Source organism: Leptosomus discolor, chromosome 20, assembly GCF_034619465.1.
Source record: "Leptosomus discolor isolate bLepDis1 chromosome 20, bLepDis1.hap2, whole genome shotgun sequence".
In the NCBI taxonomy this organism is placed as follows: Eukaryota; Metazoa; Chordata; class Aves; order Leptosomiformes; family Leptosomidae; genus Leptosomus; species Leptosomus discolor.
Genome location: NC_141410.1, coordinates 7,003,895 through 7,147,776, shown reverse-complemented (window position 1 = coordinate 7,147,776; position 143,882 = coordinate 7,003,895). Strand labels below are relative to the sequence as shown.

Sequence of the window (143,882 nt, the reverse complement as noted above, 5' to 3'; positions counted from 1 at the left end):
AAAAGAAGGTCAGAAGACTTATTACTGGCAACTCTGTAAACGTGAAAGTCTCCAGGCATGATGCTTGGCTGTCACTGTAAAGCTGCCAAGTTTTATTAGAATTGGGGAATATCGACTGCATTCTGTCCCTTGAATGTCAATGATCTGATCCTTCAAGTTAAGTCAAGCAGAATTTCCATTTCCAATGATGCAGTCAGCTGAAGAATTCATATCATGGTTACAGAAGCTTAAGAACAGCTGTTTAGGAAAGCCAGTACTACTTATCACAACTGGATGTAACTAAAGGTGTCCTTCACTCAACCTCCAGTACACAAAGACTGGGACTATCAAGTCACTACAAATCATTCAGGCATGTTTTCTCCCAGGAAGCAAGTCACAACATCAAAAAAAAAAAAAAGTAGTTCTGTGAGCAACAAAACCAAGCACCTTCTGACAGACTTTTGACTTTTATTAGAGGAGAAGGGAGGTTGTTTTTAGGCAAGATCACAACCAAGTCTTGCCTTTTACCATCACAGACACCTGTGAGGTGCCCCACCCTTTTTTTCCTAAAAAAACAAACTATGCTCAACAGAAAACACACAGATGAGATCTTCAGTTTCTACAAACGAGCCCGCCTTTATTCAAGCGTTACGCTCTCTCCTTCGTACCTCTCAAACACAACTAGTCGGCCCAGTTACCAAGACCTATGAAGACAAGCTAAGCAATCGGATACACCTGCTACCGCAGAAAACCAAACTACTGACAAGGTTAAGAACTGCACCCAGCACTAGCAATTCTCTCTCCACCCAGAATTAACAAGACAATTTGATTACTCTCTAAGACAAGAGGATTTATGGGTTTGGGTCCCACATCCCCCCAAATACTTCAAATACCACCACTGGTGTCAGTTTTACTGCTCTAACATTTCAAGTTCACCAGATACTGAATTTCCAAATTCAGTGCTGTCTTTCCCCCTTCGATTTTTGCCAATATTTGAAGTACTTTGCATTCTTCCTTATCAAGAAGGGATATTACCTTAGTTGTTTTTTTTTTTTTTTAATGTGAAACATGGCATTGGACACTCAGTTTCTACTTGCGATAGTTTACCACCCAGAAGAAGTATTTACACCAATTATTCTACATTACAAACTAACAAAAAACTAAGAAAGGGAAATTGCAGGAAGACAGATGGGGAAGCCTGCATCAAACTAAAACCGAAAGACAGCTACACAATAGGTACTTTTTGTACAAACTGCTTGCAGAAGAGCAAACAAACGAAGAAAAAAAGATCAACAGCCACAATTCAAGAGCTCTCCCTGCTGAGCAGGCTTTTCAGAGCTTGACATTGCAGAGCAAGAATTATTACTAATTTCTACAAAAATTCAAGCGAGGTTTTAGAACTCCTGGCTTACAGGGAAACCACAGGGTATCACTACAGACACTTAAATCTGCATCCCACCCCATTGGTACAGGCTAGCCAGGTAGATAAACCACCCCTAAACCAAAAAGAAGGTTTTCAGTATTGATCTTAATTTGGCCTCTAAAAGATTAACCATGCAGCAAAGCTTAAAGGCAACTTGAGCAAACCCTAATTTCAGTTAAGTTTCAGATTCTCTCAGGTATCTACTTTCCCCATTGCAAGACGAGGTGAGCAGAACACCACAAGTTCAAAGGGGAAAATTTTTTTCACAGAACCAATTTCTCATAGCATTCAATTCAACACGTCAAGTTACAATAAACTAAAACACACTCAGAACAAGTGACCTTCTGTGCATCTGAGAGACACTGAACCTTTGACTATCCACTTTGAGATAAAGCTGCAAAAATACAGACGCGTACACACAAGAGTCAAACAACGCATCAGAAGAGAAAGCAGAGCTTTCAGTCATGTCATCTTAGCATGTCTTCGTTCAGTCTGGGGTTGACAACTTGAGTAGTCAGTGAGTTTGCTACAGTCTTTTCTAAAATAAATACATAAATAAATAAGTGAGGCAATACAACTTACAGGAACTTAAAAAAAAAATGGTTTGCTACTATGTAGGTCAGTATGGACCAGTCCTGAAACGTTTCCCACTGACTTCATCTCTACCGCAATAAGGACTAAACAAAGACACCAGAATTTAGCAGACTAAGTATTTTACAGAGCTTACAGTTGGACCTAAAAGCATTTTCAGTGATCCTCCAACTCCAGTTACAATGCTGCACAGTGCCACCTTTAGCTCACTAACAGGAGATTCTGTTCAGTATTGTGAAATTTCAGCTTATCTTATAGGAAGGAAAGAGCATTTAGTGAATCCATTTCATAAACACAAGTTATCTTATAGGTGAGATATCCGGTGATGGGCTAAGCTAATTCCAGGAGCTACGTGAAGCTGCTTAGTCTCAAAAGCCAACAGTGACAAAATAAGAGCTCTTCATGACCTTGCTACTCCCGTGAGACAGACTACCTGCAGACTGCCACCAGGGCCAAACGACTTTCTGTAGCAGGCAGCTCATTGTCCTACTGAATTCAAATGTTTCCAGTCGCAGCCGAATACTGTGACAGCCTTATAAATCTCCTCTTAACCCCTCTACTTCCTAATCCTCAGAAGTATAAGAACTTTTTTCCAGTATCCTGAACAGTTTCTGGGGTATATAACTCACACTTGAGAGCTAACATATGGTTCAAACAAGCATCAGATTGTTGCATGGTTTTCATACCAGCCCTCATAATCCCCAGGTTCCCAACATCTGTCTTTCATTTGTGATATAATTACACATTTATTTTCCATTTTACTAGTTTAATTTCATATACTGTTTACTTGATCTTGGGTATGATTTTGCTGCAGCCAAGAGACAACATGCTCCTTCTTACCGATACAAACATGTTCCATTTGAGCTTAAAGTTCTGCAGTTTTCTTGTTCACAGTTTCACCAATGTACAGAAGAAAGTTGCCATACAGTTTTTTCTCCCCTGAACTACAAACATAAACTCTCACAAAAATGAGGGGAAAAAAATTACAGAAGCTTGACTTTTATAGAAGTTCTTCTACAAAAACTTAAAAACAACTGCAAAAGCTTTAAGAGTATACTGGAAGTGAGAGGGGAGAAAGAGGCATCAATATTTAATCTACTGCTAAAAACGTAGCATCAAAGCTGCATCAAGGTGGCATAACATTGCAGCTGGTTCCATTTTCGTGTTCTTACATTAAGAAACTAGATTTTCCTTTTGCATTATGTATTAAATAGTGCATATTTTAGAATCTCAGAAAATAATCTCTAAGCCTTGCTAAGCCTTTATAATTGAAAAAACTGCATTTAGCATTTTATCGGCTAGACATGCATGAAATACTAAATTCAAAGACAGAGCTAATGTTAATTTCTTGATAGTCCCCTCTGATATATACCCCTCTTCAAACTCGCTACATCTGGAAAACAGTGATCAACGTAGCTAATATGCCTAACTTAAAGCATGCTTGCATTCTTCACGTTTGAGCAAAGAAACTTCAGACTTTGGATCCACACAAATTCCGCCACTGAGAAAACTGCCACCGCATGGTGACTAGCCATCATGTATATATCGCCTATCTGCAAGAACATCAAAAAACCCCAAGTTATGTTTCAAAACACGGTGATGCACTCATCAGAAGTTCTGCAATGAAAATCTGGTTTTGCAGGTTGCTACAAACAGGAATTTTGTTTTCACAGTTCAAAGCAAAACACTAGGAATGGTCACTGCTTTATAACCCTGCAAATGAAACTCACATCTCGCGCAATACACGACCTCTAAATACGGTCACGTAACACAAAAAGTCTGAATATTCAGTAAGCGAGGCACATGTTTACACTGACAACATAACACAACCATCACTATGGGCCAGAAGGAAAGCTGGATGAAGATAAATTGGACGTACTGTTAATAGAATACACTTTTAGCAACCAAAGAGCAATTAAAATTAGAATTCTTAATCATCTCAAACATCTCCAAATTCGAGACAAGTGTATTAGCATGCAGAAGAGTTAGTGGTAATGTCAAGTTCTGCAGTCATCATCAGTTTGAAACAGCGGGCTTAGCATTAATATTGCACAACATTGGCGCAAGTCTGCTATGATGCACTGACTCAAATCTATCCACGTACAAGATACATCTCCTTTTCCCTCAGCCCACACAAACTCAAAGAACTACAAGGGAAGTTCTTGTTAAAAATGGGAGGGGAAAATATTTTTTAGAAGACATGCAGAGCAGAATAGTGCAATACGCTTCTGTAGCATCCAGGAACGTGCTGGAAACTGGTTTTACTGTATCCATGAACATGTTACCCTATGCACAAACATTCACCTCATGGATCACATTTGAAAATAACAGGTCACGTTCCCACAGTCTATCAGACAATATAAGAGTTTGCCGTATCGACTCCCATAGTTGCTTTTCCTTGTTGTAGCTAAAATCCGTGCAACTGTAGCTAGAAGTTCTACAACCTGCCTGGTATCCATTATTAGAAGCTAAGCAGATGTTTACTCACACAGTAACATCATTGTTTGTAAAGCATATAGGAACTGTTTATATCAGCACAGAATGGATGCCATTTACTTACACTGCTGTAGGATGAATCAGAAAGCGTAACAATGAAAGGCATTCAAGCACAGCAACACTCACTAATGGATTTTGATAACAGCAGAGACACCCACTGTACTCTTCATTACTGCTGCTACTATTTCACCGTTAATTCTAAACTGATCTAGATGCACACGATCATACTGAGCACTGAATTTCAACACATTATCTACCTAAGTGCAGGATTTCTTCAACACCTTTCCTATATTGACTAACTGACCAAAACAGCCAGCACTTAAAAGTCCACTATAACACACGCTATCTTCTCCAGAATCTGCTCTTCAGTTCTTTATGCTCATCTGTGCCCTCCATGCTTTAAGCGGTTCTCCATTCTTTAATAAAATACTTCCCTGGTCACACCATTAAGAGTATCATCACAAAGTAACAGCACAGAAACACAGAGAAAACTATTCTTCCGCTCAGTATTTCTGAACAACTAAACATCGTGCTCAAAAAACAATAATAAAAAGGACAATCACTCCAAAACACAGCTTGGGTTTTGTCAGCCAGTGCAGATTTTAAAATTCAGAGGCTTGCATCTTACTTGTCTGCCATTACTGGCAAATTAAAGCTATGAACAAATGCTGCGTAGGCAACAAATAATTCTTATAACACGCCAACAATCACTTTAATCTCTTCCACTTAACAACTCATGAACCTTTTATGAACATAATCTTCTAGAAGGTAACTGGTAATACAAGATAATCCCAGTACAAGTTTAATTAAAAATATAAACTACATATAGCTCCATGCTTACCAACTCCCTCATGCTGAAAAAGCAAGAGTGGCTATTATTAATAGCTCTGTTAATCTGGCAAACTGAAGTGCATAGAAACAAGCTAAAGAAGCACTCAACAGACCATTTCACACTGAAAAAATAGTTTTCACAAATTACAACTTGCCTGAGCATAAGCATTAAAAAAAAACCCTATTGCAAATAGCTGAACCGAAGCGTGCTTGCAGAGTTACGGATCCTACTCTTTAAAAAGAAAAACCAGTATAAGATTATTTGTTGTTACAGGCTACAATGGAATTAATCTAAAATTTTTAAAAAGCCATTTTCCTTCAAGAAACATAGAATTTGAGTCATTTGGCTGTCAGATGGAAGTCAACATAGATTTGATTTGAGTTTTGAATGCCAAGAACCTTATTTGACTGGACATAAAATACATTTGCTATTTTTAAACATACCTCACGTCGTCATTTAACCAGAGCCCTGTAATTCAAACTGGGGACCTCTTTTCACATTAAAAAGCTGATCAGAAGACAGGTCTTTACAGTTCTGTTTAAGCGTTGGCTTGTTTCCATAAATACATTTTGCACTCCCAAGCTCCCCTAGTAATCGTCTCCCCGGCTCTTTCTCCTTCTTTTAAACCCAGTTAGAAATACCTCAAACTGCCTGAAAGCCTTCAGAAAGCTTTTTCTGCTTACCTTTACCACAGCCACTGCCTCATACCTGCGGCAAGCAGGAACGACTCCAGTCAGGTCAACACTGATCACACCACGGACACTCAAGAGGCCACCCGTGTGTCCATCTCTTCACTACTCTGACCAAGAATAATCAAGTCCAAAGTTTTACGCCACCATTTTATGTGGTGCTAACAATCACCTGTCACCAATACAGAAGTAGCATCTACCTGTACCTCAAACCTGAATCACTTTCTCACCTCAAAGACTCCAGCGGCATAATTCTGAACTTTATAGTTATTCAAAGTTACAAAAGGAATTCTCTTTAACATATAAAAGCAAATATATCTGTAACGAACTATCCTGACACCACAAAACGAAGCATATGTAGGTGAGCTGTGACATTCTTCCTGTTGAGAAGCATATTCCCCAAACTAGCAAGTTTTTCATATAATCTCCTTTTGGATTAGACTATGCCATGATGAAAGGCACTGTATGGGCTCTTTTCACACTGAGAAAATAGCAAGAAATCCCATATTAGGGGAAAAATAAAAAAGAAATATGTGCACAAGCAAGCAAAATTAAACCTTGTACTGTAATACAGATTTCTTTCACCATGTTTCAGCTATGACACTTCACTGAGAACTAAATGCACAGCAAATATTTTTGCCCCCTACAAGAGAGCATCAAATTTTAGATACAGCTGAACGAGTTACCACTACAGAGAAACGTGGGTTTCCTCAAGCTCAGGATCATTGAAAAAAGCAAGACTATACAAAGCCTTTGCCTTTTCAGGAATATACTCAACTAATCATAACGGACAAATGTAATTCAGATGGATCTCCAGCTCCTAAAGGGATCGGGGAGGGGTGCTACTGCTCATAGGAAGTTCTTCCACATTTTGAAACCAACTCCTTTAGATGCTTCGCTGTAATAGCATCATCAGCTCCCTCCTCTTAAGTGAACTGACGCATTTCAGTACCCAAAGCTACCCCAAAACTTCAGGATTTCTGCACACCCTTTATCCCTATGCAGTTTCTCACCAATGTGAAAGTTTCCAGTTCAAGCTTCTGCAGTGTTCAGTCCTCACAGTAGTAGAGGTTTGTTTTGATATCAGTGATTTAAAAAAAAAACAAAAAACAAAAAAAAAAACCAAAAAATAAACTGTACTGTGCTACAGAGACAACACTTACAGCCCACCCCGACAGCCAATTTATCTACAGTCCAAATTCACAGCTAATCACATCACTAGAGCAAGCATATCAGCCACTACCATGCTCTGCAAGTTCCTTCTGACAAACACTTAACATCTGCAGTCTTTTGAAACGCGAGGCATTTTTCCACAGCTACACAAGTCAGATTGTGCTATGGATGACTAGCCCCTAAAGTCCTATTTCTGCAAGTAGGAACTGATGACCTGAGAACTGTTAACATCAAGGAGCTAAGCAGGCAACAACCTCAAAGGGATGTTTAAGTGATGCTACCCAAATAGGTTCTTCCTGCATAAAAAGCCACTACTTTCAAAATTTAAAATGCTTGTTACAACCAAGGCATTTGCCTGAACTCAAACACTGAAGACAAGGGCTCTGCTGCTACAGTGAAGCAGTACTTTTAAGTTTGGTGTCTTTCTGTATTGTCATAGTGTGGAAAACGAACACAGTGGACCTTGTCTTCATTTCCTCTCTCTCAAAAAACCCCACAAACTAGCAGGGGAAAAAAATAAATCACACTTAACAGCTCATGCATAGACACACACATGCTTAAGTACTTTCAGAAAAGAAGAAGGAAATAGACTTCTCCCCAGACATGCTCCCTGATAATTGTTTGTACGATGTCAAGCTTTATTTTAAAGTTTAAAGAATATTTTGGTTTTGCTCATGACACAAGCTTACAACAGCCAACACCTCCTAATCACAGACTAGACAGAAAGGCTATACAAGCTCAAACACACATCCAGCCACACGGAGAATAGACCTGGTTGGACTTCAAACAGAAACTTAAGATCACAGGAGGATCAGTCTGATTTCTGCACTGCAAATATTACCTTGTTCTGCCTAATTTTCATCTCTGGAGCCCTTCCTTCCTCTCAACTGGGGGCACGGAGGGAAGCAAGCTAGAGATAATACGAATTTAATTCTTTATACACGCACTGAAGCACAGACTGATTTTAAAGAACCAAATTTAAGTGAGGCTCAAATTATGTTCCTACTGAACTAGATTCTAAAGAACATATTTTTATTAAAAGCAAACATGTACATTGGAAATAACGTCCTGGCTTTCTTTAGCTTACTAATAGGTGACATCACCTCTTTCCATCTTGGAAGGCTCATTCAACATTTATACCTTCACCTTCGTATACCTGAAAGCAAAATCCCAATTTCACTCACCTCAAGGAGGTAGAGAGAGTGTTACTCAGAATGCATTTCCAGTATTGATTCAAGGGTGTTCTCTGAATGAGCAAGTAGTCGATTAGTAACAAAAGGGAGACCAAGTATAGGAGCTCTCCATTAGTAACACCTAGAGACATCCTGCTGTTACAAAGCAGAAAGTTGTGTATTTTCTGCTAAAAGTACAAATAAGTAAACCAGGCAGTAAGGAGTCACAGCAATTCCTACAGAGCTTAATTTAAAGGCAAACTTGATTCAGGATAGGAATTGTAGCATAAAAGAGTTCTGAGAACCATGGAAAATAGCAAGCTAGAAATTTATTTTTAAACTTTAAGAAGAAAATTTCATGTAACTCAAATTTGGCAGCCAACAGAACAGGCGTTTAAGTTTAACCCAGTAATTTCCATTCAATACTGAAGAACTAGGTATCTTCTAGAGCTGCTGTTACCAGAAGATCCTTAACTACTTCACTATGGACAAGTAATACCAAAGAGATAACGATGATACATCAAGACACAAAATAACAAATGCAAAGATACAACAGAAAGTTGCCAGAGTTAGACTTTGAAATAAAAAAGAGCTACCATGTCTTAAATTAAAAGATACAGCAAGAAAGTGATGATCTATAGCCAACCAGAACAGAGCTCACCGGTGCCTTGATGCAAATATACTACGTAACATACACCAATCTCCAGACATCAATACCAGAAAAAAAAAAAAAAACACCACCAAAACATCCATACTTTTAAAGCACACCTTACCTCCTTGTCATGTCCCAACATGGGAAAAAAAAAAGTAGTGGCATGGTAAAATACCAAGAAAACCTCATTCTTCACCGGCGGGGGGGGGGGGGGGGGGGGAAGGTGCAAGTAACCACAATAAACTGAAGAGAGAACTGCTCAAATTATATGTTTGAAATACAGTAATGTCTTAACCAGCAGAACCACAGGTTCCTGAGAGTTTACCTATTATTCCTGTAACCCACTGTTAAGCACAAACTGCCATTAAAAAAAATTCAAATCCCCACGTGTTTCATCACTATTTTATAGCTTGCTGGTCCTCCATACCAAACAATAACATACCGTAGAAAGTAAGCTAAAGGTTTGTTACAGCACAGATTTTCATGGTTCTGAGCTATCAAGTCAAGTTTTCTCTGTACTGGGGGGGGTGGCCAAGCTGCTCTGTTTGGGAGGATTTTGCGTTGTTTTAAAAGCATTAACCAGCTATTTCATGATCATTGCAAAGAGGAAACATGTAATGGGTAAGTTAACGTACATTTCCAGATTAGCAAAGTAAACAGGTATAAAAAATTAGCATTAGCATATTGCTTAACATCTGTAAAACTTCCTGATAACAAAGACAAAGTATCATCACACCTAGTTCATCAGCAGAAAAACACAACTGCAATGACTTGTTCAGCTCAAGGTCATGCAATAAGTTGTATGTTTTTTTTAAAAATGCGTGGAGCACAACACAAACAATGCAAAACCAATGACATCTGAATTCCTGTTGTGAATTAACAACATGCAGTCTTTCAAGTCTCGCTGTCGACTTGCAGCATGACCCTTTATCATCTTCAGGAACTAAATATATGACCTAATTAAAATATCTTTGGGATTTAATCCAGGAAACGTGTTTAATTTCAAAAAAAGATGTCATAAACAAGAGGTCTCACTCATTAATAATCCCTCCCAGCCTTCGTTTCTATTCAAGAATATCTAACATGTACATTAGGGCCTGAGAAAAGTCCCAGCAAGGAAAAGTGTGAATATAACTTAGAGGACTCAAAAGACTTCACTAAACATACACAAAAGTAATTACTTTCCACATCTTACTAAACTTGTACTTTGGGACAAAAAGCTATGGATGTAGTTATTTGATGAATAATTAGTGTCGGGAAGAGAACAGGGCGCTCATTAATTGCAGCAAGCCTGCATGGCGAGAAGGGACAGACAATGAGAGTACAAGTGGAGCCAGTTTCATTTTTCATATATTACAGACATGGAAAGAGAAGCATGCAGTTAAGACAATAAAATTCAACAATAAAAGACTAAGTCTATTCAACATGAAGAGAAGCAGGAAATAAGAATCAAATTACTTTTTCCAACCAGAAGAATGAGCAGATACGCTGTTTACAGAACTAACTGTCTTTAACAAAGCCAGCCCTGGAAGGTAAACCGTGATAGTGACTGAGCCTCATGGAAAAAGAAACACATCTTCAAACACTGACATTAATCACTAAAAAAAAAGAACAACAGCAGGTAGAATTCCAAAGTCTACAATAGGGGAAATTGGCATAATTATGAAAAAAAAAATATAAGCAGAGGTACAAAATAAATGTTACAAGCCACATACATTTCTGCTGACCTGCTAAAGGACATCTGAGATATAGCAAGATGTCATTGATAATTCTAGCACCTCCCTTCAAATTAGTACAATAAAAAAAGTCTTAAGTCTACTAGACCACATGCACTACTATCTTTTCACCTACCGCATTCCTACTATATCTCAAAACTTTGACTAAGACATTCAAACAGCAACCAGGACTTTTTCAGCAGGTCAGAAGGGAACCTGGATTCTGCCTAAGTTTTATTTCAAGAGCACATGGTAACAGTCGACTTGGCTCTTTTCTAATGCAAATATTATTCAGACTTTCATCCACAAGCATGCACTGCAATCTCCCCCCAACACCGAGAGACTGCCTATAAACAGAAAAGCCTTAAATCCACATTCCCTTTATTCAGATATTAAGCTGTTTTATTCTCATCTCTGCCTTCGGAGAACTACCTGCATTACCATATACATCTGTGTTTGTTCACAAACATTCACCTTCACCGAGTTATCCATGTTTGCCCCTTTTCACTCAATTCCTTTGATTCATAGCCTAACCTCTGAAACAATACCCTACTGTAGCTTTGGCCAGCCAACTCAAGAGCAACCTGAAGAAGTTTTTCTGCTATCATCATCTGAAAGTCTTCCATAGCTTCTGCCTCTAGTTCAGTTGAATTAAGCAGCAGGGAATATAAAATTTACCATGGAAACTGAGTCACAGAAAATACAAGTGAACAAGAAAGGGGGAGGAGGTTTCCCTATTAACCACAGATACAAGGGGCAAATCACAGCAAGTTCTCAAAAAAAAATAAAATGGATTTTACTTGACTAAAAACATCCCCATTTCAATTTTGTTCCCAGTAACAGCAAATAAACTTGTGCATGTGTGAACATAATAAACCTATAGTTTCAGTCTTACAAATAAAATGCATTAGAAATTGAATGCACAGCCCAAACCGGTCTTGAGGTAAGGCAGTTTATTTCCCGATGGCTCTTCCTAGCTGGGCATTTGACTCACAGAAATCTTTAAGCATACAGATACCTTGAGATCATTCTGTCATTGGATAAAGTTTCTCATCTTAAGGGTTCATGTTAGGAGGCAAGTAGCATAATTCAGTGGTTTAAGGAGCAGTCAGAGGCAGGTCTATTAAGTTTCATGAAAATGAATGGCCTTGGAGACCTAAATTAGATTTCCCGCATCTCACTCCCAGTTTGTAAAAACGAGGATTAAGCGTTTAAGTCTCCTGCACTGACCTCATTAGAACATCTCTAATGGAGACATTGCATTCCTTTTTACAGGAGATGTACCTCCCTGGCACAGAGGTATCAGGTACCAGAACACCACACAACTATTGTTAAATTCTGCACGTTTTGTTCACCTAAAGAACCTGCAGTCTTTCCCATTTTTAAATTTACAAGGAGCAAGGCAAAGCTTTTTCTTCGCAGAATCTTGCCATATACTGGGTTTTAACCAAGTAAATTTTAAGCAACTTCACCAGGCTAAGTTCACACTTCTACTTCCACAATTTCGTACTTCTAAATTCACGCCTCAGTTCTAGATCATACTGAAGTATGACCACAGCGAAGCTGAAGCACCTGAACAAGAGGTGAAGTACCTGCATTAAAGCTATTGCAGAGAGAGGGGACGAAAAACAAGTTGAAGAAGAATTATAAAGGAATACAGGTGGAATTCCAAGAGACAGGTTAAGTTGTTTTTGTGGGTGAGAAAAATTTCCAAAGAACAGATGAGCACCACTATTTAAAAAAAAAAAAATCCAACTAACAGAAAAACACACACACAGTGGAGGACAGAAGATTAAGAGAAAAGCAGCTCCCTTCAACTCAAGGTTTTCCAAGCTCAGAGCCCCTCTTCAGTTACAGGTATAGACAAAAGCATTTGATGTGTGTCCACCCTATCACCATGAGGCATTTGCTCTGAAGAACCTTCCCACACACCAAGTGCTCTTTCTTAATTCAAAGCAAATCTGAAGGTCCCAATTGCCTGGGCACTATGATTTTTTACCGGGTACAATTTATTGGAGAAATACAACACTTAAAGCACTAGAATTCTATGATGTACCATCACTTTATTCTTTCATATTCATGACACTTTTCATGGTAACATACATGAATGAATGAAGACTAAATCAAGGAAAACAAAGAGGCATTTTAGCATCAATGCAATGTATTCTAGTCCCTTGTGGTTGTTGGTATCAGCAGACTCATGTCATACAGACACTTGTTTAAGAAGACTCATAATCCTTAAACAGATATATTTAATAACTTTGATGTTTAGCACAAAGCTTCTGATCCCCTATCATCCTGTAATACATAGTTAATTACCAACTGAACTTGCGATTTTTCTTTAAACCAGGGAATAAACTGGTTGCCAAAAGAGCAGGCTTTGACAGAAACCATCATATACTGGTTTTATTCTCTATTCCACCACACCAATACACTCAAGTCCAGATCATCCTGCTTTACATATCAGTGCAACCATGTAATTATCGTAAGTGCTCAGATTTAAAATAAAGTACAGTCTTAGGAGCTCCCCCTAGACCACAGCAATTTCAGCAGCAGCACAGAAAAGGCTTATCTCTGGCATCACAAGTCTGACTCAATGCCTTTAGCTGCAACTCTCAACACTAAACGTCTACTATTCACCACACATTTTAGCTCTCCCACAGTCTGTCCGTGCTTTGAACTGTTTCTCACTTAAGGTAAACCTAAAGCTTTTCTTCACTAGAGCTTCTATTGCCATCATTACAAATATCTTCTATTAAAATTTTTAAGATATTAGCTGAAACAAGACAATTTGTCAGTTTATGTAATATATGGATTGTTATGGAATGAGCAGTACTACACAAACTGATGACTCAAGGTATAAAGGCACAGATGAGGTCCCGTGAGTCACAGTCACTCTGTGTTAAGTGCCCAGAGCTGTTTACTAAGGGACAGAAGTAAACAGGGCTGCCTGAAGTTAGCTGCCTGTCCTTCAGGACAAGAAAATCAGCATCTCTCACACATGCTATCCTTGAGAGTCAACACTTGCTTTGTATCTAACATCCATTAAGTTACAGAGCAACTTATCCTCCACTAATCATTAACGTGCCCCTACCTCACATCAGGCACAAATATATATTTATAGGTCACGTGCACCATGATGTGCATGACCAACAATCCCCCCCCCGCCCCCAGGCAGATCCCCCCATCCATTCCCCTACACACACTCAGACTCCCGTGATTCCATGTTCAGAAATCCGACTGTAGGACCAAGAGTTTGACATACAACATCTGCATAAGAATTCAATATATACACCACTTGCAAGGTATCTGAGATCAAATAAGATCTATCATTTTTTAGCCCCCTCAAACGAATTAGGCTTAGCCTAGATAAGGATTCAGTTGTTGGAGAATCTGTATAAACACACATACCACAAGTCACGTCAAACCAAACAAAAGCTTGGTTTTCTAAAATTTTAACAGTGATTTCTCACTAATAAGAAATGCTTCTCCTTAATGTTTTTATGCATTTTCAGCATAATATGTAACAAGATGTTCCCCCTATGTATTTCAACCAACAGTTGTATGACGTGCCTGCTCCCAAACCAGCTGATCACGGAGAACACTTCCAAACAGCTCCAAAAAAAAGGAAGGAAGATCTGCAGAAAGATGGGCCAAGTGTAAAAGGACTTGCCTGTTTCCACCCCAAAACAGCTGGCCATATGAAAAACATGAGCACAAAGGAGAAACCGCTCATCACACAGAAATATTTATTAGCACTAGATGACAGAACTTCCTTTCTCTAACTCATTTTCTCAGAGAAAATAAACTTCCCTAATTCACCTCACTTCCCTCGCTCCTGCCCTCCCCAATTCCCTTATTCTCTCATTCCATGCCAGTAACTCCTGGTGCATAATGAATTTCCAACCAGCCTGCCACAACAGTCACCTCGGCAATAACCAACATTCCTGAAAGTTTTGTGCAAACCAGCAGATGGATAAGAAAAAAACTCTCCAATTCATTACACCCCCAGTAAGGCATGGCCAGACAGAAACCAGCATTTTAGGTTTTGCTTGGCAGTCAGCTAGTCCATAGGCACATCCATGCTACCTGCCCATTCTACTGTTAGGAAGGACAAGGGAAAATGAGGAATTATCTGGCAACAGGGATGGAAGGGGTAAACTTCAGGACCTACAAGCTCTTGTCTCTTTAGAAGAGCTACTAGAACACAAGCTTCTTTAGTACTGCTGGTCATCAAAATAAATTTACACTACAACCTTCACTGCATGCACTAGGAAAGACCACGTAACATCCACCATTATAAAACAGAAATCCGGTAACGTATTTGAAACAGGCCGAAACGGACTCTCTGTATCAGGGATTCATAATACCATATTTTTTTTTTTAAATATAGACAAGTAGACTAGATACATAGGTTAACTAAAACCTCAAAATTAATGGGCACTCTTTTTTTTCCGCTTACCCTGAATCTTAGAACAGTGAACTAGCCTCTCATTTGTGTTCTGTAGGAAGAACAAAAGACAACCTACATATCCAAAGAATTACCCATTTCTCAATAACTCAACTATAAAAAAAAAATCTACTTTTTATTCTATCATTTATGCAATATCTAAACTGATCTATATTTTCAGAGTTGCACTTTTAACACAATTAAGATGCCAAATTCAAATGCAATCCTTTATGCCTAGAATTCAGAGAAACACCACCAGCTCCGACACAGTGTATTTCATGCACACATTTCTAAGAATTTCACCAAAAGAGGCCATCATTATCCCCATTAGCATAGAGGAGAAAACTGGTGTTTGTATTCAAGCTCGTTTCGCTTTTCTCGAGGTAAATGTGCTATTCCGGACACCCAGTGAACTAAACAGACATTTGTATTAAACAAAAAAACCCCACAACACCTATTGAAACAGGAATAGTCAGCTAATATTTCGATCTGTTTGGGTTTTTTCAGTCACTCACAGCAATTCCTTGCCCCAGCAGACTTTTAAATCAAAAGGAGCCAGCGTAGTATTCATATCTTGTTTGCTCCTTTGTTCATACATCAGCCTCTCTGAAAAGAGCAGTTGGGCACAGCTACCAACATTATAAAAGCTTGTGTAAAATGCTGCTGGCAAGCCAACATAAAGAGCACAATACTGCGTTGTAGATCCTGCTCCCTAACACCTCCTATCACTCCAAGAAGCGGCTAAATTTTCTTCCTAGCAACTTGCTGGAAATGCCATTTCCAAACTGCATCTAATCACACTCACCTCCTTCGGATACCTTCCACCAATGCCAGTCTCACGGACCTTCCGATCTCCCTGCCACAAGAAACCAACTTCACATCAGGAGAGTACAAGCTTCATCCCAAGCAGCTTTAAAAAACCCACACTAAAACAGGTCTCCAACCAATAGGGGCTGTGTTCTGGTTTGGTTCCAGGCAGGTGTTTTATAAAAATATGCCATATTTCAAGCCTATTGATCTAAACGTAAGCTCTGTGCTAAAGTCACATACTACGCGCCCCTTTAAGTCAAGCAGGATGATTTGTTTAGACTCCACGCAACTGAAACGACTGCAACGTATTTCAACAGCTAAACCACAGTGAAAAATAGCTGAACCTCAAAAATAGTCTAACCAGGATACTACCCTAAAAAAAAACCCCAAACTGTACATTAGAAAGTTACAGACTTGGTCTGTTTGTTTGGTTTGTTTTTTTTTTTTAATGGTTAACTCCAACCCCAACCACCCGTTTTAAATTTATGAGGTTGCTCACTCATCTCATTTTAGGATCACATAATACTCTTTTCCAGTTGTCATTTTTTAAACTAGAAACTAACTACAATTTGAATACTGTATTCATATGCCAATAACACAGAGTGTAACACGTTACTGAAGCTTACAGTGTCCTTAAATATGGCACGTAATGAAATCAAAGCTACCCTCAGGCAATCTTAATGTACGAACAGCTCTGCTGAGAGGATAACACAGGTTCTGCTGTGCCATTACACAGCCAGTAACACATACTTGCAAAATTCTATATGCTCATAGCACACTTTTTTTCTCCCCACTCCCAAAAGTGAAATAACTTCTTTATGGGCAAAACAACTACCCAGTATGGCTAGAACAGAGATGCATTTTGTAGCTATGACAGTAAATTCACCAACAGTGTGTTATAAAAAAAAAAAAGTCAATTATTAAACTGCAACATAGAATGCCATTTTTCTCACCCAAGCTGTAATCAACATTAAGAATTACACACACCACATCTCTTCACACTCATGAATGTTGTTGATGATTATTAGCCTTTTGCTGTGGCAGCACTGAATCTATACCCACAGCTCCACAGGATGGATTTCCGCATGCATACAGAACCCCCTCGAAGGTAAAACAAACCCCTGGAAGCAAGGAAATCACCATTTGTTAATCCAGCTATGTAACTGCTGTTTAAGGCAGGTCTGTCTCTCCTAGCGCCACTTACCTATTCTGCCCAAGAAGCGCTCCCCGTTTTGCACGAGGATATCAAGAGCTCTGTACAGATGGTGAGTTATCCACAGCACAAACTCACAAGCCACAGAGAGGCAGCAGAAGTACTTCACTGTACCTCCCTCTGAACTCCCATTGTACCCTTCACGCAGACAACAGTCTACAATAATGTTAACATTTCCACTAGCCACACCAAAGCTATAAAGTGGTAGAAAAATGCAAAAAAAAAAAAAGCGTTCTCAACGAAGAGGTAATCACCACATTTTCTTCAGGTACAGAAACTGAAGTAATTTACCTCAGTTACACCCTGAAGTCAGCTAAAGAGTCAGAAACAAAACTTGGGAGGCCTCACAATTAAACTGTGACACTCACGGCTGCCCATTTTCCAGCAGTTCTAGCACCTTGGCATTTTTTCCCTAACAGTCACATTATTTTTTTTTACCCTCTTCTGCGAACCTCTATCACCAGCTAGTCGAAGTTACCAGTGAGCTGAGATTTTACCATACCTCAGTAACCCAAAAGCTCAAGCCCTTGAGCAGCAGTTGCTCCTTTACAGCTTCAGCACACACTATAGCACCAGGGAGCTGGATTTAATGATCCTTACAGGTCCCCTCCAACTCGAGAGATGCTACAGTTCTACAATTGTTTTGGGGTTTGTTGGGTTTGTTTGGGTTTGGTTTGTTGTTTTGTTGTTGTTTTTTTTTAAACAGATGCTGCTGTAAAAACAGAAACATTAAACAATCATCAAGAAAGAAACCACACATACACCGAAATCAACCTCTGCACACTTCCTTTTACTTTTGTCATCCCCCTGCATTTATCTGAACTACTCTCCCTTCACAGTAGCTCTTGCACACGCACCCCCAGACCAAACATCCCAAAGCTAATACACAAATCTGAAGTGGAGTAATATTTTATTTCAAGCCAGTTGGGGGTTTCATTGGGGGGGGGGGGGGGGGGGGGGGCGGGCAGGGGGAGAAGGTAGAACACGAAAGAAAGTTGAGAGGGGTTCAAAAGCGTGTACTTCCGAGTCTCACCTCATGTGCTCCCTCTCTCTTTATATATTCACTTACAGACAGAGAAAGCAGCAGAGCCGGCACTAGGAGGGGAGGAGGAAAGAACATACAGAATGTTTTGGCGCCCTTTAGCTTCTAACTTGCTCTTTTGCAAGGTTACCAACAGGCCATTCTAGGGAAGGAGGAAAGGGGTAGAAAACACTTCCCATTCTCTATCTTTCACTTCTCAAAAGAAAAAGGTAGTGTTTGAGTGAGAGCACAGTCCCAAACACGGCACAGCGTACGGCGAAGAACAATGAGCTCCCAAGCCTGGGCATTGTGTGCATCTACCACCTCCTCTTCCCTCCAGACCTCATCAACCAACAAGACAAATCTCCAAAATCACTGTTCACCCAAACCAGGCCACTGAAATCAGCCTCGGTTCATAGTTTATGGTACAAACTCTAGGAGTAAAACCAAGATGAGATGTATTTACCAGACGTGCTTTTATATTATAGAAACCCTTCCACCCGTCTTAATCACCATGGATTTCACAGTTCTAAGGGAGCAGTGTACAAAACACCAAAATCTTTGCCTGATAATACCAGAACTACAAAAAAATATTACACATTGAACGTGAATTGGAAAGTTGACATGGGCCTTTTACAACCAACAACTACTTCTTTTGACACAGTGCTCATCTTTATCTGTTTAAAATTCGTATTTAAGAACCTGCATACTATTCAAATTATGTCAATTCAGATTTGTTCTGAGAAAGCATTTTTACTAAATTGTAACATTAAGAACTAGCAGATGAGGCTCCTCATTTCAGTTACAGTGGCGCACAAGGAAAATAATATCTTTGATTTCAGTAATTGGTCAACATAACTCAGGAGCAAACAGACACCAGGCAGTAGCCTGCTGACTCCATAAAAACATTCTGAGCTTCTAACCTCCAAGAACATTACAGCTTCGAGGAAAAACTCAGCATAAGTAGCCAGTAAATCAAAATAACTGCAACCAGTCTGTAAAAATAAATCTAAGGGAAAAGACACTTCAACAATGAATCATATTGTTTTCTTCCCAGCAATTTCTTGAACAGCCAGTTTCAGCAATGAAGCCTCTAATGTTGTCTGCCTCCTACTACTTTTCTGATTATGGTCATCTTCTTTTCACACTTTAGAAAGAGAAATGGGCACAAAACAAAAAAGAAAAAAAAACCCCACCCCTTCCTACGCTACTGAAAATGTTATGATTAAATTCATTTGCATAAAATCTTCATTTCACAATTCCAGACCTACCACCCATGAAAAGCAGCGCATCTTTTAAACACCTAAGTCGATTTCCTCTGTGTGTCCGTTCAAGATAAATATTTCCCAACCCCACGTTTATTTAAAAGGTTAACAAGTTCAACCTCTCCCCGAGAGCCCTTCCTCTATCGAGCATTAGGCAGACACGACGCTCTCTAGCCAAAAAAAAAAAAAAAAACCCACAACACAAAAAAAGCCCACCCAAGCCCAACCAAACCCCCAGCCACCCAACCATCGGCCCCAGCCCCCCTCCCAGCGCCGGCAGGAGCACTAACAAGTCTGACGAGCCACTTTCTCCCCCAGCCCCACGCCTGCAGACACAACCCCCCCTCCCTCCGCGCCTTTCCCGCGTCAAGCCCCGGGCATTCTTCCCGGAGTTCCCTCACCCAGCGCTTCCCCCCTTTCGCCTCCCGCACTTATTAATACCGATAAGCAAATAAATAATTATCCCTACGCTGCGCGCACACAAGGGACGAGGGAAGGGCCTCGCCCCCCGACTCCCCGCCACAACAAAACCCCGGCAAGTTCCCCCGCTCCGCGCCCACCTACCTCCGCGCTGCGCTACACCATCAACGGCGGCTCCGTCTCGCTGCCGGGACAAAGCGGCGGCGGCGGCGGCGGGGCCGCTGGGCGGGAGCGGGGCGGCGGCGGCGGCGGGGAGCAGCTCCCCTCTTGCCCGGGCGGCGGCGGCGAGCGACAGGGTCCCCGCGCGGTGCCTCAGCAGCGGCAGCCCAGGGGCATTTTAACGGGGAGACAAGGAGCGGGGCGGCGACCGGGCCGGGGGACCGTGGGGAGGGGGGGAAGGAGGAGGAGGAGGAGGAGGAGGAAGGAGGAGGAGGAGGAGGAGGAGGGGCGGCGGCGGCGGGCTGGGGGTCCAGGCAGCCGAGCGCTGCCTCCGCCTGCCTTCCCTCACGCACGCACGCACGCACGCACGCACCGAGCGGGCACCCAGCAACGCAGCCAGGCCGGAGCCGCATGCCAGTATCCGGCCTCCTCATTGGAGGAGGAGCGGCCCCCCGTGACCCGGCAGGAGGTCGGAACCAATCGGCAAAGTGGATGGAAGTGATTTAAAAGAATAGGGGGAAGGCGGAGCGGGGCCGGGCGGCGGCGGCGGTGGCGATGGCGATGGCGATGGCGATGGGGGGGCTGCAGCGGGCCGGGCTGGTGCCGGGGAAGGGGCGCTGGGCCCGGTGGCACAAAGGCGGCCGGGTGCCCCCGCCCCGGAGCGGGTGTGCGCTGGGCGCGGCCCGGGGAGGACGGTCGCGGGGCCGGGCCTTCCCACCCCACCCCGCCAGCAGGGTCCGTGGTGCGGGGTCCCCAGCCCCCGGCGGACACGCACAGCCCTGAATTGTTCTGAGGGTTTAACAATTAAACGTCAAAAGCATCGCTGGGGGGGGATTTTAGGTTGCCCTCATCCCCTACTGCAACGGCACGCTCGGCGAGGGAAAATAACGGGGACCGTGAGCCCCGCGGCCTCCCGCCGCCCCCAGCGCGGCCTGGCACCGCCGGCCCCAGCAGGCGGGCAGGCGTCGGCCGTGCGGCCCAGCCCAGGCCGGCCCTGGGCGGTGCAGGAGGCCTGGTGCCAGGGTGGAGCAGCCCTGGCGGTAAATGGCGTGGTAGCCCGGTGCCGGGGCTGTCGGGCGTACGTGCTCAACGTGCGTTCTGCGGGCAGGTTGTCGTGTTCCCGTGAATAAGTCAACAGGTGCCGGCGCGATGAGTAAGTGGGCTTGGAAGTGTCTTCGATGGGAGACGAGGTACAAAAATTTGATGGCTTTGTCAGATGCTGTTGGCCGCACCGTGGCTCCAGTCCGTCAGACCGTTTAGGCTCACGCTCCGTATTAATCACATCAAGCCACTGTTACTGGTCGTGCACAGAAAGTTAAGATTAAGTATAAGTGCGTTGCTAGATAAAAAGCTGATGTTGCTTCTTACCGCTCTGTGCGGTGAGGAAGTTGTCACAACAGCAGAATTCCAGATTACTGAGTACCAATTAATAAAATACTTTGTCACGTAGGAGATTTTTAAGCTGCTTCATCTTCAAGCTACCACATAGTTAGAAAAGAGAGTGGGAAGGTACCAGTGCCAAAAATAGAGCAAACTCGTTCTTTAATATTAATTTCACCTTTCATCCACAGAACACAGGCCAGCAAAATAAATCACATGGCGGTGAAGAGTCACACATTCTTCCTGGGGATCTGAGAAATTTCATGTGGAATTAGATCTTCTTTTTGGAAAAGCACTAGGATATGTCAGGACAGATTCTGCCCCCAATTACACTTGTGTAACCCCAGCTGTTCGTTGTCTCTGTAAACTCTCTTCGTGGCCGATTCTAGGAGTATCACAGGAGATCAGTTTGAGGCTGTTTAACATTACTGCCTTTGGCAGAGGGAAGTGGGAACTGGTTTCACTGAAGAGAAAGGCACACACAAGGAGATCTGAGGTCTGTACATCAGAGGAATTTGGTTATTTGCCCTGAACATACGGGACAAATTTATCCCTGGCATAACTTCAGGGACATTACCACCAGAGGTTGAGACACAGAGTTGATTGTGTTCTAATAACTAATTTAGATAAGCGTCTAAAAATGCACATCAGTTAAATGTCTGACACAGCCATTTTGGAGGCTACACTTAAGCTGTCCTTGATAGAGTCTGATTCCATCTCTCCTATTTTCTCTGCTAATTACAATTTCATGTTCCGTGGTCTCTGGATGTACGCATTAAAAACTGTACAAATTGCCACGACGGCAGGCTTGCCTTCAGCTTTCTCCAGTCACTTTCTCTGTGATGGGAAAATTCTCCACAGCAGCCTCTCTCTCTCTCCCTCTCTTTCCTCTTCTACTAACCTCCTGGTGATCACGTCACCACACGAGGATTAGAAGTATTTACTCACGACATTTTGATGTTGTGTTTTGTTGTTGAACAAAAATAAGCATGTTTGGGGGGAATCTCCTCCTGTATTGTATAACACCTGTGTACCCCCTGATATTCACACAAGTGGAACTGCAGATGAAGGGGATTATTCACAGCCAGCACTAGCAGGCATGCCCACATCCTCGTGCCATGCACAAGTGATCCATTTCTAAGTTTGCTTCTTAACCAGAGGATTGTTGCAGCAATAGCACTTGAAGCTGATTTTTTTTCTTTTTTTTTGTTTTTGCAGAGATGCAGCCCTCCCTGTGAACAATGATAAACAAAGCTGCAGAACTTGTCCTGTAATCTCCTGCCAGTTACAGTAAGAACAAGGTTTAGTTAACACAAGGAGAATCAAGGAAGACCCAAATGCTGTGGAGATTGTTGCTCCTCTGTCTGGTGACTGCAGAGTTTTATGGTTCACGTCCCAGTGGAGAGAGATTGATGGTGAAATGACTGGGCATGTTCTACATGTAAGATATTTTATGTACACATAGCTTGTCTATGTGAGGTACTAGCAGGTCTCTAACAAGGCTGTCTCTGACATCTTTGCGATGTTTTGTGTGTCTATCCCCCAGCGCTCCTGGGAGGTATGAAATTGCCAGTGCAGAGAAAGGCTGATTGGCCAAATACACAGAGAGACTTAATTTCCGACGGGACACATAAGGTATCTTCACACAAAGCGTTAATCCTCAAAACCCTGTTCCTTACTCCTGGATATTTCTAAATGTTGTTGCAGCAAATTTCTGCTATCTGAGTATTCTGGATCTGAAACACTGCTGCTGTTATCAGCTTGCCTCTGTCTTGACCGCAGACAGGGTCACGCCGCAGTCCCAGCAGTATTCACAAACCCACTGGCAGGGCTGCCTGTCGCCAGTGCATGAGTAGGTGTCCATCATGGAGCTCAGTTAGCCAAGAGCACGTTTTTAGCTGCTCCAGGAGCCTTGCTGAAGGCTGCAATGTGCCTTTCAGGTTAGCAGAAAACACAGGGTGTTGCTCCTACTTCATCTCCTGCCTTCCCCTCTTTCACAGACCTCCTGCCCCAAGTTGTTCTGGCAGCTCCCTTTCGGGCCTCTCAGCTACAGAGGTCTGTTCTGCTGGTCATGCATCTGGCATCCACAGAGGCAAAGACGTAGCAGAAACTTCAAATGTTTACTATTATTATTCTGATGTTATGGAAAAATCATGCTGTGTTTTGGCTGTTGCCATTCCATCTTCTTCATTACAAACAAAAAAAACAACAAAAAAAAAACCCCAAACAAACAAAACCAGTGGCGAAATACCACTTAGTGAATGGACAGAAGGCAAAAGCTGATGGAAAAGGAAAACCATTTTCAGACAAAATAGATCATCAATGAGTGAAGAGTCAAAATGTTTCACAACCACCTTGCTGCCAAATCCAGGTAACAGTCATGTGGGTGGAGAAAGGTACCCGTGGTGGCCCAGCAAACCTTAGAAACACTCTTGAAGGGAATAAATATATTTGCATAATAATGACACGAAGTGTTTCTGGATTTATTCGTGTGATGCAAGAAGACTTCTTAGCCTGGGTAAAGGAGGATTCTGCAGACAAGGTTTGACTCCTTTCAGATGCTGATCTGTTTTCCTGCAGGCGCATAAAACTTTTCTGACACTTCTCTTTTGCTGCAAAGTTTACTGTCAGTGTGTTACGGAGACCATGAACTTCTCTGCTCGGTCAGTGGCCATGGAGGTTTGTTACATGGATAATTGGCTTGGTTCTGGCCTAAACTGGGGGGGGAGGTTGTTGTCATTTTAGATAACATTGCTTGCTTGCTTTCTCTCTCCATTTGTTAGCCCTTCTGTCTGTTATATCTGACATTTGTATGTCTGTGTATGTAGTGTATTTAATTCTCTTTACAAATGTGTTTTAACATGGCTCTTTTTTTTTTTTTTAATAAGTCACTTTGCCAACTGAATGAAACAACAATCTATGAGGAAAAAATCTAACTAGGAAAACCCACCAATACTGGGAATTCCATGAACACCGTTTCAACCCAACTAGTTAAAGTAAGGGAGAGAGGTGGTTCTTTTTTATTCTGCAGTCATGAAATTACAAACCAGTCCTTGACCATGATAGATGAGTCAGGTTCTAACCTCAGCAATGCAGTAAAAACTCATCTCTAATGAAACAGGCAAATGTCAATACAGCGATTAGCTTGGAAGATAATATTCTGAGAGGCTTTTACAGATGACCTAACTCCGCTCACAAAAAAGGATTATGTTCTTTCTTTCCCTTTGTAATATCTGAATACCAGCCCTTTAGCTGAAAATTGTTTGCTTTGGGGGGTTTTCTGTTTTGTTTTGTTTACCGTAGAAATCTCGGGAATTTAAAATCTCATTTTCACACATATTATTAGAGAACTTTTTGGAAGTCTCATACCACTTCACAGACAATGCACCGGACGGTTGTGAACTCCTCCTGGACACAGGGAGCTCTATTTAAAACTGGCCGTGTGGGTTTACAATGAGAGCAAAAGTAATGTAAATGAGATTTAAATCAATTTGAGCGTAGTCACAGACATTCAAGTGCACACAAAATTACAGTGGCTCAACAGAATCTGTTAAAAAGAACCATGCTATTTGTTAGTCTGATGCAACATTTTAGAAGCTGGATAAACAAGTTACCAACAGGACAGGCTAAAGAGACAAGTCACTGGGTGTCAGCTACCACATGGTGACTACGGTACAAACGCTCTTGGTGTCTTGCAGGGCCACTGGAAGAGGAAGAAGTTGCTGGTTGTTTATCACGGGATGAAAACCTGCCCACCGCAGAGATCATGGTGTCAGAGGCACCCAGCACGTTCACGCCCAGCTTCCATGTTGGTGTCTTCTTTCAGGTTCCTTAACATCAGGCTCCTAAGTCACCTTTGAATATATTTTCTGTGATCTACAGAAGTGTCTTGTCTGTAAGCTTTGTACATGGTTCAATCATTATATCTTTGCTATGAAGTTCTGAATACATTGATAGCACCTTCAACCTTGAAATTTCTGGTTTCAATATTCTAAAACATCCCAGAAATGTAAAGTGTTATAAATTAGTTTCCTCTTGGAAAAAAAAAAAAATTTCTTTTTATCTTTTAAAGGTTTTTCCATTTCCCTGACTCAGACCATTTCCTAGTGGGTTCTGCATAATGAATATTAGCAGAGGTTGGCTTACCACAGTGTCTAGTGAGACTCATTTATCAAAGCCCAGGATGTGCGCCATGCAAAGGAAAAAAAAAAAATCCTATTGAAAATGAACAAAAAATTTCAGCCCTAACAATCATTCCTCTCATTTTTGTATACTTGGGCATGTTCCAGTGCATGCAGCGAGAAGACAAAATGGCCATCTGCAGAACATGAAATGTATCTAACGAGAGATTTGTACACCTTGAAAGTCACCAGTGCTGAAGCTGCAAATGACTAATGACAGTCTTTCCTCATGAGTGGGATTAATTGCATCACCCCTTGATGCTTGTTTCTGTATCCCGTTTATACCTGGGGATAGTTCCGAGGTAATTAATTCTGTGATTTACATACCCGATAAAATCTGTTAAGTAAAGAAAAATATAACAAACTTTCGACCCAAACCAGCTTTTGGATAGTAATATCACCACCAAACTGAAAGCAGAATGCTGTTAAAAGGATCCTGAGAGCCAGAGGGGCGTGTTACAGTACCGTTTTGCTTTCAAGTCTCATAGCCTCGTGTCGGAGAAGTAGCAGCCACTGGACGTCAAGTAGTAACCGAGTACATGCACGTTCTCACACGCAGATACGTGGGCAGGTCTAGCTCTACTTTAGAGCCACTCTCGGAGAAGCCAGAGGCAGACCGACCCGCCCGTCTTGGAGAAGGTCACATCCTGCAGACGCACACGCATATGGACAAGGTGCCTCGTGCAAACCACGGCGGTGACCTAACGCAGCTCCCGAGTGGGTGCATCTCCATCTTCATCTAAACTCTTGGACTTTTGTAAAGGGACTTCCCTGTCGGTGCCAAGCTTGGCACATGCTGGCCCACCGTCATTTGTTAGCGGCCAGCCCAGCCCTAACCCGCGGCACACACACAGAGGTGGCTCGTTTTTACCGTTCTCCTGGTTAACATCTAGTGATGGCTCGTAGTAGAAGCGTACGTAAAAACCAGCTGGATCTGAAATTACAGACTGGAAAGCTGGCTGCCTCCGACACACCAAGAGCACGATGGGTTTGCTCCAGGCTCGCTGGCCCTGCAGCAAGGGGAGCTCTGGCATCACAGCACGGGTCCCACAAGGCGCGGGGTCTGGCTAAGGCGGGCTGAAAGCGGTTTCCACGTGCGGTCGAGAACAGGCGGCGATGGGAGGGATTCAGATGCTCGCAATGCCTGCTGGTAAGCCCAGTGAGCTGTAAGCAGATTTGTCTGCTGCCTGGGAAGGCCGAATTCCACCACTCTGGGAAGGACCCCCATTTTTTGGATGCAGCAGTCCATCCCCACGGTGGCAGGGGAAGGTTTCAGGGGGAGCGACAATAGAGCTCGTGCTGCCGGCACAGGGGAGCACGAACAAAGCGGGAATCGAAAGGAGATGTGGCGCAGGCACGTCCGTGCCTTTGATGACAGCTCAGAGCCAGGGCAGCGGAGGGAAGATGAGGCCACAAAGCTGTTTGATACACCTGGATCCCAAGGCCTGCATGCTTTCTGTTTGTTTGAAGGTTTGCTCTGATATTTTTGAGCCACCCTCTGCCGCTAATGGGGAACACCTCGTCTGTGCACTTACCGCATTTCCACTATAAATTCACTGCTGCTCCTTTAGTGCAGAAAGCGGTAAATGGATTTACAAGCTTCTCTTCTTGTCCTCAGTGACTGACTTCACTTTAAACTGTTATAAATGGCCAAAGTGTTCAAGGGAGAGAGATGGATTGATTTCAGATTTGCATTTTTGCCCTTCCCACTGCAAATCTGCTCCTCCAGGAGGAGGTTTCCGGCTCCCACCTCCCCATTGTAGCTGCTCTTTCCCTGCTGTTGTAACACTGCTCCCTTTGATGGTACATTTGAATGTACTTTTTTAAAAGGAGGGAAAATATAGTGACAGAAATGGGAAAATTTCCATTTCAAGCGCCGTCTCTTTTTTCCCTCAGCACTTGTTATCTTCAAAGCACTGTACAAAATCGACTGATGAATTCTCCCCACCTTACCGGAACGTGTCATCCATCCCATGGGACAGGCGAGACAAGTGAGTAACAGAGAAATGGAACGACACATCTGAGGTCTCAGAGTAGGTCCAGGGCCGAGGAGAGCTCACAGGCTCCTGGCACCGGCGTGGGGACTCTCTGCGCTGGAGGGGCCCGTTCTTAACACTCGTCATCCTGACAGCTGGGCAAGAGGATTTTGCTTTTTGTTAAGTAACAGGGAAATCTATCTGCCTTCCTAAAGACATATAGCTCTCCTCTTTAGAGGCTGAAGACAGGTTCAGAAACAGCCACTCTCTGGATTTTGATGGGACAATGGACTTTTAGGCTCTGGGTTCAGCTGTTCCCACTGTCGGTGATTTTATAGCCTACAGAGAAGCCATGATATGCATCTTTCAATCACTGTTTATTGCAGGAGATGAGAGAAGAGCCTGAGTACTACAGAGCATAAAAACCACAGGTTGGGACTTATTTAAAGTAGTGCAGTAAAATGGATCAGTCAGCTTTGCAACGGAAGAGCAGTGCAGCAACCTGTGAGCTTTTTTCCCCCCCAGCTTTTGTTTGCAGATCTGCTTCATTGAGGAGACAAATCAAAAACTAAAATGGTGTGGAGGTAGGAGCACACCCTGGAACCTGCCTTCACAAAAGCCCTGCAGCTCCTCTCAGATTTGCAAGCGGGTCTTTTTCGGGGATTTGTCAGCTGCCCTCCAAAGTGCTGGCTTGGGAGCTTTAGCCTACGCTGCTTTTTTCAGCATCTTTTTGATTTTGCATGTACTCACAATAGTGCAAATGAGACAGGGTTGGCATTAGGCTTCTGATGCAAAAATCCCCAAGCCCAGCCTATACTAATACTCACCCACCAGCTGGTGCCTCTGGAGCAATGGCAAGGCTGGGCCGTCAGCAGGGCATTTTCTAGGCAGGACTCCAGTCTGCACAGCCACATAGCAGCGCTTCAGCCACCTGAAAACTGTGAGGACTCTGGTCACAGTGAGAAGGAAGCAAAAGGACAGCACAAATCCCTGTTCACCCCTGCAAAATCCCACTCCTTTTTCCCTCTTGGTGTAACCAGCGTTCGGGGAGAAAGCAGCCTCAGATTCAGTGCATTCACATAGCTTCGGGGGTTGTCTCTGCTTGGGACAGCGGTTAAGTTAAACCAATTTAAACCAGTCGGGTTGTAGCGGTGTTTTCTGTCCTTGAAATCTATGAACACTGATCACCCAGGCTGATACTGGAACTCTCTGGTCAGAAGCGGTCTGACATTTACCGGGTCAGTTCAATGAACATCCATCCTGTCACTCTAAGTAATGCAGGGTCAGGTCATCGCAAACCGCCAAACCCGAGGTTTACACACTTTGCTGAAGAGCTTTCAGAAGCAGATTGAAAACTCTCGATGGAGGCATTTTCCCCGTGCCCTCTCCCAGGGTCATCCTCGCCCCACACCTTCTCGCCCTCCCACACCCAGGAGCAGGGGCTGAGCTCCTCTGCTCTCTGCGCTCAGCTGGGACTGAGACTGGAAAGCACCTGAACGTGCACTTTGGTTTTAATACCTGCGTAAGGAGTGGAATTAACGGAATCGGTCCTCTTCTTTTTCAGCACTGGATGCCTGTTTAATGCACTATATATTATTCAAGACCCTTCTGCAAAATTTCAGGGAGCAAGAACAAACACAATGAGACGTGGATAAAGCCCACAGCAACCAACGGAGGCATATCAGCATCCTGAGGTAAGAAGTTCTATCTGTGTCTTTTGCTTTGACTAAGGCAGCTGCTGTCGGACATCGGTGCCGTCATGACTGACACTGTTGGCGAGCATTTTGTAAGCGAGAGTCAGCTGGTGGTTTTGGGTGACTTCTCAGATTAAAACACGTCATAAAACCCTTGCTGTTAAACAGAGACTCGACTATAAAAGTCAGCGGGTTTTGTGGGGTGAAGGCTTTGGGCAACTCATAAGCAGCAAGTTAAGTGCACACAAAAATCACAGTTTCTCTTTCTCCGTCCACATGCAAATTGTGTTGGGTCACCCTGAAACCGAGACGCTCGGCAACGTGCAACATTAGCAAAGAAAATGTTTTGCCTGGCAGGAAGTGTTTGGTTTCCTTGTTAGTTTGTTTTGAAAGCTTTCTTAAGGACTTTTCGAAAGAAACATCCCTTCAAAACAAACTATGGTAGTGAAAGTGTTTTGTTCTCAAAATGCTAAAACAAAACACACCATTATGCAAATAATATTTTGAGCTCAAATCAATTTGCCAAGTTTGTAAACAGTTCCAGGTGGGCAGAAGTGATCTTTGCCATTCATCACTGCCAGCGGGAGTTTGATCTGTCTGAAGCAAAGAATCTCGCAGAGGAAGAGCCACCACTTCTGAAAAAAACCCTTTCTGAATGTCACAGGATGATGCTTGCTTGGGACAGTTCTGGTCCTTGCAAAGAAACCAAGGAAGACCTCATATTCTGCTTTTGAAATGCACCAATGCAGGTGCTTTCCCAGCTCATTTTCAGAGAGAGAACGCTACACCCCCCTGCCCCTCACAGAACTCCCTCATTCTCCAATGACTCCTTGGATGACTGGGTTAACCTCACACGCCTTGTTACACCGGTGAAACTGCTGGTTGTCGGCAGCCAGTATCAGCAAGGGGAGATGCTGAACGTAGCGGGACCGCAAGCACAGCCAAAAAGGAGGCTCAGCCCCGTTAGAAGCACGAGGTGATGGCCCGGGGATGCTCAGTGCTGGTCACAGTGCCCCCGCTGCAGACACCCTTCTCAGCAAGGTGTCGTTTTGCCTGAGCTTTGTCCAGGATTTTTATTTTGCAGAACTACTACATATTTCTTTTCTCTGCGGTAGCTTAAGCCTGGAACTGCCACCTTGGATGATTAAACACACGTGTGTTTCCAGACAGAGCTGAGCCTGTGCATTGTATTATAGACATGAGACTTCACCACGTGCACACTTCAAGTGTAGCACGAGGAGATGATCTGGACCTTGTGCTTATTTTCTTCTTTAAAGTTTATTTTATATCTCTCCTTTTGATCATCCGAGTTCTTCACTGAACCCTTTTTCTTCCTCCCTGCCTCAGTTCTCATCCTTGGGTTTTGGGCTGGTTTTTTTTCCTTCTTTTTTTACCTTCAGTTTTTCTCAGCTGAATGGAGTGCTGCAGCTGGTATGGCTTGATTTCTTCTCTTAACCTCCTCCCCACCCTGTACTTCCAGTCTCTGCCACTGTGTCTATCCATGGAGCACAAAGTACACGTAGAGTGCGTCAGATCTGATAGCACTTCAGTCCCTCTTGGAGGCCGAACGAGGGAACACAGGTAGGTATCTCTCTCACTGTAGAAATGACCAAACCTGGACTCCCCTGGATGGGACAGCTCGAGCACCATCATGGTGACCCCAGCAGTCAGATGCAGGGCTCTGACTGTGTTCCCTCGTGCTCAGAGAGCAGCAGAGTTCTTGAATTTTGTTCTCACACCCACCCACAGCTCATATCTACAAGGAAATAATTTCACCCGGCAATACAAAGAGAACAGTAATAAAAGCTTTCCAAGGGAGTGGTGGGACTAAGCTGGTGCCTGGCACAGTTCTTTAAATCTTGCTGTGAAAGGGAGCATGAGGCCATAGCCTGAGATACTGCTGCAGGGCAGGCAGGGCTGGCTGCCTGCCCAGCAGAAATCCTCGCTCCCTGCATCCACCATCCACCCTCGTGTCTCCTTGCAGTCTACACAGCAGCAGCAAAGCCAAATATCCTCCTTCCAGCAGGGAAAACACACCACCCGCACTCCCTTCATCTGCTCTTACTGGTCCTTTGCCCGGTGGTGGGGCTTTTCCCCTTGGCCACTGGCTGACAAGCCCCCGCGAGGCTGTTCACACAAGTCTCTGTGGCTGCGAACGAGCAAGCGGGTGCTGACGGATTCCTGCAGTCCGTGGATTTCCTTCGAAGGGAGATGGTTCAATCCCACAGCCTCTGCCTCTCCAGAGACAGAGAAAGGTGGCATGGCTTGCCGAGGTCCTTTCCTGGGGACATCAGCGGGCACAGCAGCCCAGGGTGGGCGAGTAGTGCACGCCACGGGCTGCCGCAGGATGATCGCGCTGGCTGCACACAATGAGACAGCGACTTCTTTGTGCGTGGGATGCTTGGAAGTGTTCCATCAGGCATGCCCAGGGAGAAGCAAGCAGGAGGAAAATGAGCATTGGGTGTAAAATTGTTTTTACCCACATCAGAGGCAGTAAAATCTCCTACGTGGCAAGTCTTAAGGTTTCACTGAGCTGAGCAGTTCCTGCAAGGAACAGGGTCGATCCACTCTTCAATGGTGGTTTTGTTTCTTTTTAAAATCAATTATCTAAGGAAAAAAAAAAAAAATCATTTCTAACATTTTTGAATGACACAAAAATCGTGGAAGAAAGGGGAACAGGATGAAACACGGACACTGAGCAAACCAGATCATCACCCCAGCCAGCATCGTGTTATGGACGCAGGTAGTCAGGTCTGTGCTCAAGGGACAAAGCTGTCCTCATCAGGTGGGTGACCCAACAGCACCAAGCTGAACTAAGAAAGTTACGGTACTGACACCGCTGCTGCAAGACAGGGTCCAGTTTTGATGCCCACAGTACTGGAAAACGAGCGAGCAGGCTCTATAGGTGGTTTGAAATAACCAAAGGCTCGGAAAACATGCCTCACACTGACAGCTTCAGCTTCTGAGAGTGAAAGTTACGAATGATCCGCTCACTCTTTACCAGCGAGAAAGCCAAACGTTGAATCATTCCGTTTCTCATTGATTAGAGGGATGGCAACATTCCCCTACGTGTTCAGAACAAACTCTCTGAGACGGCCTGTAGGAGACCTGGAAGCCAAGATACTCAGAAATTAATACTAAGAGCAGGCTGGGCTGCGAAGCAGGAGATCTGCCTCTACAAACCTAGAAACAGAGCCAGTGGGCAATGGCAGATCTCTCCCACTCCGGTCCTTCGCATCACTCCATTATACATCCTGTTACCTGAATAGCTCCCGAAAGCACCACCTGCCTCTCCTCTCTGCTCATCAGTCATCTCTTCTGCCTGCTTCTCACTTCAGATCCGCTTTTAAGGCTGCCTGCTATTCTCAGAATAGCCTCCCAGGCCGTGTTTGCTAAGCTGATGCCTTCTGCTCCAAAGAGTGCCATCCCTGCAAATTATTACAGTAATAAAGACACTGCCTGTGCCACGTCTGCACTGTTATAAAGCACAGCCCTTCGAGTAGGAGCTCCATGGGGACAGCACAGAAAGGTGAGGAGCTCTGCGGCGGGATTCGAGACCTGATTAAGGAGCAGACACATCTCTCCCCCTCTCCAGCACTGCAGGTTTAGGTCTTGATTTTCAGCAATCAAATTGCGTTCCCTATTCACTTATTCCCCTCACTCCAAACACACACACAGAGTTACCAATCATTCACTTTTCTCTAACACACTTGAAGTTCTTATCTACAAACCGCAGGCCCGCGTTTCAGCACTTACCCATTCTGGTCTTTTTTTCTTCCTTTGCAAGTAACTCCTTTCAATGCTCTAGCCTCATTAGGCTGAGCCTGAATCCTCTGCAGCTGGAAGCACCTTGCTGCTCTGGCCCAAATACTCTCTGAGATTGAACTTGAAAGCTTTCTATAGCTCTGGTTTGATGGGACAGGTGAGCACAGCATCTGACAATGTGGGATTGATTTCCTGGTGTAGGAAGGAGCGTACAGCTCAGCAGCATCCGACTTTGACTTTTGACTTTACAGCCCAATGTTCTTCTAACCCTGCCATCTTACATGCCAGTTCCTGATTATTTTAAGACATGACACATCCGATAATTGTACCCGTAGCAGCTCTTCGCCTGGCACTAACAACAAGGTGTGAATGATAATGAATTAATACCCGGGCTTCATTTGCAGTGCCATTAACCAGCAGAAGCAGCAGCTCTTTTGTCAGAGCTGGGACCAAACCATTCATCCACAGAGAGGAGGATTCCAGCTCTGTGCTCCAGCTTGCTTTTGCCCCCAGGTTTACGTAGCTGCACACAGGTACAGCAGCCCAGACGCCACCACTACTCACATCAGTCATTTCATCGCGGCTGTGCTGCCGTGTAGGGTTTTGGTGATTTATGGCAGCCAGTGACCCGATTTCCCAGCTCTCTTTGCTTTCTGATGCTTATTAAATCACGGGGAAATGCAGATGCCCCAGTAAGGTGGGTTGAGAATTTGGACTTCACTTTCTGAAGTACCAGGTGAGAAACAGCCATGCTAGTGCTTCCTAACACAGTTCTGCTGAAAAGCTTCCTAAACCATTTTGCATATATTACAGGCTTGCCTCTTTGACAGAAGAAAAATCCCTTGATAGGATTTATGTGTAATTAGCTGGTTTATTCATTTAACAGGTCTAATTCAGAGATCAGCTGTGTGTGAAAAGTGCACCAGGTTTCAAATCTGCGTGGAGTGCAACCAGCTTAGACCGATGCTTTATGAAAGGACAAATATGCGTGAGCAGGCGTTTACCATGCGCTGAGCTGGGGCTGGTAAATTTGGTATTTATAGCAAAGCTGCTCTTAAGAAGGGCTTGACAGAGGAGATAAATCTCACAAGGAGAAACAGTTGCCAGCTGCCCAAGAAAGGGATGTTTTCATTGTCTCTGCAGGGAGGTTTGTTTCCCCAGCCAGCTGCGCCTGCCGCTGCCATCAGACTCCATCTGCCCAAGGGGCTGCAGGGCCTGGGGGAGCCTTAGCTGCACTTGGGGTCTGACCTCACCTTACTGCCCCTGGATGTTGGACACCGGGACACGGCCCCCCCAGACCTGGATCCAAACACACCCACATCCCAGGCGGCAGAGTTCAATATTCCTCCTACTTCAAACGGACGCAGGAGGCTCATCGGACTGCGGGCCACAGCCCCTCAGGAGATCAGCTGCCGCTCAACTCCCACCAGCAAAGACAGCGTTGTACAACTGCCATTATTTCCCTCCCTCCGTGGTTTCAGTTACAGCAGAGATGCCAAAAACTCCTCCTTTCCCACGTGAGGGATGTTAAGCATTCTTGGCGCTGCAGCTTTACACAACACAAGGTATTTTGGAAGTGCCAACAACAGATGAGGCTTTCTAGTCAGACACCGCTCGCTAGACACTGTGGAAGCCAGGCTTTCCCACCAGCAGCCCCCTGGGTGCCAACTCCTCTCACACCCAGTACTCACCTAACATCTCCCAGCAGCTCACAAACGTCTCCATTCCAGCTCTGCTCCTCACAGGGCAGTCCCACACCTCTGGTCCTCTGATGGCAGAGCGCTATTGTGCAGGTTTGTTTAGGGAGGTGACACACAGGCCTTAGCCCTCAGCATTTTATAGCTCTGTACTTTGTAACAGCAGCTTTTGAAATAAAAATCTGTGTTGTTTTTTTCCCAAACTACAACAAAAGATGTTCTTTAAGATCCAGGGTTTACGGTAAGCGATGATACGTACCCTGCAGCATCGCTGACTTTAAACGTGCTGTTTCCATCTCACCGATTTAAAACCAGAGGTACAAAAGTGACCCGCACCACCACGATGCAACACACGCAACGCCCACAGCGGGGCACCATCGTGCTCCTCACAGATACAAATTTCCAGCCACAGCTAATTTAGTCTCCTGGAATTGAAAGGCCCGTAGAATAGTCATTGAAATTAATCAGAAGTGAATCTTTTCCTTACAAATCTGCAATTATGGAAAAAAAAAAACCACAAATAAGCAACAAGAACTGGTTTAAACAACCCCTCCCGAAGCTGTGCAATAATTTGCCTATTTCCTGCCCGGTAAGGAGCAATGTTACAGCTCTGCTCCCTGCTCCCCCCTCTCCGATACTGCTGCTCTGACAGCGACTACACAGAGCAACAGAACTGCAGCTCTGACAGAGCCACTGAACAATCTCTCGCCAAAACTCAGGAAAAAGGAATTTTCCCTCCTCACCTCCAAGAACACAAGCACTGACTGAGGAGGAGGCACACGCTTTGCAATCTCTCTGACCCTTGCCCTGCCCAGCCAAACCAGCAGAGCTGCAACCTGAATAAAACCAAGGGGTTCGGAAATATTTGTATTTGCTCACACCTTTTGTTTATGGCCATCTGCTCTCACACAGCTGGAAAGCCCCTGAAGCCCTTTCTTCCCCCGGTGAAATACAGTACCTAGATACTAACAGGGTAACAATTAAAGTGAGCCATCAGATCAATTTTCAATTACACCTTATATGCGAGTGCTATTAAGGAAACCCAAGGAGTCAGAACAGTTCCACATCCTGTCGAGCTACACCTTCTCACAGCAGCAGATCAAGACCGAGGTTACAAATCCACTTCCAACACAGGGAACACTGTGCCCTCCTCTTGCTAACAGCCAAGGCGATCCCTGAATTTCTGGAGTGAAGTGTCACAAGACTGAGAAGCAGGCGCCTGCAGCGGGCCACCATAAAGGTTAATCACAGCACTTGCTGTCAGGATATACCTCAGCTGTGACACCCCAAGGAAGACCTCTGAGCTTTCTCCTCCCCTGCAGGATCACACCTGATCTAGGGGTTAAAACCTGCTCATAGTCCCCCTTCCCAATGACTAAGCCACCTCTTGATTGCAGGCACATCCATCCGGCTCATTCTTTGCCTATTTGTCACAAGGCACCTTAAGTCCAGCCCAGGGGCACAGTGACAACAGCCCAGCTCCTGTTCCCCGCAAAACAGCTTTAAAACAGGGTATGATGATCCAGCGGTAGGTATCCCAGTCTCCCCCAAGTAACTCAAAGCCACACTCTGTTAGGTTGTTTGATGCTTTTATTTACCACATGTAAAAACACTACTATTTCTCTTTGCAGGTACCTCTTGCTGCACTGCAAGTCACACAGCTCCAAACATTGAAGACCAGACAGGCAGAGAAAGGAATTGAGTGTTTACGCCCAGAGCCACAAGGCTGTGATCCCAGGGGGCGTTTAATACGCAGAAACACCCCATGGGGACTGTTCTACCAAAGCAGTCGAGCATTGCAAGTAACAGATCAGGTGAAAACACTAGTGAGGGGAACCTCTAGGGGGGAAGAGGACCTGCAAACTGGTCTTTCTCTTTCAGCTGCCCTTATCTTTCTAGTACAGGTAAGTGTGATCTAAAGTAGATGACTGGTGCTTCAAACCAGAACAGGGGTGGACTGATCCACACAGCTTAGTGGACACGAGGGTTCCTGAAGTTCCTTCCAGCAAAACGGGCCTTGCTGCCAAGCTCCTCTTCAATTCTGACGGAAAGGGAAGAGAGCGCTGGGTGTCAGCAGACAGCGTAGAACTCCCACAGCCTTATGCTAAAGCGCCTGATCGACCCCGTACTGAAGATCCCACCAGTCACAAGCCATTTCCCACTAAGCACCCTCAGTCACACCCACGTTTAACCGCACTGGCCAGTACCGCCCATCTGGTGTCTTTGCCCAAACATTTTAAGTGCTCGCCCAAGGGAATGGCACCCTGCAGACAGAAGGACATCATCTCATACCTAGTATCGGAGGATGCTTTGTGTGATGTTCCCCTCTAGTGAGTCTGTTACAGGTATTACCCACCCAGCTCCTAATTCGGCCGACAGCCAGCTCTGCAAGCACAGCACCAGCCCAAAAGCACCTCCGCCAGCGTCAGTTTATGTCCTTAAGCTGTGGAGTGGTTTTGAGATGCAGAAGACCAAGCTGTGCCCCAAATGCATTAGTGGAGGATCCATTCTATGCCAGGCTTAACCCTCAACCCTTTTCCCCCCTGAAAGTCTCACCTCAGCAGCTGGTTGTACTTGGCTAGACGCTCAGATCGGCAAGGGGCACCAGTTTTGATCTGGAAGGGAAATCAGAAACTCAGCAAAGAGCCACAGCAGAAATAAGGCCACAGAGGCCAACACAAAACTATTCTGTTCCATCTAGAGTAATAAGCATAATCACAAGCTTTATATTTCAGCACCACACACTAAGCATCCATACACTCAAACAGGATACACCCTGGGAGCAATAGTGTTCATCTGCTGACAGCTTCAGTATCAGAAAATCCTGACACACCCACTGGAGTTGACCAAGATTTTTTTTTTTTTAAATAGTGGTTAAAGGTGAGTTTACAAGGTAACACGTTCCCTTGTCACACTCCTATCAGACAAATCAGCTTCCTATATACAGAAACAGCAAATATGCCCACCCTAAGTCAGAGCAGACCCCATCTACTGTGCAGCAGGGCTTCACCACCCGTTACCTCACCAAGCAAAATGGCAAAACAGCAGCTACAAACTACAGACACCAACCTGACCAGTGCAGAGACCAACTACCAGATCAGCAATGAAGGTATCTTCTGTTTCTCCGGAGCGATGACTCACCATCACACCCCAGCCATTGGACTGGGCAAGCTTGCAGCTGGAAGAGAGAAGCAGGTGAAGCCCCACACCATCCCCGTTTCCTTCGCAGCCTTTGCTCTAGTGATGCTGCCAAGCGGCAGGCATTCCTCGCGTTGGCAAGACAACCGCCCTTCGGTACACGTTGGGGTGAGGATCATGGGGCACCACAGTGACAAAGAGCTGCTCTTACACATGCTCTGACCCAGTGCGGTTGTTCGATGTGCCCAGGTGGCTTCCGGCCCATGAAGGCACAAGGTTTACTTGCCAATATCCTCTGTTAGGGAACAATTGTTCTCCCTTCACAGATGCCCAGCCAATAAATTTCTGTTCCTCTAGCTCTGGTCTATAAATTCATTTCCCTCCATTAGACAAGCCCCCTCCCTGGCGTGGCCAAGAGGGGAGAACTTACGCTTGCAGGGACTCTGTCACCGAGCCAATCTGGTTGACCTTAAGGAGGAGGCAGTTGCAGGCTTTCTCCTCCACAGCCTTGGCAATGCGCTTTGGATTGGTCACAGTCAGATCATCACCGACCACCTGGATGCCAACACTGCCAGTGAACTTCTTCCAGGCGGCCCAGTCATCCTGGTCAAACGGGTCTTCGATGGACACCACTGTGGAGAGACACGAGAAGCTTTAAGACAACGCCGCCCTGAAAGGTCTTGTTTGAAAGCATCAGTACTGAAGCGCTGCAGCCAAGTACTAACCCGTCCAAAGAACATTCCCAAGACCCCTAAAAGCCTAGCTGCTTGTTCTGCTCTTGATCCCTCTTAGAAGGGAGGCTGTATGCTAACTGTTTCCTCGAACAACCAACCCCTACTCACCACTACTACCATGCTTCTTGCTGACCAACAACTTACCGGGGTAGTTCTTGACAAAGTTCTTGTACAGGTCAGCCAGCTGATCGGGAGAAATGTATCTGCTGGGATCATCAGGGGATTTGAAGTCCAGGTCATACTTTCCATCACGGTAGAACTCTGAGGCGGCCACATCCATGCCAATGACAACCTTTTCAGAGTAGCCAGCCTTGCCGATAGCCGTCTTCAGCAACTCCAGCGCTGAAACACAGTACGTATTTCTGAGTTCCCACCAAACATCTTGACTCAAAAGCTACTTATTTACCAACAACAGTACATTCACTTGGCAAAGAATCTCCATTACCCCCTACAGAAAGCCCAAAGGACACGTAGGAAAGGTTCTTAAACTATCCCACTTCTGAACTGACTCGAACAAGCTATTACTTTAATACTGCTTTTAGCTTGTAATGCTCTCGAGACACCATTATGGGATTCATAATCTCTTCAGGCAGGACTGTGTGTACCCCAGAAAGCTTAATACTAGATGATACTGCATCCTCTTTCAGCTTTATGCCTGTGGGCAGGAAGGAGAGACTGCACTTTAAGCCCTTTTAGCTCCAGATCAGGTGCTGACCATGCCAGCGGTAAGGACCCAGACCCTGCCAGGCAGGGTGATCCACAGCCTGCCCCGCACAGGGCACCCGCTCTGGGCATCTGCTTGTTCTCCACCTGCCCCTTCACATGCAGCAGAGGGGACAGAGCTGCTCAGCAGCACCCGCTTACGCTGTTTGGCAGAGTCCAAGCAAGGGCACTCGGTACCGTCAGACCGGCAAGACCCTCCCCATCACCCCGACTCAAAGCCAAGCAGCTGGGTCAGACGGGCCGTTTACAGCAGGAAGCTTAGATCAAGTGGTTTTGTTTGGGCTTGGGTTTTTTGAGGGGAGGGGGATGTGGGTGTTTTGGTGTGTGGTGGCTGGGTTTTTTGTGTGTGTTGGGGTTTTTCGGTTGGTTTTTTTTTTGTCTGGTTTGGGGTTGTCTTTTTTTGTTTGGTGGGTGGGGTTTTTTTTAAGGTGTTAGTTACATTATTGTTCAAGGCATTACACTAACAGCTTTAAAGTAACTTAACAAAGGTCTAGCATTCTACTGGCTCATTAGCAGCACCATTTCTGCAGAAGAGGCAGAAAAGCAGCTCTCCTGGAACAGTTTTTGTAGGAGCAGGTATTTCCCTTCCCACAAGAAAACTGCCTCCCTTCCCCACAGGTTTCTGAACAGAACTGTTTTGGCTGCAGCAGCAGCAAAAGCTTTACCTTCCCAGGCAAGCCCTCATGCACTCCCACACATCACCAGGCATAATTCAAACTGTTTTCCTCTTTTGTCAGCAGAAAAACAACTCCTAAACTTTGACTACTGACTTCTGGGAAACCTGCAATGCACGCAGACGTTCCCACACCACTTTTCAACCAGAAGGGGGTAAGATTCCCTTAAGCTCCTACAGGAATGAAACAGTAAGGAGGCACTGAAGTCAAAGCCATTCTGTCACACTGCATAAACCCATGTCCAAGGGAATAGCCCCGTGGTCCTGCACTGGACCACACCAGTACAGCATCTCAGAAAGTTTGTCAGGATAAGCAGCAGAGGAAACCAACAGCAGCCAAGTCCTACAACCTATTGATCTTGCTTTCCCTTCGCACCAGACAGGTATGGCCTCCATTCTCTGGCTATCAGTTATGTGTCCTCCCACACTCTGCTCATTCTTACCTTCTTTATTTTCCAGGATGTTGGGGGCAAAGCCACCCTCATCGCCCACATTGGTGGCATCCTTGCCATACTTCTCCTTGATTACGTTCTTTAGATTGTGGTAGACCTCTGCACCGATGCGCATGGCCTCCTTGAAACTGTCAGCACCCACAGGGAGGATCATGAACTCCTGCATGGCCAGCTTATTGCCAGCATGGGAGCCACCGTTGATCACATTGAAAGCCTTGGAGGAACCAAAAAGAAAAGTCACATTAGGAGGTCTCAGAGTGAATTGGTAACAGCGTTTATGTTAAGACTCTTCATTCCCTAGAAAGCTTGCTCCATGACCACAAGAGACCATGAAGCACCTGGTCAGATCAAGTCTTTAGCTAGCCCTGTATCAAGAGACTTACAGGAACTGGAAGAATGACTTCTGCGTTTCCAGCAAGGTCAGCGATGTGACGGTACAAGGGGACACCCTTCTCAGCAGCACCAGCTTTGCATACAGCCAGAGAAACACCCAAGATAGCATTGGCACCGAATTTGGCTGAAATAAGAAGGAATTGTTTACAGAAGTGTTATGTAAACAGACTCAGCAATACCAGCACCATGGTCTCTGTTCTGGAAGTGCACAGCACCTGCCATGCACTGCCCATGGTTTCTGATAAGGTAAGCTAGAATTCTGTAAACCAATCTTCACCTTTTCACACCTCACTGCAACACAAACTTACATTTGTTCTCTGATCCATCCATGTCCAGCATCAGTTTGTCAATCTTTTCTTGCTCCACAACGCTGACATTCTGCAGAGAGAAGCAAGCAAAGCACTGCTTGACACCAAACATGGCTCTACAAACTCTCACCTACCCACTGCATTTTCATTTCCCTGGCAGGCATCAAGACTTGCTTAAGGGCAACTACCAACAGCTGAAGAAACTAGTTCTTGTCCTTATCACACAGCAGCATTTTCTGGTCACTTCCAGCAGACCAAGGCTGACAGATAAGCTGGACACATTAAAAGCTTGTTTTCTTCTTCACATTGAGCCGTAAGTGTCCCTCGACTTCCTGACATTTACACTATCTGCCTGGCAGAAAGGCAGGAGAAAGCCCCAGTTTACACCCCCTTAGTGCAAGCTCAAAGATGCCCAGCCTGCTCACAACACCCACCCATTTGTAATTTAGTACGTAACATCTGGAATTAGTGTTAAGAACATGCAACCACTTTATGCACTACCACTTAGTTTTGCACCGTCCTTGCTAGCTAGTGCTTAGTGCCCACGAAGTGCACAGGAATCTCACTCAAGTGGACTTATCCTAAGATCCCCTCAGATTCCCTTCCAAATTACCCAGCTTGGATAAAAGCCAGCCCCCCCCCCCATGCAGCCACCCTTTTAAGCACAAAGCAGCTTGTACCTTAAGGGCACAGCACTGAAGTTCCCAGGTGCTCAAGTATTTCTGCACCCTACACTAGGCTGCAGTTGTGGCTAAGTGTTAGATACGCAGCCAGCAGGTAAAGCAATTGCTGTAGGGCAGCTTGTTCACATGCACTCCATTACAGAGGCTAACCACCCCCCACATGGCTCCAGCTCCTGTAACTGTCTCTGGAGAGACAACCCATCAGTTCCGACACACAGGACTGGCAGAGCTGAGGTTAGCAGAAGACAGATTGCTCCTACCTTGCTAATCAGTGCAGGTGCAATTGTTTTATTGACGTGCTCAACAGCTTTTGAGACACCTGGAAGGAACAAGCAAATTGGACACTGTCAACCACACTGGTTACGCAGGCATTCGTAGCTAATCTCAGTAACAATAAAAGTATCAAGACCACCACCTCATGCTATCCAAATCCCAATCCAACCTGAGCTTACAGCCAGAGCTGAACACTTCTGAATTGAATGGAAGTTGCATGAAGTAAGCATCGTCTAGGAATGCCTGCTGCAAGGTTAGTTTGCAAGACCATGCACTGGAGAAATTCATCCAAGTGACAAGGTTGCACTGAAAGCACATCCATTACCTGTGTGCACAATGCTGTCCCCAGGAACTCGTTAACATATTTAACGGCTCTGGATACACCTGACAGAAGCGAAACGGACAAGAGAATCACGGAAGAGACGAAGACTCAACAGCCAAAAACAAAGCCAGTCATGCAAGAAAAAGAGAAGGACACGAGTAGGTAAACACACCTACAAGTCAGCAAGTGCCTGATCCTGAGCAGCAGCTAGGGTTCAGGGGGTGGAGGAAGCTGCATCAGCCAGCAAGGCTGTCTTTGGTCTTTCCACCCAGGCTTCCATACCATTGCAAACACCACTGGGGACTCAAACCTCCAGCGGCTGAATGACAGCATTTGGAAAAGGTTTTAGGAGAAGCTACTCCTATCCATTCGTAGAATGGATAAGAGGAAGGAAAAAAGGTTTCCCCAGAAGTTAAGCGTGCAGCAGCTCAGGCATTTCACTCTGCTATTACGCTGTCACATCGCTAAAGCATCACCTCAGCACAGGCTTTACGCTGGATACAACGCCAAAGTCACACTTGGATGCAGGCACAGAAAGGGACTGTCTGGCTCCTGGCTTCAGGCAGGCAATAAAGCAAAACACAGCACCATCCTTTTAACCTAATGTGGACCCACCACTGCCTAAACCAGCAGTTCCAGTATGAACTTGCTTCCTCCCCATAGCCAAAGACCATTGTTAGCCAGCTAACAGCATTAGCCTAAGGAATATTGTCAATTCTGTGTAGCATTTAAAGATTTCCAGACCTGAGCTTCAGAACTGGTGAATGCTAATTAAGTGCACCCTGAACCACATTAATTGCCTTTTAAATGGTCCAAGTCTGCAGATTCATATTACAAAAGACCTACCAGCTACCTGCAATCCATCCCATTTGGTGGTTGTTTTTTCGTAACTCCTGTTATTCCCCAGCTGACAAAAACCTTCAGCTGCAACAGGCTCCTGTGGAAGCTCAGACTACTGTCTAGTTAAACGCCATGAAGAACTGCCTGTAGGATCAGATTTAGCAGGTCTGAGCACGCTGAGGTAAGCACACATTTACTCTTCTGAAGGAAAAGTGCCCTAGGTAAACAGCATAAGCTCTTCAGACCTTTGGGATATTCAGTCACCTAGGAGTTTAGTCTGGGTTAGAGCAACAACAATCATGAATCCTCTCAGACAAGGCTCTCCAAGTTTAATTCAGTAGCTATCCACTCTAACCACTCTTTCTTAATAGAGAAATATTACATTTCAGCTTCCTTCTACCTGACTGGCAGAAAAGTTTGAAGCCAGTAATGCCCTCTCCCAGCCAGACGTTAAGGCATCACCAAGGCTTTTACAGCAGCAAGCTAAAAAGGAGTCCTGACTGCGCAAGCTCGCAGAGCCATTGTAAGAATCACCATTAGGATACTACTCCTCCATACTTGTTCCCAACCCAGTCTGGTGACTGCTGTGTTTAGTTCCCTTTCAGAACATACAATCTGTCCCCAGACAACTAAAATATTACGTCACCAACACAAACTTAAGTACCCTGGCTACCTATAATGACAGGCAGAAAGCTGAAACGGCTTCAGCTATTATGCAGTCTGAAACAAAACTATCTTCCATGATTACCAGTGCAAAGCTGTGTTAGCTGTGGTCAGCAGCTGGCATAAACCTCAGGTTCAGGATTTAACATGCTGGCATCTAAGGAGCCTGTAGGGCCAGAGTAGAGACATTTAATAGCTCTTTGAAATTTGGTCCACAAAGAGATCTTGTGACTAGCTGCAGTATCACCAAGCCTTTTGGAGCAAGTAGTTCAGAGGCTCTTACACCACACTACTAAAGCACCCCGTGCTCTGACACACACCAACACGCAGGGCACCAGGAGTGGTGTAACCAAGTACGTTTGGGCATGCTGTACTAGAGCCATCACCACCCAGCCGGCACGCCTGAGCTCCGGGCGCCCACCTACGGAAGCCCAGAGATCTCCACCACTCTGCAGACGCGCTGCTGGAGGCAGAGTCTCTCTCCACATTGTCCTCTGGAAAATCCAGCAGCCTGTGCTTTAGCTCTGCCCCAGCCACAGAGCCTACGTGTGGTGCGCCCTGCTATCACCTGACTGCTCATGACCACTTCATTGCCACCCCTTGTACAGAACAGGGACCTCAGTCAAGGAGCCCACGTGTCCTCTGCTGCAACCTGGCATAAACAGGTGCAGCAACACGGCCACTGTAACGGGCCAAGCTGGCAACCAAAATTCAGGTTTACCTTTCCCCATGTAGCGTGTCTTGTCATTGTCACGAAGCTCCAGAGCTTCATAGATTCCAGTTGAGGCACCACTGGGAACAGCAGCTCTGAACAGACCTGTTCACAGAAGAAAAAAAAAACCTGTCTTAGCATATCCAAACCCACAAAACTCTCCACCCATACACCATCCCAACCTACCACATGATTCCATCCCTAGAGATGGGAGAGGTCATCTCAACCACATCTCTGCTCACTTATACTGCCATCCTGAGCGAGCTGTCTGCTCCTTTACAGCATCACCCATTCATCAGTTTCTCCCTCAAACTGACCAACAGCAAGCTGACTCACTCATTCTCTTCCACTCTGCATTTCAAGTGTCTACCTTAGGGAAGTCATCCAATCCCCTTCAAAAAAGGTTGCTTTATGCACTGAATTTACTTTTGAGATCAGTCTGGCAGGCAAGCTCTTCAATTCTTCTAAGATATGGAATAAAAGGGACAATTAGGAGGCCTATTTTTTTAACGCGAGTTCTGAGCTCTTCCAACAACAGCATAGCCACCCAGACAGCCCATTCTTCCAGCCAAGGATGCTGAACTTTGGGCAAATCAGTACACTGGAGCCTGTTCTGCCTGTGGTTCAAGATGCCAGCTTCAGTCTCTGGTCTTTCCCTTATCCCACTACAGGAAAGAGCTTAGTAGGGGCAATCTCATTAAATGACTGCATTAATCTCTTGAGGCAGAAAGATCAGCTATTTAGTTAGTGTATTACAGCTATTGTGTTTGCTCATTCCACCAAACCACACTGGTATGTGTTTGCACAATGCCTTTGTCAAATCCTATCAGATGTGGGATGAACAACTAACAAACCAAGGGGAAGTCCTACAATAATTAAAAATATAAGATGTTATATGTGAAAAACCAATTAGACAAGTTGTTTAGTCATGCCTGAGTACTTATGCAGAGAAGAAATGATTACCCGAGATCCAACTCCACAGCAGAAGACTTGTTTCATTACACAAAGTGGCTGCTAGACGAATGAAGAATTAAACTTCCAAGTGCAGCCATACACAGTTTAGGGAACACTGAAAACTAAGTCCATTAACAGCTGCGTAAGGACAGGAACTAAGACCTTGTTAACTCCGAGTTTGCAAGTGCTTTCCCAGCTGATGCTTGGGGCAGGGGAAGGAAGGCAGGTTTGGATTAACACTCGCACAATTTATGACTGTAAGAAGCTGCACACTCCAAAAAACCCTTCACTGTCCAGGCCAATACCTTGAGCTCAGCAAATTCATCCCCTTAGCATGAGGTAGAGTTTGTTCCTGCAAGTCTATAGCAAGCTCAAGTACATGTTATACACATTAAAGGTGGAGGAGAGAGTAAGAACAATTCCACTGCTAGAACAGGACAACTGTATACTTTTGACTGCCTCTTCAGGTCTATCAGCTAGAAGAAAGGACTAGAGCTAAGGGCTCACCTTTGTTGGTATAGAGGTCTACCTCAACCGTGGGATTCCCACGAGAGTCCAAGATTTCACGGGCATAGATCTTGAGAATGGACATCTTTAACACCTGAAAAGGAAGAGTTTAGCATTAATCATAGAATGGTTTGTGTTCGAAGGGCCCTTCAAAGATCATCTAGTCCAACTCCCCTGCCATGGGCAGACGCATCTTTCACTAGATCAGGTTGCTCAAAGCACCATCCAACATGAACATTAACAGCTTCCAGTGATGGGGCATCCACAACTTTCTGGACAACCTCTTGCACTGTCTCATCACTTTCATCATAACCAATTTCTTTCTTACACCCAAACCTACCCTCTTGCAGTTTAAGACTTCCAGTTTTAACCTCTTCATCAATATTCTTTAAACACAGCTCTGTGCAAAATCTTTTTTTTTTTTTTAAACACAAAAAGCAACCCCCACAGCTCTCCTTCCTCGCCTGTCCCTCCTGAACAGTTTATAGCCATCGATCACAGCACTCCAGTTGTGTGATTCATCCCACCAAGATTCAGTGACAGCAACTAGTCTGTAGCTTTCCAGGTGCACAGGGGCTTCCACCTTCTCCTTTGTTACCCATGGCATGTGCACTGGTATAGAGACGCTTCAGTTGGGCTACTGACCCTGTCAACTTCTTAGAACAAGCCTGAATTCCTTTGAAGCATTTCACAACTGTTTCCCTGTTGGTTCATAATATATCAGCAGCCCCTGGCTCTTCCTGGTTACTGAAAAAGCCATCTCTTTCCCCCACTAAGTCTAGTTTAAAGCTCTCCTTACATGTCTGGCCAGCTTGTTGGCAAAACACACTCTTGCCCCACTTAGTCAGGTGAATTCTATCAGCTCTTGAAAGACACAGCTTCTCAAAGGTTGATCCATGATCATAAAAGCCAAAATCCTGAGTACAGCACCAGCTAGGCAGCCAGGTAATCGTCTGTTGAATTCACCTCATCCTTCCTGAGCCCCTTCCTCCGACTGGGAGGACAGAGACCACCACCTGTGCTCCTCATCCTTTTAACATTGCTCCAAGGGACAGAAGAGTCTCTTTGGATGTTTCTAAGTTACCTCGTTGCAGTTATCATTAGACCCTATAGAGACTAGTAGGAGCAGATGATAACCTGTAGGGCTCACCAGCCTCAGCAGCATCACAAATGCAAGCTCCTGGTAGGCAGCAAACTTCTCTAGAGAAACTGGCTGAATGTAAACTCAGCACCTCTCAGTAAGAAATCTCTAATTACCAACACCTCACACGCTTTTCTGGTGGCACTGGTTCTAAGGCAGGTGGGCAGTTGGATCAACTTTGCATTGTTTGCCTTGGCTGGATCCTGGCTATTACTCACATGCTCTTCATTCATCAGCCCCAGGGCATCCTGTCTGTTACACAGGGGCATTTCAGAGGACTGGGGAAGGTTCTTCCAGCCCAAGGGTCCAGTCTCCATCTCAAGAGCCACCTGCATCAGTTAGCTCAAGGCTGAACTCAGGCTTACCTTCCCCTGGCACACCATTAAGGCAGGGCTCAGCCTGGGACAGTGCACACTACCACGTATCCTTCTCCTGCTCACATCCCTGGACACTGTACTGCCTGTTGAAAAACAGCTACTAGTTTGAGGAGTTTTTCCCACGGTGGCACTTGCAGCTATGACATCCACTGCTGCTTTCACGTGCCACAGGAACTTCCAGCTACCGAAGCTCCATGCAACCTAAGGTCTGGACAACCATTCGAGTCCTTCAGAGGACTGACCAGGTGCAGATGTCACCATAGGTAAGCAGTACTGCTCCTGTTTGGGCTCCAGCCACAGCCTTGCAGTTGCAGCAAGTGCACACTGTTCTTTCAGCAGGTCACAAGCTCCTTATAGTTCTCCAAAAAAAAAATTTCCAATAATAAAGTGGTAATTCTTTGAAAGCTGTCATCCTTCTAATTCCTGGAAGACCTCAAGCTTCTGCATTGGCTTCCCCAGTTACCAGTTGAGTTGGGCTGACCCTCAGGCTGCAGCCTAAGCCTGCAGGCGAGCAGAGCAGGCAGCAGCACAAACACTGGCACAACCTTCCCACCAGAGCTGCCACGCAAACTGCTGATGCTGCTCCCAGATACCTCTCCCTGCTTCCACACCCTGGTTGTTGGTGCTCCCTAGAGGCTTCCAGCAGCCCAAACTGGCCACAGGCATAGCTGGCACCACCCAACTCTCACTCACTCCTCATGAGACCTGCCACTTGGTCCCTCTCCCACAGAACCCAAGTGTGCCAGGGGCACAGAAACCCCCTCAGACACCCTCCCCAGTGCCCTCACAAGCCTTGCGCTCCCCTCAGCACGCAGCAACTGCATCAGCTTGACATTCGTCTCCTGTAGTAGCACCTGCAGTCACGAGAACAGTTCAAAAACATCACTTCACACTATTTCCACTAGGAAAACTTTTTATGCTTGGTGACAGTTAGTCATACATCGAGAGGACAGAAATCTCAACCTAGGTGGGAAGGACAGTCTAAAACCAGAAGCCTTGTTTCCAGAGAGATCTAAGGGAATGCCACCTCACCAGGTAACAGCAGCTAAGCATTCCTGACACAGGAAATCTCTGCTACTGGTTACAATTCTTTTTGGTAAAAAACTCAAGTGCCACAGTTCTTAGTATGCACAGCAGCTGTTCAGAGCCAAATGTAACCTACCTTGAAATAGAAACAGTCAGTCAGAGCTCTAATTAAGAGCTTGCATTAATAGTTATACCCCATCTTAAGTGTTTACAGGAATAGCTTTTCCTCTTAAAAGGAAATCACCACAATCTTTTGCTACTTCCTTCTTCCCCCCCTTCTCACATATTTCTACATTTTGCCTTAAGAAAACTGCAGTAAAGAATGCCTTATGTAAGCTCAGCTGCATTTTAAAAATCAAGTCTTACAAATGCCTGTAAGCCACTGACTGGCACCAAACCCAGCTCATCTGCAGAGAGGAAAGCTTGGCCTCCGAAGCAGAACTATCTGGAAGCTGGCTTTCTGGCAAGCCAATGCGGGCGGTAACCCTGTCTACAGAAATAGTCCTGAATCTCCTCACAGTTACTGCAAAGTTAAGAAAATAGGACCTTAGAAATACTGCTGCTTGCACAGAGAGAGTGTGTATAAGTGTGCAGGGGGTTAACTTCACACACTCCTTCCTCCACTGCAAACTTCCTAAATTTACCCAAGACAACTTAGTTCAAGCTGGCCTTCGTGCTGCCACTACTTAATCAGTAAATATATAAGCCAGAAATAAATCCCTGCAACTCCCCAGTTATCAGCCCCATCCCTGCTAACACTTCTCTGCACACACACTGAGCAATGGCTAATGGGAAGAATCCCCATCTCCCTGCTGAACAGGGCTTGCAGAGATCACTAGGCTGGCACCTGCTATGCCTTACTTTCATTTTCAGAACCGTGGCTTTGCAACGAAACATTAGGTGCCTTATCCTTCGGAAGCACAGCCAGCCCACAGGACCTTCTAGCCCAAAGCAAGAACCTTCACAAAGAAGGTGGCACTTCAGGAACACAACTGCAAGAGCTTCCCCTGGGAATGTCTGCCACCCCTGATGTTACTCAAGTGTCCTTGACAAATGACCTCTCCCTTCTCTTTCGAAGGGGGCATTTCACAGCACTGTGCCGCTCCAGAAATTCCTCACACAGTTGTGGGGGTTTTTTGGCTCATTTTGCAAACCCCCTCACTTCTGTGTTCAAGAAACAGTTTTCCTACTGAGCTATTCCTGGGTAAAAATCTGATGCTGTTGAGCTCATCACAAGCTGAGCATTATGTGTTCTGCCTCAATCAATTCAGCCACCTCATCTAGAAAGTGAGGGTCAGCCCACACACAGGTCTAGCTGTGGAAATGCTGACTGAACGCAAGAGAGCTCAGCAGCAGTGCTGTCTGCTCCAGACCTTTGTACTCAGTGATGGAGCCAGGCAAACACACACAAATACCAGAGTGGCATTTAATGCCTGCAGTGCCTTAAACCTTTTTTTGTACTATAATCTGCTGGCAAGGTCAGTGTCTCACTTTAGAGGAGGAATCCCACACACTATCTTTCCTGGCCTTCCCACCAGCACACATGTTATTATTACCTACTTCAAGGCCAAGTTACAGCCTAACACACCACTGCCAGTTCTGAGTGCTAGCTCCCCTACCAACTGAAGTCAATAAATCACCACTCACTCCCTACCTGATCCTGTCCTCTGCACAGGTAATGCAATACTTCAACACTAATGCGGACTACTCCAAGTTAAAATCATTTCCAGAAGTTTTGTCTACAGCCAACTTTATCACCAAAAGCTGTACCTGTGAGCTATTCTGCAGCCACATTCCTCTTAAGACAGGGTTAAGACTGAGCACTGCAAGCATCTGAGTGGACATTAAAGAACAACTGTAAAGTTGGGCCACAGAAAGAACTACCCTAGTTAGTATCTTATTACAGAACTGCATACAGTTATCAGAAGTATTACATTACACTTAAAGGTCCACTTAAAGGTCCTCTAACGCTGCAAGTCTCATACCATCACCACTCTGAGGCAAAAAAAAAAAGCTTACTGCTCATTAGACCTTTGACCTTACTGTATTACATCCTAACATATCACTTCTACTCCTAAAAACTGGACAAATATGGACCACCAAGGGCACCTTCCAATCCTATTCCCTTGCACGCCACATGGTTTTAACTCACCTCCACACTCTGCAACACAATGTGCTTTAAAGAATGCCCGGCAGGGAGTAAGTCACAGACACGTTGAACTACTTTCTCTCTCACTTAATAAAATGGAGGCTTGAAACTGCATTGCCTCAACCTGTGGGTTTGGATGACGAACTTCACTACTTCCTGCCAGGCTCAGAAAGTCATAGCCCTGCCCTGTGACTCAGCAGCCAAGTAACGGAATAGAAGAAAGACCAAGATCCTCTCCTGCAGCCCTACACGAGGCAAGCTGGTCAAGAGGCGATTTTTCTTCCACACCTTAACATCCAGAGATGCACACCAAGTTGGCAGGTGCTACTCCCCACAACCGCTGCCTACTACAACTAGTACTTAACTAACTTCACGGGGAGACCTACGGCACACAGATTTGAGGGCTGACATCGAACATTAAATATTTGAGATGCGAAGCTGAAGGACATCCACTAAAGAGGGGAAGGTCCAAATCACAACGCGCAATCCGACAGCAACTGTTAATGATTAAGAAAGAGAGGTTAAACCCTGCCTTTGAAAGAAGCCTTGACCCCCCCCTCCCCCCCCCCCCCCCGTTATTTCCCGGAAGATTTTACCCCCCGCTGCACACGCTGACGGGGTTACGGCCGGCGCAGGCCTCGCCCCCGCCCCCTCGATGCGGCTGAAGCGCTGCGGGGCAGAAAGCAGGCCCACAGCGGCCAGCGCCTCCTCAGAGACCGCCTAGGCCCGGCCTGGCCTAGCCCCCAGGCAGGGCCGGCGCGGCCTCATCTCACGGGGGCGGCGGGGGCTCCGGAGCTGCTGCCCAGAGGATAGAGAGGGGAAACCGCGGCCCCACCAGGACCGCTAGTACACCCGCGGGGGTGGGGGGGGCCGGGCGGCTGAGGCCTCGCACGGCCAAGAGGCCCTGCGGCCCCCGCCGCCACACTCACCGTCGGCCCAGCAGCCCCGCTCCGCAGCGCACCCCGCTCTCCGCCTCACCTCCGACTGGGACCGGGCAGCTGCGCGGACGCCAGGCTATAGCCCACCCCATGCAGATGAGCCGCCCTCCTCCGGCTCCCCATTGGTCAGCTCAACCCCTCTCCGGTCTCCCATTGGCCTCCCCCGTCCTTCGCCCCCATCCCATTGGCTACCTCCTCCTCGCGCCAGAGGCGGGCTCGCGTGCGTGCGCTACGTGCCGCGGAGGCCCCTTCGCCTCGTGGAAAATCCCAGCGCGGGAGGGGGGCGGAGGCGGCCGCCCCCCCTTCCCCCCCCCCTCCCCCGGCGCGGCCCGGGCCTGCTGAGGGGCGGCCGGCGGGGCCGCCGGGCCCGCGCTGAGGGACGGGGTTCTCCGTTTGCGGCAAAGCCTTGGTTCAGCCTAGTGCTGCCGTCTGGCTGAGATCGCCCCCTCCCGCGCCCGGGGAAGGGAGGTACAGCCGGGATTTCACCTCAGGTGGGCGTAGAAACGGGGAGAAAACCGGCGAGGAGGCGGCACGCTGGGAAAACGGAGGTTGGGATGGGGGGGGGGGGCATTAGTTCTAGCAAAAGGTCAATTACAAATAGGTTTTTACTTCGGCTTTGAAGCAAATAACTGTTAACCCTTCCTGGGGTGGAGAGGGAGGACTCGCGTGATCGGTCACGACGCCTCAGGCGCTGGTGTGCCCAGAGGAACAGAAGCTTTTTCAAGCGTTTTTCCTGGATCTACAAGGGCAAGATGCCCCAAGACACGTGCTTGTGGCGACCCGAAAACAATGGAGCAGAACAGAGCTCAACAGCAGGCCACAGAGCTGAAGATTTTCCCCAAACGGAGCGACTCACGCGCCCGAAAAGCTCCAATCCCTCCATGGGTGTTGAAGAAACCATCAAATCATTCACTGATCATCACTTAGTCCACTGCATTATGGTGAAGTATGACTCATGCACCACTGAATGATTTGGGTGCTGTGATCGGCAAAGCCTCCCATCCCTGGAAAGTAATACTCGACTTTCTGTGGACTCGGTGGTAGCCACGTGTCACGGTGTTTAATAAGAACACAACCACTCGCCTGAGGTGTTCCCAGCTGCGGCACTGCGGAGGGATCCTGTTCCTTCCTGGGCTTACTTATCCAGCTCCCCCCCTGCAGCTGCTCCATCTCCTTTAAGCTGGAGTGTTGGGACGGTGGAGGTGTGTGCTGCTGCTGGCGGGAGGGCATGCCTCCTTCCCCCTCAAGCCCTGGTTGCCACCATTCCTCCAGGCTCTCCCCGGTGGTGTGGATCCCAGGGAATGTACTGCTTTGGTTACATTACACAAATGGTAGTTGTAACACAAGGTCTTTGTTATGGAGAATAGCTGTGCCCACGCTTCCCATAAGCCTGTTTTTCTTCCAGGATATTTTAACTAAGGGATAGTCACACGTTGCACTGTGGAAGGGAGTCTGCGATGAGGGGAATCCTACTGCGAGGTCAAAACCCTTGAACAAGGCCATAGGCTGACCCGGGAAAGGCATGGTCTTGTCCCTTCTCACCTTCCCGTGCCCTTAGCCCTCACTCCTGGACATGGTTGCTCCTGTCCAAGGCAGAGCACCATCCCCGGCCGTGAGGGTGTGAAGCCCTGAGCAGGGACCGGCGCTTTGTCTTGCTGGGCCACTGCAGAGCCCAGACCCACGCGTGTAATCCCACGGGGACTCCCAGTTCCCCGGGATTTGCTTCCTCCTGTTCCACCTGACACTACACAGCCTGCGTTCAGACTGACGGGGCCCTGGATCTCCAGTATTTCAAGTACGTAACATCAAGCCTGTGAAGTTCCCCAAGCCTGGAGTTGGGGTCTAGGGGCTCTAGGAGTCTGACAGTGCCCAGTTCATCCTGCCTGCACCATGCAAAGCCATTCTGTTGCTTGCAGAGTTAGTTATGCTTGTGCTCACTCCAGAACTGCCTCGCCCTTCCAGCCTGGCTATGACTGATCGTTTCTTCTGGGCACATTTTTCTTTCCTTCCTGAGAACATCCCCCCGAGACAAGCTTTAACTCTAATAAAAAGCAAAGGAAATCTGTGGAACTGACCGCCTTCCCTAGGCACGCCATGCTGACACAGTGCTCCCCAAGGCCCCCCTGCATGACTCCAAGGCTCCTAGCAAGGAGGCGCCGTTCGGAACCCACACTGTTTTGTGACAGTGCAATATGTCCCACATGCCCACAGCAGCACTGCGTGCTGGGGGGGGGGGGGTTGTGCTTTTTCTGCCTTGCTGAGGGTGCAGATTCGTGTGGGCTGCACAGCCGTGAATCAGGTTGAAAAGCTGCTGGGTTGCCCACAGCTGAGAGAAAGCGATATTGGCCAGGAAAAGCCCTTGGAATTAAACTGTCACTTTATAGGTAGATGATTCTTTGCAGTGCCACCCTCCCCAAAACTGCGTGTTATACCTTTTATAGCTGTGTCCTTGGTGGTAGTTCCAGCCTTACCCTTCCCGGTGCAAAGGCACGAGGGGGGAACATTCCCTGCGAAAATGCGCTCCTGAGTGATCAGGTGCTGGGAATCATAAAACTGGATTTTTATGCTGGGCAGCTGCTTGATTAGAGATGCTCCACCATCTTTGCGCTTTGTAAAAGTCCCTCGATTGCTGTGCGTGGAAAATCACATAGAGAAACTGAGTCATAATGAGCTAGAGAAGATGGAGCACAAGAAAGCCTAAGGCTGAGGGAAATTCAGCATTGTAGCCGTTGAGCAAAAGACTGGTGGTGAAGTATGGTAAAGTGCTCTTTGGGAGTAGAAGACCTATTATGAAAGGTCATAATTAGCTTGGTGGCAGACAGAAGTGGGGTGTAAAGCAAACCCTCTGGCCTGGGAAGCTGTGCGCTGAGCCACTTGCAGCTCCGTATTCCTATTCAGCTGCACCAAAGGTGTGAGAGGCGACTGGCTACAGGAGACCAGCCTAAACTCTTCCCCTTGTCCCTTGCCCAGGCTCTTCTTCCCTTGGGACCACAAAACCAGCACAAAGCAAACAAATTTCCTCTGCTGGAGTGTGAGCATTAAGCTGTGTGCCGAGAACCTGCACCCCCCCCTACTCGCACGGTGCCATCCCCAGCAGGACTCACGCGCGGTTCTGGCCACAGATGCCGTGCCAAGAGCCGTGTCCGCTCCGCTGAATCGTGTGTCCGCGAGAGAAGGCGCAGCTGAAGACGCTGGCACCGCAGTAGCTAGAGGCAGCATTGATCAGGCATCCATGATCAGACGTCTGGCACTGTTCAGGTGTTGGTATAATCTTTCCTGCATCAGCAGATTTAAAATTGCACTGTACCATACGTATTAAAATAAAAGTCGGAGCTGATATTAAAAATGCCGCATGCCACTGCTCAGTCATGTATCCTGCCTGGTTTTTCCTTTTCTTTAGAGAAAAAATTGAGCATCCCTTAGGCTATGAGATATCTAGCTGGCGTGAGTTTCTGTGGGAACGCAGGCTTGTTACCAGTTAATCAAATACACAGTGCACTCCTTTAAAACAATATATTTCTTTCATGGTTTGGGAGGGGGATGCATGGCGAATGGGGTGGACGCTGGGAACAGGGAGTTTCAGGAAACGCAAAGCCACTGTCGCCAGTGAGCCAGCTTGACAGCCCCCGCACGTACGCTAACACATCGGTGTTACATGCTGATGGAGCAGATGGAGAAAAAACACTGACACAGACCTGGCTTACAGGCATCCACCACCAGAAATAGCAAACAACTCTTGCGATCAAAATCCCCTTCCATTGCAAGGCCTAGTCATCCCTTCTGCTTTACAGGCCGTGGTAAAACGCTAAGTGTAATATATGTAAGTTTTTTACTGCTTGCAACATGCTCATGAGCACAGAAGCTGACTAGGCCAGTCTTTTCCTTCCCTGTTGAAGGTGGTTGGGCAGGAGAGTTCAGAGCTTTGCAGAGCGTGAAATCACTGGTTCCAACGGCTGGGGATGCCAAGGCAGGGAGCAGAACCACCACAGATCAGGACTTGTTTGCCGGTGCATTAATAGGCTTAATAACCATCATGCGGTGTAGGGTGCATTCCAGGGTGTGAGCTTTCGTAGCACCTTGAAAGCGCTTCCTGAATCCTCAGGGACTCCTTTTTCCGCCCCCCAGTGCCTCACAAAACACCTGAAGAACATGTGTCTGGGTTGCTGTGTGTGCACCGCCCTCGTCAGCTGTATCCGACAGTTCTGCAAGTGCCAGCCTGTTCGTGTTTTGATAACTTTCTTTTGGAAAAGCAGTCCTGCATCAAAGTGGCCTCATGAAGGAGGCTTTCTGACTGCTTTCCTACGTCACCACGACTGAGGTGAGATCTCCGGAGGAAGGCGATCGGATGCAGAAGTCAGCGCTCTGTCGCTCAGATTTCTCCTCTTCATTGACTCTGCAGAGCGTGGTATTTTTAAGGAGCGTTCATTGGAAAGGTAATGGCAGAGTCTGACTAATGCTGTTTCTGGGTATCTGTTAAAGCTATTGACTGACTATTTAAGATGTTTTCTTCCAGGCATTCAAAACCTCCTCTCACTTTACATCCTCCCCTCTTGCTTCTCATCCCCCTTCTCTGTCACGCTTTTGTCTTACAGCTTAACTCTGCAATTAAACACCCCAGGTTTTAGGTGCATGAATAATGAAACGACTTGAGATGACAGCCCCGGTGTCTTTCTTAATGCTTGTAACTTCCACTGCTTCTCTTAATTCTCCTGTCTTCTCCCAGGATTTTAGAGGTGGACGGGTTAGTGTCCTGAAAATGATTTAAAAGCCGCCAGTTGCTGCATTTAATAGCCAGTCTGAAAGTAACTTCAGTACAATGACTAGGGTGAGGGAAGGACCTAGAATGCATTAGATCTTTTCAGGTCCTTGTGTACAAAACTCACAATTACAGCACAAAAGCTAAGCTAAGTTGTCAGCGAGGGTCTGCTGTCAGAGTGACAAACCCTGCATGGCTGCAGGGACCTCAGCCTGCTCTCTCACCTGACAGTCTGATGGCTGATTTTCTCCAACTCCAGCTGGCTTCAGCAGGTTTGGGATTTGAGTTTGCTACGGAAAATACTGCCCCCAGTTTGCAAGCCAGCAGGGACAGGGCAGGGAGCTTACAGACCTTGGCCAGAGGATTTTATGTCTGATTTTCTGTGTAATGGATACTCAGGGTTTATTCAGTACTAAAGGGGGTTTAATGAATGCTGAAGGTGCAGGTGACACGAGACTAAGTGGCCATTTTTGAGAAGTGATACTATGGACACAGGTTTGTGTGCAGCTGTGAATATGTAGCACGGGTCAATCATCAGCCTGCATGAGCAGGCGAGAGCTACATTAGACACTCATGTACTAGGCAGAATACTTTGGACATGACGTTATTAAAAATTTAACATTACTGCATGACAACTGTGGCAACAACAAAAAAAACAGGTAAGATGGCTGGAATAGGAAAAATATATACTACTTTTTAGCTACTGTAAATGCTAACCTACATATAAAACTGCTACATCCATTTTCAGGTGGTGGTGAAGGGTCATTTGGAAGTGAACCAACGCACAAATCAGAGTGCTAATGCCAAAGAGTACATTTCCCAGCAGCTAATGATCTGATGTGGTGATTTGAGGTGAGACTGAAAGCTTTTAAACCAGCTGGAAATTAATTGCCAGGAGTTGCGCCTCCGAAGGCCATAGCTGCCCATTCAAACCATGACAAAACCATTAAGTAATCCCTTTTATAGAGGCCAGAGCACAAGCCTTGCACTCCCTCTTCCAGACTCCTTGCTGAGCAGGTCTTTCCTTCTCACTTTGAAATACATCCTGCTATAAAGGGGAAAGCAAGCTAGGAATCGATTAGCCTTTAAGAAATTATATTTGGTACTTAGGGTTTGGGGTTTTTTTTTTTTTTAGAATGGAAACCTAAAAAATGAGTATGAGCAAACCAATAACAACTCATTTGTTTTCTTAATGAGTGCATTATACTTATGTAAAGCACAGGAGTTATCAAGCAGGATTCTCTTGCCACAGAACAGGTACAGCACAGACAGCAGGATTTAAATTTCCTTCATGTTGTCTTCCTGCCTTAAAAATCGACCTCATTCTCGTGGGAATCACTTTTAGCTCCTATTGTCTCCCCCCTCCCTTTGCACAGGCAGAGTGCAGTGGTGATGAGCTGCTGGGTGAGGAGGGGCTGCGGGCACTTCTGCTCTGGCTGAATCTCCCTGCGTGGACCTTGCCTGCAGCAAAAAAACACTGCAGGTCTGAGCAAGCAAACACCGGGGCACAGGCAACCTGGAGAAAGCAGGGACTGATTTCTTGATCTCTGAAACTGGATGCATCTGTCCATAGTTTGGATCTCTGAGTCATGCAAGTCTGCTTTCATAATCCAAAGGAAACAGGCATGCCTGGATTGACCTCAGAGATACCCATATAAAACACAGCATCTGCATCAAGGCTGTTTCTCTGCACGGGCTAGAAAGGAAGCTTAAGGTGGCAAACTCGTACCTGGAGACACAACTTTTACACATCTTCCTGGATCTTGCACTCTATGGGATGTGGAGTGCTTGCACCTACAAGGCTCACTGAAAACTAACTCTCATGGGCTGTGAGCAGCTCAGCAAATGCACCCTGGCCCACCCACTCAGCTCCCTCAGCACGTCCCTCAAGCACGAGCAAAGTGTTGAGCAAAGTCTGAAATGCAGCAAGTGCCCTAAATGCTACGATTAAACCTCTGTCAAAGACTTTATGCCCACTATTCCTCCCCATTAACATGGGCCTGTGAAAACCCATCTCTTGGTCTGTTTCTCTTTTTCTTTCATCGTGAAATAAATGGTTGCTAGCATCAGTCTGGGATGCCCTGCTCCATGGGTGAGACCCAGCTCCTTTTTTCCACTGGTTGGTTTTCCTGTTTTTGTATCTTCCAATTTACCTGTCACAACAGGAATCCCAGTTAACCACGGGGATCTCATTACAGTCACACATCTTGATTCCACCACTGTATTTCTTAATCCAAATCCATGTTTGCGCTCCTTTCCCTGCCTTCCACATCTACCAGCAAAGTCCTCTGATGTCTTCAGAAAATCACTGCAGAAGCCTTTTCCTCCAGCCAGGCCTCTGACAAAGCATCTCTTCCAAACCAGCTCTAGTCCTCCTGTGCCCTCTCATATAGCTTTCCCCAGCCCCTTTCCACGGGTTCTGTAGCTCTAGGGAAAGAGCACAACCCCTCCCTCAGGTGTGGCCTCTTCATCTGATGCTGAATGAGCTGCACCTTCCTGATCCCTTATCCCTCAGCAGCTGCTCTCTGCAGTGGTGGGTGAAGGTCCTGCACTCTGGTCCCAGGGCAAGCTCTTCACCTCCCCAGAGAGCTGGTTGCCATGCTTGTGGAGAGCTTGGAGAGTGGTTTCCTCGTCTCATGTGTATTTTTAGGGTCACTACATTCATCTGTTCCACTGAGCAGTGTAGGGGTTAATGAATTACTGTTTGTACAGCTCTTTGAAGATGAAAAGTGCAATGAAGGGCTCTGTTATTGTTGCCATGTATGAAGAGTTCTGCACCAAACCCAACTGTATTGTGTTTGGCCACTGGATGTCACAGCTGCTCAACACACAATGCAGCTGAAACAAGAAAGGAAAAGTGCTTACCCAGCAGTGGGCAAAGGCCACATTTCCAGAGCCATTATTTGTTCTGTGAAGAGTGTTTGTTTCTTAAGGGGCTTGGGGTCTTCTCCTGTGTTTGTGCACAGCTAACGTTCATTTTCAGAGAGACTGAGCAGCAACTGTGCTTCCTCTGCATGTTATCACACTGGGGCATCAGGAGCAAAACGAATGCTTTTATGGATGGAGGTGCAGATATGTATAAAATACTAATAATACAGTGTCTGAGAAGGTGGACAGGTATTTGCACATGCTGACAAGCTGTCTTACCATTCCTTCTTTATTCCACCACCATCCAGCCCACACCACAGAGCCCCGGTATGATGGAAAAATTTCTCCAAGGCGACAGCACTCCTTCAAATCCTCACACTCAGGCCACGTTCCTGTGCAGAGGCAAGATTGACTTCCCCCTTCCTAATCCTCCCTTCACACTTGGTTTTTTCCAAAGCCTCCAGTAGAGCTCCAGAACATGAAGTCACTTTCAGCAAAGTCTGTAGAGCAGACCTATACAGACATTACAAGAACTGTAATTACATTTCCTGGAAATGAAAATGAAGAGGGATTATTTGACCGTGTTCTCTTCTTTTTATAGCACCACATTGTCCTTTTCGCCACCTTGGGGAAATGGTGAGTGAAAGGCTGCTCATGCTCGTGGTGTGGAGAGGTGATAACCACCCCAGAAGTGATGGGAACATTAAAGAGGGAAAAGTATTTTAAGATAATCCAAGGGCTGTAGCTATAACTAAGAGTAATTGGCTGAAACTGAGCAAAAGAAAATTTAGGTTGACGATGAACTGCAGGTAGCTAATGCTGAGATCTGTTAGACCGTGAAATGGAATTCGCAGAGGAAACCTCTCTGCTTTAAAATGGGCAAATCCTGCTTTTAGGAACACTGATGTAAACCTCTGGTGCCTGTCTCTGACTGCCTCAAAGCCCATTTCTATCACAAAGCTTCGGTAGAATCAACAAATGTATCTGAATTTATGTCGGTAGAAGGTGAATTTAGCCAAGCACATCAAAATATTATTGAAGAGGAAGGAGGCCTAAAGGGATTGTGTGAACTGGAGAAATGAATTCTCCTGCTTTTCTACCTCTGGCTTCTGTGATCTCGGTATGTAGTTGAAAGCCAGGAGGCAAAAAGGAAAGAAAAAAAAAAAAGCACGGGCAAAATTTCAAAGAAGCAAGGGCCAGTTTTGGAAGGAAGGTGTAAAAACATTACAGGAATTGTTGAATAAAAGGATCTCATGTTCAAATCTGCACAGCTATTGCCGGCTTTACTCATGGGTTTGGGTCTACCAGGACTAGCTGCTCTTTGTCTTTCATAAAACTTGTGTAGGCTGTGAATACTCTTATTCATCCAGCATGACTTCGGCAGAGATGGCTCTATTTGAAGAGGCTTTAGACTCACTTATGAAACCCCAGCTAGCCTGATTGAAGGCAACCTGTCCGGCTCACATCAAACAGCCTGTTCCTGGTCAAATGTTTGCTGGACTTGGGAGTGATGCAGCTATTACTGCAACCCCTGATGAAATTCCTGCTGATTCAGAGGGAAAGGAGTTAACCCTTTCAAGTTCTGGGTCAAAGGAGCACTGAGGTATCGAGACAGCTACTTCAATGCAATGTCAAGGTTTTAATGTGGCTACCAATACTCAGAATGGATCTGAAAGTCAGACTTGAGCTGAGCTTTAAGCCAGTGAGGACAGAGGGAATAGCCTGGGAGAAGCAGGATTTAAAAGATGGCAAAGAGTCAGGGAAAACTGTAGAGATAAAAGTGAAGTGCATGGAAGCCAATGATGTGGGATCAAAGGCTTATTTCCTACTGTAGTCGAGGCGGGAGGGGGGAGGCTGAAGTCTGTGTGAAAGTAGCCTGCCTTTGTGAAGAAATCATGCCAAGAATATTCATGGCTGAGATACCCGACATTAGATTTTCCCACTGGCTAAATGTGGGTGCAGAGATGAGTCCTGTTAGACCTACAGTCTTCTTCACCTGTAAAACACCAGTTTACTTCAAGTACATCCTGCCACGATATCTGGAGTTCGTAGGCGCTTCTCTCTAGCAATTATATTGAGGTAGCAAACCAGATGACTAACAAAGAGAGGCCTCAAGCAGCCAGGTTTAATACCATATATACTAAAAAAAGCTATAGCTCCAAGAACCAATAAGCAATGGTTGACATGGCAATACTTTATAGAGGAGAAGGACTCCATATTATTCAGTTTGTAGTTAGAAGCTTCATAGTCAAATACCTTTAAAGAGTTTAATTAAAATCATTGTTCTGTCATAACTCCAAAAAAAAATTCATGCTTAGTGCCCTTAGTAAATCCTCTCCCCAGATTGCTGCATCTTCTAGAGTAGCCGCTAATTTGGGGGAAGCTAACTTGAGCTAACAGAGACCTGGGTTTTGGATGTGCTGAGCACCCACTGCTCCTGCTGATGTCAAGTGAAATGTCACAATTTTAGCACGTTGCAAAAGCTTCATTAAAAAATAATTCACTGTCATCTCATTTCCTGGCACCAGTGCATTCTCAAATGGGCTTTATTTCGAAGCCTTTGTGCAGACGGGGCTAGCTAATCGATAAGGCACAGGCAAGAGAAACAGCTTGTCCCTAAATGACATCCATCCAAAGGCTCTTGGCGCGCACACACAGGCAAGGTGACAGGAGGGATGCTTTGGTGCAGAGGTGACCTCCTGTTCTTGACTCTTGTTCACACCCTCATGCGCTGCTGTGCGGAATCCTGGAGTGTAAACAGGTATAAACCCCCCAAATTTCTCCCTCAGCTAATTTCAAAGTCCATTTACCCAACTGGATACACAAGGATTATGAAGTGCATTGCAGGGCATGTTTGATTAGTTTAGTCCTTACACAGTTCAGTGCAACTGTCAGAATAAATGACTTCTTTAGGGGAGAGAGGGAACGCTGCATATTTGGTTACTCAACTCAATATTACAGCGGTTTCCAAAGATTAAATATGCACTTCACAAAACAGCAAACCAGGAAAGGCTTTTTAATGTTAACAATTCAGTTGCAAAGAATAAAACTCTGAATAAAAAAAACCTGCTTCTGTTCTTCAGCACAGTCTAATCCTAGAAACCTGAGTTCACATGAAATCTGTCTCACCTATGGCTCCTATTGTTGAATTGCTGTTATTACACAGCTTAGTGCTGAAAATAATTGCAAATATTATTGCAAGTGGCACGGACGCTGCAAGCAGAAGTGCTGAGTTTTCACTGATTTGAGCTTTCTTGCCAAATGTTTAATATTGCTGCCGCACCTAAAATGAACAGCCAAGTTGTACTGCACTTGGTGAAAGCTGTAGCTCTTAATAGCAGGTGAAAATTCCATTCCTGGGGAGATTTCTTCTCCCCTTTTGTTATTAAAACCTGGGTTTATGGGTTGGGAGGCACCGCTAGGCAGAAATGGCTGTGGATAGAGTGTCATTCTTGGCAGGGGGTGAGGGCTTTTCAAAGGGAATGACATTTGCCTAATAACAGGATATAAAAAGGCAGGCAGAAGATCCTGTTCCCTGGTCTGCTGAATGACTTTTTTACTGGACCTTGGGCAATTATTTGGTTGGGACACATTTTTAAGGAAATCAAGTGTCTAAAGATGTACAGAGCAGGTACTGAAGTCCACAAGAGCATTTAGACATCTGACGCCTGTTAGTTTTTATTTCAATCCCTGTGGGTTTTTTTAAGAAATCATCGGGGTTTCAGTATCTTGTGTCGTGCCTGTATCTTTCAACAGTCTAAACAGTTTTTCAAAGCTCTGAATTTTCCAAAGGTTGCATATCTCTCACATTCAAAACTTGATTTTTCAGTGACTAGGGAATGTGTTGAGAGCAAAATGCTTTGAAATACTAGGGTTGTGGCTGTGGAGCACTTTTAAATCTGGCCTCAGAAGTCTGATTTTCAAGGGAGTTAAGTGTCTACAATTTTGACATCTAATAAGACTGTGAATGCTCAGCACTTTTGAAAACCAGTCCCTTAAAAGCCTTATGCCTTGGCTCCTTCCTCTGTGTGACAAGGAAACAGTTGGCCACCTCAGGACTGTGTTTTGAAGTCTGTGCCAGGTATCTTTGCTTACAAAACACTGTTTTAAGGTTCCTTGCAACGAAGCTTTTCTACCTGCTCATCAGGAAGGGACGGACAGGACAAGTGGGCAGAGTATGCAGCAGCTGGGGTTGCACAGTGACCCCGAGGCCATCAGCTTTGGCCATCGGCGGGGACCCCGTTCCATTTGCACGGGCAGCTTAGTTCAGAGGATCAATAAAGTGCCTTTAGTGTTTAAAGCTGACTGTCCAAATAAAATCTCTGTGTAGCATTGTTTGCTGTTTCTGCTGTGGATGGGTGAGAAGGGCAGGATGGGGGCTGGAAAGGCCAGACCTGCAGTAAATTGGTATTTACGCTTCCCGAGGATTTTTAAAGAAATGCACTCCCTGCCTTGGTTCTGACTGCAGATACAGCGCGAGACATGTGGATCAGGGCTGTCTTGTTCTACCTGCTCCTGGTGCCGCTGTGCTGCTCCCACCTAGTGCACTGGACGTACCAAGGTAACGAACAACGCGGCTGTTCTGGGGTTCCTACTCCTTCCTAAAGTCACTCCCAGCCTTTTTTGTGCTGCAGAAGCAACGCTCAGCTTGACTCTCTTTCCGTTCGTGCAAGAGCTCCACAGAGCAGCTAATTTATTCCGCTTTATTGATGCCTGTGTGTCTTGAAAGCGATTCTCTTCAATGTCACCCCTTTTTTGCTCCTTTGTGTGGTTAGGACGCATTGTCAGAGTTGGCAGACCAATGAGCTTCAAACAATGGGGGAATCTTTACAATGTGTTAGAATAAAAGCTGCCCTTTGGATGATCCTGGAAGGAAAAGCTTTAAATACTGCCTGCTTGTTATTTTATTGTCGTATCCCATGCAGTACAGCTCACTAAGAAGTGCTTATTTATGTATTTATGTATTTTGTGAAATTGTATCTTGATTTTCATTTGTTTCAGGGGGTTGTTTGCAGAGCTCATTGAAGGAAATGGTAGTCCTTTTATGATCTTCAGTGGGCTGGGAATCAAGCTAAAACAAAGGATATTGTTGAATAGATGCAATATTGCAATTAGGACACTAAGCTGTTTGCAGAAATTCTCTCTGGATTTTCATTTGGACAGGCTGTCTGCATCTCCTAAGCCTCCCATATATAATCCATGTCAGCAAACAAACACCTGCAAACTGACATCGCTTAAATGAAATAAAAATAAAAGAATTAGCAAATAATAACAAATCCTCAGGTGTGGCTGTAATTATAATAATTTTAAAATTGGGAAGATGATGAGGTAGCTATGAAACGTTTTATTTTTGCAACAATCACCTCTCCTTCCAAACCATCTCTGCAGGATTTGAAGTCAGTGAGTTCAACAATCACACGAAAATTATTCCTTAGCTCTAGCTCTGTTTGTCTCAGACAGACCTGAGTGACATTGATCAATATATTGCAGTTCTGGGATGAAGAAGAAAAGGTTTCCTTACTGATCGTCAGTCACAGCCATGACAGAGATGGCATCAAAATGTCTACTTACCCTTAAAGTCCTAAATATAGCACTGTGGAGAGGGCAAAGAGTCTTGTAGCATTCAAGCATTTGTTAAGCGTTTCAGCAGCACCCAGACCTCTGCAGGAAAGATTCAAATTAGGGCTAAGAGGCTTAAAGCCACTGGAAAAAGGACGGCACCCAGCACGCCAGGTCTCCCACGCATCTGCTTCCTCCATAGGTGACCACAGGAGGTTTTTTCACACTATATACTTGCAGAGATGATGAGCACGTGCAGGTGGAACTAGGGCCCTTAGTTCTTAGTCCCATGTCAAAGGTTGGTGTCTGAGCTAGTGACACTGAGCAGAAAAAGGAGCTGGTATTAACCCTTAGCATGACCTCTAGGGGCTATTGGGCCTGGGGGCTGAAGGGGCAGCAAGAGCTCAGAGCAATCAACTGAGTCCTGAAATTGGGATGCCCGGGTCCTATTCCACACCAGGATCTGTCTCACAAAAGCAATGAATCACTTTCTCATTATTTGTTGTGTGCAAAAAGGAGGTGCCAAGAAGAGGCAAAGCACTGCGCTCAGGAGAGGGGTGGGTTTTGTTAATAAAAACACCCTCAGGACAGCAAAGCCAACCCAGACCACTCCTATCCCAGAAAACATACAAAAGGTTCCATTTATTCAAACCATTTCACTCCTATTCTTCTTTTGTTAACTCTCTCCCTAGTTAAAAATAGCAAATTTGCTGCCAGTTCCTGATCCTAAAGAGACTTCCCACCTATTGCCCTGGTCCTATTCACTCACACATTGGCTGACAACCTGGTTCCACACCTTTGGCAGCAGAGACCCATTTAAATCCCCGTTTCTATATAAACACTGCTTCTCCTTTGGTGGAGGTTCGGTCCCCAGCAATCAGTAAGCTATTACTGCAATGCAGGTTTCCTATTTTGCAGCACAATGGTCCTGCAGCCAGAATAATGTATATTTTCACTCTGGGCAAGGCAGAACAACCTTTTATTTCTGCAGTTCCTGGTGTTATAACAACCAGATTGACATGCCCTGCTGGCAAATGAGGAGAGTTTTCTGACTCCTGAGCTACCACGGTTCTCTGCATGTCCTAATAACCTGGTTTGCTTCTCCTCCACACAGAAGGAGAGCTGGATGAAGAGCACTGGGGAAAGCACTTTGCAGACTGTGCTGGCAAGCGCCAATCTCCAATTGACATCCAGAGGAAAAAAGCGAGGTACAACCCCCAGTTGCTGCAGCTGGAGCTGAATGGTTACGATGGGCCTTTGCAGGGGGATTTCACAATGACCAACAACGGTCACTCTGGTAAGGCTGGGGGGATCCTTCTCGTTACCTACCTAAAAAGAGGAGCTGGTCAAGAAGTCGGTGCTGACAAAAGAGCAGCCTGAAACAGAAATCAGGGCATAGAGCTCAAGGAGTTTGGTCCTGCAGCAGCTCTAGCTGCCAGTCACCTTACTTGGCTTTGCCATCTCACTTCATTCTGCACTCTTATTTTTGCTGTTTTCCCCAATCACACAGGAAAAGTCCTCCAGAGACACATATATAAGCCAGAGAAATAAAAAGAAGTTAATGTTTCTGCAAGATATTTGCTGTCAGACATGAAAAAGGGATAAAAGGCAGCTTGAAGAATATAGATTGACCCTTTCTTTCTGTGTGCTACAAGACTGCAGGGCTATAGTAACGGGTAGTATTCGGGGCACAGTGACTCCTCTCTGCCCTCAGAAAATGCATCTTTTGCCCCCGTGCAATGAAGTGATCGGAATGGAGAACCACAGTCCAGTAGCAAGTTTGCATCCGAGGTTCAGTTAGATGTAGGGCACACGAGGTACAATACAGAGGAGAATCCCTCCCTTGCACGCAGAGGATTGGCATTTCAGGTCTCGGGAAGGGAAGCTGAAGCACAGCACGGGTTAAAAGCCTGTAGGTTGGCCACACCGTCTAAGAGGTCATGGATTCCCCGCTGCAGTCTGTAATTCATTGTCTAAATAATTCATCAGCTGGTACTGTTGGGATAACGCTTTTGGACTACAGATGAGCAATGAGAGAATTTGCTAATAGCTGCAGCAGGGAGGGAAAGAGTATTTTTGGGAAGGTGTTTGGAACGTAAAGCCAGTAGCTCTTTAATCCTGTACGACAGTCTTTTCTTACTCTTTGTAACAGAGAGAGAGAGAGAGAGAGACAGACAGAAATACAGTGTGAGAGCAAGGAAATGAAGTGATGAGACATATCGCCTTCAGAGAAAGACTGTTGTGATTGTGTTTCTAAAAAATCGTAACTCCTGTTTGTCGCCCACACAAGCTCAACGGTGTTAGAAGCGCTCATGTCAGCATTGCTTCCCTGACTGCCTACAGATTAATTCCTGCAGGTTTAGCTCTCAGATCTGACTGCACATGTATATTTTCTGATTCTTTTGTTAACAGCAAAACGACAACTTTCTGATGCACGGCCTTTTAGTAAAGCATAAAGGCAAATAACTGTCCTTATTCACCGCTCCTGTGAAGGCAGGCTACGTTTTCCTGCTGGCTTCAGTGAGAAGAGACAGGGTAGCAATATCTCTCAAGGAAAATATTCCACTGGGCCACATCAGAAAACACTCAGCAGATCTGAAAGGGACCAGAGAGAGATTTATCAGCAGGACTCTCCTTACAGGCTCCTGGGAGCTGAAGACCAAGTGTTTCACCTAAGAAACCAGCTACACTTTCTCTCTAGTTGTATAATTGCCAGGCCACATGCCACCTGATAATGCCTATTTGCAGTAGTGCAGAGTTATCACACAGATAACCATAGGTTAATGAAGTCTTTTGTATTTGGCATTTGGACTACTTTTTTTTTTAAAAAAAAAAAAAAATAAAAACAAACCAGGTTTGGTCCTCTAAGCAGGTAGCAATGACACACACAGCTCTGGGAGATTAAAATGTCATCTGTGCAGGATGTGTACAACTTCCTCCAGTAGCAGATTTGTCTTAGAACTGGGACCTCAAGTGTGGCTTTCATTAACTCAACTGCCTCGGAGGCCAGAGTCAGGAAAATAGGCTGGCTGCGTGTGCTGTAATCCATAAGGCAGTAATGGACAAGAGTCCGAATTACAGAGCAGAAATGCTAGAGAAAGGCTCTCAGATTCAAACTGCATAGTCCCAGCTGATTTTCCCCTGCCTGGCAAAACTAGAGCTAAGGAGTAAGGCAGTTCCAGCTCAGAGCAGTCATACCTTACACACACACACACGTTACACAGATGAAAAGTAGAAGCAAACTGGGCTGTTACCTACCTTCATGCTTTCAGCAAAGTATTTGCCTAAAACATCTTACAGACCTAAGCTTCCCATAAACTAGTAACACAATTCTCTGGCTGTGTTTGGCAGAAAGTAGACACTATAGTGAGGGCCTTGAGGTAAATAACTGTAATTGTAGAACACAGGCAGCAGGGATCTTAAGTAAAAAGGTAGATTCCCCCCCCCCCCCCCCCCCATAGATTCTTTGGGATATTACAAAGAAACATGTTTTCATCTTGTCTGTTTGTAAACAGTTTACAAACAGAAGAAACTTCTCACAAACCCAAACTACGACTATCAAATCATACACTGTTCTATGTTTTGCAAGGATAGTTGCTATTTTCTATAGCACGCTCTGGGCTTTCATTAGGATGAGCCCATTCTCCACTTTCAATCCTAGGTTTGGCATATTTATTAACATAATATATTATTTGTGGCAGTACATTAGCAGGAAGACAAATGTTCTGTAGTCTTTCTGTGAATACTCCTCAGCAAGGAGAGGCAAAGAGATTTATCTCTACAAATCCTTCGAGCATTAACACAGCCTTTTCAAACTTACAGGGCTCTGGCCCCTTATGTCTGTTCCTGGAAGATGCAGAGTCCAGAATATTGGAAATTATGATGACAAGTTAGATAAGGCCACTCACTTTGTTGATTTCTATCTCCCTTTTCTTCCTTGGAAATAAAGTAGTTAGCAAATCTGTGCGGAGCCTTGCAAGATGTGCCGTACCGTGCGCGAGAGCAGCATTAAAGCACTTTTATTACTGCCTGAGGAAAAACCCAGAGCTGCTCAGACGGAAAAGAAGTCTGCAGACACAGCTAGTGCCCAGGCATCTTTGTGCCTGGTTTGGTCTTTGTGGTGCACAAGCCTGAGGTCAGGAAGGATTTTAAGCACACCTAGCTTTGAGCTTCAGTGGTTTTCCTTGCATACCAGCGTTCGCTTTCTGAACATGACTGTGCCAGCTTAGTTCAGAGAGGCTGGTATGGGCAGAAAGCACTAGGTGCTGTAAGCCTAGCTACAAGAATGGGCATGATCACACCCGTTGCTGTCTCCTATTCTGTTTTCCAGTTCAGATTGATTTGCCACCCACCATGCACATCTCCAGAGGGCTCCCAGGCCTCTACACAGCTGTACAGATGCATCTGCACTGGGGTGGCCTGGACCTGGAGACCAGCGGCTCTGAACACACCATAGATGGGATGAGATACTTTGCAGAGGTACTTGTGAATGAAGAGGGCTGGAGGGAGGGGGTGTTGCAAGTCTGGCAATTGGGAAAGGGGAAGCCTCAGCCCACAAAGCCTGCTGGAAGCAAGGCAGAGGCAAGCGGGAGAAACAGGGCTCCCCTAAGTGCAGCTGGTTGGTGCAATGCAAGGGCTAAGCCTGATGGTGCTGGCACAGAAGACTAAGAAAAGCTGTTGCAATAGCACTAATACCTTCCAAAGATGGAGTTTTTCCTCCACATTTATCACAAACCTATTAAATTAAAGGTCTGTGCTGTGCTGTGAGGCACAGGCAGCAGGAGGTGGGATGGTGACTCTCTCTTCAGTCTGTATTTGATCCTTTAAAGCACTGGGGAAGCCATTTATCACCTCTCCCTAAATGATCTTGTCTCTCTCCTGGCAGCTGCACATTGTCCATTACAACTCAGCTGACTACTCAAGCTTTGAAGAAGCCAAAGACAAACCCAATGGATTGGCTGTGCTTGCCTTCCTGTACACGGTAGGTTTGATGCAGAGGCGGCTGAGTAAGGCCACTCTCCGATCGCTCTTTATACTATAATCGCAGTCTTGAGCAGGTCCAGACACAAGCAGCCCGTGCTAGGTTTGCACATCTGTCCCAAGAGATGACATCTGCCACCAGGTTGAGGAAGCTGTGCTGTAGCAGGGCAGTTCTTCCCTTACACCCTCTGGGGCTCACACAATACCCACCAATACAACCTGGGAGCCCCAAAGAAATTTGCCCCATAAGAAGTACAGATGGATTCTCAGCTGCAGCAGCTGGGTTTTCCCTGCTGTAGCTCAAGATTTTGCTCTGTTTTGCAAATGGGAACACTTGGTTTTGTGTGGGTTTAGAAATGGTGAAAAAGGATCCTTACAGTTCACTATTCTACCCCACATCTATGTATACACACCTTATCATGCCTAGGATTGTCCAGCCTATCAAGAGGTCTGCAATAGTATTTGTTCTCTTTGTCTCGCAATTCTTCAACCAGTCCCCCAAGCTGATTAGTCCTATAGAAGGACAGGCAGGTCACTAACATTTTGCTCAAGTTTCTGTGCTGTGTTTAGGATGGGCACTTCGAGAATACCTACTACAGTGAATTCATTTCCAAACTGGCAAAAATCAGGTTTGCAGGTAAGAACTGGGGCTGCCTTTCGCCACCCTTGATATTCTTGAAGGCTGTATGTATGTGCTGGGTCTGGGGACAGACATTTTGCTGCTGCTTTGCTTGCAGTTATGTGGCCAAGCATCCTCAGCCGTGCACAACTTCACACCATCCCTGTCCACGCATCTCAAACAGTGGCCTACACAGCAGGGTGGGGTAGAAGATGCTCAAGGCAGCAATAAACTTACTTCTGGTAGCTCTATGCAATGCACTGCAGCACCATCAACTAACAGCACCATCAAATAACAGCTTCTACAATCCTGCAGTCTGTACACCCAGACAGCCAGTGCTCTGCTGCACTAACACACGCCGCTTCCCAGGAGGACTAGGAGCTACTGGCAGAGCACTGGGGTGCAGTTGCCCACCACATCCAGGGCCCCAGGTATCTCCGAACGACAAACTGTAGATCCACAGAAAGGACCATTCATTTCCCTCCATCTTCAGCCAGTTCTGCCACAGGTCTCATATACCAGTGCTCTGGGCAAAGTGATTTGCCAACCCCAACTCTACCACCACTCTCACCTCTCTTGGTTCCCCATTAATTGTTAATATTGCTTCTCTGTTTACTTTTGAGGGCAATCAACAAAGCTCATTTCTCTGGATGTCCAAGCCATGCTGCCAGAAAACCTCTCGCACTTCTACAGGTACCAGGGCTCACTAACCACCCCACCTTGCTCCGAGAGTGTGATCTGGACCATCTTTCATTCTCCAGTTGTCCTGTCACACATACAGGTAAGTGATAACTGTTTACCAGACAGACAAGCTTCTCTTTTCTCCATGTTTCACCTTTCCACACGTTTCCTTTTCTGTCCTCCAATGATTTTGGGAACGGCCTGACAGGAGCTCATAGGGCATTTCTCACACAGGGCTTTTGGGATAGACTCCAAAGCAACTGGAATTACAGGTGGCTCTAACAGACACTGTGGTGCTACATCGCAGCAAGGGTCAGTTCCTGTATAGCAGCAGTTTACCTGAGCTATGCTGAGCAGTAAAGCAGCTCTCTGCTCAGTTAAGCTCCCCCATACTGAATCACTATAAAAAGGATGAAACCAGTCAATCAATAAGGTGAAAAACTACTCCGAGTCCAAAACACACACCCCCCCTCCAAGAGCCATTCATAACATTAAAATAATTACAGAATAATTGGCATATTTTTAGAGGAGTATTTCAGGGTTTTTTTCTTGTCCACACTTAGATTGTGCAGCTAGACTGGATCCTTTCAGGAGTGGCCTGCTGTGAGCTTTGGCTGTGTGACAGGAGACAGTTTGTCCAGCTCCTGCAGAAGCATTACAGAGGACCTTGTTGAGTGCACAGGAGCACTGGGCAGTAACCCCACTCGTCCCAGCAGCTGAATACCTCCACATGGCAGGATCCCCTTCTCTTCTCTCTGTCTGCCTTGTCAGGACAGAGGCTTTAGCAGCGGGGGAAAAAAAATAGTAACACAAGTAGAATAAGCTTACTGTTGAGTCTTGCAGGGTGGTTCATCTTCCTTAATGAAAACGACGATTTAGAAACATTTTCTTCTAGGAGAAGAATAAGATTAAGTGGTGACTACTGTAGTGGAGGATCACAGCGTGTTCTCATTTGAAAAAGAAATGCTCTTTTTGGCAGGGGAAGGCTAGTAGGCACTTGTAAGAGCAGTATGCTACAGAATAGCAGCAAAATCTCCATCCATGCATACCATCAGGCAGGTGTGAAAAGCTTCCTTCAGGCAAAATACCTTTATCATGAATTAGCTGAAAAGAGCCCTCATGCTGAGCATTAGCAAGGGAAAGGAACAGAACAAGAGACCCTGTGGGTTCCTCTATAGCAAATCTGCTAGGTTTCATCCTGAGCTGCAGGATCACTGCACTTCTGGGCAAAACTGTTGTTCCCGTTGCCCTCCACAATAAGCCTGCATTGCTCACAGATCAGCCTCCTGGAGAACACCTTGCTGGACTGGCAGAACAAGACGCTGCGCAACGACTACCGGCACGCTCAGCCCCTCAACGGGCGGGTGGTGGAGTCGTCCTTCAGAGCCCAGCTCACCCAAGGTAAAGGGAGACACCAGGCAGGACTCAGGCATGGGCAAGAGACCTACGTGGAAGGAGTTGAGTTGCAAATCACTTAAGCTGGGCATGCTGGAGATCCCCTTTCCCAGGAGTAGCAGTGGAGGTGGCCCATGTGCCTCTCTGCCCCCCTGCCAACACACCTTGCTTCCAGAGGTGGCTGTAGGTTGTGTGCCAGCCCTTTGTCTTGACTGCAGTGGTGTCACACGTGTCCCAAGATAAGTGGTGCTACATGCCACTACAAGGTTCTGGTGTATCTGTGTCCATATGGGTGAGGGACACCAACCACTGTAGAAACAGCTCTGGTGTGGCTGATTAGCCAGGCACCATATGGAGGCAAGATGCTGCATTTTAAAACAAAGGCTTATCCCCAAACCTTCTACAAACTAGAAAGCAGAAAACCTACCCTGTGCAGGTCCTGGCTTTCTGTAAATTCAGCTGTCTGGTTGCTCTAGAACAATGCCAGCCAGAAGAATTCAGCCTCAGACTGGAGCAAATCCAGATGCAGCTCCAAGACATGAAGAGAGAGTTCCTGAATGGAGCGAGCCACATAGGTAAGAAACACACATCTCATTCCTGAGTCCAGCTTACCTTGCAAGGATGAAGAGACGATGCCCTGTGGTCCTTGATGACCTAAATCACTACCAGGTTTGGTACCGATCTGTGCAGGTAGAATTTTGTCCTGTATCTAAGCCCACTGGTGGAAATTCTTCACCTACAGCATCATTAAGGCTAACCCTAATCTAGCTACTCTCACAGCAACTGCAGCTTTCTCCTGCAACATGTAAGCACACTTTTGCAAACAGGGATTTAAGCTCACAGTTCCCCTAGAATAAATAATAATCATCATCATCATCTCTATTTTACACAAGATGCGAAAACAGGAAGTGGGGGGGAAGTGATTTTCCCAAACACTTGGGAAAATGGGTGAGGGAGTTAAGCTTTTCATCATTTCAAGCCCCTTCCCTGTTTGTATGACATGTGCCACTAACTGTGGCTCAACAGCTAAGACGGTCACAGCCCTGCCAGTTCCATGCGTGTATTCTTCAGGGTTTGGGCTGATTTATAAGCACTGCAGGAAATGTAACAGCTGGCTTTTTGGTTATTTCAGGTATTAAATCCAGCACTTTTCCAGCTTTCTACTTCCCTGTGGAAAACATTGAGAGTTTTGTGAATGTTCATCCCCTGCATGATATGTCTCTCCAAGCCTTCACCTTATGTTTCTGGACAAAAGCCCAGCCTGCTGGCAGTCAGACTGTTCTTTCCTACTCCACGCAGGAGAGGGATAATGAGCTAGTGATGACCGTGGGCACAGATGTGGGATTGTGGATAGGAGGCCATTTCATCAGCTTCCCCCTGTACTACAAGGCACAAGACTGGCTGCACTACTGCATGGCATGGGCCTCCCAGTCTGGAATGGCAAGTTTATGGCTCAATGGAGCAGCTGGTAAAGCAAAGAGTATCCAGAAGGGGTACGTGAGCCAGGCTGGAGGGACACTTGTCCTTGGGAAAGCTAGAGACACTCTTCTTGGGACGTTCTCCAATGGTTTTGCAGGGTGGATGACTCATGTGAACCTGTGGAGCCAAGTTCTCAGTCCTGCAGATGTTCGGGCACTTGCACTGTGCAAACCAGGGCAACTGAAGGGAGATATCATAGCATGGGGAGAAACCTCCATGACCCTCTTGGGGGGAGTGGTTCTGGAGTCTGACACCAGCTGTCAGTGATCTCAACTTTGGTTTTTTAAGGCAGGAAGAATCCAAACTGTTTTCTGGGGAAAAACTTTACATTATTTGCTTGTTTCTCCTTCTGCTTTGCATCGGCTCACTATGCACCTGCTAGTGTTGTAGGTTGTTTTTCCAAGAGAGCAGAGCCTCCATCAGTGGGAAAGAGGCAAAGAATGGAGCAGAACTTGGCACAGTCCAACACCTTGCATTGTCACATCCCTCCCAGGAGTCTGGATTAGATCCCCATACATAGATCTTCCTACATGCCAAAAAGCTGCTCTCTTTGGTCAAAGGAGCCACTTTCTCAAATAAAATGTCTCACATCCGTCACCCAGTCTCAGTTTCTCACCATCATCCCTGCATGTGTCCTTCCTTCCCATTTCTCACCAGCAGATCACCACCCCTTCCCCCCTTCCCTGCAGACATATCACATAAGAAAGGGCATGGAAAGTCCTTGCAGGACAGAGCGCAGCTCCCATGCAATCATTGTGCTTTGATCAGTGCCATGCCTTCTTTTCTGCAAATGGATGGAGAGACAGGGCATGGAAACAGCTTCTTTTTCAACATGTATACATCACAAGGTTGAGGGCAGGTACAAAACTAATTTTCTAAGGTTCAAGTAAATCATGTGAAGAACTATCTCCATCAACACCACACACCAGGCTGTTCGACAATTCTGCTTTTTTTCAAAACAGAGGACAGCAGCCCTGCATAACAATTAATTAAATTGCATTTCCCCGTGTTAAATTATGCCATAAGTAACCCTGAAACCCCTTAAACTAATAAATACTTTAAGAAATTCTTCATTTTTATCAGTGTGTACTCCTCTAAGAGTCAGCACTGGTCCTTAGACTCAGAGCTTTTCCAAACCAAGTCAGCCTTCAGGTGGAATGGTGCCCTCAGGGGATACAAGCAGAAACAAGTAGAATGACCAAGCTCTAAACCATTTGAAGACTCTTCCAAGCGATTTCAAGTACTTGAGAGCTGAGTTATTTCAAAAACTAAATTTAAGCAACTCAATGTGAAAAGCTAAAGACAAGTTTGGACATGTTTGCAAACACAGGCTCTGACCTGTGGCCCACTGCACAGGAATCAACCTGAATTTGACTCCTGCAATGCAGCAGGGAGGTTCTTACCCTCAATTCACATAATTACCCAGTTTATGAATGTTAATTAATCTTTTAAAGTTTGGGGACGTTGTAAACAGAAGTGTCTAATTTGACATGAAAAAGATTCATTTGAGGTTTCATGTTTTTCAAAGGCACAGGCTTTCTTTGTTTGGATTTGAACAAAATCCACATTCAATCAAGAACCATCAGAAGTTTCAGTTCAATACCATCTATCTCTGGGGGATAAATGAGCTTCAACTGGCTCACGCATACAAAGCAGGGATATGGGGGCTATTACAGAATTAAGAGAGGGCCTGGTGCTCTTTGGAACTGAAGTGTAAACACTAGGAAGTGAAATGAGCTAAATAGCTCAAAGACTAGAGTGCCACTGGAACCAATGGGTATAAATCGGTTGTGAATAAGCATCAGCCAGATGGATGATTCCTAACCTCAAGGATAAGGCTTTGGAATGACTCATCAGAACAGCTGAGGACTAGGTTTGATTTGAAGGAGAGAGTTGGGTAAACAGGATGGAGGTGAAATTAGTGATATGTATCTCCAGTTTAGCAATCCTTTGAAGCACCAAAGGAAGAACAAGAGTTGATAGGATCAACACTGTTATCAGCCCATCTATCAAAGCACCTCAGAACAACTGATGCTCTCTCCACCCCAGAGAACCAAAGGCCTGGCATCATCCATGCTGGACCCTCAAATACATGAACGACAGTTCCTCAGAGGAATATAGTTCACTCCTTGCACACCACTGACCAAAACCCAGCCCAAGTGCTGGCTTGTGTCACCTGAAATGTGTCAGTCAGGACATCACGGATATACATCTCCTTATGACACAGGTTACTTGATCACAGGAACTGAGATGGCTGAGGACATTGCCCTTTTCTTGTGACAGATACCATGAATGGGTCATTTGCCTCGGCAGTGGCTGTGCCATGAAGCCTTCCTGCTAATCACTCACAATGAGAACACTCTCAAGACACATGGCTTATTAGGAAACTCCTGCTGTGAGGATTTTGCAGAAGGTCTGAATGAAGATCAGTATCAAATGATGAACCAATGTATTTGTTCTCTAGCTGAACAGATCCTGAGAAATGTCTGGGCCAGGCCAAACACTGGGCCTGGTCACAGCTTACTGCTGGAGATTTCTTTCTTCTCTGCCTGCCCACCTGGGACAGTTTGGAAATCCTTAAGCTCTTCTTTGTCTTCCTGAATCTCCACCTTGTTCCTCTTGGCCATGATCCTATTGATCTCCATGAAGGTTTTGTTCTTCGTCTCAGGAACAACAAAGAAGATGTAAACTATAGTGGCGAGGCAGATGGCACAGAAGATGAGGAAGCTGTAGGGTCCCAGTCCAGCCTATGGCAATGAAAGAAGACAGAGCAGGGATCAGGGGAGTACTCCAGTTGTGTACATTACATGATTTGGACATGCTGAACCCCACAATACCTATGAAAACAGCAGCTGCAGTGATGTGCACATATTTTAACTTGAACAACTAGAAGTTAGGGGTGGTTCTAGATTCTGTCTTCTCATACTATGACCATGGATTTATGGGAAACCACCATGGATTTAGTGGAAAAGGAGGGTGAGGGTCTGTTACAAAACCTAAAATCACCAGCTCCCCTTGCAAAGGCTAAAATCAGCAATTCCAGCAATTTATGGGTCACTACTGCTGTGGATCAGTTTGAACTGGTGACCTAGAGATCAAAAGCTAAAATTGGCTCCCTGAGGCACCACTACCTCATCCCCCCATGGAAGATGGGGAATTTGCAATCTCCTCCGTGCTCCTGAATTCAGGATCAGACATTCACCTGGAAAAATAACTGCTTCCTTTTAAAGCATGTGCAACAGACAGATGTGATTAAAAAGTGCTGATTAACATCAGTTTCTCGCCCTTACCATATAATCCTTCCTGCAGGTACTGGGAACCAGTGTGGGCATTTACAGCTCTCAGAATTAAAGAGGCTCTCTAAGAACACAGAGGTGAAGATACTAATTTTAAGCTGAAGTTTTGCCCTGTCACATGATTGCATCTTACCTCCATGTAGAGGAACACAAGCCCCACGGTGAAGTTGCATAGCCAGTGCACAGACCCACCCACCATGAACGCTGCAGGCCGGGATGACTGCAGGAACATCTCCGTGATCATCACAAAGGGAATTGGACCTGGAAGGTAGTTGCATATTTGGAAATTCCAAATTCTTCCACTCTGAATTTCTAGACTACACTGTTCATTTCAGTGGCAGGCAATGGTTTCTAAACTACTGGTGTTTAGAAACACCCAATAAATCAAATAAGGGATTAAAAAAACCAAAAACAGGGCAACTAAATTACTTTCCTAAGTCACGCACAGCAATCAGCCTCCTCTTGCCTATGGTTGCACCTTAACCACAAACCCATCTCCAGCACAAATTGTAAAATAACATCAATAAACATGAACTGTCTCTCCAGAGAGCACCCTATGAGCAGCAACTAAGCAAGTCTTTGCTTCTTAAAAAAAAAAAGAAAAACAAAGAAACAGCCCAACACATGCAGGTGTTGGAAAAATGACCCATGGAACAAGCCCTAGGGCCCATGCCCTGCACTGCTGCCAGTGGCATGGTTAAGCACATACAGACCATGTTCTCATTAACGGGGTCAGGCCACAGGTCCAGCTAACCTGGTGTTCTCCCTCCCCGCCCCTGGCGTTTGAATCTGCCTGGTGGCCTAAATGGAAAAGGAAAGGTTGTACGTAATTCCATCTGCCAGGGAAACGTCTTCAGGAGTTTCAAAACCACATTGCTGTGCCCAGCGAGGGTCTGGCAGGACTTTCCAGCTAAACAGACAACTCTACCATGCTGAGAAGCTGGGTCGGGACAAAGCCTTTCCAACAGCCACGTCTATCTGCACATCTCCTTTCCGCAAAGCAATCTGCAGGGCCACACGTGCAATTTGAGTTGCTTCTAATTTGACTTGTTGCCTACAGAGGCAAGCAAGCAACACCTCTGCCCCGTTGGTAGGGCTCACTGTCTCAGTTTTGCTCCAGATCTTACCGGGGGAATCTCAGGCACAAGCACAATTGTGCATTCGCTTTTCTCTTGAAAGCCAGACGCTGCCTTGCCTCACGGACACAGCCAGGCAGTTGTTGGAACATAAATAACCCTGGATGACAGTCAGCAAGGTGCATGGCCACGCAGAGAAAGTATTTGATCTCATTGGACTAGCGCCACAAAGCTTTTGATTTGACATTTAATCTTTACCCAACTTGTGGAGGAGACTGGACTAGACCGTGCTTACTTACTGGCTCCAATAGCATGTCCAATGATGTAAACAATGACGCACACTATGCTGAGGTAAGACATCCATGAGACAGTGGTCTGCGAAGAATTTAATCACAGGTTAGATGCAGTTCCTATCTGAACATCACCAACACATTCAAGGCACTATTCATGTTAGGATTTGAAGGTATTCTAAAGCCAGTGTCACCCTCCACTGCCAGATACGTCCATCCTTAGCCACGAAAATCACAGCCTGGGCATGATCCTTGCTTCCAACAAATGGATGCAACAGGTATTACACACATGACGTACTGGAAGTAGTATTCAGACAAGCAGGACAAGTACAGAGACCTTTCGAACTGTCCACTTCCCCCCAGGGTGCAGAAGCCTGTACTGGTATTCGAAACACACCAACGACCTGTTCCCTGGAAAGTCCAGAAATGCCTGGGTGGCATCACCTGAGCCACTCAACTACACACCTGGAGGTTAAGGGCCAAAGTTAACACTGCGCAGGAGACACAGCACAATCCAAAGCCAGCAAGAAGGAGGATTCTCCTCCCCAGGGATTCCACAATGAAAACCTAAAAGAGACAGAAGAGGGTGAGAAACCAGACACCTGGGGCACAGCACTTCTTATCTGACCAAAATTAAGGCAGTCTTTGTCTTTTCAGAAATTCTTTCCACCATCTACTGGTGGATTGTGGGAATGAAGTCACCCAGGAACTGCAAAAAGCTGGGTGTGTCAGTAACACTGTGATAGCAGGCAGGCCATTCTTCAGTGCCCAGTCCCAGTGAGAACTCTGTGGAAGTCCTGCATGGTAACACTGGACAGTAAAAAAGGCACATCAGCCTGGAGGGCAGAGATGGAAAACTTCTGAGGCATATGAGAAATTGTCACGATTAATCACGTTGGTTAACATAGCTGCCTTCAACCAAGGGACACTGCAGGGCACCTATTGTGCAGAGCAGCTCACAGTATGTGTAAATGGCACAATTTAAACAATGATGGACAGGGGAGACTCGAAGAGCCCCAACAGAAACTTACAGCAGGCAAAGTCATGACGACATTGACGGCACCTATTGACACAGTGACATATTGAATATTGTTGCTGTCCACACCTGCTGACTCGAAGATTCTGTCTGCATAGGAAAAGATCTGCAGCAAAACAACAGCTGTGTTTATACGAAGGCAGAAGACAGAAATCCCATTTTGGCTGCTTTTACATCCTGGAACTGGTGCACAGAAGCCCAAAAACTGAATTATTTCATTTCTGAAGACATTGGTGTTTGGATCCAGGCACACACACACCTTACTCTAAAAACATCCAAACTATCCTTCACAGGACAGCTTGACTCTGTATCTAGTACACGTGTGCACTGGATTTGGTACTGGCCAGGGTCAACCCACCAGAACGTGACGCAGAAGCAGTGTCCCTGACGAAGGGGTACTTCTGTGTCCTAGGTTCTAGCTCCTGTGTCAGCACTGCCCCCCATCATGCACTCTGAAGTCCCATCCCTTTATTACTCACCCCACTGACATTTCCCACGTGCCTTCCCACTCACCCCATTAACCCCAGATAGCTGCTGGCCCATCATCATGACAACAATAGAGATGAGCTGCCATCGCAAGCCTCTGAAGGTGCACAAGCTGAGAACAGAGAAATGTCCTTCTTCCTTTTCTGTTCGGTCTTCTTGGCGCATTTCTTCTATCTCATCGTCCACGTCGTCCCAGCCTCTCAGCTTCTGCAGAGCTAGTCGGGAGAGAAAGGTGAGTTATGGACCCCAGAGAGCAGGTCTACACTGAGCTCTCCCACTTCAAATCAAGACAGAACAATATCTAAGCCATGGGCAGCAGGGATTCACATGCAGGCTAAGAAGCAATGTTGCAGGAATTCCATCCACCAGCAACGTGCCGATGAAGAATTTCACACTCGCTTGCTTCACTGTTGATTGCTGTCAGACATGTCCTACAGTCAGATCTATCCCATTCCACCTCCCTTTTCATTAAAGGATGATGCTGTACCTTGTCGTGCTTGCTCTTCATCGCCCTTTTGTATCAGCAGGTATCTGGGACTCTCAGGGACAAAGGGCAATATAAGGAGCTGAATTAGTGATGGGATCCCAGTGAGTCCCAGCAACACAGGCCAGCCTGCAATGAGTGAGACAAGATGACAGCTGTGAGAAATCTTGCCCCAGTGGAGCCTACAGGAAAGTCCCAAGCCAGGTCTTTACCTTTGGCGTTCCCAAGGATGCTGTTGAGACCAAGGATCTGAGCTACAAGGATCCCAAGCGTGATGAAGAGCTGCGGTACTACTCCAATAGCACCTCTCAGATTTTTGGGGGACGTTTCTCCAAGGAACATGGGAACCACATTGGAAGCCAGACCTAGTAGTTAGAGAACAATGTTAGACACACAGCTGCCTGATGTCAGCACACTCACCATTTTCAGCAAGATGTCTTTCCCCGCTGTGAGGCCAAAGTGATCCCTGCTGGACCAGAGGACATATGGAAACCTCACGCTCAAACGCTTCTCCTCCACTTGAAGATCTAATGTCATCTTCCGGCCACTGAATAAGCTGTGTACGTTTCCCTTACTGTTCAGGGGAATATGGGACAAAAACATGTGGCATCAGTTTGCTCAGTAGGTAGAGAGGTACAAAATTCATCACTGCATCTGGTGCCCTCAGAAAGGCCCAGGAATCCAGCTTTCTCCAGGACCCATCAGAGGAATAAGTTTGTCCCACTGCTCTTTGGAAGCAATGCTGTCCCTTCGCCAAGGCTGTCAATATTACACTCGTATATCTTAAACAGATAGAAATTGTCTTAGACAGAACTCACCACTGTGGCTAAGCTGCAGAGGCATTCCCATGCTGGAGATAATTCAAGGAAGCGGAATTGTTTCATCCATTTCAAATTAAATGTAGCAGGGAACCAAGTACAAATGCATGATGGCCTTGGGAGTGCAACCTGCTCACCTTCTGGTGCTTTGAGGGTCTAGCTTATTAACTGCTCAGCAGCAAAGCATTTCAGGAGTCCAAGACGGCTAGTAGTTGCCTGTCTTGCCTACAGAGCTAGCAGATTTTTGGGGGGCTCCCAGCGTTCATCTTCCTAGAAGTAGTTTTCTCCCAGCAGGGTCTGCCAAGTACTCTAACACAATACATGCAAAGAAAAAGCGTGTGCTACTTCAGGTTTGGAAACAAACTGAAAGTGTAAGGGAGGAGTTTCAACTTCCTCTAAACGAAGAAAAGAAATCAGTATCCCAATGAGCTGATGTGAGGGTGGAGAGGTGTGACTTCTTGCTGGCTTTTAAAAAATCCACTACTCCTTTATTTGCTCGGTAACATTTTACAAAGAGCTTTGCTGGTTTGAGATCTCTCACAGGTAGCACGCTGGAGTAGGTATTTCTACTCGAATAGGACACGAAGGACACAGGTTATTTTGAGGAATATTGCGTGGTTACCCACAGTGACCCCACATTGCTGCCAGCTCCCATGCTTACGCTGTAAATCTTGGCATGCAAAGCCCAAACTCCTGGAGTCAAATGACCACATGAGACTCTTATCTTACATTTCTAAAGTTCCTAGCCTGCTAGCCCAGGGGCTTGGAGTTACAAAAGTGATCCAGCTGTTACCTGAAAGCCAAAAGGCATGGAAAAAAATATTAAAGCAAACAAGAAACATTAGAAAACTAAACCCACAAGGTGTAGTGTATTAAGTTTGTGCTGTAACCAGCCGTTTGATTGCCCAGATGAAAACATGCTAGCAGTGCCTCCTGGACTACTGCATGCAACAGGGGCTGCCTAACTGTGCAGACCTGTGCTGACCCAGCCCTGCCACAGAGGAGCCTGTGTACAACAGGGCTGTGAACACTGCTACCAGCACCAGAGCCACCCTCCTGTGAGGAAGGGTGATGCTTGGGTCCTACCAGAGCCTGAAGCAGGCTGGCTTGGCTCAGCACCTTCCCTCCCCAGACGCTGTGTCCACAGTATGAGAGAGGTCAAGCTGTGAAAGGCAAGTCAGGACATCCAGTCCAGATTCCTTTGGCAGTTATAAATAACTGGAAAGGGCATCACACGTAACAGCTCCCTTAGTATTTATTCAAAGAACCAACACTAAAAGCAGCTGCCAGGCTTACAAAGTCAAAAGTCAAAATAAAACCACTGGACCAGATAAGTTTCCTGCCTTAGCTCACCAACGGCAATTGCTGATGGTACAGATGAAGTTGTTTTCCTATGTCAGCTTCTTGTTTTCCCATTTTATCTTCACAGGATATCCCACCTCACTAATAACCCGTGGAGCATGTCAGTCTTGCTAGCCCAAAGCCAATTAATGGAGCCTAAACGCTGTTAGGAGCCTGACCAGCCTGGCTCTGCACACACTCAGGACAGTACTGCATGGGGTACCCAGCCACTCTGGGCTTCTCTTTGTTCCACATTACTGTAGCTGTGACAGAGCCATTTATAGCAGCAATTCACACCCCCCCTTCTCCCTGGCTTCCCCCTATGTTTGCAGTAAATCCAGCATCTCCGAATCGTTTGCTCTCCCTTTTAAGATTTCTTTTCCCCTGCAGGAAGACCAGTCAGTTCCAGGACTGGATTATTGGATCTAGCATTGCCTCCAATGACTTTGACTTAGAAGGATTATTCTGTTTCTGACTATGTTAAAAAGCAAAAGGAAAAAAAAAAGCACGCCAGACGATCTGTTTCAAGATGTCTGGGAAAACAGATTATCACCATCAGGTTTCCTGGCTGTTGGAGCGCTGCAAAGTGCCTAGCAGATGCTTATTGCAGGGGATAGCTGCACCTACAGGCACACATCTCCTCTGTACATCTCAAATTCCAGTCTCACTGCCATTGCTTACTGGAGATCTTCAGTACTTCTGCAACATGCAGATAACAACTGTTACTCAGGCAAGTACAGCATTGTTATGCAGATGTATGGCTCAAATATGCTACCTGTGAAACCATCTGTTGTAAGGATAAAAAAACCCCTTTACATAGCCAAGAAAATATTCCTCGCTCTCCCTTTACCGTCCAACCTCTCACTTACCAGCATATATTCCCATGATAACACGTGAAAGGATGATTACTTCAAAGGTTTTTGCTAGCTTCGAGGTTCCCATAAGGATTGCAGCAGCAATGGAGAAAAGGTTATTTATCAGCAAAGTGCCCTTTCTGCAAAGGAATAGAGAGACAGATTCAGTTTATTATTTTTTAAGGCCCCAGATAGATTCCCTCTGCGTTAGGCTGTCCAAAACTCAAATCAATCACCATCCCAAAAACTAATCAAAAGGAAAATGGTGATTGTCCAATTTTTTCTTGCAGAGAATGAAGGCTTCAAGAAAGAACCGGTTTCTTAGGAAACCTGAACAGCAGAAGCTGGGCCTGATTGCCAATCCCAGCCCAGGACTTTCATCACAGCTCTCTACCCAGCTTAGTGCCCAGCATACAGCCTGCCCTTGACCCTACTGAAACCATATAAATTCTTCTACGCATGGAGACAACAAATATTTGTAGCTGAGTCCAACAACTACTCACCAGCCCATCTACCTTACGATCAAGGGATGTGTGACAGAGTCATGCTCCTGATGGGCTTGGCAAGCTGGAGTGACCGGTGAGGCAAGTCTTATCTGAACCCAGAAAACTGATAGTAAAGGATCTTAAACACCACTGTCACGTACCGGCCACAATTGTTGACCAGAGGCCACACCATGAGGGACCCAAAGAAGCCACCCAGAGGGTACATAGAGACTGTAAGAGACCAGAGCAGTGTCTGGAAGCCACTGTCCATAGGCACTCCAGTCCTGTTGAAGTAGGTTTGGTTGTAAAAGTCTTGCATGTACTGGAACGGAATACAGAGCATGTGTAGCAGAGTGAGTACAATTTTCATGCTGTAAAAGCTAGTTAACAACAAATGCCATAAAGCTTTAAACAAATGTCTTGATAAAAGAAGAAATGAATGGCTGAGTTAGAAAATGAATGCAAGAGAGGGATGGAGAAGCCTGGAATAGATAACTGTTACTACAAGTTATCCTGCCTTGAAGGGTTTGCCTGTTTTCCAGAAGGGAAGACAATCCTCATGGCCTGTCTCCGCTGTCCAAACAGTAGCATTATAGGCCTTAACTCCACCACTTTCCTTTCCTGGGGAACCACTTCTCACCAGGAACCCGGAGAAGTACAAGCATCTGCCCACAAACACCCATAATCTACTGTCACGGTCCTGCCTCGTTTTGTTTGTAAACCTCCTGCTGGGTCATGGTCCACTCCACAGTCCAACCTACCGGGGCTGGAGAATTGATCACAGACACATTATAGCCGTACTGGAAAGAAGATCCAAACGCAGATATCAGTGTTACCAGCGCAAGCAAAAGTGTCATTTTCTGCAGAGGGAAAGAAAACACACAAACACCACCTTAGAAGCAGGTTTGGTGTTTTAGGCATAAATAGCGTTCAGCAAAAATAAAGACTTGCCTGCTGTGTTTTTCACTTCATGCTACTGTATAAAGAATACCCAGTGGATTGTTTTCATTATAACTCATTTTGTTCTGCTTGATTTGCACACAGTCATTACAGTAATTCATTCTATTCCTTCCTGGTATTGATGGATTATTTGGATGATGAATAATTTTTAAGTGATCATGCTTAAAATACCACCCCCCAGGGAAAAAAAAAATCATATGCAATTATTCTTTTTCCAACATGCAAATTGGTTAGTGAAATAACACAGGATATTGGCACAAGAAAGCTTTAAAAAGAAGAGATTTTGCATGAAGTGGCAAAATCCCTTTCCTGTTCATTTGTTCTGCTTTCACATGCTGGCTTGTTCTGCCTCCCACATTTCAGGATCAAGCTGTTGATGGATCTAATCCCATTGCCACTGAAGCCAATTAGAACTTATTCAAGTAGCTCAGTGAGGGCTTGGTTGTAAGAGCAGCACTTGGAGAAGGGTAAAATTGCCATCCGGAGTAAGATCAAACACCAACTGTGTTCGTGGGTACACAGTCCTCAGGGTTACAACCAACTCGCTTTTCACAACAATCCAGCTGCTATTCAGTCCCCAGGCTGGCCCTGCGGTGTTGCCTGAGCTCGTTTGTCCATTTTGGGGTTTGGTTTGTTATTATTATTTTTTTTAAATAGTTCACTAATATATCTCATTGCTACAGCAATAAAGTAATTTTTAATTCAGACACATATAATTTTCTGTCACCATCATTACCCCCAACGTCTGCAAGGTTTTATGTCCCACCACTCAACTCGAGTCCCACATGAAGGATCTGTCATTCCCCTAATCGAACATTCATCCAGATAGCTGCTGGTACTCCTTACACTCCTCAGCAGCTCTGGTAGCTCATCTCCAGAGATCTGCAGAGTCTAAGGCACTGACAGAGATCAAAATTCAGGTCGATCTCAGAGTAAGGATCAGGAGGAAGCTGAGGCTTCCAGCTACATTTTCTAGGAGCAGACTGATGACATTCTCATATTGGTGATGAAAAGCAGGCTGCCTTGCTCTCATTAAACAAATCCCAGGAGCTCGAAAGAGCCACTGGTGTTAATTATTCACATTCGGCACTTTTAGGAAAGTCTCTGGCATACGCCAGCATTGTATTGTGCAAGATTCCGCAAAAATACTGCTGTGAAAGGCAGCCCCCATCCAGAAGCATCTGCGGCCTAAAACCGCTTAGAAAGTAGGAAAGAAAACCCGCACACAGAAAGGGAAAGTCACACAGAAGCGACATGGCAGATCAGCTGCAAACAGAGTGAAAATCGGGAGACTCAGTGCAGCACCACACTGCAGACAAAGTGGGTTCAAGAACCTACACGACCCTGCTCTCCCTGCGAGATCAGTCATGGATAGGTTAGCCCAAAAGATCTTGGTCTTCTCCCTTCTCTACAAGTGCCTGCAGATCAAATTGCTTGCTCTGCATCTCTGCAGGAGGCTGAGGTTGGAGGTACAGAGTCCAGCACACTTACCGTCCGGCACACTTACCTCCTTTGAACCTTCACTGTAGTCCGAGCTCTCCTGCTTCTCTCCTTTCAACTTCATTTTGGTGTTCGAATCGCAGATGCCGCGTACGGGCTTTTATGGCCAAAACAGACGACGCAGGGGATGGAAACGCCCTACGCAGAAAATCCCCCTCTGACTTCTCAGAAAACATCCAATCAAGCTCTACCACCCAAAGTAAGTTGTTCTTGTCTGATCATTCCCTTACTCTGCGCGACTCCCTCATGTCTTCTCTTTTCCTTGATCAAGTCTGTTGCCGCCAGATCAGGTGTTCTTTTGCCAGAATGTGACTCAAAACAGAGGTGCTGCCTACAGGGGAAACAGGCTCATCTGTCCCCCTAGAAGGGGCAGACTTACCACAAAAGCTGCTCAACGAGCTGGTTTCCCCCAGCTACATGTCCATGGACAAGATGAGTCTCTAGCAACAGAGAGACTCCTGCTGTCTCCTTCATGCTGCAGCTCATGGGCAGCTGTTGTCGGCTGCCTGGCAATTGCCGCATTCCAGGGCAAAATGGGGCATTCTACGGGAGCAGCCTTGGCAACGAAGAAGGCGTTTGCCGCGGGCCACAGCGATAAAACAGAACTGCATTAACCCTCCTGCAGCTACGAATTGCGTATCTGCCCTTGGGCCAAAATACTGCTCGTTGTCCTACCTTGTACGGGCCAACTTGCTCAGAGCACTTGGGCAATTTGCAGGTCCATCCTCTCAGATTTGTGTTGTCAACAGAGCGCAGAACACACTTCTTCCTCCAAAGCACGTTAATCCTTTCCCTCTACGTGCAGGGTATACCACACGTTGCTGGCTTAGTATTAACCTCCTGCACTATGAAACCACTTTGGACAGTACAGGACTTGGTTAATAGTCGACTACAATTTCTAGAGTTTATCAGAGAAATGCAAAGTTCATAGATACCTCCAGCAGCCAGAGAAATTTGAACCAAATTTGTTGTCATTAGTCCGTCTTTAACAGCCAGCTTAGGAAAAAAAAAGCATCCTCTTGAGCAACAGCTGTTCCTGTGTCTTGCATGCATTCTTTGACTGGTTTCACTCCAGGTGAAAGCATCCTGCTCTAAAAATAGGAAGGGGAACAGAGCCCTGTTGCTTTCACGGTAGTGGAAATTAGTCCCTAGACTTCTTATCATTTGTCTTTTATTGTATTTGTTATAAGTTAACGTTCTCAGGGATGCTGTTTGCTAGGATATCTTGACAGTGAATCACACCTCAAGAACATTCCTGTGTCTTTCAGGATCTGCTCCTGCTTCAGTCCCACCCATCATGTGGTGTCTTAACTGAAGAGAGATGCAAACCAGAATATGCATTTCACTCGTAACTCATTTTTTCTCTACCTTCCTCTGCATTCCCACCGAGAGAACATAGCTAGCTGGCACTAACCAAGACACTCTGAGCTAGCTCAGCTTTTCCCATGCTGCCTTCAAACATTGCTCAAAGCACCCCAAAACAAATGGGACAGGCCATAGCTCACTCAGCAGCTAGTTTAGTTCTCACTTTCACACATCTTTGGCCAGAAAAGGGAAAATGAAAAGGGAGCCATCCTGCTCCAGGGGTGGGGAAGTTGCAAGGAGAACAAACTTCTTTCATAAAATCCCTGTTCTTTAAAGACAGTATCATTCTTCTGGGAGCTCTTGGCAGAATGACAGCCACTCTGATACTCTGTAATTGTAAGAACGGAGAATTCTCTATCATGATCTTTGAACTCCTTTCCTGAACTTGAAGCGATAATCTTGACACATACTGAAATCAAACAGGACATGTACGGTTGCCATCAGAAATCCTTCATCAGAGTAAATATTTGCTTGTGGCAGCAGAACACTTCAAATATTTGCCAATCACAGCAAGAATCTGTTAACAAAATCCATAAGGTAGTAATTGGCACTGGGATGATCTTTGAAGAGATCGATGAAGGGAGACAGGATGGTGAATGAACTTCTTGGACTTTGGAAGCAATTGCAGGGGTATAACTTCTTCAACAGCTGAGATCCTGTTGGATTTGGGAAAAGAACAGAGCCAGTAACAAGTAAAGAGAGCCAATTTTATAGGCATTTTGCAAGCACATGTTCCACTTCAGCTACAGCATATATTAAATTCTTACATCTGCTCTTCACCCCAGAGTGCATTTGCCCAAAGACGTTGACTCAGCTCCATATCTTCTCTCCTCTGCACTTGTCCACCACACGGTGAGAGTTCCCATGCACATGTGCAGGGAACTATTTATATTCAGCTCAATTGTCTGTGCTCAAAGCTGAATCCTATGAAATCCTGATACCTTTGGCAAAAATAATTAAGAGAGGAGGCTTAGTTTTCAGGAGAATCAATCTGCTGGAGAACACTAGCAGTGAGCTACACAAAAGCGATGGCTAGATTGGGAGCCGACAGCCAGCCGTGCTGCAGCATTCCGATTACAACGCTTGCAGTAAGGAGACATCCCACAGTACAAGTCCAAAAGACTGTCATTGTCAGCCTTTCCACCTGCATTTTGGGAAGAAATTGCAGGTTCAGTCAAGGCTAATTCAATATGCATACGCAGTCCTGAGCTACTACCATACTTTAAGTAGCAAATTATTTGCCTGCAAGTAAGTCCTATACAGATTCTATAGGATGCATAAATGGCTTCCAGCCAGTTAAGCAAGAGGTAGATAGGGCAGTCTGATCCCCTAGCAATAGGAAAGCTTGTGGCTGGATAAATACCCACATTGCAGGTGAAGAGCAGCAGACATGAGGCTGTGGAACTAAGAGACCCTGTTTCCACTGCACAAAGGCAATGCTAGGTAGCATCCTGCCAACTTTCTCCCTTTTCCATTGCTGTTCTCAACGATCACTCCAGAAGAGCCTCAGCCACACAGACACACTCCCAAAATAAAAACAAAGGAGCAGACAGATCTGTAAACTTACCATATCACAATCTGATAAGTTAGTCCAGGAATTTTCTGGTCCTTTCTCTATTAGCAGGGTTGTGTGACCCAGGAGATGTTTCAGACAGTGCTGGAATACTTGGGTATTAAATCTCCATCAGTACTTTGTTCAGCAGAAGCACCCGACTGTCCAAATACCCACACGGCCCTCTTGGACCTTAGCTGGTTCATTTTTCTGTCCAGGACAGAAATAACAACTGTGCCAGCCAAGACCTGCCTTCTGCCAGCTCATGCCACTCTGCATCGATTTCCACAGTTCCCTATAGGGTTGCACCAGCTACAAGACACACGGAACTCAGTGCCACACAACAGACATTTGCACTGCTTCCAAGTAGCAGGAGTGACTTGTATTATGCAACCATAAGTCGCAGAAACATTACGTTTGGCAGCTGGTGTCATCTCTAACTGTTCTTCATGATGAGAAGATAGCAGTGGCACAACCAGAAATCAGTTTTCTAAGATGCTGCTCTGCGTTAGCAACCAGAAGATTTACCCTTTTCTTGCAAATAGAGGGTTTGTTAAACACACAACTTTAGGTTTTAAAATAAAACTGACATTGCCCAAATCTTCCTGTACCACAGAACCTTGGTTCACTCCTAGAGCCAGGAATCATCTCGCAGAGTTCGACTCAAGTCTTGGGAAGAAGACAAAAAGGGGAAAAAAAAGGCGAACAGGATTTTTGCAATGACCAAAGCAGTATCAACAGTACTGCTAAGTACTGACAGTACGTGCAGGTGAGGGGTGAACTCACCAAGTCCTAACCAACTCCTGCCTGGGGAAAGAGCCTGGGCAAGCACCCTCCAGCCATTACAGCCCTTTGCTCTTTACTCCCCTCAGGTCCAGAGCTGCATCCCACTCCCGCCTCCTTCACACAGCCCACTCTCCTCCACTCACCACTTTCATCACAGGCTTGTACTTTTTATCCAGTCTTAAAACTTCCAACTCCACTTCCAACCACCAAGTCCTTCTCATCCTTCCAGCCTGGTTTCCTTCCAGCTCTTGTTATTTAACAAGCTCTGCTCTTTGCAGACCTAGATTTTCTTGCTTCTCCTCTCCAGCCTCCGCTCCCACAGTCCATAATAAGCAGCCAGCCCTCTTCACCACACATAAAGCTCTTTCTGTCTTTATGTACTTTAAAACTCTCCATGAGCTTCAAGGAATCCCAAGAGTTACTGGAAAGCAGCACACAGCTTGGCTCCCTCCTCTTCGTTCCGACATCAACCCCTAGTCCACGTGTTGGAGCGCACTGCGTGGAGGAGTTCCAAGTGGCAAAGACACACTCAGGGATGGCAATATTTAGGACAGAGAAACTGAAAGACAACCCTCGATGTGCAAGCTAACATTTTTCTCAAATGCTGCTTGTGCGGTCAGAAGGCAGGGTGTTGACAACGCACACATGGCACGTGCCCCTGACAGAGCAGCCAAAATACTGGAAGGAGCCCTCAATCACTTCTAACGCTGCAGAACAAGCCAGCTTCCCTCTGGACTCCTTTCCTCATCTGCCCAGACCAACCAGTTAGATCTGAGGCACAGTTATAAACCACGGAAGTGCAAATCTCTCAGATGGGAAGCACTGTGCCACTCCAGTGACAGACACTGTCGCTCCATCAGTTGGGAATGTAGCCATGGCCCAGCATCACTTATTACACCAGGGGTCTCGGCTGCTTCCAGCTCTGCGAGGCGGCCAAGAAAGTTTGAATTTATTCTGAGAAAAGTTCATTCACAGGTTGGAATCCCAGGGTAGCTTACAAAGCAATACTCAACTGTCAGCCTGCCCATGCCTCAGGTTTTTTTGCCCCCGTAACGGCTGGAATTTTCTCTATTTGGGCAAGTCCTGGGATGGCACCAGCTCTCCCCAACATTAGTTCCATCCACCTTATAGCCTGGCCTCATCTGGACAAAGTGCAATCTGTAATCTCATGATTACATATCATTTGTCATCTCATATAGCTGAGAGCCATAGTCCATAAGGTCAACTGAGCCTGAGGGAAACAAGACCCACATACTCACTTCTCAGAGGTCTTGTCACAGTTCATCGCGATAAGCCAGTAAAAATGAATTGTAACAACACAAACTGGTGAACAGGTTGCTCAAATTGATGAAAGGTTCACATTTCTATACATATAAAAGACACGAAGAGGAACATATCTACAAATAGGTAAAAAGAGATTTTCTTCCTTAGTCTTAATCTTTAAGGTAGACATAAAAGAAACCTGAAGATCTTGCAACAGTTCTCATCCAAATTCTCCAAGGTGCTGAGACTTAAAACAACATGCTTGAACAACATCTTGGTAAAGAATAAAACTTTATTTTGTAAAAGTTGGAGAAAAATGTTTAAAAAAAACAAGCAAGTGAGGAGCTGTAAATAAGGTAAACACAATCTCCAAACAGCAAACAAAAACCATTCCCTCCCCAGCTCCGACAGAACACTCCCAAAGCAAGAACAGACTGTAGCCTGTGCTTCGGCAGAGGACATCCAGAGGTCAAAGCACATGCCAGGCACCATCTTGCTGCTGGTGAGGGCTGTCCTTGCTGGAGGCTGGGGCGGTACACCCCAATATCCCTGAGCACCAAGGGAGTCTGCAGAGTTCAGCTTTCCCCAGGAGGCAACAAGCATGCAGCCACCACAAACCCTGATGATGATGACCCCTAACCACCGAGGAGGAGGAAGAAACCATCAAGAGGAACCATCCATCACCATCACAAAACAAGCACATTTGCACACTGTTGTCCACATTCAAGTGAAGAACAGGAGCCAGTCTGGAGCTCCCTGGAAGGCCTCACGCACTAGGACTGAAATCCACGCCCAGGATAGTCCTATTCAGCAGCTACTAAAGTTTTCCTATCACCATGACATTTGTTCACCCCAGAACTCGTAACACATTCACCTTGCCAGACAGAAAAGCAAAACCCCAAACAATTTTTAAGATCTGTAGTGGAAGAAGAGGGGAAGGAGGGAAGAAAACCAGGAAGTTTGAGTACAGCCAAACAGTATCCTCCAGAGGACCCTCAGCGATGTTCAAGACCAAAGCAGCTGGTATCCGAAGGCCAAGGAGGAGGAGGAGGAGGAGCGGGACCTCTTCTATTTGCTCAGCCACTCCCGCAGTGCTTTTCCCCAGGCTTTAGCTCCCTCTGTGGGACTCTGGGATGGTTCCACACCTGCTCAAAAGGAAGCACAGTTAAAATCCAGGACTGCCCCATCTTCCAGCAGCCAGGGTCCACAGGTTTGCCCTGAGCCAGGACAACAGACTTGCTGCAGCTGAAGCAGCCACAGGGTTGTCACCTTGCAGCAGCTGAAAACAGGCATGATGGACCCATTCCTTAAGTACTGTCAGGTTCCCCAACCTCAGCCTCCTTCAGAAACACCCGAGTTAAAATCCTCCAGTCCTTGCCTGACAGGAAAGAGTTCAGAGTCATCTTCACAGACAGCTGAGGCTGCTGGGACAACTGCACCCCAGCACCATCCCTGCACTCTGATGGGACCTGCCAGGAGCCGCCAAGCACTTCTGCACACCACTTCCCCTATCACCCCGTATTTAGGCAGCAGTCAGCCTCAGTGGTAGGAACTGCAGACAATTCTAAGAAGTTCCCTGTTGGCTGTTTGTCTTTCTCTGTCCTTGCTTACATGCAGATGAGCAGAGACTTTCCACTTGTATCAGCACAGATGCTATTGCCAATAGCTGGCCTTTACAAACCAGCATGCTTCCCTGAACCCCTGCGAGCTGGAAACGAGCTTCTGCTGAGCTCTACATTCCTCCAAAAGCCTTTCTCAGAGCTCTGTTATGGAAAAAGGCAAATTGAGAACAAGGAATCTGTTTTGATTAGTTGGGTTTGTTTTTTTTTTTTTGGGTGGGGGGGTGTGGTGTTGCATTTTTGTGTTTGAGGTGTTTTGTTTTCCCTTAGGCCAAGTTGGCGACAATTTTACTTCCTCTCTTCCGGGCTAGCTCCAAAAAACTGAACATGGCACAACTCTAAGTCTCATAAAATTTAAGATTTACTATCCTACCTTTCTGGAAGAAGTTTTTAACATAGCTTGCCTTTCCAAGCCACATGGGATTAACATGAGGTTGAGCTACGAAGGTTCCTATTTAGCTTTTAGAAGTTTAAAAAAGCTTTCTGAAAGCAGGCAAAGCCTCTTGAAGTCATCTACGCCAGAGATAAGATACTTGCATCCATCCTTCAAAGACTCTAGGGGTGCTAAAGAGCTGAGCCCCTCCACAGCCCCATGGCATGGGCTAATGAGCTCTTAGGGACTTCATCTTCCCATGTTTACACAGTACCTGTGTATGTGGTGGATTAAATATATTAATACAATAATAAAGTTAACGCCAAATCTTCAATTCAGGGAATAACAAGACTTTTCTCAGCCTATAGTCGCATGGGATCACTGCATCATTTAACTGTTCTGCACATTGTTAACGTGACTAAAGTTAAACCAGTGAGAGCAGCTTTTGAACAGCTGGGTGCCTGGAGCAGTGGGAGCCCGACCGCTGCCCCCTCTCCCCAGGCAATTCATGAAGCTCCCGTTCTTTTTGCAAAAACTTGTTATACAAATTAAAAAGAACTATCAACTGATTTTCAAAAATCCTTTGGTGGTTTTTTTTCTGGCTTTGTTGTCTGGGAGGACAAGAGACAGATGTACAGGAAAGGTCTACTCAGACCTACCACACCCAAGACACAGCTTTCTTTCCAGCATGCTCAACCCCTGCTGTGCCCCATGAGCCAGGCAAGCTTGCTGCCTCTCAGACTCAGCCCTTTTCACCGAGTGTGACCTGCAGGGTACGTACAACTGCAGAAGTACACAGCGTTTCACACTCTTTCTGAAGAGACTGCAGTTCCCCACACATCACAGTTTACATTTACCTAGGCAGGCAGGACAGCTGCTCTAGGTTTTTACCTCCTTCAGCTGCACCCTGTTCCTGAAGAGAGTGCTATCAATATCTGCTTCATAGACAGAAGCCCACACAGCACCCCAACCCCAAGTGTTCTTAAATGGATTAAGTCTTGACACCCCTGCCTGTTCTCCAACCATCACTCATGAGATCAAGCATAAGAAAACAAGATGGTTACACGACTAGACCCATGCAAGGGCATCAGTGTCCAATCTTGTATCTGAAATGATTAAAAGCTTCTGTCAAGTTTCTGCTCCTACAGATTTTGTGTAAGCTTAGATGAATCACCCTTAGTTTTCTTTTCATGATGATTGGCAGCAGGAATTGCATTACCTTATGAGGAATACTTGGGGCACTAAATACATCTGAAGTGTGTAGTGCTGAAGAAACGTATGTGTGCATTGTATTTTACATCAGCAGTCACTAATTCCTCTTCAGTTTTCACCAGTGTCCTATCCTTGTGGGCTAGACAGCTCTGCAGTCTATTTCCTCATTTGACAGGCTTGAGAACAGACACTACCCCAGCTCACAGGGAAAGGGAGCGGAGCAGTTCTTGAAATGGTTTCACCCCAAAGGAGCACAATGGGGAGCTGCTGTGGAGTCAGGTAGAGAAGACCCACAGCAGCAGCAACCTACCTCTCTCAACTGCTTGCTGACAGCTGTTCCCCACCCCTCACATCATGAAGCTGGGCACAGGCAGGGCAGGAGCAAAGACTCACACTAGATGTTTACCAAGAAAGAAGAAATCAACACCGAGATGCAGACGGCCCAGGCTCAGGTGCTGGAAAGCAGGGGTTTCGTCCGCTCAGGGCCTGGCACATCCTTGTCCTTGTGGGGTTCTGGGTGCTGCCAGTGGCTGTTCGATCTTTGCAAAGGCCAATCCAACTCATTGTCGTGGCAACAGCAAATGGAGGAAAACAGCCGAGTCCGGACCACCCGCGTACAGAGGACAAACATAATACAGTTGGCACCTCCTTGGAACGTGTTACCAATTCCCTGCAAGGGCAAGAAAGGAATTAGCCAGTGCCGTTCCTCCAGGCACCCCCCAGAGAAGAGCAAACACCATGTCAGATCAGCTATAATACCGCCCGACTGACAGTCAGCAACTTCCACCTAAATGAGAAAAACAGATTCGGAAAAACCAGCTTTGCCCCCAAAAGCAGACCAGCTGGCTGCTGTGGGCTGCCGTTTCTACAGCCGGGCCTAGGGCAGGAGCAGGCTGAGCCCTGCTGAAGTCCAGACACCCAACATTTCTGGTCTGAGACTGCTTTTCCGACAAGCAGCCAGCGTTGCCCAACACTCCTGTTGCGGTTACTCTCTGTAGCCACTAGATGCTGCTGAAATAGCTATTGCTGAGCATCCCAGGCAGCGCTTGCCTGCAGGGAGATGTTCTTGCAATGTGCTGCATCCTGCCACAAAAAAAAAAGGTGATATCAAGAGCAACAAAGCCTTACCTCCCTCCCAGATCCTCCTTCTAATGCATTTCCTGACAAATACTTACATGCAGGACAACCAGGACTGAATTTTGCACTGCAGGGGAGTTACAGAGGGTCAGAATGAATCGTACAGTGCTCCAGATGCGGAGGATGATGAAGATGACAGGAATGAGAATCAACTTCTTATCTGCTATGGAAGTCCGGGGCTGAAATGCAGGTGCTCTTGAGAGAATGGGGCGATACTCTGAGAGAGCTGCATGCTTCCATGGAGGGTGGAAGGGAGACAAAAACATGAACAAAAAGCTACACACATTGGACATTTAGCTCTAGGGATTCTTTCCAAAGCAAACTAAATCTTTGCATCTTGCGGGAAGCTAGCAGGGACACAGTCATAAGCCCCAGTCTTCAGCCACATTCTGCCCTTGCTAATGCAAACATTCCTGCTGAAGCCAAGGAGCGGTAAATAAAGGATATCCGGCCCTTATCAGAGTCCCACTAAAGCTTTATATTAACAACATTGCTACGTAGTTGCCAAGAAACCAGGTCATAATGTAAAAAAAAAAGCGCAGTGCACCACAAAATAGTTTTGCTGGGACAGTGGCCTGGCTCCATCGCTGCTGGCTTTACCACTTTGTGAACACATGGCTGAGGGTTTGGCCTTGGGAAGGCCTCTTGACACACACACACACACATATATATATATATGGGGAGAAGTCTGTCTCATCCTTCCCAAACTACTCAAACTTTTGGCCTTCACCACGGCCACAGCCACCAAGTCCCACAAGGAATTTACGCCCACGGGAACCAGTCCTTCAGTATGTCTGTGCAGAACCTGCTGCCTGATTTCTGACCGTGTACTGTCAGCAACAGGCTTCCACAGATTTGGACAAGCCAGCAAATCCCTCTATACCAGAACATGTAGGAACACACCCCCCCCCCCCAGGGATCTGTGCCCTGGATGAGGGTGGTGGGAGGTGTAAGGCCCACGAGACCTTCCTACGGTGGCAGCTACTGGGTGCACTCAGGTTTCCTGGATGGGGGAGGGCAGGTCAACACAGCACCCAGAGCAGCTGCTGGGACACATGGTGCTGAATACCAGGATGGTAGTGTGGGTGAAGTGATTCAATCTCCGGATAGCTGACCTGCAGAAAACTATTCCTCTTACCTACAGGGCCACAGAGCACACACAGCATTGTCTTCTCCTTCACTCCAGTACTCCCAGTCCTGACACCCTCCTCCAGAACAGAGCTGTACGACAACACTGCACAGCGCCCGAGACAAACCCCGCTGAGGGCTTTCAGTGCAGCTTCCCACCCACTCCCGTGCAGTCTTCCCCATTTGGAAAGCCCCCGTCCGCACCCTCCATGTGGCCCCCACAACAGCTACTTCCACAATTAACTTCCATAAATAAACAGCTAATGTCAGACTGTGCAGGAGTCACTACCGCAAACCCACTTCAGCCATTAATACAGCCCCAAGCCAGCCCTGGTTGCCTACTGCTCTTCCTTGGAAGTGGGAGACCTCCTGCCAGTAAAAGGGGCTCAGTAAGCAGGCTACCAGGCTTGGCACAATCCCTAGTGATGAGACGAGAGATGCTCTGGTCCAGAAGGCCCCGTGTGCTGCTGCTCCAGCCCTCAGACCCCTGTTCTGAGAGCACAGAGGGACGGCGGCTGCCCCTCAGCACTGCTCCTGTCAGAGGGTCAGGGCTGGGAGCGTGGCAGGGCGAGCAGAGTGCCCAGAAATCCCTGGCAGAGCAAGAGGGTAAGAGCCTGGCCAGGTGGGGGGTCGGGTTCCCAGACAGTCACACTGCTATCTTTGACAGCTGCTGGAACACAGCGTGCTGTCTGATTTATGTCAGGTGATGGTGACAGGCAGAGCAAACCCTTCCCAACTCCCCTTTCCCAGGACCCTTAGGACTGCTTAAGACTACGTTGCTCTTCCAACTCATCTGCAGGATCCTGCCCTGCCCAGATTTGTGTTTATCCCTACCTACAACTGCCATAGCTGCACCACAGCAAGCAGGTTTGCAGTGGCAGCATTTTCCAGAAGGATATCTATCCAGGTGTGTGTTCCCCCCACCCCTCCCCCAATACCACTTAGAAAAAGGGAATCTCTGGATTCTGCCAGTTCCTTCTGCCACTCTCAATCTACCTTTGTTATGCAAGTGTTGTCCTAGATGCCTGGATTCTTGGTGTTCACAAGGAACAGCAATGAATCAGCCTCTGAATTCTGAAACCCTCCTAGGACAGGGTGTCTTCCTGTATTGTGTATGCATATGGTGCCTAACGCTATGTAGTGCCCAGACTCCCAAATGGGGCTTTATGCTGCTAGTACAAAACAGGTATTCATAAAAGCAAACTACCATTAGAGATCCTAAAACGACTGAGCTTAGGTAAGTCCAGATGCCAGTCTCAGGCTTGGTACAAGCAGAACTGCGTAAGACCGATTAAAACTGAATTTTGTCCTTCACATCCTGTTTCAATTCTTACTGCAGGATTTACATGTCACACATGTACATCCCATAACCCCCACAAGCTTTCAAAAGGCTTTTACATTCTTCTTGAGCTGAGACATCGCGTGATGCTGCTGCAGGCTGCTCCATCAGGTGTACTGCTTGTCCCAGCGGTGGATGCATTTCAGCGGTATCTGAAGCAATTCCTGCCTGTGTAGCTGCTAAATAGGCAGCAAAATCTTCAGAGCATGGGAGGGTATAATCACACAGCAAGTCTGCAACCTAAGCCGAAAGCAGCAAAATACTCACCGCTCTATTAATATGCTTCTTGATGAGAATGTAGAGCACCGGCAAAGTCACATAGGCCAGTATCTCCCAAACTTTCCCCGTCAACAACATCCACAAGACCCGATCCTCTGCATCCAAGTTGACCCAACACCAGCCCACAGAAACATTGGAGGCGTCATAGCCAATCTTCTTCAGAGCAACAGCCGCCACCGTAATGCCAAGGGGGACTCCCCAGCTGAGGAAAGAACGTGAAGAGCAAGGTTAAGCCAAGAACATGCTCGATTTGGTGCCTCCCCACCTCAGGGAAAACGTACCAAGGGATTCTTCATCGGACAGGATGCCAGTCCCTATTCCAGAACATCAACACTCCTGCATCAGGCCAAAGGGAAGTGATTGACACACGGGGATGTGACAGCATATGAATGTGGACTGCAAATCCACTTCCTCGGAACTTGGATCCCCAGTCCTGAAGGACAGATGTGTAATGATGGGCTACACCCTGAACTGGAGCCTGGCCTGCACAGCAAGCAGTCAGGGTCCAGCGAGGAGAACAGGGGACATCCCACCTACTCCCCTTCTTTCTGGACACAGGCGAGGTGGAGGACTTGAAAGGCCAGAGCACTGTACAACGTGACTACCCTGTAGGGCCCAGCCACTCAAGCAAGCTGGCTGATTCAGAGCTTTCAGAACACAGGCAACCAAGCCCCACATTCTGATTCCTCAGTGACACTTGGCATCTAAAGGACCAGCACACAAAGAAATCCACAATTGTATTCCACAGTGGGTTTTCTGTTTGTTTGTTTTGTTTTTAAATGGAGGTGTAGTCAGTATTTTGGGAGCAAAACGTTGATTTCTGAAGGACAAGGGGAAGTTTCTTCCCAAGGAAAGGCACTGGCAGTAACAGCAAAAAGCTAAGAAAGCCAAGAGGAGCCATATTCATGTAATTTGGAGCTGGGTTTTGACTTTGGCTTCTCCCTGGACAGCAGCAGAGGCAAATACAAGGAAGCATTTAGAAGAAAAATAACTGTGGCAACACACATCAATTAAGTCGCTCAGCAGCTTGGGCTGCCCACAATAAAAACATGAGGAAGAAATGAAAAATTCCATGAGCCCAGATGTAAAAATACTCAGCCCCTTCCTAGGTGCTGTTAACACCCAGGACTTCACAAGCCTGCCCTGCCTGTGATGTACAACTCACAAATTACTCCACAATTGAAATACTGCCCTGCATTCAACTGAATGCATCACCTGCCCTTCTCACATTCATCCTCAGAGAAAGGTTCTGTGGAGCCTTAAGAGGAATAAGGGTCACTTCAACAAATGACACAAATGCTTCAGAGGGTGCTTGGACTGAGCTTCCAGCATAACCCTCCTGGTCTCTCCAGATGCACAGAAAACAAAGCCCTTACTGTGCTGCTCTCATTACCTTCCTGGTTCACACTCGCCTTTCACTGACAGCCTGGAGCAGCTGCAGAGAGCATGAAAAGGATCTTCCTCCTAAAATCAGTTTCACATGCATCAGACTATGTAGGCAACCAGCAGTTGCCTTGACTAGATTATCCGAAATTCCACAGCACAACTGAAAAATCAGAGATAATCCCATATTAGATTTTAAAAATACCCCATTTTTCTACTCTTAAATAATGTCTGGGCTCACCTGCTCGCAAAACAAAACAAATGTAAACATAATGCTGTAAAAAATTCAGAGTCACCCTTTCAGCATGTTTAGAACATTTTGTTTCAATGTTCCGTTCAGAACAGCCTGTGCTATTCCAAGCCAGTGTTGTTATTTAAGGACAGTTCTGCTGCAGGAAGCCCTCCCCATGCTATTATCAGAGCAAGCTTTCTAAAAACATTCCAGGCGTTGCCACCACCATGGAAGTTTCTACACAACTCAAGCCTCACTTTGGTAAAAATTGTGGTTTGCCTGAAAACAAGGATTACAGATGCAAAGAGATTCAAATTTCAGTATGCTGGGAAGAACTGACCACTAAGGTAAAGAATTCAAGAGAACTGGCGCTTCCTTAAAGAAACCATATTAAGGCACATAAGCACAAATGAGTCCAGCACCAAGAAAAAGGAAGTGTATGAAGAAACTCATTTGCCTAAATAATGATCTCCACAGTGACTTGAAACTGAAAGAGGATTATATCAGAAGCTAAAACCAGGTCGATTCACTATGCATGGGTATAAAAAGAGAACAGCGTAAGTACGTACAGACACAGCTAAGTGAGGCCACAGCAAGAAACAACAGACCACTAGGCAAGGGACTTAAAAATCATCAAGCATCTAACTAGTAAAAGGAAGAATGGAGAAGAACACTCCCACACACCAGGCAGTTAATTTTCACGGAAATAGTGTATTTGGATCAGATGGCTAACACCAAGGACAAGTGCAAAAACTCAAAGCGGTTTTAGAAAGAATCTAGAAAGTAATCAGACATTTCGGTGAACTTCTTCAGCTCCATTTTAGAAAACTAGAAAGGAGAACTGAGACTAGCGACTTGATTATTCTTAAGAACCCCTAAATGACAGATTCCCAAGAACTGGAAAACATCAATGCTTTATACCCATCTAGAAGAACGGAGGAACAGAAGAATCAGAATATTATACACCCAAGGCACATGTAAAGACTGGAATAAAAAGGATCCGAGATAATACAAAGAGGCACAAATTTTCCTCTGAGCCCCAAAGACAGTGCAATTATGTAGGCTGAGCCTCCCAAAAGCACACTTGGGTCTAAATGCAATCAGTGTGGGAGAGAAGGGAAAGACGACTACTTGCATTTCTCAGAGGGCTGGCAGCCCCATCTCTAAGGCAGATACAACAGCGCTTATCTCCCTAATATAGCCCCTGGCAATCTATTAATAACAACACGTACGACCCAGCATATCTTTCCACATTAACACCAATGCTGCATTTATACAAGGCAAGACAAGGACCCTTAAACTCTACCAGTGTGCAGCTCAAGTCCTACTGGTTTTCTTGTCCTCAGTATGCCTGGGTCAGATTGCTTAATACCACACTTTGATTTACACGGCACAGCTGCCTTTTTTTTTCCCCCCAGAGGCTCTTGCAAGCAGGGAAGATTTGCGGTCACCTGCCTACACAGGTTAGGCAACAAGCCATCCTACCAGCATGCCTGCAGGCAATTCCTTCTAGGGACAGGAATTTCTATTCTGTAAAGAGAAAAGTCAGTCTTCTGGGATATATCAGCCAGGAAAGAGCTTTGAGCATACTTTGTAAGCAGAACTCCAGACCAAATCTGCTCCAATTTAATTCCTCTCCCCTCTGCCCACCTCAACCGTTAAACAGTTTGCAGCACCGAAGTACCAGCTTCCTGGTACCAAGCAGAGACTCCTCCCAGAGAAGCACGCAAGAATCTGAGAGCTAAGGCACCAGCACTCAGGTAGCTCACACTTTGGTTGGCCTGACCCACAAGCCTTTACCAACTAAATAATAAAGCCACAGCAAGTTTCAAGAGATCCCTGCACCCTACCGGCAACACTTAGGGACTTAAGTCCAATTCTGAACAACTTTGTTCTGGTGCTGTCACAATCCTGCATGAGGCAGTCCTCCGAGGTAATGTTTGGAAGCTGGAGAGGGGAGGTTTAGACTAGATATGAGGAAGAAGTTCTTCACTCTGAGGGTGGCGAGACACTGGCACAGGTCGCCTAAGGAAGCTGTGGATGCTCCATCCCTGGCAGTGTTCGAGACCAGGTTGGATGGAGCCTTGAGCAACCTGGTCTAGTGGGAGGTGTCCCTGCCATGGCAGGGGGGTTGGAACTGGATGATGATCTTTGAGGTGCCTTCCAACCCCAACCATTCTGTGATTCTATGACTCAGGTGTACAATACAGCAGTAGGTAAGAGGATCCCCAAGTACTCCATGGACATGCAAGCACACGCACAGTTATAAATGCATATATATATATATATAAAAATAAACCCCACATACATATATATTTTACTTTGATATATATAAAAATAAGCCTATATATGCTTATAACCATCTGCATAGCCTGACCACGCAATGCAAATACTTCAGAGGCTGACAGCAATTACTATCAAAAGCAAAGAAAGAAACAATCCCACGGCGGGTTCTGGTCCATTCCTCACCCCAAGTTTGGATCAACTACTCACATTAAAGATGACATCACCCAACTAAATGATACTTGATATTTAGAAATCCAGAACAAGTGAGGCAGCCTGGAAATCTATGCTCTGGATGCCAGAACTTACACCTTACAACTACATAAATATTTTCAAAGCTAACACTAAGCTTGTTTTCAAAGCTCATCTGAGCTCTACACGTTTAAAACCAAAACAGAGCCTGTGGTTGTCTGGTCTAGCAGCAGACTAGGTGGATGTGTTACCACATGAATCAATAAGGAACAAACCTGTTTGACAGGTTTGATCCTGTGCGACATCCTCATTTCCCTAAAAAGAATATTTCAGGCACTGACTTCCAACATACATTTAGTCAGCTCCACTCGGCTGAAGTTCAGTCTCTGGTTATACTCAACATTCAAGTACTCATCTTCACAAACACTTGCCCCTCATGAGTAACTGCTTCTGAAGAAAAGGAAACATGCATGACAAAGCTCCATCCTGCCTTGAATCCCTTCCAGAAGTGTCTCAGAATGACTCTTCACACAGCGGTCGCTGCAAGACTGCATTAGCAACCTACGAAGCAAGGACAGGGAAAAAAAAACCCTAGGTTTTCACCTAGACAAAAATACTGGAAACTTATCTTTAAATCCTTTTGCCCTCACCTACCTTCTGCAGTTAACGCCTGTACTATTATCGTTTCGTGTCTGTTGCAGCAGTTCCTATCTGCACAGCACTACAAGATTTTAAGGCCAACAGCACCACAGATAGCCAGCAGGACTTCGAAGCACTGAAAAGCACAAGGAGGAGCCATCTCCAAGGATGTTGTCCAGAACGATTTTATGACTGAGTTCTCAGGTAATAAGAGTGCAGGGAAGGGAAGAAGGAAGGCGTGTCACAAGGGGATGGGCAGAGAACAGGTCCTCACTTGTTTCCTCTGGCTTTTCATAGAGATCATAGAGCAGGAAGAAGCTTTCAACATTGGCTCTGCACAGCACGAGAGTCAATCACAAAGCAGAACCGGGCAACAGGTCTTTGATGAAAGCTGTATCGCCCTTGAAACAGAGCAAGTGGAGCTGATCGGTACCAAGAACAGAAGACGGCATTTTTTATCTCCTGCAAAGACCTGAAAACAAACTTAGCAAATTTACCCAGAGGACGTTCAGTTTGAACACTCCCTTCCCTCTGTCACAGGGTTACAGCAAACTTCCAGGGATTTCACATTTTAAAGGAGTGCACAGATAATAGCCAACATTATTTCAGTGAATCTGCCCGTTTCTTTCTGCACTTCATAGCCGATGAGGCTGAGAAGCATTAAACCAGATGAAGAAGTTCAAGCACAGACAAAGGCCACACAACAAGCAATTAGCAGACAGGAAAACTACCAAGAGGTCAGATTTGCATCAGCTCTGATGTAGCCTGATGTAGCCAGCATGCCCATAAAGAAGTCAGACTCTGTTTTTCTGTTCCTTAAGCAACATGTGGCTCTTTACTGGCACTCTGTCCTCTCCATTAATTCTTACAGTGCAACCCTCTGTCCACTTGAAATGAAATAACCCAAACTCCACCAGCTGGCTGCATCTCATTTCTTCATCACCAGTAGCCTGGTGTACCCAGATGCATGCGCAGTCACCTCGGGCTTCCTCACCTGCAGACCTTGCTGTCAAGCAGTAATTAGAACAGGCAGGGCAGGAACTGAAGTTCCTCCGTGATTCAGACTTGGCCTTAATGCCTTTCTCAGGCCCTCCTTTACCTGGACTCAACTCTAATTCAACCATTTCCCAAATGATGCTGTTTGAAAATAAAAGGTGACAAATGTTTCACTAAGAAACCCATGAAAAGTACTTGCCTTGATGGCTTTTAACCAGGTCGTTCCTCTTACAACTTATTGCAAAAGCTTGGCAGCAGAGGACTAAAGGATCACTGTTTTGCTCAGTGCAGAGGTAGCACATGATTCCACAAGCTCAAATTGCATAATGAAAGCTTTTACTAAACATGATGTGGAAAAATCAGCTCGCTAACTAGCAGCAACTGAGACATAAAGCTACACTGTGGTCTGGTTTGTCTTGCTTTCAATCAAACATGCCAAAACAAGTGTCTTTCCAGCAGCCTCCTCCTCACTTGTAGGCTACGTTCTCCTAGAGCATTGCATTAACAGCAACCTGCCTGGGGAAAGGGAAGGATGTACAGACCAGGCTGACACCGGGAACTCCGCGACCTGTGGAAATAGATCCCAAACACAGGAGTTTCGGCAGCGGCAGAGGTATTGCTAACACAAGTTTCACCATATTACTTCTAGCACGTCAGAGCAGATTGTGGAGGGAAAGCCGAAGATAGGACTTTTGGAGTAATTATCTCTTGCCGGAGGTTTTTCTGTATGACCTTCAGCAAAAAAATTTTTAACTTTTCCACGTCTCCATTTCTTCACTTGAGGGGGGGGGGGGGGGGAAATAAGCAGGGCTGTTTAGTTAAAAGACAGCAAAACCCCTGTGTAAAAGGAACTTGAGAAGGGCGCACTATCCTTAAGAAAAAAAGCAGGTGACTCGAGCAACCATCCAAGCGCTTCACCGCGGAGCGGAGCATGCCGCACGCAGCGGCGGCGGCTCCTGGCCCCAGCATGGGTGCCTACAGGGGGTCCAAACCTCACGCTCCCACAGGAACAGCACCCACCTCACGAGATAGAAGCAGCAGAGCAAGCCCGTGCCCGTGGGCGAGCCCCTCACAATGGTGATATAGAGGTAAAGGGCAATGGCCATGGTCCAGAAGAAGGAGCTGGTGTTGGCGAAGGTGGACAGGGCACCCTGCAGCACGCAGTCCCATGAGGTCCTGTCGAAGTCCTGCAGCACCCCGTAGAAGTAAGAGAGGGCCGAGAGGAGATCCGCCAGCGACAGGTAGAGCAGGAGCTGGCGGGGACGGGTCCGCAGCTCCGGCCACAAGGCGTGGGTGCAAACCAGGAGGCTGGAACCCAGGAAGGAAAGCACGCAGGAGACCAGCACGACCACCCGCTCCGAGGCGTACAGCTCGGTGGGCGGCAAGGGCCCGGGCATGCCGGAGCTGGGGGCGCAGGGTCACGGCCCCGGCCCCGGGAGCAGCCGGGCGGCCAAGCAGCGGCAGGAGGAGGGAGAGAAAGCCGGGGGTGGGGTGGAGGGGGAAGGCAAACCCGGGACAGAGCGGGCAGGGAGGGCTTCGCTGGAGCGGCGAGAAGGGCAAAGGGATGGGAAGGGCCGGGGCAGGAGCCGCGGGGAGCGGCGGCGCCGTGCGGGGCTGTGGGCGCCCGGCCCCGCCCGTCATGTGAGCGCCGGCCCGGCCCCCCCCCCCCCCCCCCCGCCCCCCCCCCGCCCCGCCCCGGCCCGGCCCCGCCGCCACCCCCGGGACGCGCCCCCGGGCACCCCCCGGCCGCGGGCTGGGGCTTGGAGCCGCTCAGGGCCGGGCGCGGGGGGAAAACCTGCTGCGCCCCCCGCAGCCCAGAGCCAGCCTTGTTTTCTGGAAATCAAAAAAAAAACCCAACAAACCAAAACCAAAAACCCCGCCGGGGCTGCCCGGTGCTGCGTGACCGAAGGAACCGATTCGGAAATAAATGCCCTTTTTTTTAAAAAAAAAAAAAAAAAAAATCCTCCGCCGGCTCCTTCCCCGCCCCAGTGGCACCCATCTCATCTTCACCTGCCGCGCTCTTGGCTCTGAAACGCGCCAGCCCTGACTCCCGCACCATCCTGCAACCTGTGAAGCAGAAAACTATAAGCAGGCATAACAGAGCGTTCACCACCACGTTAAACAGCTTTTATGTCTCTGTTGGCAAGAAAGTTCTTTCCCCCCCCCCCTTCAAAGAACTTGCGAGTCCGTGTTTGCTTCGAACTCGCCCGATGCTTCACTGCCTTCCACACAGCCAACTCCTACCTTACAGCTTTGATGGGGACAGCGATGTGCTCAGTTTCCAAAGGAGATAGCGATTGTTTCTTCCAGTTTAATCATTTCCTAGCTACCTAGCCACGAAGGGTCCCTGAGGAACTCCGTTTTTAACAAGGTTTATTCTGACCTATAAAACCAGGTGCCATATATCCCCCCCCGAGCTTCTCCCAGCACCCTGAAGCCATCTAACACACCCTAGAAAACACATCTGACAGAAATGTCTTTAAAAACCACAAATTATTCAGTGTTTGTTTGCATGTTACTTTTGGCCATGGCATCCTTTCAGTTTTACATTTCCCTCTTCCAAATTGATAAGGTGTTCACTTTAAATCACTTTTTTTTTTTGTTTTACTTCCTTGTATTTAGAACACACAATTTTACAACTAACTTTTTCAGGATAACTAGCATTTAATTGAACTCTATTTTTGCACTATTGCCACTTTACTGCAAAAACAATAGCACTTTTTAAAAAATAAACCCGCATGCTCCTCAGATGTGTAAGAGGGCCACTACTGCTTACATAGTGGGGTTTTTTTAAGAGCAAGTTTTCCCATTTTTCCACTGCAGCAATTCCTTCTTCCACTACTCCACTGCACAGCTGTATGGGGAACCTGCAGCCAGTCCCACTGCCTCCTTCAGCTTTTGATTATCTTCATCTGATTTTCACTTTTAAGTTCAAATCCATTTTTCTGAGGAATCTTGGAAGTCCTTGGGGATACATCAGTCTGTCAGGATAAGTCTTCACACCCGCTCTGCCAGTTCACAAAGAGCTTTTCACTGACATTCAGCTACGCCTTGTCTCCCTAGGATGGGTGCCAGTTCTGAACGAAGTCTTTAGAGCTCTTTATCAGACTGATTTAAATCAGTTTTGCCACAGCACAAAAGGGGGCCACGTGGGTCAGCACGCAGAGCGCCCCGCAAATGAACCATTGCCTTTCAGTTGCCTTTCCCGTGCCATCCAAGCACATGGCATCTGCCCCAGAGATTCACTGCCAAGGACAAGTCACTCCAACGCTTTCCAAGAAGTTGCTGGATGGAACTTCAGAGCTTTTTATAATTCTCTTTAAGTCTCCAGCAATATCCAGGCTTGGTGTGCCGTTCCATCACCTTGATGCCTGTGCCATTCGCTCTGTTAAAGTTACTTCCTTTGGAAACAAGATGATCTTTCTACCTTTGACTTTTACCACTCAGTTGAACTTCAGTCAAGCAGGCTTTTTACATTTCTAAGTTTATTACAGGGCCTGATGCCCTCTGCATGTTCTTTACAGGAAAAAGAAGTTGCAGCAACTTGCATTTCTCCCAAACACAATCTGACACTAACAGCTTTTTTTAACTAATTACTCCAGGCTTTCTTTAGCTACCACCTGACTCAAAAAAACCCACAAGACAAAGCTTTGTTAAGGCTGTGTTCTCAGTTGTTGCTCTTACACATTCTTGGCTTCTTCCTTATTCTTTGTTTTCCTTTCCCCCACTTTCATAGCACAAGACACTCGCCCACCTATCACAAGCATCCAGACAAACCACTTCATCAGATACTCTGGGCTTTTGACTGTTGCTTTTATTTTGGGGTGATGGATGTCTACAAAGCAGCTTAATTAAGTCTGGCAAGATAGTTGTTTATTTCTATAACTTATGGTGACCTGACAAACTACTTTTTTAGAACTGGAGAGAAGGGAATATCTGAAGCACAAGCACAAGTTAGTGGAAATGCAAATTCTGATTTTGTCTCAGCTTACTGAGAGATATATCATTCCCTTAGCAATCAGAAAGAACTAAGACAGGCATAGGATCTTCTGCTGGAACTCTCCCTATTTTCTAAAAATAGGGATATGGTAAATATACACACAGAAGTCATCACTCAACAGAAGGGCACACATCAAGAGTTAGTGTTTCAAAACTGAGTAATACAAGGCAGATAACTTCTTACTAAAGACTGCCCCTACCTTTCATTTTCCCGACATTTGCATTGCAAGACACCCACCACCCAGCATCTCCGTGGCATTCCTGTAATCTTGATATTGTTACCTTCTAATCGCAGGGCAGTGGTGCAGCTGTCTCTGCCCAGATACACATTCCTACCTTCAGTCCTGTGGAATCCACAGTTGTCCAGAGAATAGAAATATTTGGAAACTGCCTGAAGATACATGACAATTCAAAGGCAGCGCTGTGTGTAGCTCAGAGTAGACAGAAGTGAAAATCTAAGCAACTAGCTTCTCGTAAAGCAACATACAAAATGAAAATTCTCATTTAGGAATTTCACCTTCGGATGCTCTTAAAGCAACCTGGTATTTGGTGAAGAGACACGGAAAGTCTTTTTTCCTGACTTGAATTCACCCCACTGACTACTAAAAGAGCTTTCTGACACACAGGGTACACCCTGCATCTTATAAGGCATCAGTTGAGCTGTAACTACATAAATTCACCTCCACTAACTGTGAGATAGAATGTACTGACATAACCTTTCCAAAAAAAAAAAAAAAAAAAAAAAAAAGGCTTCAACAAGAAGTTTTTATACATTGCCTTCGCAGCTGGCTAGGAAGCCGGGCTGAGGCATAGTTCTCAGTTCACTGGGAACCTGGTTATATGCCTTAGGGCTTTTAAGTGACTATTAGGGGCCAAGACTCCCACAGTACCTCTACACATCAGATACAATGCTTGCTTGCATAGTACCAGGTTTCTCTCCTGATTTTGCACCAGATCAGCGAGACAGCTTTCATCAGAGATGAAGACACTTCATGGAAAAAGGACACGAGCAGAAGTTCTGATCTCACTCGCTCTCACTCGCCTGACGCGCTCGAAGGTTCACTGGGGGAGAGAAGTCTGGACTGCTCCCGAACAATTAGGACAGTATTTCACATCACAGCTGCAGAGCACACACACGCAAGGAAGAAAAGCCTTAGCACCATCTATAGCCGTTTGTTTCTGATACCTAGCCAAGAGAATCCGAGCCGCCTTTACCACATTCACTTTAAGGCCACGGATATAATTACAACAGAATAATATCCTCTGAGTCCCCAGTGCCAGCTGCCAGCATAACCAACCATCCTCACTACCCACAAGAGGTCACTGCTGTTCCAGGCAGTAACATTTTCCCCATCACCATTATCCCGATCCAACAAGCACTTCTGCACCGTATCTCTGTCTTCGATGAAGGCAGGTGGCTCTAACCCCAGCAGATGTACCGTGGTCACCTTTTGCCACCCCTGTGTCACACTCACAGCTCAGACAGTAGTTTCAAGTAGGAGCCCGGAAAAAAAGTAGAACCCAGTTTCATTGTACCCATAAAAAAAAGCAGGTGTACTGAAATAACCAGGAAAAAAAAATAATTAAAAACCAGTCATTAGAGGCTCAGTTTGGGCAAAAGCCATTTCATGTTTTAGCTTTCAAGTCACCATGCAGTTCCTCTCAAGGAAGTCAGTACAACTGTTTCTCAGGGCTCAGCCTGGGAGCAGTAAGACACCCAACTCCCACCCTTCTCAGAGGAATGCAAAATTAAATGCATTGTGCATAGCCTTTCACTGACAGATCTTCTGCACAGCCTGCCTATACCCATGCAAGACTAGCCATATATGAGAACATCTAGCCAAGAGTTAACAATCCTGATTTTCTGGAAACTTACACGTAACTCTGGAATCATAACACAATTAAAAAAAAAAATCTAGCCAACAGTTTTACCAGCACCTGAGCTCCTTGTTGCCAGGAGAACGAGACCATTTCTCTAAGTCATCACCTGATCCTTAGGTTCACTGCATCAGCTGAAAGGAAGCCAGGGAAGCATGGTTAAGAGAAGGCTTCTGAAAGGTGAAAATCCTCATGTTTGTCCTTTGTTGCTTTTTCTAGCATGTGACCAAAAAAACCAAATCTACATTTCTAGCAGTCCTGGTGCAGATTAAGGACCTAATCCTTGACTTTATTAACCCCATCTCTTCCCTTTTGGACAGACAGCAATACAGACAGCTTTTGCTACAGCATTATGAAAGATATCTAGGGCTGCTCAAGAGATTCCAAAATGACCACTGACAGCCTTCACAGCAATTTCTCAGTAGCTGCCCCCTCTAGACAACTTGAAATAGATTTAAAAGAATCAAGGGAAAAAACTCACAAGAAAATCCATTCCCTATGTATCTATAAAGAACGCTAAGCAAGAAGGCAGTCCGTTACATCGGTGCAGATACCATAGCCAACTCTCATGTGTTTTTTCTTCTCAGAAAAAATAGTTTTCAGGGATTTGAAAAGTCGTACTTGGCAAACACTGGGGTCAAGAGAGCTCTGTAACAGGTACAATTAGGTACTACCCAGTCGACTAGGAGGAATCTGACGTGCAAAGAGTCTTGCTGGAAGTTTGGCACAGTGGGAGGCCATTTTATTTAGGAAGAACTGACTTTCTGGAAGCAGAATTGCAATACACGTAGCAGTAGGTAGAGCCAATACAGTAATCTGGTGCTATAAAGGATATGTAGTGTTTTCCCTGACTCTCCTTGTGCGGGAAACTACAACGTAAGGTTTCATAGTTTGTAACTAGTTAGATTCCTTCTAGGTCCTCTGGAACTAAATATTGTTATATGAATTCCTATTTTATCTTGATTATGCACAACCAAATACTGTGACTTTCTCTGCTGCTGCTACTTCTAGATGAATACCCCCCACACTCCTGCTTCCCATCCCTCTGTTGCTCGACAGTAACACAGAGGTATGCCCTCCGAGGCCGGCAGGTCTGCTTTCAGTGTCTTGACTACTAACTTTGGCATGTTAGCTGCTACTCCAACCTGGCTCCTTCTAACTCTTCACAGACTGAAATACACGCTCCCCTTATCTTCTTTAACCAGGCCAGCATGACAGGCAACTGTCAGAGAAATAAATTTTCAACTGTTGGCAGACTCAGCATTGGGATAGAAGAACGGCCCTGAGGCAAGCACGACAGCGTAAAAACCTGCTGGGTCAAGATGAGCCTGGGATTTACGCAGTCTTTGTGTTCCTCTCCAGTGCACTAGAACCGCAGAGCAGAGCGTGCGTACCCCAGTGCTGAAGCAGGACACGCTCTTCACCTACCGCAGAGCACTACGCTGGATCTGTTTAGCAAGCCCAAGGGCTTTTCTTCCAGCAAGGAGAGATGCTTACTCATTTTAAGCAGTTTTCCATTAGCATCAAAAGTGTGTAGTCAGGCTGCAGACATCACACAAGAATTCAAGCCAGCAGCTCTCAAAAAAAGCCACGAGCAATGAGAATTTTTTGCAGGCAGAATGTAATTAGTTACACTGCTGGAATCAAGCCAGCACAATCAATGAATTAAAGTGCGCTCCAAGTGTTGTGATGGTTTTTCATTTCAAATTTAAATTAGGAGATTAATATGGGCTATTCCTTCATGCTGTGGCTGCGTGGAGAAAAAGAAAGGTAATCGTATTGTACATTCACAATGAAACAGAGTATCCCACGAACAAAAAAAAAAAATTACATTTAAGATCTGGTCTTAAGGTCACCCAGCTCAGACTCCAGCATGGAGCAGTGGCACTTTGGAAAAGGGCACTTGCACAGATACAAAGAGGCAATCTGCAGCACTCTTCATGGCAATCTTTCAATGCTATTTTTTTTTTAGCCATTCTCATTACCTATAATAAAAATGTATGAACTGCATCTCTTATATGTAGTAGTAGGGATATAGACCAAATAGGATTTTTGGGGCGTAGCTTTTACTGTAAATTGAATTGGAGGTATACACTGTACTTTGCAATAGAAAGTCTGCCTACAGCCTGTACTTTTAACACAGATGAGACAGGAATACAAAAGCTACTAAGGAGACCCTCAAGTAGGAGAAGTCACCAAGCATGTCAGCTTCCCTGGTCACCGAGCTAGAAGCCTCACTCAAGTTATTTCACACAAGTTACTTGAAACAGATGAAGTGTGAAGCAGCAAAGAGACAATTCTGCTAAAGGGAAAGGATGCAACAGTGCCCAGGAGACTATTGCTTTCATTGACACAAGGACACTCAACATCTACAGTCCAGAATCCAAATATGACCTTGAAAACGGGCTGTGAAACAACATCTCATACTCCTCACCTCTGCCTTCTTTGAAGGCAGACATAAAATATTTGTGCTAAACAAATTACAGATTCTCTCTCTGTACGTGGGTGCTGACTGCTCAGGTCCCAGCAGGGTGCACAGCCACTACCATCCGTCCAGCTGAGGGGTCAGCCTCAGCCACATCCCCAACGCAGAACGCCAGGACACCACGTGGTGTTCAGCAATGCTGTCTGCATCGCGCTTCTTTCCCAGGTAGCACAGGGCACCTTTAACAGACTATCATCTGCACTGCAGTGCCCACGTACTTACAGGAACTAACTGCACGGTTAGTCACTACCGGCCCTCCTGGTTTAAGCACTACTGCAAAGTTATGTACAGGAAACTTGAAGAGCAGAACGTTATCTTACAACCTGGAATTCAAACTCACTGACTTGAATGCAGGTGAAGTCGCTCAGCAGTTACACGCTAAGTGAGACAGGTCAAGCCCCACATATTTGTCACCCAAACTGCATTCCAGTCATCGCAGCAGTTCCATTCAGCCAACACCCAGCTCAGACTCAAGTACAGAGCAGTGGCACTTAGGAAAGGGCACTAGAAAGAGCATTACACAGAATACAGAGGCACACTTTGTAGCAATCTTCATGGTGATCTTCCAATGATATTTTTTAGCCATTCTCATTACCTATAACACACCCTCTTTCTCCCCTGAAAGCATGGAACTGATGGGTCATCTTTGGCTCTACAAAGAGGAAAAAACCTGAAAGTAAAAAGCTATAGAGAAGTAGTATTTTGTGAGGAAATATGATGTACTAGGTCAAAACATCTGTTTCATGACAAATATCCTGCAAAGGCAGAGACGAAGTTTCAGATTTGAAACAGAAGGATGCCGTGCTCCCCTCTGGCCATCTGTTATTTTCTGAGCGCAGAACTTTTATAGACAGTTCATGAAGCTCCCTGTAATTAGTGCAATTATGTTCACGTCTGGAAAAAGGCATACAGAAATGTGGGCAATGAATGTCATAGCTAGTTTTTCCAAGAGGGCTGGAGCTCCAGAGCCCCTGGATCATGACACTTAGCTTGTGCCAAGTCAGCAGAGGCCATGGAGAATAAAACACAAAACCAACTTGGTTTGATCAACATTAATGTAAGCTCTTATCCCCTATGTGAATATTGGAAGTTTAAAGAAGATTTAGGCAAGGCCTTTCGTTTTTCCAAGGTTGGGGTGCTCTTGCATTTCCTCCCTTATAACGATTCCATATTGTAGACTTGTCCTTTCCATACATCCTCCTTGCCTCTCTTTTATCCAGACAAGGTAAGAAGTAATGTCTCATTGCATAATTAAAATCTAATTCATTCTTCCCTGGAAAGATTGGCAGAGTTTTGGGGCACTTGACCGCATGTAGTTGCAATGTATAGCTGCTGACCAGCACCCAGGAGAAATAGTGACTACAAGTGAATTGCTCTCACGTGAGGCTCAAAGCCAAGTTAGCTGGTCATTACCAGCTTGAGGTTGAGGCCCAGCTGAACTCTCCCTAAAAGCAGGCCCTTCTCCCAACATCTGATGTTGGATTTGTGCAGCGTTACTAACAACAGCTGGTATTTTACTCTCAGGAGGATGCATGTGGGGAGGACAAAGAAAGAGCAAAGTAACTTGCAACATGTTTATCTTCTTTTCTTCATCTCTTGTCTCCGATGCAGTGGCCACATCCTCAGATGTGTCTTGCAGACACCCCAAGCTCCAGTGCAACACAGTACACCTGGGCAGCATCCCAACCTGGATCCCCATCCACTTCTCAAGCCACGGAGGTATGAGGCAGGCCCAACAATGTGTAGCACTTCTAGGGCAGTATACTTGCTGATTGCTTCCTTGACCATTGTTCACAACAACCAGCTAAGACACTGCCAAAGAAACACTCACAGCTGGCATCACACAAGGAGAGAAATTGGGGCAGGTTGTTCAAACTCCTCCTCTCTTCTCATTCACAGAAGGCAAGAGTCTGGGGACAAACAAAGAGTCAATGAAGGAACTGCAGCAGTACTAAAGAAAACAGCTTTCATGGAAGAAGAGGCTCAAAACCATAACAGTTACCCTGTCCCTTACCCCCAATCTTGGTTAAGGCCTCTAAGAATTACAAATATTAACACGATAAACCCAGCTTACTTGTCTGCAATCCATATTTATCTCAGTGGGTTCCCAAGTTTCACACAACACCACTCGGGCAAGAGCAGGTGGAACAATAAAGTTTTTCCAGATGCTTAATAGTTTAAGACACAAAACTCTTTAAATTCTTGGTGGGTTCACTTGACCGCAGAGCTCTGCTGTTAGGTCACGTACGAGATGTTGGACAGAAAGAGAACTCACTGGGAACAATCATCTGCAAAACAAATGAGAAAGGGACCAATAGTTATTGGTACTAAAGCCATTTGACTTTACTATTATACATGTGGAACAGCCTGAGATACACAAGATATGGCGTTATCTAGCATTCCTGCAGCCCTCAGTTCTTGGAAACACATGAACATGTGAGAAGCCAACCTTCAGGGCAAAGCGATTCCTTAACTCTTGCATCAGAGCCTCAAAAGGAGGTTAGGGCCTCTTGTGCAACACTTGAGTACAAAGGTAAAACATGCTGCATGACTAGAAGCTCACTGGCTTTCATTAGCCTCTAATTTCTCTCAGGGATCCACTAGCAACACTGCATCTGTATATTCTGAGACATCTAAGCCTTCTGTTTCCCCTCCTAACGCCAGGTTACAAATTCCAAAAACTCAGGAATTTGGTTTGTGTTTGGACAGCAAGACAGAGAGAGCCAAGACTCTTGATTTTTTTTCTTGCCCTCACCGTGTTTTGCTCACAGTGAAGCTGTATGTCACCTTCCAACAAGTTATCACAAACCTGCCATCCTGCAAAGGCAGACGTGAGCACCAGCTGAAAGGCAAAAATTTGAAACACTTCAAACAGAAAGGCAGGTGTTAAAACCCCAAACTCCTGGCTATCACCAAGTTTTCAGAATGGCCAGAATTGAGGAGCATATGTTTATTTTCAAGACAGAGTAACCCAAGACAAAACTGTTGAGTTTATTGCAAGAGTCATGAGATAAAGTTCGGTGGCTTCTATTGTACGGGATGGCAGTGCAGGTGATGGGAAAAGCTCATGCCTTCTATATAACGTCAAGGGAGACTGACAAAGGTGAAATGAAGTGCTGTAACTGCACGCCAATCAAACCAGCATAGCAGAGAACAGAAATACCCACCAGGCATTGTGGTAACAGAACAAGGGCTCCATTCCCTGTGTCCCAAGAGACAGTACCAATTAGTTCACAAATCACTTCTTGACTGTAACCTTTTCACCCTGAGGAAAAAGCAAACAATTCCAAAACATCAAAATCAAGACTTGACAACAGTACCCACCTTCTTGCCCTGAAAACGTGTCCCACTCTGGAACTAGCTGTCTTGTTTAAACAATGACCTAATCATCCCTCCAACATTTCCCATCAGGATCAGAACAAACCAGACTATCTCAAAGGCAATTAACAGGTCAGGGACAAGCACAGCTATAGGAGAGCAAAACAATCTGGTACAGAAGAGGAAGATGCTACTTCATCTTTCATCCTCCTCCAGGGACATACGAGACTGCAGAATTGCTGTTTTGGGACCTGTAAAAGTCTCCTTTGAACCACTAAAAATTAAGCACGACCGGGCCAGAGAAAAGATGCTTTGGGAAACAACCTTGTATCTGCGCAGCAGGATAATGATCCTGATCTTAATTCTTCAAATAATTTTAGCTCCCCTCTGCTGCTTACTGCCTACAAGAATTCCTAGTGCTTTTGGAAAGGAGGAAACAAGTTATCCAACTGAAGCTGTTTCACACTCTGGGAGAAGATGGAGCAGCAAACCCACCCTTGTATTCAAGCCCCACAGGAAGTACAGCCCCAAAAAAAAAATTAGGTGCCCAACACCTGAAGTAGAAAAGAGGGAGTGCTGCCTGCCACAGCAGTACCGCTCCGCTGGCCCAAGCCTTCAGCTGCAAGGGACCAGCATTTTAGATGTAAATGTATGTCTCAGCTGGATCTAATCCATTGAGTCCTGCTCCTGGCAGCCAAAGATCTCAGTAAGTCTAGACAATATCTACTAAATTAGTGCAGCTCCTTATGTTGGTGTTTTTTTTTTTTTTTATGGTACAATCTAAGATGTCAGCTGAATGGGGCTGCTGTACTAGGCACGGTAGCGATATAGTAGAAAAATGCATCCCTAGCCCTGAAGAGCTTATCCTGCACTAACATTAGCAGTTGTGTTGCACGAGAAGGTATTAATTCTTTCTCCCAAACCACTGCAAGTCACCTTAGAAAATCACCATCACCATCGTAAGATGGACAAAAATTTTCATGGCATTGAGTAAAATGAAATCTCATCACCAGCAGGTATGTAGCAACATCCTTCTCCGCCTTTCCTGGAAGAACATATAAGCTGCAAGTTTTTAATTACATGAGTCTGGGACAATAGACATCAGTCTATTTCTTCCACAAATAAGGAATCCACAAGCCTTCTCCACAGATGTGAATGGGTTTCACCATCATGTGGAGTCCAAACAAGCTGGCAATCAATCAAGGATCCTTCAAGTTTTACAAGCCCAGTCTGAAAACTATGCAGCAAAAGCTAAGGGACAGAAAAGCATCCTCTCTGCAGAGGCCTAAAATCATTTAGCTGATTGACTGCTGTGGCTGCAGGAAAAACAAGCTTTTGCAATACTGAAGAAAGTTATCCAGGTCTTGAGTTTGCTCTTCTTTCTAGATGGTCAGAATCTGTATTTCTAAGGATGACGGACTTGTGAACAGCTTTGAAGTCATAGGGGGAAACCAAAGAACTTGGCTAGTTTAGAGCTAGAAGAGACTCCTGCAAAGGTGTTGGCCAATAAGCTGAGCTTTCCTGTTTCAGCAGCTTGTCTAACAGCAGATCCTTTCCTCTTCCCTTTAGTTCAAGTATCTGGCAAATTTACTGTGATTGTGAATTTATGGAAAGCATTCTGCTTTAGGGAATTGTGACCAAAAAACCATCAATGACAGCATAGTGCGTACTAGCACCCCTGAGCACAATTTAAAGGCCAGAGGTGCCACTTGAAGTTTACATGGTCATGCACATGTAGTTGAATTTGCCAGTTAACAGCTCAGTTTGCCACAAAAAGGCAATTTTCCCTTTAGAGAAAAGATAACATATGACCTGTTTCACTTCACGTTGGTTGTTGGAGTGCTTTTCCTGGAGAAAGGCGACCCAGTTGGCACAAATCACACCAACTCACACTGATCCTGTGCTAGGTTAAGTGTCTAGCTGCAAATTTGTGCTTAATCTCGCTGCTACTGTGTGGGTGACAAAGCAGCAGGAAATGTTGTTTGGTGGATCATGTAACAGTACAAGGAATTGGTCTATAAAGAAATCACTACTATAAACCAACAAGCAGATGGGTGTGGAAGATAGAAACGCTCTCCTGTTACAGAAATACTGCATTCCAAGAAAGGTAGAGAGTCCTGCGAGGTAAGATCTGCAGCAATCCTTTTGTCATCACTGAAATATGTGATACCATAAGCTTCATTTAATTAAGCAAATTTATTTTAAGTTCATTCCCAGCACTGTGTCATCCTCCCATTGTCAACAAGTGGAGTTTTAAGCTATGACCTAGCCACAAGCCTTGAGCCTAGGACCTGAAGAATTACACAAAGTTTCTCTAAAGATCTGAACAACTCCTGCTGGAAGTCTGATGCAAACAGATCCTCTCTCACTGGAATCTTCAAATACTTCCCGTTTTAAGGAAAAACAAAGCTGAACTTTCATCCGTGAAATTTATGGGTGAAACCCAGCAACAAGAGAAAGCTTGATTGAAAAATATGAAATGACAGTTTTCAAACTTCAGAGAGATCTAGGTTTGAAAGAGACCCCTGGATATCGGCTAGTTCAACTGCCTATTTTAAACAAGGCTAACTTCCAAATTAGATCAGGATGCTCGATGTCTTTTATACAGGCTGTTTTAGTCAACCCCATCTATTTCTAAACCACAGAATTAGAAGTAATGCCTCGCTGAGTGTATTATACTTACTAGGATGAACCAGCATTCCAGAGAAAAATCATCTCCAAGCTATGCCAAACCACTAGCAGTGGTTACAGAGCAAGAGCAAATTGTCTCCTCTCTCCCAAAGAAGGTGTCAGTCTTTCCTATCACAAACCTTCAGGTGGAAGTGCCTTGTTTCTCCACACACAGTCAGTTTTCCTGACTTAGAACCTCACAGAAAGGTTTCCCTTTTTAAAATAAGAATACATTTGATAAATTCTGACTTCAATCTGATACAAGTCCTATGATATGTGGATCCTGGGTTTTGGGTTCGTCTCCAAAAATTTTCAAACTAGTTCCGTATTACCCCTTCTTCTGCAGCTCCTGCACTATGCTACCAAGTCAACCAGAAAATGGTTCTAGGCTTGGCAACGCTTATCATACTTTTCCTATCACTTTCTTCTCCTCCAAACTCCCTATAGCATCCTAATTCCCCAAATACAGGACACGAGCTGCTTAACAACTCCTGTTTACATTTTTTATTAACCATACAGCAGAAACTTGCCCTATGAGATGTACTTACGTGACCCTAGATAGAAGAGATATTTACCAGTTTCTTACAGTTCTGTGGCAGGAGATGGTCCAGCTAGCAGGGGCACCCGAAGTCCATCGAAGCTCCCAAGTGACCCCAGCTCCCTGCTGCTCGGCCTGATGGACCGCAAGCAAGCTGAGCGCAGCTCCAGAGAGGTGCAGACACCTGCTTTGAAATTCAGACTCACTGCAAACTCAGACAGTTCCGGCTTTCTTGATGCAGCTACGACTCCACCCCACATACTGCCACCACTCCTGCAGGCCAGCCTCACAGCTAATAAGGAAATGGGACAATATCTTTGCAGCGAGTCACAGGCTGTCTAAAATGAAGCAGGACTTGTCTAAAAGGATAGACAGCACTAGCAGTTCCTTTCTGTAAAACACAGTGAGACAGGCAAAGATCACACACAATAGGCAAGTGACAGAATGACAGGGGAAAAGACAGAGTCCTAGTCCGAGACTGGTCAGCATTTCTACCTGTAGGACAGCTGCACTCCTAACCCTACTGATTTTCAGCTAGTCATCAGCTCAGAAGGACACAGCCATTTGGGTAACAGGCCATCTTCACCTTAATGCAGGTGACAAGTGAAAAAGCAGCAGCAGTTCTGTACCCCTGGGCTCATGCTGCAGATGGAAGCCAGATCTGCTCTCAGTAGCTTCCATCCACAAACTTTCACGCACTGAGAAGCACAAAACTCTCACATCGCCTGAACTCCTTCCTGAATTTCCCTGTTACTGCATCGCCAAGATCTGCAGGACAGCTATGTCTGTCACTGAATCGCCTACTCTGCAAAATACAGATGCAAAAATTCCGTAAAACGTGGTACAATTAAGGATACTAGGAAGAAAATCTAGAGCAACCGTTTCCTCCCATCCCTTAAAAGGCATCGCATTTAAAATCTACCACATCTCACTCAAGTGAATCTTCAGTTGGGATCTGACTGAGCCTGGCTAATATTGCTGTCTTGAGCGGTATTAAATCCCCACATCAAAATAAGATAAAGCCATAGAACTAACATACACATCACTTACTGATTTTTTCCATATTGGGCAGCAAGAAACATGCAGACACACAGAGTACAGACTCATGCCTTCTTCCACAGCGGTTAAACAATTCATTCTTTTCCAGTCAGTGCAACTTCTTCCCTTCAGATTTCATTTTCCTTTTTACATGAAGACAAGCAACAAAAGCCCTCTGCTTTCCACATTCTAGTAAATTCTGTTCTTCCCCTTGTAATAACAATGTTTGACAAAGCTTTCATTACCTCTTCTCTCTCAAATGAGACCAGAGACGTCCAGCAACTTTGACCGCAAGATCTTTAAAGCAGTCCAGTCTCAGTGGCTGGAAGAGCACCTAGCACTTGTGTTACCAAGAAAGCAGATACATCGTCATATTTCACACATGGAACATACTGCATGTTAATTCTTCCCTTACCTTTACAAAATTCCCTCCCCATATCTTATCTAACTTAAATAAAATACAGACTGAACCCAAAGATTTAAGCAGAGGCAAAACTGTTCAGCGAAACCCGCTCTGTGGTCGTTTGTCAAACACCATAAACGTTGGTTCTCCCCATATAGCATCTTAGAGAAGGCCCTTAAGGAGTTACCATTTTGGAGCTTACACAAACAGCTCAGTTCTAACTAGCAGCTGAGCTGGCTACTACATCTACATAAGTGCCATTAACTTTTGTGTAGGCATGCCACAGCCAAAATTACTCTCCAGCAGCGAGTTGTGCAGAACAGTAAAGCACGGTGGATAGCCCCATCCAAGGCTGCAATGCTGCCGTAGCTCCTGGAAGCAAGGCTGCCCCTCTTCCTAGCTGGCTCCACTCTGCAGCAGTCAGGATAAGCTAAGAACACCAGGCTGTTACGAGGTTCTGCTGATTCAGCACCTTGGGAGAGGCCTGGGCAGAGTCCAGTGCACTGCAGATCTCAGAGGCGTGCAAGCCGTACGTAAGCACCCATGACTCATTAACCAAGCAGTGAGCAAGCATTAGCCATAGATCATAAACCCAGAGTCACAGCCATCAGTAGCCCCACCTCTACTCCAGCATGTCAGTTCAAAAAAACCCAAAAACCTGGGGGTTTATAGCCTGGGGGGGCTTTGGAAAGACAAGTTTATCCAACACAAGAAGTTCCTGATCTGTCCCCCAATACAGTCTGCTGGGACAGAGAGGACACTGCCAGGCTGATTCATAGCAGAGATTTTACTGTCACAGCAGTTCTGTCCTTTCTGGCTTGTTAAGCTCAGGCTCCTGCTTTATCAGGGCTTTCAGGGATCTTTATACAATCTCCTTCTGGACATGCCTCTTTCTTCCAAGGCCAGACCCACCTATTTGTACATCTTCGCCCCAAAGCAAGAGGCGAAGCGTCAAAATGGGATCTGCTGCCTGCACAGCTTCTCCCCTTGCCTGGGCTGCATTAGGAAAATTTACGTTTTGATGTCCACTACTGCTCCGTCAGCCACTCATCACAACAGCCAGAGAACTTCAGAAGAGCGCCATGCACCACTGGCTGAAGTTGTCACCATCCTCTATGCTGAAAGATGCTCACCAGGCACCACCAGGGCATGCAGGGAGAGACGAAGACCAGGATTATTACAGCATGTTGATCTGGCCTTCCTGGCTGCCCAAGGCAACGAGTTAAACACTGTGACACCAAAGCTGGTGAAAGGGCAGTAGGATGCCTGCAACACAACCAGGGAAGTTACTCTCAGATGCTCCCCAGAAGAACATCTTCCTCCCCGCCTTACCCCTGCCCAAGGTTACTTGTACTGAAACAGTGCCAGGCATTTCTCCTGCATCTAGCTTCATCCTTAGGTGGCTTCTGAGGCAATAAAACCTGCATCTAGCAAAACTTGGCGTGGGCTGTATCTAGCTGCACAAGAGAAAAGACTATCATCCCTTGTAAGACGCATTTCAATTAATCACAAGTGCACTCCAGTATTCTAGACACAGTAAAGAGTCTTGCATCTTAGCTGCTTCCCTTGTAAAGATGTACAACAGCAGACCCACATCACCAGGGGGGAACAGCTACAGGAAGGCTCAAGTGAAAAAGAGATTCAAACTCCATTTTCAGTAGTATAAAATTTGTTTACCCTAATTCCTCTTACCAAAGCCTTCTCTTGTCCACTGGGTGAAGGATTCTTATTTCACGAAGAAGGTTGCTTCAGACAGGCTGGGCATAGCTCTGATGCCTGGTCACTTTTCCTACAATACATTCAAATGCAAACAGAAAAAAAAATACATAAAACTGAAGGCTCAAATTAGAGTCTCACAACTGTATAAGCCCCTTCAGCTGAGTCTCTTTGGAAACAAAACAATGGCTCATGTGTTATTAACTTCTCTCAATTTGCATTAAGAGATGGTCTGTACCAGTTACTGGAAGATTACTGGTGTTCTACCTTCAAAACACAAGGAAACACAGATTTGCCTACAAAACGGACTAGCAAGTTTCATCGTATACTCAAAATGAGATCCCAGTCATACAAGGAAAACTGGTGAGGAAAAGTCCTCTCCATTCAGCTGTAGAGAACAAGCAGAAATAATTGTTTTATAAAAAGGAGGATTGACATCTTTTCAGCAAGAAAGCACTGCTGTTTCGTTTCTCATTTAGCTATAGCTTTCTTCCAAGGCCATAGTATAAGTGAGTGCAAGGGAAAGATTTTTCAAAATTTGTATTAAAAATCCTCTGGTTTCCCCATTCTTTAAGACAAGGTACATGCACTGAGATGTCAATAGGTCAGGACAGAAAAAAAGCTCTCTTCTCATTATTGGTATGAAATCTGCTACTGTGTCACTTAGGTTACAAGCCTGTCCATCCTCCATGATACAGAACAGATCGAAACAGAGCAAGTATTAGAGAATACGACTGGTCAGCTGGCAGCAAGAGACAATTCATAAGCTTCTGTCTTCAGAGGAATTTTTCCTTTTCTGCTCTATCAAACTCCATAGAGCTTATCCGTAGTTCTGTCTAGATAGACAGATGTTTTTGTCAGCCTTTTTAAGTGAGACGAACGTTCAAAACCCCCACAAAACTAGTTTTAAAGAATCTCAATCTGGAATCAAAGGGACAAAGCAACAAGCATCCCTAGCATTACTCCATTAAAAAAAAAAAAAAAAAAAAAATCGGTGGATTGCCCGAAAAGTTACTTTGGCCTCATGTTACTGCCCAACATCACTCACCCCTCAAATACGGTTTTGGGTTTTTTTTTCTGTGCCTCAGCTTTCTGAAGCCACCTAAAATAGGTCAATTAACTTTCTCTTGGGGGACAAAACACAGTGTGAGATGGCAGGACAGAAGCGTGGTTACCAGAACTGCCTGTACTCAGTATCCTTGGGTCAGGTGCAGAGGGCAGCAATGGGAGGGAAGAAAAAAAAATAAAAATCATTGTTTAAGAATCCTTTACCCCTTTTACCCTATTTGGAATTTAGGCTAAGTCATTTAGTAGAGCCCAGAGCCAACAGTTTCACCATGCACATGGCTTTGTTGCACTCATTAGGCCTGAAGCAGAGTCCTAGATGCAACCCCATCCACAAGATATGTTACTCTGTTAGACGACAAGTTCTTCAGAGAACAGAAATACTGCAGCTTGACCAGTGTGCCCACTGGAACTCTCAGTGTTCAAGGGTTAAGGCCCATCTGAAATGTAAACACACGTGCAAAAGTAACTCCTTGCTGAAATGATGCACCTTTAGCCTTACCAGTTGCCAGCACCTTCAATGGTGGAAGCAAAGTAGTCACTAGAAGAGAATAGCATTCACCATAACCAAATATTACATGTTTATTTTCAGGTCCTGCAAAATAACCCTTCTCATCTCTGGCCTACTAAACAAAACAAAGCAAAGCACCTCACAGCACTTAATTATGAAGCCAATAATCAACCAAACTCACCCTCAGAAGGTGGAAACTCCAAAACACACTGGCTTATGTACAGCTAATAAAATACCAAAACAGCCCGTACAGATGAGCGGTAGGTAGGTTGCTTACAAATGAATACATTTTATATCAGAGATATAAAAGGGAAGCATGGGTGGGCCTGGCTTCAAAATACAGACAAAAACTTCGTATCTGTTTACCCCACCTGATCTGCTGAGATGGTAGCAGGGGAAATAATACCAAACCCTGAGCCCAGATCTCTGCTGGTGTAGACAGTTAGCTCTAATGGGCTGGTACATACTTACCTCTGATCTGAAATGACTCCTAATGTCTCTCCCAATTCTTACCTGAGCTAGTCCTTCCGAAATAATGGAAAGGCTTGTCTCCTACGGAATGTAACAGTTATCTGGATAATAGACAATCCCACTGGCAGTTTGCACAGACACCTGAAACCTCATGATAACCAGGTGAGTGATGCATAGGGCACCCAGATGCAGGTAAAGCTGAACTTCACTTTGCCAGTGCTCAGGAAGACCGAACAGGGGCAGTGGGGAAGAAAGCTAAACACAGTCTAACAGAGTTGTCTTCCCCTGTGTGAGCATCAGGCGATACCAGCATTTGGGCTGTATTATTTATCCTTTCCATTACAAAGTGAATGTGGAGGCAACACGTTAAGCCAGGTAACAACACTGGAAATAGCACAAACTGTCCTCCATCCCTAGTGTAGGAGAGGGGCATAGCTGCCAGCTCCTTGCAAAGAATTAAGCACTCAGCTTCCATGCTCCCCTATGTAAATGCTAGACATGACAACGAACCACAGAGTGGCCAATATCACATAAATTCAGGTACTTTGTCTCCTGGATGTAGAAGCCAGACAACTCACTCACCAGACTCACTCAGTGCTTACTAGAGTCAAGCTGCTAAGCAGCATTTTCAGCTTTCCCCGTACAGCTGCAGCACATTCAGACAGTGTGAGCACACAGCTGCTTTTCTGGGTGCTATTACTGTCTGGGATCCCTCAAAATCTAGACATTCACCAGTATCCCCAACTCCAGTGTGCATTGTGTATGAAGGGCTTGAAAGGAAGGGGGCTGCATACACAAGAGGAAAGAAAAAGGGAAAAGGAAACACCCTTTACCCCAACAGGACACACTAGCAAGGGCAGCTACTGTAACATTCTCCTACATCATTTTAAAGACCTCAAAGCTCACCTATGGGTACATTTTTGCACAGACCACCACCACCCCCTCCCACCCCCCCACAAACGGGCTCTGCAGAGAAGCTGGCAGAGAGTGGAACATCGGGAGAGACCCACAGTGCATTGGCAGGCACAAGTACCAACACACAGAGTCTGCACTTACCTGAAGAGACCGAGAAAGTCCGACAGGCTCCAGTTCGGGGGATTGCTGCGGGGGTCCCGTCAGCAAAGCAGCTGCAAATCACAGAGGCAGATCCTCTTTCATCCGCTCCGATCCCTGGGATCGCAAAGACAAAGGCAGGCTCAGGCCTGAACAAGCCCAGACAAGCCCAAATAAAGCCTCTTCCTGAGCCTGCCCGATTCCAGGAGCAGCCAGCCCTCTGGATGTCAGAGCTAGGGACCACAGACGGTCTCCTGCGGCCCGCAGGCTGGTGCAGAGCACGGAGAGAGACAGCGCACATCAATTTCTGACAATACAGGACCTAGTTTCTTCCAGTGCAGCTTCATTGACTTCAGCGAAGCTGAAATACACGGAACAGGATCATTGCAACTCCGGCACATTTGTGCCAGGGCTGAATTTATCTATTTCACTGCAGGAAGCCCACGTTAGGAAGAATGCAAGATTTCTCCAGGATTCTTCCTGGCAAAGGACTGTAACCCACAACTTTGCATCACATCAGAGGCTCCAGTAATTGGAAAAAGCAAACTGGCAACTGAGAGACATACTGCAGCAATGACACCAGAAACCCGTCAGTGCGGGACCCCAGGTTTGCAATGCGCACGCCACCAAACCCACCCGTCAGGGTCCGGAGGTTTCCTGCCCACCAGCCCATGCAGCTCAAGCCCACCCATCCCAAACATGCTCCCCCCTCTCTCCCCAACACTAATTTCGTTACAAATGGTAGGGTTGCAGAGAGAGGCTAAGCCACCTCATTCATTCTCCAGAGAAGCAATTATTGTGCACACAGCTAATTAATAACGAGCCCTTCAGAGACAGAACTGCAGCAGCCTCCTCCCCACTCACACAATGCAGATATTTTTCCTCTCCTTTGTATCAGTGAGTGTTCACATTTACTTTTCTTAATAAAGCTGCAGGGCCAGATTCAGATTTCAGCACAGCACAAGCCAGAGCAACCCTGCTGCCTTACTGGATGACTCCACTGTTGCCTACTCGAGACAGTAAAGAATTTGGCCCATTAAATCCATCCGTGATAACATAAGAAAAAGCCTGCACAAAACAAAACCGAGCTTGCAGGTTTGGGGGGTTTGGTTTTTTTCTTTTTAAATGGACTTCTCTATGGACCACCCAATTCTACAGTATTTTTCAACCAGAGCCCCACTGAAGTTTCCAGCGCCCACAGAGACCAGGCTCCCTTACGCTGAGGCTGTACCCCTTCTGCAGCAGCAAGTGGCACTTCCCTCCTCCGCTTTCCTCCAGTGCCCTTGCTTCCCTGCCCTGATGTGAAGATGCAGCTGGGGGAAGAAAAGGGGGTCAGGATGCATAATGTGACAGAGGTGAGTGGGATAACTCTGACAGCTCCAAAGCATTCTTTTTCTTTTCTTTTTTTTTTTCAAAATGCATTTCAAAAAATATTTTAAAAATAAACTAGCCTAACGCAGACTTCCCTAAGCTTGCACCACAAGCAGACAAGCCCTTCACTCCTTTCCCCCACATCATCCACTTGGGAAGGATGCAGAGCAGAGTCGCCCTGGAAAGGAGTGTGAGGTGTGGAGCGCTGTTAACAGCCACAGGTGGCAAAGAGGGCCAGTTCTGCATTTGTTCACACAATTCATCAGGGCTCTCCCACTTCATGATACTGAGGTTTCCCCCTTACTCAAACTTCTAAACAGACAGCTTCCAAACAAAATAATAATAATAATAATAAAAAGCCATAACCCAACAACTTCTGAACAGCCCTTCTTTTCCACAAGAAAGTAGAGAGCTCTCTGCAGCCCAGGAAATCCCATCATTTTCCCACTCAGCACCCTTCACAGCTCCTACCTCCTAACAGTTTGATGCAGAAGTTGGCCGATTTAGTAAAAATAACAAGAATTTCGAGTCTCACATCTTCTCGAGTCTCTGCACTTCAGTTTATATAGGAAGCAAATGTTAAAGCTACCACAGTAAAACACAAAAGGAAGTGTGCAAACCATGTTCAATCCAGATGGCAAATTTTCTATCATCTCTGCCTTTAAGCTAATAGTTTCCATGGTTTACATAAGAAATAACAAGAGATTACTTGCTGAGGTAGACACAAACAGCAACTGACTTTATCCCTAACTCAGGAAGTGCTGCAAACACTTAAGTTTTCACAAAACATCAAGTGCCCCCCACCTAGTGAGAGTCACTATTAAGTAGGGGCTGGTTTTGCTAAGCCATCCAAAGAGAAAGAAATAGTCAAGGTATCTCATCAACTTCTGAAGATTAACTGTATGAATGTGCATATACATGGGTCACACCGGGCTAGTATACTGCAGCACAGCTCTGATGTTGCTCATGAGATCAAGCAGGTCTACAGCCTCTTTCCAGAGAGAGATCTTTAATATTTTTGTGGTGGAACTTGTATAGTTATACACACATTCACCATAGTGCTGGCCATCAACGGCCAACAGCTCACAAGCATAAATGACTACGGCTATTTTGACAACCAGCATTTGGGCTAGCAAAGTGAAGAGATGTGCCAAAGCAGTCCTCTGGCACTGAACTGAGAAAGCCTGTTACAGAGGAGGAGAAATGGAGTCAGTGACTCAGCTATACTCTACCCACACAGACCTGGACGAGAGAAGGCCCTTTAAAATGCATGTTTCTGGGGATGCTGGAATTGTTCCTACGTCCATCGTTTCTCATAGCTGCCGCCTGTTTCTCCCTAGATATTGCAGGGCTCCTCTTAGACCATGCTCCGACCCTGAAAAGCAGAAAAAGCCAGAGTAAAATGAACATGTCCCCCAACACAGCATAAAAGGGAACAACAACTAGGAAGATGAAAGGTGGCCTGAAGGAACCAGGTTGCATAGGGACAGCTTGGATGAATTTCTGCTCTTGTGTGCATGAAATTACTTCCTTTCCCCACTCACTCTGGGCTTTGTGATCTCCCACCCCATTTGGCCCAGAGCAGCTGTACATCCTTGCAACATGCAGCCCTGCTGCTTGCCTGATCAGGGATGCTCTCCAGCACACAGGCTGCAGCACAAGAGGAGGCTCCCCAGGCGTGCCAGTCTCCGCACTTCCATTTACACTGCACGTGGATTCCTTTGAGTTGGCCTTATGGTATCCCCAACAGGTTAGGGCATGCCTGGGAGCTCCCTTTAAAAGCAGGGTTTGAAGCCAAATGCTTGAGATTTGCCAAGCACGGGTGGGTATTAGTCTGACAGACCCCAGGCAGATTTAATGGCTGGAAATAAACTCCTATTCACCGTTGGGCACCACCACCACAGGAACAACGGTGGTGTTGCCATTTCCCAGACAACTGAGATACTTTACAGTTGAACAGAAAATTTAAGCTGAAAGACCTTAAGTGCACACATTTGGAAGCCAGCAATCCTGGGCTTCCTACAGGCATGCTGGCACCATGACTGAACGGGTTTTTCTGAAGGACTGGCATCCTGCCATACAACGGGCAACTGCTGCCTTTAACCTGCAGGAGCTGTCACCACTTCAAAACCATGACCCCATCCACCACCAAAGTTGATAAAGGGTGGGTCTCACTGATGAAAGCTCTCCAGAGCGTGGAAACAGCAACCAGCAGCTGAGCTAGTCTTGCTGTAGTTTCAACTCGGCGTACTCTCTTGCTGACTGTTTAGGGCTCTGCTGGCACTTGGGGAGCACTTCAACCAGTCTCACTGACAGTGCCCTTATTGCTAAACCAAGTGCCTCCAGACTTAACCCGATTACTGCATAGGAAGCTCTACCCAGAGAGAAATGCTGGATGCTGCTGTCTATTCTTTACAGCAGCAGAGGGAGGCACAAGAGCCAGTGGCTAAAAGCCAACACCAGAGGTTCAGCTTTAAACTAAACACAGAAACTGCATTAGGGACTGAAACTCAGTACCTAGGCAAATGGTGGATTATTTTATCTTCAAACCAAGGTGAATCACCTTTCTGACATTCTGGTTCAGCCCAGCAATCTAGTAGACTAACTGAATGAATTATCACTGCTTAGTAGTCAGATTCCTTTAGTAGATCCCTTCTGTCCTCAGACTCTAGAGAACTATGATCTGGATGTGAGTTTACTTTCACTCACACTTTACCTTCAGTTATCCTTAAATACAATTATCTGTGTGTACAGATACTAGCAGCAGGTTTTAATGCTAGATGAGAAAGAGAAATATATATGAGAATATATATATGAGAATATAAGAGAAAAATGACCTACCATCTTCACCGAGTGTCAGCTTGTTGATCTCCACCCTGCAGCCAAGGCATCGTGACACCAAGTTACCACTTTACCTACCAATGGTAAAAGAGTATTCTCAAATAATGTGGAGGAAAATCACAGTCTCAGTGCCTCCTTTAAGTTCCCAACTACTCCCCATCCATTCTAACCTTTTTCCCTCAATGGTAACACTTCTGGAGGCAGATTCATGAGCCCTTATGCAAACTGTCAAGTCACAATATGTGACTTCGCTCAAAAAAAACATCACTTTCACATCTAGATGGTAAAATTCTTGGTAAACAGGAGAAAAATTCAGGCTTTCCCCAAAGTATGTTTCCAGACCTCCTTTGCAAGGGCAGATAAGCCAAGGACCTTGTAGCTATCTACCTGTAATGAGCAGAGGATCCAGTTACCAGCAAAGGGGCCTGTTAACAACCAACAGAAATATTGTACGTACAACAGTAGTTACTGCATTCATGGCCGTGTTTATTATATTTATTACATAAACAGCTTGTGCCTACTCAACAGGCCCTTTTACCTTCTATCATGAGCATTTCTCAGCGGCTAAGGAAAACGTGGCTGAAACATAGCCCAAGGTCTTCACACAAACCTGACAAACCTCAATAACCTGTTTTACACCTTCCATTGTGGAAATACCTTGGCTAGCGTCTAAGTGGGGAAACTTTAGCAGCGAGCGAATGCAGAAAGCATCCAACTGCAATGTCATATGTTTGAACAAGTTCCCTTAGCTTAGCTAAGGGAATGCCATGCTTCAGCAGAGCTGGATTAACTGTCCGTGTGTACAAGCTCACAGCCTGTGTTAATACAAGCTAACACAACAAATATCAGCTCACACTGAAGGAGCGTTGGCCCGAGTCAGCTACCTCTCATATGCCATAGCCTAAGAGTATGAAGGCGCATTTCACCTACCAAGTTGAGATAACATGATTGGTGTCTAAGCATATCATTACTCCGCAGCTAGCTCTCTGCTGAAGTTTTTACTTGCAGCAACTAGATGTACAAGGGCTGGAGACTACGACACATTAACCAGCTGGAACATTAACATAAGAAGTTCTCAGGCTGCTGGAGGAGCACAAGCTGTCATTAACTCACTGACTTGAAAACTCAAATACAGGTCCAGCTCTCCTCAGCTACTCTGCAGATACTTTCTCCCTAGACTGTCTTCTGGCAAGACTGCTGCAGACATACAGGCCTGTACATGCGTATTTTGCAGAGGCTAATTACAGCTAACGAGATGAGGACAAAGTCTCTTCAGTAGCATAGGTGTAAACACAGAGCGAAGTGACTAGCATCGGTGAGCATACTGCTACTCAGCAAACACTTAGGTTGCTAGATTAGTGGTGCTCCCATTCATCTTGCAAAACTGAGATACCACTTCCACAGCCACATGAAGGACCCAGGTCTTTCTAACCCTGAATGTAGTTTCTGTAGTGTTTGGATTGTTCCTTAGCTGTCACATTCTGCAAGTACCCCTGTCAATGCTGGGCTTTCCTCTTGTTTCACATTTAAGAGAGAGAAACAGGAAAGACTGCTGAAGGTCTGGCAACAAGAACAGAAAAGCCCTGAGACATGAATCTCTGCAGAGTTCAGTGAGCCTTCCCAAATCCCCGCATGGCTGGCAGGGTGTCAAGGATCCTACATGGGCCAGGCTGCTGGCAGCGGTCTGGCTACGTTTATATCACACCACAATTGCCAAACAGAGGTGCTGTGTTTGAAGAGAAAAGTAATTAGTGAAGATGGTGGAGGGAATAAAATAAAAAAATGTATTAATAAGCAGTTCTGAGGATTTGTGAAGGCGTATTTTGCCTAAGATGGGAGAAATGTCTTAAGATATAAGGAAAGACCACCTCACAGGTAATGGTCTAATGTACAAGCTACCCCTGCATACCACATACTCATTAGCCTCCCTCATCAGTGCACAGCAACTCAGGTCTGGTTCTGTTTCCTGCACTGCCTCTGTCTAAACAGCCGAAAACCCAGTTAGACATCACCAAAAGCATTATTTCCCAGAAGCTCCTGGTCTCCAAGAACGCTGGCAAATTCTTTCCCGAACCATTTTGTGGGTACCACAGCCTACGAACGTTTCCCCTTTCTGCAGAAACAGGAAACAGAAGCAGAGTGACCAGCACAAGGAACTGTACTAATTCAAGCACAGAGCAAGGGATGACGTTCCAGGCAATTGAGTATGTCTCCAGTGACGACCGAAACATCTGACTGCTCGAACTGAAGTGCCTTATTCACGTTGATAGTCTGTTTGGCCTTGCTTAGACATGTAGCAGTTGCAAGATCAGGATTTTTCTTTCTCAGTAAGATTCTCTCTTTCCTTCCTGGTCAGACAGAAACCGAAGCAAGGACACATGCACCCCCCCAGATCTCCATGCTGCACAGGAGATGGCATCCAGCAGTAACTGCCAGGTGCAGGTACACCTCCACACATTGACAGGGTTTGCAACTATGCAAACTGCTAGAAAGGACTTGTACCACTGTCAGACTGAGACACACCGAAGTTCGCTAGGCTGCAAAAGCCCGAAGTTAGGGCACTTTTGACATATCCCAGTTTTCTGCAATGCAAAAACCTGTCCCTGTAGTCTCAGGGAAAAGAATGCTACACAACACAGCAGTCACATTGCTCCTCTAAGCAGCAGACACCTCTTCAAACAGCTGTGAATCTCCTCCTGGACTGTGTTACTCCTCCCCAGTGTCACACCCACTGACAAGAGCAGGGCCTGGATAGCACAGGGATTCTGCATATCAGTTGATGGAACAAATAAAGAGCAGCAAGCCGGAGACCCGGGTTCACATAAAAAAGGCAAGATGACAAAAGACAGACTTTTGTACTAAGGTCATGAGAGCAAAGAGTCACAAGAAACTGAAGTCATTCAGTTCACTCCCTTGCGCTGAGTTAGGGCTACCTACAGTTCACCAAGGTCACCCATCAGCATTTCCACCGCTTTCTTAGCATTTCCATCAGTATTTGACTTACCTCCCTCAGAACAGCAGGGTGTCCATCAATCTCGTGCATGGCTTTGCCTCTTGAAGAGGGAAGATGCTTCCCAATTCACTCATTCAACTAATCTCTCCAAAGGCACAGACCAAGCCTTAGCATTTGCTCTGGCAAGAATCCAGGAGGGACTGAACTAAGAATAGAACCTAAGGTGAAAGACAGAGCGTGCTAGTAGGATTAGCTGGTGCAATTACAGGTAGCAATTCCCTGCTACTCAAAGGCTTTATCGTTAAGCAGCAAGAGAAATGCCTCTTTTTCTTGGTGAGGCGTTGTAGGGTTTGGTTTGGTTTGTTTTTAATGACACCAAGGCTGAAAGAGCACAGAGCAGCTGAAGGCTACATGACTGCAACTTGGTGTGCTTCTGCCTCCCTCTGCTGGGAACCAGGCAGCCAGCAGACCCAGCCAAGGGGACAGACACCTTCTTGTCCTGGGAACAACGTATCCTGTCCTCCTCTGACCGAAAGTGCTAGCGGAGAGACATCACCCACCAAGAGCCTCTGCAGGTGCACAAGGTCGCAGGGCTGCAGCAGTAAGGAGATGTACAGATGGAAGAGTCTCCTTCAGAGGCATCTGGGAGACACTCATTGCATTTTCCCTACTACTTCACAGGTGAAGACAAAGGGTCACGTTGGTCAATCGGTTTAAGAAAACTGGGCTTTCGCTGTCAGGTTCCCCCCCCCCCCCCCCGTACCCTCCCCAATGCCCAACAGACCACAGGTATTTTTGTTTTGTTGCATGCTCTGTTAGCGTGGCCATGCTTTCTCTACCACCGCTGCAACTCCTTGATTCCTCTTGACAGCCATGGCAGGAAATACTTTTCCTAATCCTTCCTTCTCAAAACTCCCTGCCCATTCCTGCCTAGTGAAAAGCAGCTCTGAACCCATTGAGATGGCACTGCACAGAGCAGGCATCAAGAAAGGAACGGCAGCAATTCAAAGCTTTCAGAAAACATGCATGCAGAGGTCTCCACACCCCTCCTAGCTGCTACTGCAGCTCTTCAGGACATGAGGAGAGCATGGCAAAAAGGCCAGCTTTAAATCAAGCTGCACAGACACACAAACAACAGTTCCATGTTCACAGTTCCAGGGGCTGTTTTTAGATATCGTTCCACTCAAGTTGCTTATACAAAGAAACACACCAACATTGCCAGTAACATGGCTCCGAGTTAAGAGCTTTGTTACCAGAAACACTCATCACATGTAAATCTGAGTCAGTTTCTTAAAATAGAGAGTCTGAAAATAAACATCAGCTAAATATTAATATCATGAATGCTACCTAGCAACAGAAATACATTCATCACATGATGTATTCAACTCGTGTGTTATACAGGAATGGTCAGAATAGAAACAATTTACCACTAAGTTTTTTCTGCATCTGAGGTCTCTTGCAAACTTTGCTTCTCCAATGCTAAACTATCAGCTCACCAGCACCGTAAGAAACCGCACACAAGGTAATCTAAGCAAGTGTCGCCTCTGCTCTACCTCAGTATTAGGACTGTAGTATAAGGAGTTACAAGAGTCCTTAGCAGACCGTGGCCAGCAGCCCTGCACCCGGCCCCTAGATCAGTGGAGTCTTCTTCCACTCTTGGGTTGCCACTTTGGGTGTAATTCTCCTAAGACAGGCAGAGCAGATCATCTGACAGGGTGGCCTGCAGGCTGCAGTCTTCCTCTGCAGCAACAGTCTATTTATTGGGCTGCCAAAAAAGGCTATTACCAAATGAAGAGCCTCAATCTAGTAGGTAAGATGCACGAACTGCCCTTCATCTTACTGTTCGCCTCAGGGTACAGTCCAGATACCTTGCGCACGCCACAACGATAACCCGAGGCTCCCCTGCACTGCATCAGCAGTTACCCATTTCTTTGGTCCACGCTGCCTTTCCATCAACACTGCTGTGATGTGATGTGCTACATCTGTCATTTTAGTCCCCAGAACATTATAACATCCAGCTGAAGCAACTGCAGAGCGGATGCTGCAGTGGCGGCTCATCACCTAAGTTCAGTTCAGCTCTTGGAGCCTCAACACTTCCTCATGGTGTCCGTCACCTGAATTGTTACAATAAGCCCCCAGGGACGTGTCTACACGCAGTACCATCCCTCGTGGCAATTGAAGGACATCCAGGAGAAGGACGCTGCATTCTACTCCCAGACATGAGGCATTGGGCTTGGCCAACTCAATCGCTAAATGATTGGGGCAGGGAGGAGGGGGGGAGAGGCAGAGTCCAGGAGTTGGCTGTCACACCACTTGCAGCAGCATCTTTCAGTTGTGTCGTCCCTCGTCGTCCTCCCCCCCTCCCCTTTCCCTGCAATGTCCTTCTTTGCTGAAGAGTTTCAGACAGGGCTTTTGCTGCAGTGCATCAAAGAGCGGGTGACTTGCCAGCAAACCACAAAGTGTTCCCTCCACTTCTCCCCCATCTAGCCAAGGCACACGAGCTGATCCCTAGTAATTGGACACTGGATAACTGCCTAGCCTGTCTATAGGACTGAGCCTGCAAGGAGGAGCAGGTCTGATTTGCACCACCCCTCCTTTAAACTCCTCCAAGTGTACACAAGGATCCTGCTCAGTTTTACCCTCTGTGTGCCACAGCCACGTTTATACAGCTTCCCTGAAGAGCACTTTCGCCTCTGCCCTGAGGCAGGTTGATTTTAGCAGCTCCATGGGCAAGTCAGCCTCGGAGCCTGGCATATTTCCTGGTATTCAGCCCAAGGTCTGTCTTCCCAGGACTGCAACCTAGTGTTCTAACTTGCATGCTTTTCCACAGTCCAGGTTCATTCCCAGATAGGCTTCAGCGACCAGTTTCCTCATGCCCTTCTGTTCAAGGATATTTGCTTCAGGCCCCTCTTTGCCTAGAGCAGTACAAACGTTGCTCTCTGAAGGCTCTCTCAAGCACTTCTGCAAACTGTGCAAGGGACACAGGTTAACATCGCATGTTCTGCCACTGACAGTGCTGCTGCATTAGCACAACAATGGCTTCTGCCAAAAAAACTATGTTCTTTACTGTATGTAAAGGTACTCTCAGGTATCCCCGGGGAGAAGATACATGTGGGGAAGCATTTCAGAGCCTGGGAGCTCCATAGGAGCCAAAACACAGCACCTTAGGGATGACCTCAACCAGCAACTTTCTCCCGCACTATCCCCAGTCTGAAAGTGACCTTCAAAGTCGAAAACAGCTCTCCACATCATTTCCCTTTGTTTAATCAAATTGTACATGATCAGCCAACTCTCCACCTTTTTTGAATGACAGAACTGGCAGAGGACTTATGACTGATGCTAAATTACAGTCCACTGATATTTTAAACCTAAAAATTTCACCAACAATGCAAGGTGAACAGCTAGTTCAAGGCCATTTCCAAGCTTTTCTTGAATATAATCTAGGCTCTTGTCTGTGAGCTTTCTGGGGCAGGGACCTTATTTTGTTTTACAGAATTCAACACAACTTCTACTGCCAAACCAAGTGAAGGGCATCTTCGATAAGCACATCCTCAGTTTTGTTTATTAAAACAAGAGCAAAGTACTTTCTATTCACCACAAGTAAGCTTTTAGAATGAGGTAAGCTTTGCCCTCTGTTTAAAAATGTACAGTTATTTGCTGCAGAATATTGATGCAAATTAAAACCCATTTAGATTTGCCAAATTTTAATTCTTCCTCACTCAGCAGTAGGGACTCTCCCTTCTCAAAAGATCAGTTGTCTGAAAAGCAGGGGAAAGGGACAAGAAGGGTAACCGAATGGCAGCCCTGCTGCAGCTTGGCTCTCCCAGCGTAATTAGAAATTCTAAAGGCTGAGCTGGAAAAATTACATCGTACGGACAGTTTTGCCCAGACACAGAGGTAAGAGGAAAAAAACATTAAGATTACTGGCACATGGGAATTCTTGCGTTCACGTGTCAGACAGGGATGGGCAGAAAGCAATTTACAGCAGCTTGTAAGGCTTTTTAATACATTGGTGCATCACATCGCACAACCGAGCCAATAATTTCCCCCACCCCTTGCACTCCAGATCACTCTGGATTCTGCAGTGAAAGAGCCAACCGGAAGAATCTGCAGAGGTTTTGCAAGCAGCAGCCTCTCTCCCTTGCCCCAGTCCAAATGTTTCAGGTCCGTGGGAAAATGGGCAAAACTATTAAAAGCTTTACATTATTCAGGAAGGGAAAGCATATCTTCTCAATTCCTCACAGGAAGAGGCATTACCAGTGACCCTACAACAGTGGCAATTTCAAATTCTGCTTTGTATAAGGGACCATTCCTCACATCACTTCTGTATTTCTTCACTCCTAAAACCAGAACTCTTCTAAGAACGAAACTTGTAAGATGCAGGTTTGCTGCAGTGCTAGGTAATACCCATGGAGTATGTCATTCATGGGGCTGGGCGGGGGGTGAAGAAGCACATATTAGCTTGCAAACAAGCTTAGCATGCAGCCTGCTGTTGCACTACACTACATTTGCCTTAGCAGCACCAAAGGCAAGAGTTAAAACAAACTGCAGGCATATATTTAAAATATATGTGCCTTTTGCAGCAGGGCACCAGGCACAGAACCCACGACCTTCTCCAAAAATACATGCTGTCATTTGACCCAATCTTTCTTAACCATTCCTATACCATCCACTGGAAATAGATTATGAAAAGTGAGTAGCCAGAAGCAAACCACCACTTAAGTCCCACTCATTAAACATGCAGCGAAGCAGAGCCATCAGAGGTTCTGTTAGTAGTGCTGGCTGTAACCACAAAGAATTTGGTATGGCATATCTCTGTGCAAGCTTGTGAGCACCAAGAGCAGGTACTAGGAATAAACCTCATTACATTACTTGCTTAAGAAACCCTGTTCTTATTTAAAGGGAAAAAAAAAAAAAAAAAAAAAAGGAGACTCTAGCAGGAGCAAATACCCCAGGCAGCAGCCCCAAATGCTAAAACGCACTCTAGAATCAATATGGCAGCCAGGAAAAGATCACTGCTTTCCAGATAAGAGACTGACAGTAAAGGAAGAAATCAGCTGACACATAGTCTTTCACCAGACACACCAAAATCTAGAATTCAGAAGCACTGGATTTGTGCACTCAGGCTTTTCAGTACACTGACTGATGTTATATTCACACTATCTGGTTATTTATCACGTTGGATTGCTACAGGCACAGCACAGAATTTTAAGGTGGTACTGGAGGTTCTATGAACTCCAGTGAAGATTTAATGTGTACTGAGGATGCCTTCCCAGGTCTGCAAAGCAAGAACTGGTGGGGCAGCATAGGATGTAAGAGGATAGATGGCAAAGTACACCCTGCCTTCCCCAAGCCTCGCACTCTGGTGTTACCTTGTCTTCTGCAACTTTTCCTCCCATTGCTCGGCACTGAAGGGTCCTTCACCCTCAATTTCCTTATAGTAGCATGTAATCAGTTATATTTCACCTGAATAGATCACCAGTATGATGACACTTCAATACAGGGACTACTAGTGGAAATGCACAAGTCTTGGTTTTGGCTCATCTTTGTCCTCTATAACCATCCTTATTTTCTATATCTGGCAGACAGTCATCTCGCCAACTTTTGAAGAAGCATGAAGAGATCCCTTTCAAGAGGCTGCCATGCTCACTTCTAGAAAGCTGAACTCCAGAGAAGGTAGCTGCTTCCCTGCAGTTCCCATGCTTTCACCACTCGTACCACCTTTGAAGAAGTCTGTTCTTCTGCTCAATTTCAGAGCAGTTGTCTTTTTCTTAAGGCAGAGACTAATATGCTTTTATGCCGGATACCCTTCCACGATGTCCATACGGTGGCACACCCTGCCACATTCATTAACACCATGTAAACCACCAAGGGATAACTCAGTTACTTTTATTTTGTTCCTATTCTACCAATTAGAGCGGTTCTTCACAAATGCCACAAACTTATGAATAAGTAGTTTACAAATGAACTTCAGTCTCTTTGTTCCTTCGTACCATGGCGTAAGGAAAACAGAAGTAACACAGCATTAGTGGGCTGCATGGAGTCTGCATCACAACCATCTGAGTTTCAGTTACTTCAAGTTGTGATTTACATCATGTGAAATCCAGGGGTTTGTCCTTACATCTGGGACTCCCCTTACGTCTTCAAGACCTGGGGTCAGAGATCTCTCTGATGGAAGATCTGAAAGTTTCATTGAATTTAAAAGAACGACTTGGCAGTTGAGGGTGCCTAGGGGCTTGCCTCTACCATCAGCTTGTATTGTGTGACCTTGAGAGACGAAGCTTCGGTCCCAGCTCCCTCATCTGTGATAACACCTACAGATCTGACTGACTTTTCTCAGTCTTTGTGCAAGCACACGATAAAAAAGCCACCACAATTACAGATCTAATCAATGTAAACATAACACTACTACTCTCAAATAAAGTTGCAGACACAAGTAATTGCCTCAGCCTCAGTGGGGACAAGAACACCCTTCCTGGTGTCAAGAGACATCACTAAAAAAAGGGAAGTCAAATATTTAGTCATTTCAGATGCCGCTAATGTCATCCAGCATCAACTCCACAGCAGCAGCAAGGATCCAACTTGGTATGTGCTGTACCAACTGACTGCTGAGTAGCTTCCCCCACCTCCTCGCCCCCAGACACATAATATGAAATTCATATCTACAGGGATTTCAGCACAGCTGACTTCACTGCTATTTCAACAGAATTGATAATTGCTTAAACTGCATTTTCCCCCTTGCCCCATTCATTCATACAGCTACCAAGACTCTGGAATTGATAAGCAGCTACATTTCAATTAATATAGATGTTTTTATACTAGGAAAATGCAAGTTGCTACCAGACATTTAGATCCAAGTGAAGTTGTTGGGTTTTTTTACTTTATAGTCCAAAATTCAGTCCTCCTGCTGTTAACAAATTGTGTTCAGGCTGCACATTTCTCCAGAAAATGAAAGTTAAACTTCTGCAGAAAAAGGCTGTGCTAACACATTTCCAATGCAAATTCAACTTTTGAAGGCTGTAGAAAGATATTAATGCTTGGAGGTCATAAGACTATTTTTCTTAGACACACAAAACACTTTCTAAGCTCATTTCAGCAGATACAAGCGCAAAAGGACATGGTCTTTTGGGAGAAGAGCGCTGAAGCTGAGGTCTGAGCCTGGACATCTAGGAAACAACTGGTTTTTTAACTGATTGCTTAAAAGAATCAGAGGCAAAGGCAAGTCAATTGAGGCTGCAAAACCCCTGATTCTAGCAGGCAGCTCCGGAGGGCTCAGGACTACCAGGAAAAGGGGAATCCCTGGCGAAGGCTGCTGCTTTGCGGATCACTTGAAGGAGAAAAGCTCTGGCACTACTGCACTCTTAAAGCTGCAGCGTCCAATTTCTCCTTCGTCCTCCTGTACCCTGCCACACAGCCCCCAGTTTCTTTGCGGGGGGTGACAGGGAGTGAGAGCGGGGAGACAAGCTGAGAAGTGTCAAGGGAAGGGGAAAGGAGGGAAGATGCAGGAAGTTTCCTTCCCTGAAGTACTGCATCAGCAGCAAGGCAGCGCGTCCTGATGCACTCCTGCAAAGGCTCTGCAGCTTAGCACAGACTCGGACTGCAGCACAACTGCACCAGCCTAAAGGCAGTAAAAACCCACCACCTGCTTGGAATAACCAGCAGCAGACATCATGCAAAACCAGAGCTCCTGACAAGTCATTTTAGTGGTTTAAATTCTGGTTTGGGGTTTTTTTTGTTGTTGTTGTTGTTTTGATGGTTTGTTTTAAAAAAGCAGATTAAAAAAAAGACTTTACTGGTTCAGCCTTCCTCATGTTGGTCCCAAGGAGAATTAAAAAGGCAGAAAGGAAACGAACTGAATGAAGTTTAATTAGCAAGCACACACCAGAAGTTGGACTTTTTAATCTTTTATCAATTACAGAAGACAACCCTGCAAGGAGGAAGGACCAGAGCCTCTTTAAAATGCCTCCCTTCCTAAAAGAGCATGCAAAGAGCTTCCATTAAACCAGGCTAGGAAACCCTCCCTCCCTCCCTCAGAAGTTCTCTCTCCTTACCCTAAATCCACTCTGTAGAGCTCTGCTTTCTCAGGGATGAAGGTTGTCTAGAGCAGCAAAAGTTGCAGACTGCTTCTCCTGTGAGGGAGGCAGGACCTGGCATAAGTAGTGTCAGACGGGTCCTTGCACTGAAGTGATGCCGGGAGAGCCCAGAGCTGTTCAGACAAGCAAGGGAAAAAAAAAAAAAGGGGGGAGGGGGGGGGGAGGGGGAGTTAAAAAGTCTTAAATCCCTGACACTGCAAGAATCCTGATCCTATAGGATTGTGTCTAAAAAGCAGGCACTCACTCTCTGTACAGCCGTATTCCCTGACAAGGTGGAGACTGAGCCATTTGATTGCCTGCTGGGTTTTCTCACCTGGTGATGTTGCCTTTGCAAGAGGAAAAATGAAAAGCAAACCAGACATCTGCAGAAGCCTCTCAAACGTACCCTGCTCCCACCTGGGCTAGTCTAAATTTGGGGTGCAGGCTGGAACTTATTCAGAAGGCAGCAGTGGCTTCTTAGGCAAACAGATGCCAGAAAGATGCAGGGAGAGTGCTCTTTAACTTTGATCAGGGATAGGGGGTGACAAGAAGAACAGGGAAAAATCTGATTCTCCATGGTATTGCTAACACCATAGCAAGAATTCAGACAGAAGCTGCAAGTATAAATATTTAAACTTGAAAAAAAAAAAAAACAAACCAAAAGCCTCCCACCTTCCATGAACATTTAACAGGTCCAATTTTTTTTCCCTGCTACACAGAACAGTGTAAAGCCTGACCCAAAGACCTATCACTAACTTCAGCAAAGCTATGTTGTTTTAAACCAGCTCATGCCTAGGAAAGCTTTTGCCCTGCGTACATTTAATTCCTGGCTCTTATTGGTTTGACAGAATGCACAATTTATCCCTAACTATTCCATTGATTAAGCCATTTGAAGGCTACAGCTCACGAAGCTGCGCAGACCCCTGTATTTCATGGCGGATTCAGTCCCTGTTTTCATGGCAGAGAGATTCAGTGAGCACAGAGACAACGTACACCAGTCCATTTTCCTTCTGTTTCATGGACGTGAAAGCACTATGGAACAAAGGAACTAGTGTCCAGAAAAAGAGACTTCACTTTACATCCTAGAGTTACCAATTAATAATGATTTCTGGTTCTGTTATTCTAGTCTCCGGTGCTACATGAGACTAAGGAAGGAAAAATCAGTTTAAGCTCAAGGTTATTGAAGGATATTGCCAGGGGGACAACTGAACCAGGCAGCATTTAAAGTATGTGGGCAAAAGCTAGCTCTACAGCAAGCTGGCTCTGGAACCAACAGTTGCAGAGATGTAGTTTTGAAACATGTTAATTTTTCATCCACATACTTCAATGCACCATAACAAAACGCCAAGTGTACATCAGGGTCAATCTAAATTTATTACTGCCTTTTGGTACCACCCTTGAAAGCTATTAGATCAAGTTTTCAGATATGCTGATTATCTGCGTCCAAAAGACTCCTGGCACTGACTGGAAAGCCTTTTTCTTCCTTTTCACCTTCATTTTCCATTTGGAGATTAGTTTTTTGACTGGATCACTCACACCTACCTGCCTGTCAGCTGCAGAACCCAAACACACAGAGGATACATGTTCTTCACCATGTGAGATGTAGTGAATGCAGATTGAGATCTGCATCCAGCATGCCAGTCATTACCACCCGCTCATCAGAGGTCCAGCCTAGGATTCAGGGCACTGGCTCAGGTTTTACTTCTTTATACCTGTTGCATAAGATAGTGTACTCAGTTCTTGGGGCTTTAGAACACCCCAGAAGAGCACAGAGACGAAGCTGGGTATTCGGCTTTGTATTTATAGTTACTTGGGCCTTGCTAGCAGCATTATACTGCTGCAGCTACTGCCTGGCAGAGTTAGCATTAACAGGCAGGATACTCTCAGTGTAAGAAAGCCTACTATCTCTGCAGGCCTGCAGTGACACCTGGAAGTAGACTAAAACCAGCGGAAAGAAGAGACTCCCCTGAATGTCAAAATGTTACTGAAATTTTATATATCTTCGCCAAGACTTTGAAAGCATTGATTTACTGGTGTTTCACAATACTTCAAGGCCACTCACCCTACAAACCAGAACCACATAGTTAATCTGTAGCAGATAAGATGAGGAAAAAGTGCCACTTTAATGAAGCAAAGCTCCAATAAACAGCGTCAATGCAATAAGCCAAGGAATGCACCGAACAATATGTACCATCCCAAACTCTGCACCAATTTGCTGCTGCAACACAGTCCATTAATAGTAACATGGTTATGCATTTTGGTGCATTTCACTTCATCATAGGAGAACAAATATGTTATGATGAAGGATTTCGGTGTTAAACTTTATTAGTCTAATCCTAATGTGGCATTGAGATAAGGGCAGAGGGATATCTTTTCAACTTTGCTTTTCCATTCAGCTGTCAGATGCTCAGAGAAAACCTTTGACTTTCCTCAGCTGTATTCATGCAGTTCAGCTGTTCTGGAGTGCAGCAGTCCTGGGCTGATCAGCTTTCTGATATGAAGTTCAACACAACTCCACTGCAGTATTATTCCATCAGATACTGCCTAGGCCACTGTTTACATTAGAACATAAAGGTGGTTGGCAGATAGTGGGTTTGCTTTTAGTAGTTTCAAATACTTGTTGGGTAGAAGAAATAACCCTACTGCAATGATGAAACCTGTATCACTCAAATTATAGAATTAAATATAAAGGTGGACACTGGCATTCAGTGTCACACTGCACACTCGGAAGGATAAAAACCTAGGACTTCAGGTGTGAGAGTCAGAGCAAGAGCTAAGATATTCCTAGACTAGGAAGCCTCCATGTATTTAAAGGTTTCTTCTCGTAAGTGTGCTATTTATATACTATTAATTTTTTTAAGGTTTTTTTAATCTAGGACAAGGTCCAACACTAATTAGTCAGTAAACTGATGACCAGCACAACAATATCCCTTATTGAGCTTAGAAGTTCAGTGTGTCAGTCTTTATCAATCAATATTTTCCTAAGATACAGTAACTGTT

The 143,882-nt window shown here is 45.8% G+C and overlaps 4 protein-coding genes across 5 annotated transcripts; 1 reads left to right on the top strand and 3 right to left on the bottom strand.

The window, feature by feature from the left end:
• Nucleotides 1-36,325: 36,325 nt before the first annotated feature.
• On the bottom strand, nt 36,326-51,787 carry ENO1 (enolase 1). 2 transcript variants are annotated; one of them, XM_086476297.1, is made up of 12 exons: nt 51,751-51,787; nt 46,129-46,222; nt 44,677-44,772; nt 42,118-42,176; nt 41,175-41,244; nt 40,857-40,990; nt 40,465-40,687; nt 38,770-38,967; nt 38,322-38,523; nt 37,823-37,931; nt 37,310-37,368; nt 36,326-36,794 (listed from the first exon to the last, which is right to left on the bottom strand). In XM_086476297.1, exons 2-12 carry the CDS (start codon nt 46,211-46,213, stop codon nt 36,725-36,727), a joined length of 1,305 nt encoding a protein of 434 aa, XP_086332423.1. In that variant the 5' UTR covers nt 46,214-46,222; nt 51,751-51,787; the 3' UTR covers nt 36,326-36,724. The 2 variants fall into 2 exon arrangements, with proteins under 2 accessions (XP_086332423.1, XP_086332424.1); XM_086476298.1 differs by lacking the exon at nt 51,751-51,787 and adding an exon at nt 50,024-50,041.
• A 12,078-nt stretch (nt 51,788-63,865) lies between these two features.
• CA6 (carbonic anhydrase 6) lies at nt 63,866-74,363 on the top strand. Its single transcript, XM_086476260.1, has 9 exons — nt 63,866-63,944; nt 66,057-66,239; nt 69,273-69,421; nt 69,828-69,923; nt 70,493-70,559; nt 71,165-71,322; nt 72,500-72,623; nt 73,094-73,192; nt 73,750-74,363. Exons 1-9 carry the CDS (start codon nt 63,866-63,868, stop codon nt 74,361-74,363), a joined length of 1,569 nt encoding a protein of 522 aa, XP_086332386.1.
• Nucleotides 74,364-76,609: 2,246 nt separating this feature from the next.
• Nucleotides 76,610-86,786, bottom strand: LOC104342442 (solute carrier family 2, facilitated glucose transporter member 5). The gene is made up of 12 exons (XM_009946052.2): nt 86,730-86,786; nt 85,024-85,122; nt 84,424-84,584; nt 83,793-83,917; nt 80,977-81,129; nt 80,768-80,893; nt 80,308-80,495; nt 79,790-79,900; nt 79,224-79,325; nt 78,768-78,843; nt 77,526-77,653; nt 76,610-76,843 (listed from the first exon to the last, which is right to left on the bottom strand). The coding sequence occupies exons 1-12, from the start codon at nt 86,784-86,786 to the stop codon at nt 76,610-76,612; spliced, it is 1,560 nt and encodes a 519-aa protein (XP_009944354.1).
• An 8,554-nt stretch (nt 86,787-95,340) lies between these two features.
• On the bottom strand, nt 95,341-105,897 carry GPR157 (G protein-coupled receptor 157). Its single transcript, XM_009946051.2, has 4 exons — nt 105,521-105,897; nt 98,764-98,977; nt 96,068-96,262; nt 95,341-95,562 (listed from the first exon to the last, which is right to left on the bottom strand). Exons 1-4 carry the CDS (start codon nt 105,895-105,897, stop codon nt 95,341-95,343), a joined length of 1,008 nt encoding a protein of 335 aa, XP_009944353.2.
• Between the last annotated feature and the right edge of the window lie 37,985 nt (nt 105,898-143,882).

Coding starts and splice junctions, on each gene's coding strand:
- GPR157 (XM_009946051.2), bottom strand. CDS start 105,897: ATGCCCGGGCCCTTGCCGCCCACCGAGCTGTACGCCTCGGAGCGGGTG. Junction 96,263..98,763: donor AGAAGCATATTAATAGAGCG/GTGAGTATTTTG, acceptor CCTCCATGGAAG/CATGCAGCTCTCTCAGAGTA. Junction 95,563..96,067: donor CAGTCCTGGTTGTCCTGCAT/GTAAGTATTTGT, acceptor TTGCCCTTGCAG/GGAATTGGTAACACGTTCCA.
- LOC104342442 (XM_009946052.2), bottom strand. CDS start 86,786: ATGAAGTTGAAAGGAGAGAAGCAGGAGAGCTCGGACTACAGTGAAGGT. Junction 85,123..86,729: donor ACAGTGAAGGTTCAAAGGAG/GTAAGTGTGCCG, acceptor TTCCCTCTGCAG/AAAATGACACTTTTGCTTGC. Junction 81,130..83,792: donor TATCATGGGAATATATGCTG/GTAAGTGAGAGG, acceptor TCTAACTACTAG/GTCTGGCTTCCAATGTGGTT.
- CA6 (XM_086476260.1), top strand. CDS start 63,866: ATGTGGATCAGGGCTGTCTTGTTCTACCTGCTCCTGGTGCCGCTGTGC. Junction 70,560..71,164: donor GGCAAAAATCAGGTTTGCAG/GTAAGAACTGGG, acceptor TTTACTTTTGAG/GGCAATCAACAAAGCTCATT. Junction 73,193..73,749: donor GAATGGAGCGAGCCACATAG/GTAAGAAACACA, acceptor TGGTTATTTCAG/GTATTAAATCCAGCACTTTT.
- ENO1 (XM_086476297.1), bottom strand. CDS start 46,213: ATGTCCATTCTCAAGATCTATGCCCGTGAAATCTTGGACTCTCGTGGG. Junction 38,968..40,464: donor CATCCTGGAAAATAAAGAAG/GTAAGAATGAGC, acceptor ACTGTGTTTCAG/CGCTGGAGTTGCTGAAGACG. Junction 36,795..37,309: donor AAGTACAACCAGCTGCTGAG/GTGAGACTTTCA, acceptor CCTTTCCGTCAG/AATTGAAGAGGAGCTTGGCA.